Raw genomic sequence first — 144,179 nt, 5'->3', positions numbered from 1 at the left:
TGAACTCCAAGGAGTGTCTTTCAAGTCGGAACAAATATTTTATAGAACTAAAATGGCAGGTATACAACTCACACACATCCAGTCAGAAGATATTTTCATGAACTGGAAGACATTTTCCTAAGCAAACTAACAAAAATTCAAGAAATACAGCCATAATGTTTCCTTCATTTCACACCACTTGAAGATGGAAAATCCTGGGAACCAAACACTGAATTAGAATAAAGAAACTCTAATTGGTTAAGTGGTTGAATTATTGAAAGAAAGACCTGGCAGAGAACATTAAATCTGAGTAAGTGTCTAAAAGGTCAATAGCAATACACCTAATGAGGACAAATAGATGGATATTTTATAAATTCTGAAAGAAATCTACGTTTTTAATGGTAATAATAAATTGTTGATAATAGACTAAAAGTAGGATCACATACATGCCTAGAGGAAGTAAACAAATAGGAGAAAAGAAGTAACACAAATGAATTTACTTTATTATGTGTTATAAAGGAAGTCAGTATATTTGCTTTTACATTTTAGAAAACTAAAAAATAAAAATAAGCAATTAACTTATTAATTCAAACTATGTCTACTAATATTTACTGTGCTAGGCACTGGGCAAAATATCTGGGTAGTATTATTCCTCATCCCCAGGGATTTAACACATCCCCAGGGATTTAACAGTCCAAGAGTTTACGCTTACACACACACACACACACACACACCCCTCAGATTTAAATCTTTATTGCTTTGCAGACTGTACCTTTTTACCATCCAATGCAGCTTTAGGGAAAATTTTTAAATCTAATTGGCTTTAAGCAATTTGTGAATCAGGCAGGGTTGTACAAAATGGAAGGTTTTTATAGGAAGAAGGGTAGGGCTATTAACAAAAGGGAAAAAAAAGTATTATTTGAGGGCTAGGACATTTTTTTTAGGGGGGTAGGTTTTTATCATGCAAATTTCTTTCTAGGGGCAGAGTACCTCATTGGTGTTGACCATAAAATTCCAGACTAGTTGATTAAGATTATGTTTCTGGGAAGACTTAAAACTACAATTAAATCAGGTATTATATTTAGGTTTGGTGGGAAAAAAATTTAAGTTTGGTGTCATGGTCTTTTATCGGGAGTAACTGCCACTTGGGCCTGTGTTTTCTCTTTAACAATACACAAATATGAACTAAAAGTAAAAGTTCATGAATATTAAACAGAAACTATCCACATGCAAAATAAATAACAAGCTAGGCAAAACTAATCCTAGGTAAAATAGATAATTTAGAGCACAAATAGAAATTCTAAAAAAAAAAAAATCCAATTATTACCCTTAGATAGATTTAAGGTAATACTGCATCCATAAACAAGACAGGATGCTGTCACATAATTCTTGGCAAATGAGTGTGTGTGTGTTTGTGTGTGTATGAGAGAGAGAGAGAGGAGGAGGATAGAGGAGAGGAGGGAAGAGAGGAGAGGAGAAGGGAAAGAGAAGGGAAAGAGGAAAAGGGGAAGAGGGAATGTGAAGGTGAAGGTAAGGAAAGGGTGGGGAAGAGAAAAAGGAGGAAAAATCAGTGAATAAACTAAATAAAATGGATAATACTAAAGTTCAAGCTGGTAATTTGAAAGTTAAAATTTGTAAATTTTCAGATTCTAGAGCTGAAAAAGTAAGAGACAAGAACTCTAAGAGGACCAACATACACTTAATAGAATAACACTGTCCAACACACTACCCAGTGTAGTAATGTAACCGAACAATCAAGGGGTCGGGGCTGCCTGTCAGTACTTCAGCCAATTAAGCAGAGACAGGATTGAATAATATAGGAGCATTTATTCCAATAATGCTGGCAGTATGGGAGAGTAGCAGGTCATCCACAAAAATCTGCTCTCCCTCTCCCCATAAGCCAGTTGCTTATATTGGGTAGAAGGACAAAGATTATGTAGGGAAGTAGGAATTACAGGTTTCAAGTCATGCGGGCTGTGGGGGAGGGGGAGGGTCACAGAGGGTGGGTGCCTCCAGGTGTCCCAGGACCAGATTACAGGCAATAGGGGCTGGGGCTGTAAAGAGCAGGTGCCTCCAGGACTAGATTGTTTCAGCCAGGAGGTTGAAAATCTTTCCATGATTGACAGTAGGATGGACTGCATTCCCATGTTAGCTCCCATGTCCCAGGGCATACAACTCCCAGCCAGGTTAGAATGTGCTTTCTTTAATCAGAACAAAACAATCATGGTTAACAGAGCATGATTAATATTTCTTTTATTTCTTATAATAGCTAGTCCCCAATATTATCTTTTGCTGCTAATATTAAAACTAGGGGTCAGAGAGAAGTGATGGCAGGGAAGGTATTGCAATTACACAAAACCCTTTGTCCTTCATAATGGAGAGTCAAGAGATACCATACAAATTTGCTAAATAGAAATAAGCATTTTTCATTATTTTGTGATATTTTATATATTTTAAAAGTATGCATAACATGTAAATTATGCAAAAATCTTAAGATTATAGTCTATGTATATAAAGTATGATGAAAAGAGAGTAAATATAGACATGTGTACCCACTACCCAGCTTAGTAAATGGAACATATTTAGTTGACCTCCACATGTGTTTTTCACCAATTGTATCTCCCTTCCATTCTCAGTGATGTAGGTATTATTCTGAATGTTATGTTAAACATTTCCTTTATAATTTTATTACGTGTATATATTTTTAATCTTTATTGTTGAAAGCATTACATAGGTCCTCCCTTTTTTCCAGCCCACTCCCATCCCCCTAACCCCAGGCCCTCACCACTTCATTGTCTCTGTCCGGGGGTTATGCATATATGCACACAAGTTCATTGGTTGATCTCTTCCCTAAATATTTGATATCATAAGTTGTTGTAGTGGTGTGTATTTACTTATATATAGTGAGATGCAAAGTCAAATCTCATAATCTTTATTTCTGCTTATCTGAGTATTTTTGAAATTGAGTATTTCTTCATATATTCATCAACCAGTTGTGTTTTTTCTTCTGTGAAATGATTGTACATATATTTTATCCATTTTAAACTTTCCTGCTTGATTTGAAGTTCTGTGTGATTGGCAGTTTATATATATCTTTGATTGGCTATATCTCTCTTCCTGATTAAGGACACTCTTATCTGCCCTGAAGTAAAAAAAAATAAATAAGCACCCATGTTATCTTTTTAAAAACTTAATTTTGTTCTTCTCATTTAGGTATCTGACTGGCATGGACTTTCTTTTGTGTATAGCATGAGGTAGATATTCATTTTTTATGTTATGTGTATAATGCATTTTCCCAGCACCACTTATTTTGTGTTCATTCTTTCCTCGTTAACCTACAATGGGCCTTGGTCAGACATAAAGTTGCCGTCAACATGCACAGATCTGTTTCTGATCTCTCTCTTTCCCTTTGACCTTTGTCCAACTCTCTAGCAGTAAAATACTCAATATTCAAAGCAAGTGCTCTCACTTTGTTCTTTAAATGTGTCTTCATAATTCTTAGACCTTAGCTTTTCTAAAAAATCTTTATTGTTGAGAGTAATACAGATGCCCCCTTTATGTTTCCCACTGACCCCAAATCTCCTCCAGGCCTTCACCACACTATTGTCTGTGCCCTTAGGTTGTGCATACGTGCATATAAATTCTTTGGTTAATCTCTTTCCACCACTCCCACCGCTCCCCCCCCGCCCCTCTCCCTCTGAGATTAGACTTTAGCTTTTGATCAAAATTTTGTGATTGTCTTGACTTTTATTAGAATTACACTGAATTCATTGATATATTCAAGGACAACCAATTTATTTATAATATAGTCTTTCAATAACGTATTTAACTTTTTTCAATGTCTTTCAGTTAAGGTTCATGCTTTTCTAAACAAAGGCAATGCACATCTTGTGTGGGATTTATTTCCAAATACTTGCATTAGTCTGCTCCAGCTGCCATAATAAAATAATATATTTCAGAGTGGGGAGGAGGAACTGGATAAAAGAAGGTGAAGGGATTAGTCAAAGAATATATATGCATAGACACAGACAATAGTTGGATGTTAGCCAGAGGGAAGGGAGGGGCAGGGGCTGGATGGGTAGGTGGGGAGTGGGGACATCTGTAATAGTGTCAACAATAAAAATAAAGTAAAAACAAATACTATAGAGGAGATGGCTTAAACAACAGAAATCAAGGGGCTAAACCAGTGGTTCTCAACCTTGGCTGCACATTAGAACCACCTGGGAATCTTCTTAAAATCCTGATTTCTGGGCCTCATCCTCCGGTAATTCTGTTTCTTTGTTATGGGGTGGGGCCACAACATTAGTAACAAAGAAACAATTTCCGGAGGATGAGGCCCGGAAATCAGGGTTTTAAAAAGATTCCCAGGTGATTTCTATTGTGCAGCCAAGGTTGAGAACCAATGGGCTAAACTGATTGGTTTCAGGCTCTTCCTGGCCTGCAGACTGATGCCTTCTCATTATTTGGACACAGAGATTTAAATATCTCCCAGCTGATTCTACTATATCATGATTCATTTGCCACTATTTCTTATATCCCATATTGTCTATTTATTAAAATTCCCATTGAGGCGGAATATAAGACAACTGGGGGCTAGCAGCCTGAATCTGTGCCCAGTAACCAGTATTCCGACGCACATTCTTGCTAGTATATAACTAAGCACCATTCTTATCATTAATGCTTGTCCAGCCTTGCAGAACCTGAAGCCTGGTCCATATTTGGGAGACAAAGAAACTAAGGGGATAAAAAGCCCCCCCTCCCCCTACCCCATCCCCACCCCCACCCACACTTGGTGCTCAGGCTTTGGAGACTGACTCCCCTGAGTCTCTGCACTAGTGCACCTGCAATAAAGGTGTTCCTTCTGAATCCTCCGAGTGCCCGGCTGATTGTTTTCCCACGCTGCCTGGCAGTTTATCTGCAACACCATGAAGTTTAAACTTAGGGATATTAAAATGAAGTACAGATGGCCAAAGTTAGGAGGTGGAAATGGAGGAGTAAAAGAAAGGGTAGGGGTACTTATATCCTCATATTCTAAAGTGAAGCACCAAAAGATGTAAATTATCATCTCCCAATAAAGTTGTAAATATTTTCTAGTCACCTTTAGCAATATTTGCAGTTTTTCTCAAATAAGACAAAAGCAGTGGGTATACTATAACATGGAAGGTGGATCGAGATAAACAGATATCCAATATTCCTCAAGTAAATGGCCTTAATATTTGAAGGAAAACATTAATGTCAGCTGCGTTGATTAAGCACCTCATGACTCCATGCTCCAATTAACCTTCTATAATGATGGTGCTCCCAGAAAATAATATGTATTTCTTTAAAATTAAAATGCCACCAGTCCATTTTTTAAATAAATTTTTCCCATCTCTAAATTAAAATAAAATAAGTCCCCAAACTCAAGATTTTACCCAACTAAAATTATTTATCTATGCAACTCAATTAGAGTCATAATTGTATTCCGTGAGAAGTACGTGTGTTCTCTGAGCTGAGCTCTATTTACCTTAACTAACACACTGTTACATCTTGTTGATCTGTACTAGACAATAGGAATGAAAATCTTCCAAAAATAGATTCCTGATATTGCCTCAAAACATAATAGGTTTTGTATCATATATTTTGGATGGTAACACAGTAGAAATTAAAATTGTTTTATTATAATACTTTTGACATAAAGTGACTCTCTTTGCCACATTTTGACTTCTTCATTGTCTGATTAATAATATTCATACCCTTTTCCTGTTTATATTACTGAACTTTCCTTTAAGTTCTTTTTTTTTATTATGTTATATATCTTGATAGTGTCAGATTGTGCTGTTGATTTAATACCATTCCAAACACTGCTTTTACAATAAAGGAGGTTTTACCATTTAAGTATGTTGTCATAACAGCTACATTTGCTCATATTTTATTATTTAAATTTTTATCCTCTTGATTTTTCCTTTGTCATCTGTCTGGCATTATGGTCTAGGTTTGTTCACTTTTTTCTTCAGAAATTTTGATATAATTGTTTTAAATATAAAATTTTAAAATGACCAATTACCAACTTAAGGACTTTCAAATGTATATTTGAGCTTCCCGTAACATTATGGGATTACAGAGAAGATGCATTTTAATTTTTTGTTTTGTGGAAATGTATTTCAAAGAAGTACAATTTTTCTCAAATATTCAAGTGACTGTTCCTTATTAGCTGAAAAGTTCTTAACATAACCCCCACACCATTCATCTATCTATAAATCTCATGGTTATTTAACTGTACTAAGAATTTTTATTTTAAAGAAATTTAAGTAATTGTAGATATTGTTGCTCATATATAGTTTGCCCTCCAACAAGTCCTTCATTCTGGTCCCTCCCATTCACTGATAGTTCCTTCATCACATAAGGTTTCTGTGGAGAGTCTATGTCATTGTGTGAGGTTCCCAACCACTCATTTACCCCCCACACATGCCCTATTTTGTACCAGCAACTGTATTTTATAACTAAACACAGAAACAGCATTTTCAATGAGGTATAAATGGTCAGGGTATAAATAGAAAACATGACTTTTACAAGCTCAGAAGACAATTCCTAAATTTTTACCAAGAGGATCCTTGGTATTAGAGTTTGCTTTTAAGCCAGATCTTTTCAAGATTTCCTTGACTGAAGGTGATAATTAGATTAACCTAATCAACAAATTGTGATTTTTGGTATAAGTTTATCCATATAACAAACTGTAGAATTTTTTTTTCTACAGTAACATTGTTGGCTGTATCTATAATTCCCAATTTTTTAAATATCATTCTCTTTTATTTGTCATTAGTATTTTAATGAGAAGTTAGAAGAGGATATAGTGAAGATTGTTAATCTAACTCCATCACATGCCAGATGGGCTGAGGCTCTTATTTATCTAAGTAAGGCCTGATTTACATATGATTTTTATTCACACAGGACATGGAGTGAGAAACTTGCTTTGTGCAATTCATGGTAGCATATACAGAGACCTGGAGCAAAGAGGAATTTATTCACCGAAAAGTGAAACTGGAAAGAAGACTGCAAAGCAGAGACTTGGAAGAAATATGAGTTAATTAATTTGTGAAGTGGTAAGTTCCTAAAAACTGTCATTCAAGGATGGAGACTTATTTTCCTCTCTATATTCCTTGATGGACCTTGAGAATGCTCTAGATCTGAAATACTTCATCATTTAAAAGCATCAGCTGTTGGAAAGGTACAAGAAACCAAATAACTTATTGACTTCATTAATCAATAAACAAGTGCCAACTGTTAGCCAAAAATTAGATCTATGATAAGTCTTTGGGATCTCAGAGTTTCTGAAATTACCAGCATTCAAATAAGAAAATCTAATATGAAAAATGTTGCTAAATATCACCATAAATGAAACTAGTATTAATTTGGACACCGTAGCAGATCCTACACCTCACAGTTTACGTACATTTGAGGATGAAAGTTATATCAAAGGGCTTTGTAGGCAGACACCATTAAGATTTAGTGGCTCAGATATAAGTTGCCAACATTAGAACTTTTGGTTAAGGTCAATTAATGGGAAGTTTTGTGATCAGCAATTCCTTTTGAAAAGACAATTTAAAAAGAGGAGTTTTCCATAACACATGTTTAGTGGAGAGTAACAGAATAGCAAGAAGGGTAGCTTACCTTACCTTGTCAATCTTAGTGATGCTTAAGCCATGAAGCTTCTAGCACCTGGCCCATGGTCTGGAACTTAGAATCATTTCCAGCTATTTTTCAGAAATAAAGGAAACTCTAATTGTTTAAAATTATTCATTGATGGTCACAACTATGGTATCTGGGAGTGTGGTAAGGGAGGAAGAGTAGCATAACTAAGCTATTGAAATTAGCTACATCAACTATGGGTACCAAGAGGGTGAAAGATGCTCTCAGATCCACAAATCAACATAGAGGATGGTTCTAGCTCCTCCGAGTTGTTCTAGTCCCTTTTTTGAAAAAGGTGTCTAACAAATTTTTTAAGTAGTATTTTTATTTTCTAGAAAACAAGTCACTTTGATGAAAATCAAAACTAACTTTATTTCTATTGTAGAACCCTAACTAACTAACTTCATATCTTTCCAGTACTGCAAGCAACACCAAGACTACCAGATGGAATTTAGAGTGTATTTGTCTACTATTTCACAAATTTCACCATTGTTTAAACCACAGAGAAGCAATATCCATTGAGATTTTCCCATAAAGTAACAATCTACTAGCAGGATCCTTGAGTTAATTCTTCCCCTTAAACATCTGTCATAAAGATTGCAATCAAATAGAGATACTGTATGTTAAAGCACCATAGGAAGTTTGAAACAAACAATTGTGAGATGATATTTTTATCATAATTTACATGTATACTTATCTCTCTGATTACATGGTTTTGGCACTATTGTGGACTTAGAATATAGAGTCACTGAAAACAAAAACAAAATTTAATCTAAAAGCAGTATGTTGGTTGGCTGAAATTCTATATTATTTCTTAGTGGTACAACCTAGATTATAATCCAAGAAAAGTCCATCAGGACACTTTCATGCTCCATCTCTGAATAGAAAACCAAGTTTTATACTGTGGTTCTCTCTCTGGTTTTATTAAACTTGTTGATTTTCTTTAAAAGCAAAATCTGGAATTCATTTAGCCATGAAAGTGTCTCCTCTTATTCTGTCAAGAAAGATACTTTGAACATTTGACCCTGTTACACCATGGGTCTCTATGTTTAAAACTCCTTCAAAGATGACCCTGGAATATCAGAAAGCAATACAGTTATCAGAGAGCAGTAGGGTCTATCAAAATGAGTGACAAGCCAAACTCAATGGCTACTGGTCAAAGAAGGGACAATTTAAGCACCATAAAAATAATAAGTGCAATAGATTAAACACATTGAATATATTTAGACCCATAAGGGCACCACACACACACACACACACACACACACACAAACAAACACACCTGGTCACCTTTGGAAGATACTAGAGAATTGCCTCATTATTTTAACACTAATATATAAAAGGAGGTAATACAATCTGCACATTGTGGTAACATGATATTTGAAGAAGGGATGTTTCTTTTTGTGTAATTATTCCAACTAATAAATGGAAAATGAATGACAGAATTAGGATATGACCATCATACAACCACTGGAGGACTAATGAATCTGTGCAATGATTACCAATGGCTGTTATTGTCACAGAGAGAGAAGCAACCAAACATCATACACGTCCTAATGGCAGAACACAGCACAGCACCACCTACGAAGTAGTCTTGCAAAAGTAAGCAAATAAGTAGGAACCTGAATCTAATCAAGTCTCTAGATCTAATGAATTACAGGAAATTCAAAGGACAGAGAAACATACAAAACATATTAAGTGATACTATATGAATGCAGTCACAAACCACATATATATGGTTTCTTAAAATACAAAATGTAAAAAAAGAAAACCACAAACTGAGATGAAAACATCCTGGAGAGACAACATGGTACAAACTTGTCACAATGTACAGGGTGGGACAAGAGTAGGTTTATAGTTGTTCATATGGAAAATAATACAATAATTTATAATAGAAGCATAATATGCTAATTAGACCAGACATCCTTCCAGGCTGCTGCTGCAAGGGCCAGAGTGGCAGCCAGAGCTGCTGCTGTGAGGGCCAAGGTTGCGGCCGGGCCTGCTGCCTCGGCCCTCGGAGCCCCTTGCACAAATTTTGTGCATTGGGCCTCTAGTTAATAAATAATAATACAAGTATGAACTCTGTGTTTCATCTACTTACAACTATAAACCTACTTTTGTCCCATGCTATATATATTGATTTGAATGAACAAAATGAAGAAAAAGAAAAGAAAAAGCACAGCTAAGAAATATATTTAAAAGATTATTCTTGAGAGGTGAATACTGCCTGAATGCCTAATAATACTAAGAATAATGTTTATATTATATTGATAATGCTACTTAGTTGTGATAATGATATTGCTGTTTGTTAGAACAAAGAAGACTTATCTTTACAATATATGATGAAAGATTTATAAATAAAATATAATTTCTGAGAGTTCCTCAAAAATAGTATAAGGAGAATGAGTAGGGACATAAACAAAGTTGGCCAGATATTGATGATGGTTGACTTTAAATGAATTTTAAAAAAGAGTGTATTGAATTTATTAGACTTTTCTTTTGCTTTTGTATTTGTTTAAAAAATGCCCACAGTATATGTTTTAAAAAACTCCTGGTACTACTTTGCAGTCAAATGTGTGAGAAATAGACTTGATGATCCTAAGCGCCTCAGGCATCATGACTCTTAGGTAATTAACCTATTTTTTGGTACATTAATGAAAACCAGGAAAAAAATCAATATCCACTCCCAAAATGGCCACCAAAACAAAATCATCAGTATGTCTGCTGCTGAGTATCTTCTCCTGTTATCCATGAGCAGTCAATGTTCATTTTTTTATCCCAATTCATCTTTAATAAGATAGAATGATTGATAAAATCTATTAAAACAAACATTAATATAAAGCAAAGAAAATTCACTTCTGTACAATTATAAGTTAAAATAATGGGTTTTGGACATAACACATAAATTTGGGACAATTTAGTAGACAGTAGTCTCCATAGAAATCAACCATAGAGTGTAACTACCAAGAAGTAAGTGGATATTTCAGTGAATTCATAGTCATGTACCAGGACAAGGTCTGTATCAGTCCTAACCTGCTCTCTGTCAGAGCACACTACTGGATCTTCCTCAGTAAAGGTAGCTTATCACATTGGACAGTTTCTAGGATTAATGAGATGGTTAGAAACCTAAAGACTTACCTTAGAAGTTAAATATGCTTATCTTCAAGTCGGGGAGGGGTCTGATAGGTCTATGCAGAGAATGGAAGGGCTGCCATATAAAATGAGTAGTTCCTCCCTAGTAGGCCCAATGGGAAAGGATTATAGGCAGCCCAAAGCCATGGACCATAGAAAACCAATGTTCAACTGTACACTGAGTGGCCAGATTATTATGACCACCCCATTAGTACTTCGTTGGGCCACCTTTTGCCTTCAATACTGCGGCGATTCTTCTTGGCATTGACTCCACGAGATGTTGAAAGGTGATGCGAGGAATCTGACACCATGCCTGATGAATAGTACTGTACAGTTCTGTGAGATTTGATAGTTGCGGAACCAGCTTCCTGATGGCTCTTTTAACTTCGTCCCAAAAATGCTCAATTGGGTTGCGATCTGGTGATTGTGGAGGCCACCTAAGCAAGGTAAAGTCTCCCTCATGTTCTTGAAACCACTCCTGCACAATACGAGCACCGTGGCATGGCGCATTGTCTTGTTGGAAGAAGCCATCTCCATTGGGATACTCCATCAACATCATAGGATGAACTTGATCAGCAACAATACTCAGGTATGTTGTGCTATTCAGATGTTGTTCCACATGAATTAAAGGGCCCAAATCATGCCAGGAAAACATGCCCCAAACCATAACACTGCCCCCACCATCTTGAAGGGTTGTACTCATGCATGTGGGGTGCATGATTTCATGCTGTTTCCACCAAATTCTCACTCTGCCATTTGCATGATGCAACTGGAAACATGATTCATCGGACCACATGACTTTTTTCCAATGCTCGACTGTCCAATCCTTGTGTTCCTGTGCGAATTGGAGACGTTTTATCTTGGTAACTGCAGACAGCAAAGGTGTTCGAACAGTCCTTCGGCTTCCATATCCCATACGATGCAGTGTTCGGCTAATTTGCCTACAAACCTCAGGTGGTCATAATAATCTGGCCACTCAGTGTATATTGGGTTGTCAAAAACATGGGAGGTGGTCCCTCCCTGGAGGAGTGCACACGCATACATACTGGACAATCTTCTTGCTGTTATGTCATAAAAGGAATGATTTTCAGTTCTTTGTAAGAATAAGAGTCTGAACTCAGAACTATGCTTTATCATAACCTCTCTGCTTGTTTGGCTCCCCCCTCCCCCAACTTGTTCTAAATGACAGGTGCTTTCAGGGATCATTACCAACCTATTTGTGTCCAAATCACAGCTTCTATTCTTTAAAATTAGCCACCTTTCCCTCCTCCTGCCTGACGTGTTCACTGTTGTCATGACATGTGGCTCGGAGTACAGCAATGGATCACAGAGAGGCAGTCATTACCTAGTTTGAGCTTAGCAAGGAGCAGATGGGTGACTTGCAAGGAAAAAGCTGTTATATATACACCTAGGCATAAATGATGGGGAAGAGAGGACTCAAGATAAAGAACATGGCAAGTAAATTGTAACTGTTACTTTTAAAGTTTTTGAGGGGAAATAAAAGGTTTATACTGCTGTATATCTGAGTGGAAACTGCTCTGTAGATTGAGGCTGCTAATTTACAGAACACCAGACACTTGAAGCTAGGGGTATGCTGTGTCTATGTCGGTTCCAACATGCCACATTATTCCTTGTCACTCCTTGACCTACAGATAAGGTGTGACTGCTGCCATCACTCCAAAAACAAAACAAAAAATATTATTAATGATATTTACTAATATTGACACTATTCTAGATGATTGATTTCTTGCCAATGCAAGCCCTTTGAATTTTTTTAAAAATATGTAGCAACACAATTTTCCCATTTCCCCCCAATATGCTATACTGAGCAATTTGTTGAAATGACAAATGTCAAGAAATTTCTTCCCAAGTGACACACATTCTGCTTTTATATTATCCTACATATTTGGCCAGATTTTATGACTGCATGACATGATTAAGTCTATTAAAACTGAAGACAAGCACTAGACATCTATTTACAAATGCTAAAGTTATTTCTATAATCACATCACGCCACCACTAAAGCTAATGTAAGTCAAATAAGTAATAAGAACAATTATTGGGTTTTATAAATGTGCTTTGATTTATAAATGTGCAGAATTTAGCTTTATACAGAGACATCAGATTCCATGCTCTGGCTCATTGCTTTATTAGGGAAGTGACATTTGTGAACTCAGTTTTCCAATTAGTGAAATGAAACATTTGGAATGAAACTACCTTGTTGGTTCCTTCTAGTTTCATTAGCTCTTGATTTTGAATTGAGAAATTAAAGCTAAAATATATGTATATCTTATGTTTTAAAAAAATGCATAGAAATATAATTTGTAGAAAGGTATTAGAATGCATCCAAAGGATAATTTTCTGTCTTTTGAAAGAAGGCAAGGCAATAGTTGTGTTAATATATTTTCCTTGGGACTATATCAAACTAAAAAGTTTCTGCACAGCAAAATAAACCAACAGCAAAACAAAGAGGCAGCCAACCAAATGGGAGAAGATATTTGCAAACAATAGCTCCAAAAAAGTTTAATATCCAAAATACATAAAGAACTCATAAAACTCAACACCAAACAAACAACCCAATTAGAAAAATGGGCAGAAAACCTGAACAGACACCTGTCCCAAGAGGACGTACAAACGGCCAATAGATATATGAAAAGATGTTCAACTTCACTAGCAATTAGGAAAATGCAAATTAAAGGGTTTATAATCACTATGTGATGAATAGAATTGGGGAAAACAGATACCTTTTCAATATTTAAAAGCACTCTTTTTCTCCGGTTACTACTTTGTCTAAGGGTGTGAGACATCAAGTTTTGTCAGCACAGAAATTAGATTTGCCTTATATGTGCTCCTTATTTAGGATAAGGTTCCAAATAGTGCAATGCAGCCATTAGCATCAGTTGAATACAACCCATGATACAGGTAGTATCATTGGACTAGTTATGAACAGAAGGTAAGAATCAAGGACTAGAATAAAGCAAACACATAGTTTAAGTTTAAATATCACAGTATTTTATGTCATAGTTGCAATCACTTGAGTTCTAGCTTATGGTGTTTTGCTAGATGAAAAACAATAAACCAGCAGGTTTAGCTTGTAAGGCTGTGTCTACATCCCACACACCACAGAAGCTCACATGGGCATTGGCTAAACATGATTTTAGTCAATTCAGATACTTAGCTGGAGTGTGTAAATTTTCAGTGCTCATATCTGAGATCCAGGACTTGGTTCCAAATATGCCACTAAGTAATGTACAATTCCCTATAGATTGATGCATGAAAAGGCTGGTCGTATGTCTTGTATTCACATTGCTATAGCAGAAAGGAGAAGATGGTCAATTCTTCCAGTTAAGTGGGTCATAAAGGAAGTAATAGAGGACCTGATGTTTGGACTGAATCCTGGTAGATGAGTGGGTGCGCCTTCCTACAGTAGAGAATAGGGAAGAGGAGCAAGGGAGAGATGGAGACGGCATTCCTAACAGGGAAAGGTCAAACAATAATAGTCAGATTATGAAGAGTTTGTATCGATCACTGTAGAGTGTGAAGCTCAACATCTAGGCAGCAAGCCAGAGGACTATTTCAAGGCAATGACAGATTCGGATTCACGTTTTACAAAGATTGCTATGACAAGCAGTGTAGAAACAGGATTGGAAAAAGAGAGACAAAAACTAACAAAATTAAATGTGAGATATTAAAAAATAAACCTGAGGCTCAATTGAATAATCTTCTCATGATATTTACTTCTAAACTGAAAGTTCATATTAATTAGAAAACATATAATAAACATTTTCTTAAATTTTGTTCAACTTCTGGAATATATTCAACTGACACAGGCATTCCATGCTGGAATTGGTTTTCTGTAAGCAAGAGTTTTCAAAGTGGATTATAATATTAAGAAAACTCATTGAGAAAGGATCTCCTGTCTTCCCTTTCCTTAAAACCCAGGAATGATGCTAACATATAAGAAAATGGAATAATCTGCTGTAATATAGATGATTCTGAGGACCAGGCAAACTTTCTCTTTTACTCTGGGCGGCTGGGATAGAACAGTCAATGTAGAGAAGTCTTAGAGACAGGCAATGTTCCAAACTATTTGAAGGAACATAGGTGACAAAGAGATAATCATGAAAGCAATCAGAAGCAAGAAGCATGGGGGGAAAAAACACATAAAATTCATGAAACACATATGCTTTCAGAGAACACAAAGATCAAGAATCATAAAAGAACAAGACAAAAAAGAACAATGACAGAGAGGAAGGAAGACCAGAGAAACGAATTCTACATAGAGTGCATCCGGTCACACAGAACAGTAGCCCCAAACATAGGGTCCCAAGGGCTCAGATTTGTAGCATGATGGAGAATGAACACCTAATGCTTACTTTGAATGCATCCAGGACCCCCTGTTGTCAGAGTTTAAAAAGTACAGGAATTGGTATAAACAACAGAATTTGAGGTCAGGAGAAAACATCCAGAAGGTGCTGGAGGAATTGATGAATCCAAACAGGAAAGCCATTAACAAGAAGTGGAATGGTGAGAATTAGAGAACAAGAGAGACAGCTATCATCACAAATAAAGAGCCAATCACATTTGCATATTTGGCAGAAAAAATAGTAGCACCATATGCTCAGGTCTGTAGATCACTGAGAACTCCCTACATGAACTTGGACAAATTCCTTTACCTTGTTATTTGCTTCTGCACAAAAGAATAAGCGTAATTATGTCTTCTACAGTAGGGCTGTTGTGTTACCTCAATTAGAACACTGGGGAAAGGCCTTGAGACCACAGATGAAAAGCTCTACAGCAGCACCAACTTATAAAATCAAGAGGATATGTGATCTCCAGCTGCAACCATTAAGCAGACCCTGTTCCCAGCACAGAGCCGAGGTCAGTGGATGAAGCTGGGACACAAAGAAGGACTTTGGCAGCAGCAAGAGCTGCATGAATCAAAGTTGTGAAACAAAGCAACCATCAGCTGCATTCAAGCCCCATTGTGGAAGGGAATCAATATTTGACAAACATGTTGTAAAAGACACAAATTGGAAAGGCAAAACATTTAAAAATATTTCATAGGAGCCAGACAGACAGCAGGAAGTAAATATGCAAGGAAGTGGCCCTAAGCATCGCTGAAGGCATTCCTTGGCACCAACGCTGATGTATTCACGCCCTGTACGTGAGAACGCAAGCCTTGCTGCGAGAGTGCCTTGATATTTATGACAGACTCTGGATCATCTAAAGCAATAAACTCTCCACCTTACCAAGAAGCAAATTACATCCACTAGGCAGACCAGGCAAATCCCTAACGGTTGCCAGATGTGTACTCAATAAACAGGTTTAATAAGTGATTCTAATCTGTATGAAGCAACTGCATGTAGGAATCCAGTGATTCTGTGATAGATTGTACAGCAGAAATAAATATGACTCTGTAATTCACTGGAGGATAAAAATAACTTCCATTTTGGTCGGTTATTCAGATGCTTGATGTATCCTCACACCACTACACACTTTATTCTTATTGCAGGGAGTCAGTAAATTTTTTTCTGTAAAAGACCAGAGAGGAAATATTTTAGGCTTGCAGACTCTCATCCACTAAACTCTGCAGTTGTTATGTAAAAACAGCCACCCTAGACAATCCTTTAAAAAATGGGTGTGACTGTGTCCCAATAAAATTTTATTTACATAAACAAATGGCAGATTGATTTGGGCTTCCTGTCCTTGGCTGACCAAACAGTCCTACTGTGTAAACCTAAGTATTCCCAAGGCCTCAACATGTCAAGTGAATATTAGACACTTAAGAGCTTTTTTCTCTATTTTGTTACTTGCCTGCCCCCCTCCCCCCCGACACCCCCCCGCATCCCCATCCCTAAGATTAATCATCCAATCAGTCACCTGATAAATCCTCTGGTTTAACTCTGCATAGTTAACATGGATTTGAATTTGTTACTTTCCTATTTGTTTATTGTCTGAGTCCTATAGTCACCCCCCAACCCCTCCCCAAGAAGAATGTAAGCTCAGTGAAGGCAAACACCTTGTCTGTGATCCTTAGTACTTAGAAAATATCTGACAGAGACTAGTAAATGACATTTGTTGAATAAACCTATTCTGGGATATTGAGGAGGCCTTTACTGATATCTCAGATTTTTTGCTGAAGCTCTGGACGATAAGCAAATGATATGAACACATTCTAAAGAAAAATTAGTAGATGTATCCTCATATGATTTATTAGTGTGCATTAACTTCATCCCCCTACTACCCTCAGCCTACATAGAGAGAAGACTAGATGTTCTATGGAAAGTCATAGAATCAAGGAGCTGTAAGCCTGGCGGGGAGGGTGCTTTTGCTCCATTTCTGACTCATCTTCTTCCAAACAAAGTGGCAGTGGCTCCAAGAACCCTATCCTTCAAGAAAACAGGCATCTGAAAGAAAAGGGAACTGGCACTTTATTTCCCAACTGGCTGCTTACTAGGCTTCAGCAACTCACAGGCATAGCCCATACCCTGTAAGCGCCATACACATGACCTCAAAATGTGTGGACAAAGAATATCATAGAAACTAGTGTCCAATTCTAGCCTGGAATATTCTAGCCAGGAGGGGGCTCCTGGAGCAGCCTGATGGCAAGGCAAGAGGATAAGGCACTTGGTGGCGCTTCTGCTATTTGGAACAACAAATGCCTGAGGTCAGGCTCAGCACATCTCAGACACACCTTGTGAAGATGTTAGTTGGCAATGGTGCAAAATGAAGAAACACAGGCTAGGCCTTGGCTTGCTTTCGGTCCAGCGTTGCTTTACTTAGGAAGAACCTGAGTGGGGTGGACACTGTAGTCAGTCAGAGATGTATTTTCCATGTGATAAACTGTTCAGAGGAGAGAGCTGTGAAAAGGGCTGGCCACAGAACACCCCTAAAATTGTCTTCAGAAGACAGCCACCTTTTCAGTGCCTGCTATACAGATAACTACCTGCTATACAGATACAGACAAAACATCAGTTAGGTAAGACACTAGCTCCTTCTTCTATTATCTGTCTGTCTCCTAACCCAGCACTGATCTCACAGACTGGGAGCCAGGCAGTGAGAGGAAGAGTGGTGAAAGGTCAGAAAATGTAAAAGAACAGGTTATAACCCTTTCCCACACACCCCCGAGGGTCAGAACAGGTGGGAAGTAGAAAGTGTGAATATGAGGTTCTACTTTTAAGTCATTAAGCGTTGGATTTTAGTACCAACAAGAGTTTTAATGATCAAAATGAGGCTGTTCTAATAATGAAAGTGATCCGGAAACTATGGAATCTATAATAAGATGTCATCAGAGGATATGGAAATAAGGCCCAGAGAATGTTGAAATATGGTGTTTTGGAAAAAAATAAAACCCTTTTCATTTATACCAAAGTTCAACCTATTAAATGAACTCACAAAAGCACTTGCCTTTTTTCCAGGCTTACTAGCCATTATAAAATAAAGTGTTAGCTGTATACCAAGCAACATGCTTGGCCCAGGGAACACAGAATAAAACTTGTCAACTCCATGTATCATCACCTCCTTCCACATAACCTTAGTCAGATATGACTTGTTTACCTGGGTATTGATAGTATATCTTTAATAATGTTCAAAACCAAACATTTCTCCCTCCCAACTGAAATATCTTCCCCAATTCACTTAATAGTCCTCTGGTACCCTTACAACAAGGTTTAGAAATTGTGTCATTTTTTTGATGCCTCTCATCCTTGCTTCCTACCATCAGTCACTGTCTTTCATGTGTCCTCTGCTTTCAGCTATTACAGGGGCATCCTTATCTAGGAGACTGGACCTGCATTTGTTTCTGACCAATCAATACATTTTTGAAGAGATGATGTACGTTGCTACTGAGTAATCATCCTAAATTACCAAACACTGCTTAGTCACCAACACTCCATGTCAGTGGTTCTCAACCTTGGCTGCACATTAGAATCACCTGGGAGTCTTTTTAAAATCCTGATTTCTGGGCCTCATCCTCCGGGAATTCTGTTTCTTTGTTACTAATGTTGTGGCCTCACCCCATAACAAAGAAACAGAATTTCCAGAGGATGAGGCCCAGAAATCAGGATTTTAAAAAGACTCCCAGGTGATTCTAATGTGCAGCCAAGGTTGAGAACCACTGCTCTAAGTCCTACTGCTTAAACCCCAGCCTCACCTTGAAAGCTCTCTGTAGCCAATAAAATGGTTCATTTCCTGTCTGACCACCTCTCACCACTTTATGTAAACCAGCCTTTAGTTACCTATTTACCTTCCCCTGAATGTGTCTTTCCTTCCCAGATCCTAACTTTGTCCATTGTCTCCCCCTGAAGGGCCTTTTGAGGAGAAGAGCAGCCGTGACACTGGGAGACAGTCTTCCCGACCTGCTCAATCATCATCCAGACTGAGATTCCCACAGAAAGAAGTCACATGAGATCACACATTCCCTAGGATTCATCTAGACTTTAGAATCACAGAAAAGGGATCTTGACTTCTAAAAACTAATTCCTCTGATTTAGTAGCTCAAGGGTGGAACCTATATCGGTAATGAACAAGATCACGAATTGTTTTTATTGATCGGGCAGATATAGGAACCTTGGTCCTCTGCACAAAGGTGGTTGTGGGAGACTAGGAGTGAGTGATGAGAGAACCCAAGAGCATACTGGTATTGCCCCTGATCGCTGTCAGCTGTCATGTGTGGGGAAAATCATAATTGCTTTCCCCCAGCCCATATACTGCATCTCCCAAGAATCACAGCGACTTAGCACCGTAGATGCAGGTTGATAATTGGAACAGAAAGCATGCTGAGCCTCCCCATCCCTTCCTCCTCCCCACATCTGTCAGGTAGGACAGAAAGTTCAGAATTAGCTCAACCAAAAGTCTCTCTACTTTTCCCTCCAGAGATGGCTTTGTATTTCAGCTGGCTTATATTGTATTAGCGCTGTCATAATATTATGGTAATTGCCATAGCACTGGTGATTTTTAAAAAATCAATTAGGCAAGTTTTCTGGATGCTGTGAACCAGGTGAGACTAATTAGGGCTTAAGAAAGCCAGACTGTTTGTACTGTCCTTGGTGAGTTCAGGCCAAGAGTCATTCATCTGCTTCCCCATGAAAACATAAGGCCAAGTTTACTCCTTTGGGGAAGCAGAGGCCACACTCCAAAACAAACCTGGAAAATAAGTGGCCAGGGCTTTGGCTGTTTAGCACAGACCTGATATACCTTTCATTAGTGACAAGTTACAACTGATTCCAATTCAATTATTAAACAAAACAAAACAGAACAAAAATCTAAGAGTGACTTAAGTAAAGGATATCTTCTCAGATGAAAAGACCAATACTAGGCAGCTCTAGAGATGATTCCGTCGTGGCCCAGCAAAGTCAGAGCTTTGAGTGAGCATCTCTGAAATTACCTCTCCTTTTCCTCATGGTCACAAGCAACATATTTTCATAGAGCAGTATTCAAAGTAGAAATAAAGAGTGTGGAGAGAAAAGAGCTGTCTTTGTACCCCCTTTCTGAGGGAGGAAAATTATCCCCAAAAGACCCAAGAGTCCCTTGTGTTGCTAGTAAGAATTAGCCACGTGTCCTTCCACTGGCAAATAAGAATATGAATGCCATCATTGGTTTAAATCCATCACATTCCCTGTGGCTTATAATCTTGCTACTAGAACAAGGACTCCTTGGGCAATGTCCCCTCCATAGGAAAATGATGATATCTATACAATTAGCAAAGCACTATCCTTCACCTGATGTGGTTTAGAAAGGGATGCTCTGTACACCATTTAGTTTTCAACAATTGTTAAGTGTTAGCCTAGGTATTATGGTATTTGAAGTAAATAAAGAGTGCACCACTGGTATGTTGAGGTACCCTTGCCAGGAACAATTTTTAGGGTGCTGTTGTGTTAGGAATGCAAATAATAGGATGCCAGAAATTGCATATGAAAGAAGCACTAATGAAACTTATTTTTCCATTAAGAATGTAGAGTCCCAGAGATTCCATGAGATGAGAAGTTACTTATTGAAGCTATAAAGAGGCTACAAGTTAAGAAAAACCTATGGGGGGGCACTTACTTTAACAGAGAAGGTGCCAGGCAGCCTCAGTATTATTCAATTCAGAAGATATCAGTGTGGAGACTGAGGAAGCACCAACTTCCAAAACATGCTATGAAAATAAGAACTGGAAATGGGAACTTACTTCCATATCTAACTCTCATATCAGTGGCTAAGAATTTCTGAGCTGGAGTGAAAAGGGAAAGAGTCAAGTGTCTCATTAAAAGATGAGTAGAAAGGTACATGATGCAGGAATTGCCACACAGCAATAATTGTGATCAGAGAATTTTAGCAAACATTTTCTTCACTGAGTGTGATCTATGTTCCTGTTGATACCAGCTTCATAACAGTTGCAGGTCTCTAAGCCAGTGGTCTTCAAGTGTGGTCCCCAGACCAGCTACATGAACATCTTCGAACTTGTTAGAAATGCAGATTCTCAGACCTCCTGTGAACCCCAAGAAGAAATATATCTTCCAAGAAGTACTCCTGGTCAGCTGGGCCAAATCCATAACCAGAGTCTAGCGCCATTACTGGCAGAGCCTCTCACCCACTTTGCATTTCAGGAAAAAGCTTAACTTAACTTTCAACCTTCTGTACTACACTCCTCCCAGCTGAGTCAATTGTTGTAAGGGAGTTTCTGGTTTCATCTTTCTACCAATGGATTGAGATCAGCCACATACAATCAGGACTGCACAATTATACCCTCATTTGCATCTAAACTGACCAATCAATCAGAACACACAATGCCAACCAATGAGAACTGCATGATTTGGACCAATAGGAAACTGTAGGAATCTCACTTGCATGAAATTTGGACCAATTGGGAACCCGGGCAGGAACTCTCTCTCTCTCTAAAAGGCAGCTTTCTGGCCCTGCTGGTGTGGTTCAGTGGTTGAGTGTCAACCTATGAACCAGGAAATCACAGTTTGATTCCCAGTCAGGACCCAACTTGTGGGCTCTATCTCCAGTAGGGGGCATGCAGGAGGCAACTAATCAATGCTGCTCTCTCACCAATGTTTCTATCTCTCTCTCCTGCTCCCTTCCTCTCTGAAATCAATAAAAGTATATATTACAAATAAAGTAAAATAAAAAGCAGCCTTCCCTTTGACTCTGGGGAGCAGCACACTTTTGGTTTCCACCCCAGGCTGTGTTTTCCTAGTGTGCAAACTATTCACATTTCCTAGTGTGCAAACTATTTCTCCTTTTTTTCATACCTCTTTGGGAATTTTTGTTGGCACTCCTCAACCAGAAACTCTGTGGATAGGACTTAGCAATCTCAGATTTTACAGTATTCCAACTAATTTTTCTGATACTTGATAATATTTTAAAGCCACCCACAAAGATTCTGGTATTTTAATCTATTCCTAATACATAGACCAGGATTAGAGAGTTGAGCTAAGTTTTTGTTCTTAGTTCTTGATTTCTTTTTTGGTTCTCATTTCTGGCCACATAATCCAGTCCCTAATGGTTATTCTTATTACTAATCTGCTTTTGCAGTGACCCACTACTATATTTGTAGACTGAATCTAGAGATGAACTACAGCCTTGACTTAAAAAGTAATGCTTTCACTTTAAAATGAGCTTACTGTACTACTCTGAGAAATCACTGAGGTGTCAGAAACCTAGAAATGGTCAATGCAAATTAGATAACACCCAGAGCCTGTCACCTCAAAGTGGGTTTCTCTGTTCATCAGAAACAAATTTGTGTTTCCTGAATTTTCTTTATAAGGTTATTTAAGAAACATATATCCAGCTATCCTGTGTCTCCACAGAATTCCTAATGAGTTATTGGTCCTGCTACCAAAGGGGGATACTGTCCTTATCTCCTTTCCCCAGGAGACATAAGCCAAGGCTATCATCAGAACCAGATTTATTCTGCTCTCCAAAAGAGCCACAGTTAGGGAAACCTATTTTTCCTCTTCCAATAATAATACCTCAAGATAAAGACAGTTAAAATAAATACTTAACATGTTACTAAGCTTAATTTCCCCTCCTCAAAACTAGGATTTTTAAAGGCAATAAACTTTCCTACAAGTCAAATATAAAATGCACCCTTAAAAGTGAGAAAATTTCAGCATTGTTGCTCTCTGCCATTGGTCCAATTGTTCCATTTCGTAACTATTTGTTTTTGAGAGATAGTTATGGGTATGACGGATAATGATGATATTTAGAAAGCTCTTCAAATTATTTTGATGTCCTGCCTTCTATCATTTCCTCTTTTTCTCTTTTTTTTTCCACTTCCTATTTTTCTACTTCTTCCCCCACCTAATTGTTATCCTATATCTAGTAGACCACATTCTCTGAGTGAACACATGGTGTTCTGAGAAACCTAGGTCCCAGCACTGTGCTAGGAAGCAATGCAAAGCAGAGATGGTGAATCTCATCCAAAATCAAAATTTGAGAATCAAAGATCATATTTCTTAGAGTCTAAGGAATTTAAAAACAATGTATTGTGTACAAAACCTATACTCCTATGTAAACCCACAAAAATCCACCTCAGCCTCACACAGTCCTAAAGCTCTAGGACACAGTAGATGAGCACTAAGGAGCTAAGGCTTGGAAGGTGGGAAGAAGGATGGGGAGAGAACTAAGACCCAGAAGTTTCCATGAAAACAAGTTGACTAGGTGCAAGAACTGACTCAAGGGAAAAGGAGGGAAGGGAATGGAATGCCACGAGAAAAGATGTTATCATTTTAGCTAAAATGTGAATTATTGAAGCTCTGGTATAATTGCAAATGGATTGCCCTATAGTCCAGAGCTGTTCTAATCTGATATGTTTTTACAAACATTAAAACAGAACTGCCACTGATCACATGTATCAACTTATTAGGATAGTGATAAAACTATTTCAAGTAGATTTCTTCAGTCTTCTGACAGTAACGCAGTAAAGAAAGCAGCAATAATTATGATTCCAACTCCAAAAGCCAATGGCAGTACAGTTTCCATTTCCTTCTTCTCAACTAGGGTTGTCAGAATGCTTAGTACTTTTGTTATCTACACTCTATGGTCAATCATGCCTTGAGATGAAACCAATTCCATTTGGCCAGCACTACTTTTGGTGTCATGAGTCATGGTGATGAAACTAAAACACCAGTCTCCGTCTCTCTCCTAGAGGTTCCTGAATTTGGTAATTAGACAGGTCAGATAACACCTTTTAATAGAACATGGCTCAAGACCTCTTTAGCTTAGGGCATGAATTTTCAATAAAGGTAATATACCCAAAGGGCAAAAAATTGGGTTCTTAGGAAAAAAATCTTAGCTATTACAATGGTTAAAATCCTTACAGGTTCAGCAATACCTGGCAATATCTTATTCCTTAATAGTTAACTTCTCTCCTTAGCAAGAATTTAAATGTAATGATAATACCTAAGAAGGTGTTTCTCAAATGGAAGAATAAAGTGAGAGACACTGGCGTAGAGACTTCCACATCTTTGCTGATTGACTTATAAGATCCCTTCCCTGCCTTGACCACTCACCTTTCTTCCAGTGGTTTTGGACCAGCTTTGAGGGAGGGATGTGACTTTCTACAGGTCTGAGTCTCACCGCATTTTCAAATGGGTGGGTAATCTTCCAGTGGAGACCACCTAAAAGATGACAGCTAAAGGTTATAATCCTTACTATACCTCCAGCAGAAAAATATTCAACTATGACAATACTCATCTAGAAAGTTCACAGAAGAGACAGAAAAAAGTATAGTAACAAAAATGGAACCTGGGAATGACACTAGTCATTTAACTGGTTACTTTTGATTTTGTAGCGTCAAATCCCTAAAGCAAGCAAAGCCTACATCCAAATGTTAAGAAAAGTCTTTAATAGCCTCAGATTATAAGTTTCAAATTATAGTTTCTAAAAGAAGCATGTAGACTAGGTTTATATCAAAAGGCTAGGCTAGGATTTTAAAAAAAATAAAAGAAAAGCATGGGATAAGAGGTAAAGAAATTTAGTATGAGAAACAGTTTCTTGCTTTCCTAAGAGGAAAAAAGACCATCAATATATTTAAATGAACATGAGTTGGATTTATCCCCAAAGGCAAAGATGGTCAAAGTTAAGAAAGCTCCAAAGTGCTCTACAATTTACAGAGAGCCTGAAGTTCCTCTCAACTAAATAAAACTCTACATGCGGGGCCAGTAGTAGACAATGAGTTGGTTGTAGGGCTCAATATCTAATAAAAAAGAGGACAGCAAACTGAGTTCAAAGTAGAAATGTATGTTTTTCTCCCTAAGTTATAGTAGAAATGGAGAACTTTCCAAGATAAGTTTGAGAAAGCATATCTGAGATTTTACTTCTCATACAGCTCTGTCAACATACAGATAACTTTAAACTTTTACTAAGTTGGTGATTTTTTGTTGTTGTTTTTACACCTAGAAAGCAACTCTATTAAGAAATGACTGGAGCCTAACTCTTAGCTCTAAAGAAACAAAACTTCTGACAACTTTTAAGTAGTTTGTAGTAAGGTTAAAATGGAACTAAGTTCCTGAAGCCACCTGTAATACAGGTATCAAATGTCACCTATAACATGAGATTTATGTATTAAGAAAGTATATTAACAAGCTTTGATTGTTATTTCAAAATGTAGTATTAGTGGATAAGGTTTGATTTAGTGAACAAAAGTGTATATTAGGTTAGCCTTTCCTTAAACTACTTAATTGTATTTATTCTGGGCCAGTCTGTCAACTTTAGATGCACATTGAAATCACCTGGGAAGTGTCAGAAGTGTTAATATTTGGGTTCTATACCCTAGAGTTTATGATTTAATTGTTATGTGTTAGTGTTTGTATATTAGAATTTGAGAGCTTCCCAGATGATCTCTCAGGCAGCCAAAGTTGAGAACTCTCTTAGATTCTTTAATTAGGAAAGAATATGGCTTAAGAGACAGACACTGATTAAAAAGCTATTATGCCAGTCGACTTTGTCATTATTTTGTCATTATTAATAGCTGATAATTACTTCACTTTAGGGAAAAGACCTACCTCATTAAAATTCTAATGTGAAGCGCTTAGTTTCTTGACACAGATATTAAACAGTTATCTTAAATGTATGGTCACAAGTTATACTTTATTCTATTCCTGCCTGTCAACACATGGGATAAATATAACTTGTTCCATGTAACTTCAAATGGCTATTGCTCTCTTCTGACAACTCTTTGTCTTTGTACTGAATGTGGCCCTACTTGGTCACAGCAGTCTACCCCTAACATTATCTAGTGCCATTGGCATTCAAGTCAAAACCTACAGATGCTCCAACAACCATCCTCACACATAGCTTGACTTATTGAAAGAGCAACTCTTGTTTGAACAATCTGGCTCAGCTGTTGCTTCAGCAGCCTTCAGATGGCATGTAATATAGATATATGCAAAAAAATGTAGTTGAAACTTAGATTGGACTCAGACATTTATAATGTTAATGCTATATAACCATAGAAGAGCAAACAAAGTTAACTCATCAGATTGCAGATGTCACTAGAAAATTAAAAGCATCAACTCTGAATTGAAGAGCATGTGATCTGAGCCTTAGTGATATGAAGGTGGAAGCACCATCTTCTGACTGATCACCCATCAGCAACTAGATGTTTAAAGAGCATTAGTTAGTGAATTACTTTGTAGTTGGGAATTGACAGGGGAGCTTCAAGTAACTTACCCTTTGAAATCATTAAGGGCATGTAAAGGAATAGATTCTGTGTTGGGAGTTAGTGTGGCTACACAAGGATCAATGAGACCCTTAGAGGAAGGTGACTCTCTGTGTGGACATCTGCTTGAATGCAAAGAACATCCCCAAGTCAGAAGCTAGTAGAATTCCTCTCAGCACCCCAAGAATCTGTATCGAGATGTCAGCCATATAGCAACTGGGGGTGAGGAGCAGCCCCTAATTTACTTGTGCCTCCATCTACAGTCATCAGTCTCATGGTGAACTGGAGTCTCTGCTGAACGCACAAAATAGAACTAAAGGAATCCAGGTAGATTGGATGGCTTTGCCTCTCACGTTGCTCCCCCTGAATGAGATATTAATAGTAAAGCAGCTGAGAAAGGTGAAGGGGGAGTCACAGCAGGGCAGTAGCATCTGTGAGACATCTCATCTGGGCTGAGAACATTTTATGGGAATAGCAGTTGGATTCATTTTCAGGAAACCAGAGTTATTGGCAGGCAGCGGATTGTAGTATAGAATTATGGCATATATCAATGTGTCAGGAGTCCTGCAGAAGCAATCAGAAAAATACTGTCACCGTGCAGGATGAATTATTGGAGCTAGCACATGGCGCCAATACTGTTTGTGGCATTTTTCTACCAACCCTTAAACTAAAGAAGCTTTACATATAGCCAGCTTGTATGTTTAAGTCAATGCCATATGAAACTTACATTCCAGACTGGTTTCTCCAGAAACTCATGGAAAATAATGTGTGGCATAGATCAAAGGTTAAGGATATAAATTAAGACAAATCTATATTTTAGTCCTAACCCTGCTAGTTATTAGCTTTATGGCCTCAAGTTACTCAAACTCTCTAAACTCCAGTTTCTTCACCTATAATGTGGTGAAGAATAGAATTTACCCAAAGGCTGGGGAAAAATTATTATTATCCCATACTACTCAATGGGCAGTTTATCCTCATTACTAGATTGGTAAGCTTATACAAACAACTACTTCTTATACCTTGTTCTAGCATAAGATAATTGACTCTTTTTCAAGGATACAAAACAGAAAAAGAAAGAAATGTGCATGATATCCACACATTTTCCCACCATTTAATTAAAATTATAGGAGTTGGACATTATTCAGAACAACTAAAATGATGCTGACAGAGGCAGGGCAAGAATTTAGGTCGTCTACTTTGATTAAGATATCATTAATATAGGTTAAATGGCATGACTTGTGTTTTCACACAAATATGCCTTATCATGCTTGGCAAATCTAGTGTCAATTCTCAATTCTGTGTGCTTCCCTTATAACAAAAGAGGGCCCCTACATTCCATGACATCACTCCGTCATTCTGTCCCCTGTATCAATAACATAAGCCCCTCACCTAAAAATACACCAAGAATGAGAGTATTGATGAATGTCAGCCATGCATTTTGCATTAACTTTTGCACAGATAAAGAAGTTGCTTTGATAGGTGATTAAAATAAGGTAGTTAGATAGTTTTACCAACCTTTCAAAACCAATCTTAGAAACTACTAGTAAAGTCATGAATTTTAAACAAAAGGACTTTCTGCTTCCTACTATTAGCTTCTTAGTCAAACTATGGCATTTTGACAAAAGCCCAATGAGGAGTCTTACCTTAATTGCACTGACGTATTCATGGAACCCAACTTCAAAGACAGAGATGCTGTTTACTAAGTCTCCATAGTTGAATCGGCAGCCAGCTGGGCCAAGACTCAAACGGGATAGGTCCACCAGCTGTCCTTTTTTAAATAACTCTCTCTGAACAGTTACCATCACCTTCTCTTTCTGACACTGCACTTTAACAGACAACCGTGAGGAGGAAGCCCTAGGAAGGTCATCTTCAGATGGGGCCCAAGAAAGAGAATGACAAGAGAGGACTCATACGTGGTCTTCCTATCTTTACTCAAAGACTTGATGAGGACCTGAGACAGGAAAACCCCAAAGAGCAACAGACTCACTGCCAACCAGACCAGTAGAAGCTCCATCAGTGCCCCTGGCTCCTCGCACTCGCACTGGCACGCTACACCTAACTTCCTTGCAACCTAGAGGCGGTGGCTTTTATATCCATCCTTAAATCATGGGGCCACTAATGCAGGCCCTAAACTAAAGTCAGGTTGGAAATTAAGGAAGCAAGAATGATAGTCTACACCTGGAATTAAGCCAGCCTCTCCGTGATTTAAGAAAGAGCCACGAGGAGTAAGGAATCTAGTGCCGAAAGACTTTCAGCTTTCCTTAACAAGGCACGTGTTGTATTCCTTTTGGGAAAGTTGATGAGGCCTTGAAGGGGGTTATAACTCACAGAGATTCATGGTATACTTTCCCTGTAATCAACAACTGCCTTAAGTTGGTGAATAATTTGATTAAATGAAGTTTTAAATCAAAGACATAAGAGTTTAATTAGGAACTATTCTTGTTCTACTGAAGTTAACAGGCAGCTGTGCTGAATTTTTAACCCTGCCAGGATTTTCACTCACAGGAGAGAGGGACTTCAAAACAAGCACTGAGCTAAATATGTTAAAGAGAAACACAGTTATACCTGCCCTAGGTCACTAGTTGTTTTTGACAGCAGCCGCAAGGATTGACTATGTAGAGGAGTCCAGCAGAAGAAAGCATGGACCCTGGAGGGCGATAAAAATTGCTCCAACTGACAACAACAACAAATTTTTCCCGCCTTGGCTGGTGTGGCTCAGTTGGTGGGGTGTCATTCTGTGCACTGAAAGGTTGCTGGTTCAATTCCTGGTCAGGGCACATGCAGGAGGCAACCTGTGGAGAGCGGCTACAGTATTTGGACAGGTTCAAGCCTCGGACTAATGAGAGGGCACAGTCCTCTCATTGCCCCGTGCAAGTCCCAGCTTGGAGGGCAGACCCCTTCCAGCACAATTATAGCCAACAGCTATAGTTGTAAGCTTGAACCTATGGTCCAAACACGTGGCCCCACGTGCCTGAGTGTGTAAACATCTTGACCATGCCTTTATTTTGCCTCATGGAATCTGGCTATAAAATAAAGACACAGATTGTAGTCCATGGCACTGTCTCTCTCCATCCGAGAGGGCAGTGTCCCACCGAGACCCAGCTTTCTTCTCTTGTCTGTCTTCTCTAATCCTTCACCACACCCACTTGGGCTCACTGAACCTGGCTGGCACCCAAGAATTTAAATCAGAGGTGGATATACGAGAATAAATATTTGATCACAAAACCAGAAGGGGCCTTAGAGATAATTTAGAATTCATAGGTCAGAAAATCAAAACCGAGAGAAATGAAGTACTAAAATCATGGCAAATTCATTAGTAGTGGTTAGTTACATTTCTGAGGATATAATCTGGGTAGCTGATCTGTTTCCATGGGTGGTGTCTGTGTGTGTGTGTGTAGTGGGGTGTGGGGAGGGTAGAAACTCTGGAGAATGCTATTGATCCTTGAATGAATCTGGCTTTCCTGGGATTGTAGCCAATTAATCTGGTTAGGTCCACTCCGATCCCAACCAACACAGAGAGCATTATGCCTATAAAATCAACCTGCTATGTTTTATCCTGTAAGAAGCTATGGTCTACCTAACAACATAACATATGAAAACTGAAGGCCAGGCTGGGATGAGGTTCATCACCACCACCCATGTATTCAGGATCAGAATTACAGAGAAGCCCCCACCTAGTTTCAGATGCTTGCTGAGTGCATAGTTAGGTCATTTTTAAAGTGTATTCCTGATATTTTAGATTTTTCAGATGGCTTTTTTATAATAAAATATAAGAAAAAATTTAAACTACAATAAAACTGTATGTCTCAGCTGAGAAATCACATTTTGATTTTTGCTCTCCTGTCTCTTCATATAAACAATGCTTTTGAAAGCAGTCCACCAGTTCCTACCTTCTCCTCTAAAAGGCCAATTTTCTTGTAAAAACGTATGTCTACTAGTAGATGCACCAGGTCAAATATAAACAGTAAGTCTAGCCTGACCTTGTCTTGTATGTCTATAGTGTTGTGAGTGTTGTGTGGATATGCCTTTGCATGTGTGTGTGTGTGTGTGAGAGAGAGAGAGAGAGAGAGAGAGAGAGAAAGAAAGAGAGAGGAGAGACAGAGAGATAGTCAGCTTTGAGTCTTTTTAAAATTGAGGCCTTTAAGAAGGAAACCTGAAGATGGCGGCGTAGGTAAACACCGGAGACCGCTGCCGCAAACAACCATTTCAAAAATACAACTAAAAGACTGAACGGACATCACCCAGAACCACAGGAAGGCTGGCTGAAGAGAGACTCTACAACTAGAAGGAAAGAGAACAGCAAATCGAGGCTCAGAGGCGGCGCAGTGTGGAAAATACAAAGGTACCGAGGTGCGCGCGCAAAGCGGGCTGGTGGCTGAGGGCTCGGTTGTCGTTTTCTGTCGGGAATGAGTCTCAGACTCTGGGCTCCAGATCCGGGCGAGTCTCTAGGGACCCAGACTCAAACGGGAGAAGCGGGATTATCCGCCATCAGTTGGAACCTGAGGGCAACTTTCTCTCCGAGGTTTGCAGCGGCTGCCGGGGTTCTGAGAAGCAGAGCCTCTGGGAACGGGACTGAGCGTGGCCATAACTGCTCCCTCCGCCCGCCCTGTGGATCCCGCCCCGCCCAAAACCTGCGCACAGCCATTTGCCGATCGCCTCAGGCAAAGGCTGGATTAGCGCCTCCCCAGAAGGCAGACGTTTTCCGTACAGCTGATTCCTATAGCCAGCCGGCCTGGGGGTCAAATCCCTCTAGTGTTAACTACAACAATTAAGGCTTGGCTAGAACAAGACTGCGCACAGAGACCACAAGGGGGTGCACCAAGAAAGCATAAAAGATGCGGAGACAAAGAAACATGACAGAAATGGAGGATATGGAGCTAAGAATCGCAATTTTGAGGGCTTGCCATAAATTTGTGCAGAGCCTCACGAAAACTAATGAGACCCTCGATGCTACGATAAAGAAATTAGAAAGTAAGCATACACGGACTGAAATAAAGAATATTAGACCCAATAGCAGACCAGAGGAGTACAATAATCAAACCAAAGATTCGACAAAAAACACCCAATTAGAAAAGCAAAATGAAAAAAGAATCCGAAAGTGTGAAGATAGTGTAAGGAGCCTCTGGGACAGCTTTAAGCGGACTAATATCAGAGTCATTGGAGTGCCAGAAGATGAGAGACAGCAAGATATTGAAAACCTATTTCAAGAAATAATGGCAGAAAACTTCCCCCACCTGGAGAAAGAAATGGACTTACAGGTCCAAGAAGCGCAGAGAACCCCAAACAAAAGGAATCCAAAGAGGACCACACCAAGACACATCATCATTAAAATGCCAAGAGCAAAAGACAAAGAGAAAATCTTAAAAGCAGCAAGAGAAAGAGGCTTAATTACCTACAAGGGAATACCCATACGACTGTCAGCTGATTTCTCAACAGAAACTTTGCAGGCCAGAAGGGAATGGCAAGAAATATTCAAAGTGCTGAATACCAAGAACCTACAACCAAGATTACTTTATCCAGCAAAGCTATCATTCAGAATCGAAGGTCAGATAAAGAGCTTCACAGATAAGGAAAAGCTAAAGGAGTTCATCACCGCCAAACCAGTATTATATGAAATGCTGAAAGGTATCCTTTAAGAAGAGGAAGAAGAAGAAAAAGGTAAAGATACAAATTATGAACAACAAACATGCATCTATCAACAAATGAATCTAAGAATCAAGTGAATAAATAACCTGATGTACAGAATGAACTGGTGATTATAATAGAATCAGGGACATAGAAAGGGAATAGACTGACTATTCTTGGGGGAAAAAGGGGTGTGGGAGATGCGGGAAGTGACTGGACAAAAATCATGCACCTATGGATGAACACAGTGGGTGGGGAGTGAGGGTGGAGGGTGGGGTGGGAGCTGGAAGGAGGGGAGTTATGGGGGGAAAAAAGAGGAACAAATGTAATAATCTGAACAATAAAGATTTAATTAAAAAAAAAAAAAGAAGGAAACCTATGACATAGACATATTATTACTAATGACACTATAATTATCAACATTCATGAAAATAATCAGTAAAAACCCAAAGGACATCTTGCGTGGAACATTTTTGCCCCACTCTTCATTTCCAGGATGAGTAATTTTTTCTAGCCACACTCTTGGCCCCTTTACTCACTGCCAGGGAGAAGAAACTATTAAACTAGAGGATGATATCTGAGCAAGCTTGCATACTCAACCCTTTGACCACTTGAGAGAGGCTGTCCTGAGAGATGCCACTGCTTCTACATGCTGGAAGTCTTGGTGCGTATGGTGGGTAATTCAGATTCACTCTAGAGTCTAGTATCAGTAAACCAATTGGGGAACTCGGTATTTTTTAATCTGTTCCCTTTTTGATGTTTCGTTACACTTGGCTTTTTAAAAAATATATTTCATATGGAGTATAGAACATCTCCAGAAAGCCTGTGAGAGAGAAGGGCACAGTGACACCCAGCTCCTGCCTCATCACATAGCTTCTTTCAGGAAAAAACATAGCAGATTGATCTTATAGGCATAATGCTCTCTGCTACTGAGTTTAATGACAGCTGCTCTGAGGCATTTCCCACACTTGTTCCCAGGCCACTTGGCTTAGTAACACCCGTGCACTTCTTTTAAGTCAAATTCTTGAGCCTCACTTAGGAGCTACTGAATCAATATTGCTGTTGGGGCCCAGGGATGCGCATATTTAACAAGCTTCTCGAGTTATTCTTTCTTATAGCAAAGCTTGAGAACTATGATGACAGAAACACTTCCTTACTCCGTCACACTGTATAAGAGCCTTTCAGATCTTATAGGGAAGTTTCAGAAGTCCTCCTCAAATACACACCCCTTCCAGCAAACCTGTCTTAATTTTATAAATTTCCATTCTCCCTCTCAGTAGTGTTTCTCAGTTGGAAGCCCACGCATAGACTAACGAGGGTCTGTGAAACCTCCAAGGTCTATTCAACTGTACATGCATGTGAATATGTGCATGTTTTTAGAAAGAGTGTCCATAGATTTCAAGATTCCCACAGGTTTCTACAACCCTAACCATTGTGGGGCTTGCAAAATTAGAAGATGGTGTCCATCCAAAAAGACTGATTTGTTCTCTACAACTCTTTTGAATGCCTAACGCGTAACAAAGTACAGTCAAGCTTTTGTTAAATGGCCCTATTTGTCTGCATGTCAGTTCTTTATAATTAAGCATTCTGGGGTTAATTTGAATTAAGTATGCCTCCATTCTAAACCCCCCATGCTATTTGCCTTATACAAACAGAGAACAAAAGAACAGAACCGTCTGTGCTCCTTTTTCAGTGTTAGTTACCTTTGAGGAGCATAGGTGTTTTTGCTTTTCTGTGGAATAAATTAACTAACATTTTCTCTGATGAGAGTCACAGATTCATCTGATACCAGGTGCAGAAAGAAATCGGTGAAACTCTAGACAGATTAAGGATAAAGGAGGACCCCAGGGCACAAAGCAGATGTTGTAAGTAATCACAGAGACAGAAATTTTAATCAGTTCTTCTGTTTTTCAGAGACAATTCTGTTTCTTAGACGAATAGGAAGCTGTTACGATGTTGAATTGCCCAGGTGTGGCAAGATACTGTCCTCCCCTCTAACCTTGGAAAGCTTGGAGCCCAGCATCTACAGTCTTTCTAAAATGTAAAGTCATTTAGGAAAAAGCTACATGTTTATTACTGAAAAATAATAACTCCATTGACATATAACCTGTTAGTCTACATAGCTATAATTTGAATCCAGGTCCTCCTGAAACTAAAACTCATATTTTTGTATAAACCTCCAATTTTGATGTACAGTATTCTTTTTTAAAATTTATTTTTATTGTTGAAAATATTACAGATGTTCCATAGTATTCTGAAGAGATTTAACAAGGAGGCATCAAGTGGACATATGGCTTTCTTTGCCAGGTCCACTCCATGATAACAGGAAAAAAATCATTCTTTTAATACTTCAATAAGTTTATTTATGTACAATTCAGAGAGAGGCAAAAGTGGTTATAGAAATAAAATCAGTGGTTACCTTTTAGGGAGAATGACTGATAAGGGCCATAAAGGAGGCTTCTAGAGTAGGAGAAATGCTTATATTTTGGTCTGAGTATTGGTTACGTGGATGTATCTACTATATCCTGCAGAAATTTATCAAGCTGTACACTTAGATTTGTGCATTTACTGTGTTTATTTTGTGCTTCAAAATAAAACACCCATATCTCTTTTAAGTATTTTAACTCCTTATACAAACAGTAACTATTTCTGTTTTCTTCCTCTCTCTGTTGCTTAAGACTTTCTTAGATTTTTTTGAGACAAAATAAATAGTAGATTTTTGTGAATGACTCATTTTTGGTTTGAGAGAAACATAGAAGAAGAGGACAATTGGCTACCAGCCTCTCTTCTGTGTGGCATTGGCTCCTCTGTTTCAGGTTTTCTCTTGTTTGCTAACCATTATTCCCACGTTCTGGAGATCCCAGGACCCAGTGGCGAGGGTCTATCAGTTGGCTGTTTAACAAAGCGATCATTCAACCAAGATTTTTGAGCACTGTGGTTAGGCTTCTAAAAGGGCAATATTATCAAAGAAAGAGAACAAAATCTGTGCTTTAGAAGCTCAGAGGTGAATGGAGAGGAGAACTGCTTAGTGTTCTAATGGAAATATGAATTAAATGCTATAAGTGATCAAAGAAAGAAACATGTGATGTAGAGAATACAGGACTTTCTATTCAAAAGAAGTGTTATGCAAACTAGTATTCAGGGATAAATGGGAGAGTCCCTGAAAAAAATTAAAAAGGTCCCACAGCAGGTGATATCTCAATGTCTACTACTTGTTAGATATATTCCAAATACTTTGCTATATATATGTATTTAATTTTCACATCATCCCAAAAGATGGGACTATGTTGTCGATTCTGTTTTACAGATAAAGAAATAGACAAAGTGGTAACTTGCCCAGAGCCACAAGCCAGGAGTGGACGTGTAGAAGTTTGACCAGGAGTTCTGGAAGTCTGTGATTCTAACTGCTTTGCAGCAGCCGTGATAAAAGCACTACCTTCTTAGAGATTCTGGCCTCCTCTGAAGGTAAGCCTCAGAGCATGAGCGGGGGGAAATGAGGCTGGCATGATAGCAGGGACCGGCATGTCCCTCCACAAAGGATGTTTGGACTTTATCAAGTGGGGACCCATTGAAGGTGTTGGGTCACGATGAGATTTTTATTTACAAGGATCACTTTTTGCAACAGTTAGGGTAGATGGCAGTGGCACAAGATGGAGACCTAAAGTACTAGTCTAGGCAAAACATGATTAAGCCTCTTGAAATACAGCAGTGAGGATAGTGGCGAAGAACAGCATGGCTTAGAGAAGTGGTCCTCAATGTGTGGCCAGGATGGTGGCATCAGCGTCACCTGGAACCTGTCAGAAATGTGTATTTCAAGCCCTACTCTAGACACGAATCAAAAGCCATAGGAGGATAGCTAAGAAATAAGGTTTACTGACATTTTCAGGTCGTTCTGATTCACGCAAAAGTTTAACAACCACTGGCCTAGAGCAGTGGTCGGCAAACTGCAGCTCACGAGCCACATGTGGCTCTTTGGCCCCTTCACTGTGGCTCTTCCACAAAATACCGACTTCTGCGCATGGGCCACGAAGTTTCAATCGCACTGTACGTGTGTGCCCGCACGTGGTATGTGGAAGAGCCACACTCAAGGGGCCAAAGAGCTGCATGTGGCTCACGAGCCGCGGTTTGCCGAGCCGCAGTTTGCCGACCACTGCCTTAGACCGTTTCAGTTGTCTTCTAGGCTTACAACAACTAGAGCACTAGTTTTTAACCCAGAACACCTGTTAGGCTCACCTGGAAGGTTTCAAGATTCATTTCTGCTCCACCCAGCCATTCTCATTTAGCAGGTCTGTGTGGTGCTTCGGCATGTATGATTTTAAGAGCTCCCTGGGTGATGCTGATACCTGCCCTGGTTAAGAACAACTGGAACAGAAAATGGAATCTGATCTGGTTTTTGCTCCTCCGTAAATAGACAGACCCACTTTGCACAATGAGTCTTCCCTGCTTCGGAAACCCCTGAAAGAGTAACTGTTAAGGTGTGCACCTGATACCGTGGGCCAGCCCAACTCTTTACCTGGGGCTGTCCTGTCAGGCCTGCCTATGTGCACAGGGATGATCCTTCCCTCGAGTTCATGCACCATTATGACCTTTTGATGCTTGTGTTCCCTCCAGCAAATAAAAACAGGAAAAGTGGCACACCCACTAAATGTTTATTTCTGAAATGTATCAGATAATGGTTTCAGAGTTAATGACTCAGCCCCTAATAATAACACTGTCTTAGCTAGTGAATTCAATTTAATCTGAATTCGTGGGGATAGCGAACGTGTTATACTTGTCAGGACTGAAATTTACAAAGTACACAATCCAGCCAGAGGAGAGGGGCAGGCAGCTGTACAAAGCTTAGCTCCAGAGTGGCCTCATTTCATACCTGTCTCCTTCCATCACCAGGTTCATCTTTCAGTGCTCCCTTAGACCATTTGAGTTGTCTCCTAGGCTCACACCAACATCTACTCTAGAAACATGCAGATGTAACTACATTCCCTGTGCTTGGTGAAAAACTCAGAAACTGTACTGCCTCCAGGCACCCTCTCCTCCCTCGGTATCTCCCCACAGGTTTCAGCATAGAGTCCAATCTTCTTATAATAGGGTGGCACGTAATTTATCATCCAATTCAAATGATTTGAGAATGAAAAGGGATGCTAATACTAATGATGACAGGCTGATAATTGAATGAATTGTGACAGCCCAGTCCAACAAGGATATCCATTAGCCTCCACATGTGGCAGTTCATGATCCGGCCTCTAGTTACATGGCCAGCACTTCACTCACGTCTACCTTTGTTACGGACATCATTATAAAGTTGACCCTTGAGCAACATGGGTTTGAACCATGCCACCGGTCCACTTCTATAACTATTTTTTTCAAGAAATACTGTAAAACCCTGACTGGTTTGGCTCAGTGGATAGAGCATAGGCCTGCGGACTGAAGAGTCCCAGGTTTGATTCCAGTCAAGGGCATGTACCTTGGTTGCAGGCACATCCCCAGTAGGGAGTATGCAGGAGGCAGCTGACTGATGTTTCTCTCTCATTGATGTTTCTAACTCTCTATCCCTCTCCCTTCCTCTCTGTAAAAAATCAATAAATATATTTTTTAAAAAGAAATACTTAAAGGAATTTTTGCCATATGACTTTCTTAATAACATTTTCTTTTCTCTAGCTTTATTTATCATTAAGAATGAAATATATAAACCATATAATATCCCAGGTATATGCTAACCAACTGTTTATGTAATCAGTAAGGCTTAGGCTTCCAGTCAACAGTAGTTAAGTTTTAGGGGAGCAAAAAGTTGTAAGTGTATTTCAACTGTGTGTGGGTTGCCCCCACCCCACCCCACCCCATATCTTTCAAGAGTCAACTCCACATTGTTGGCCTCTGTGTCTCTGCTCCTCCCTTCTACTCTCTCCAAAAATCAATGAAAAAATATCTTCAGATGAGGATTAACAAAAAATAAAATAAAAAGAAGTTAATTCTATTATTTCTAATTAATTCAAAGTTATGCAATGTTTTATTTTTATTACTTTACATATGAGGAAATGCAAAGAAATTCAGTAGCTTACAGAACCTTTTACAATCAAAAAGAGACAGTCAGGAGTCAAGCCCTGATCTATTTGGTTTCCATTTTCAAATTTTTTTCAGATGGTTGCCTTCCTTAACAACTAATAACTTCCTAAAATATAATAAATGAGGAGTTATTCAAATCCCCATGTATAACAAAACCTGTTTTTAAACATTCCTATACAGCTATCTTTATGAAGTACAAATTATTTATGACATAATTCAAGGAAAACTTAGATCGAAGTATATGACGTAAAAAATGTAAGTTTCCCTCTAATCCTACTCTCAATTAATCCATTCCCCTTCCCAGCGGTAAATGCTATTGACAAAATCCTGTTTATACTTCCAAAAAATTTTAAGATGAAAACATAAGTGTGGATTTCTCTTTTTTCCCCACTTTACTTGGAATATATTATATGAAGAACTTTCTTAATGTTTCATTAAGAAATCCGGATAAGTTTGAAACTAAATATGTAAAGTGCTCTTGTTATCAGAGGAATGAATGGACGAAGTTTCTCCATTGCTGGTAGGAGTGGGTTTCTTGGGGTACCACTGGAATAAGCATTTCCAGAGGCCCCCAGAGGAGGATGAATGTGGTAGAAAACTTTATTTATGTGGCATTACATCTTTTGGCTTGCAAAGTCCCATTTCCCCTAATGCCATCCTGGAAGAGATAGAAGCAAAGCCAGAGTCCAAAGTCTCTGTTCCTTGGTGGAACTGGGTCTGGTGTAGCATCAGGCTAGTTTCAGTCCATCAGTCCATTGTGTGTGAGGTCCACATAGACTTGAGCCATGTAGGTAACTGCAGGAGTGTGAGAGCTATCCAAGCCAAGAGCATGAACCAAGAGGGCAAGAAAGAGGACTTCTTTGTTTGAGAACTTGTGTCTCAAATCTTCCATACTTGCAGTGGCCACGCCTACTCTGGCCAATGATCTGTTCCCAGGTGTGACTGACAGCTAAGTACCTTCCCTATAGTTAACCAAACTTTACTGGACATGATTCTATTGGCCTTCCCTTTGCTCCTTTCCAGTTAATTAACAACCAGGTTTATTACAATGGCATCACTTTCACGTATAAATCTTCTGACCAACAAAAGGAAGTTCACATTAATTTATTAGTTACGAGACACAAGAGAGCAGAAGGAACAAAATATACTTCATGCTTAGTAAATTTTGTTCTTGTGGTTGGCAGCTTCCAAGAGTTCAAAATATAATCACTGAAGACCAAGCCTGCTATATGGAAGGTGACATATACATCTTTGACTCCTAGGAGTGGGTTACCACAAAGCCCCAACTTTTCCATGAATAATGTGGGTTACCAAACTCTTAGACACCTGAGTCTCAGCTTCCTAGTACAAAGTCAAATTGTTATACTTCACAAGTCTGAAACCCCATGTATCTAGATGACACTAATACACCAGCAACATCACACAGGGCCCTCTATCAATCTCCCTCCTCTGTGCCGAAGCACCTCAGACAAACATCACCACCCTTTCTTGCCTACCAACAGGGCCACTTTCTCCCGGGCAGAAAGAAAACCAACGTCCAAGAGCAAAATCTGATATAGAGTTACTAAACTGTGGAAGGGAGATCATGGCTCCCCTCACCCAGCCACTAATCATGTGCTTACAATCAAAGAGATTCACATTGAGAGGGGAAAGAACAATGCCATTTTAATAATAGATACATCTTTTCCACTCCTGAAGTTTTCTTCTTGTGAAAAGAGGTCAAAATAATATAACCCTTGGGCATTCTCCTCCACCTGTTTACTCCTTAGGGAGGTTCTTATGTAGTTGGTAAGTCTAGAAAATTAACTGAGTATATGTATTACTCTGCTCAGGCTGCTATAACAAAATACTATAGACTGGGTGGCTTAAACAATGTGTGTTTATTTCTCACAGTTCTGGACCTGGGAAGTTCACGATCAAGGTGCTGACCTATTTCTTTCTGAAGAGAGTTCTCTTGCAGATGGCCATCTTCTCACTGTGTCCTTACATGGTTGGGGGGGGGGGGGGTGGAATTAAACTGTCTTATGATTCTTCTTATAAGATGGAGTCCTCCCCTTGTCATGACCTTATCTAAACCTAATTATTTTCCAAAGACCCCAACTTCAAATGCTATTACATTGCAGGGGGACATGATTCATCCATAGCAGTATGCTCAGTTCAATCCTTTTTCTGATCTTAGGAGTGAGCCTGCCCACAAGACTCATGAGTCCCCTTTCACTAGTCTATGCCATAAACCTCACTGGGCCAAAAGAGAAAAGCTGCCTGAGTCTTGAGTTTGGTATTAACAGTTCCATTTGGCTCATAAATCTAAGGCCAGGTCCTCTACCCTGGTCTTTATCTACAATAAAGTTGGTATTCTGGACACATTGCACTTTTTGTAGTTCAATTAACCACTACCGCCAATTCTCCCTTCCACACATAGAGAACTGTGAATGTCTTTGGCCATATGCTCCAACTGAGCAAAGAATTTAGGTTTTTGGAGGGTATTTTTCTCCTTATGAAAATGTGTGTGTGTGTGTGTGTGTGTGTGTGTGTGTGTGTGTGTGTGTGTGTTAGAGGGAATTGGTGGTAGTGGTTTATCCATAACTATACTTGTCTAGTATTCTGCGCACACACACTTAACGGGCAGCAATCCGACAGTGTGGCACGAGCCTGCCTTTCATGTAACACATCCTCCACAACACTTGCATCTTTAGAAATCAGAGACTCTGTGCATGACTCACCAATATTTAAGGGTAAGGTCACTAGTAGAAAAACTGAATAAGGTACACATCCTTTAAGGAAAGGCACAGCCACCAAGGGGAAGTCTAAGGGTCATTCTATCAATAAAAATACATTCAGGAAAAATCACAGAAAAACTTTGACTCAACAGGTTAAGAAATCAAGAAACATTTTTATCTCTAATAATGAGATAGAGGAGACAGATCCAGGGCTGATTTATTCAAGGTTCATTTACATATCAAGAGCTCAGGATCTTTTTTACCTGACATCACACATGTCACCTCCCTCAAGGTAGCTTTCCTCCTGATCACTAAATGATTACCACTGTTCCAAGCATCTCATCCATCAAGACATGACAAGATTCAGTGGGAAAAGAGGGACACATCTCTTCCTATGTGTTCTTTTTTCAGAACAATAGATCCTTCACTCCAAATCCCTCAGCCAACTTCTTACATGTCAAGGTCCAGGACTTCCTCATGTTCCCCTCCATAAACCCATCTGAGAAGAAAGGTAATGGAATTAGTATGAATCATATTCCATATGGGTTACAAAGAAAAATCACTCGACAAGCAAGGAAGGAGGAAAGCCTACTGGGTTGGTAACCAACTGTGTCTGTTACACTTACCAGTCCGAATTGATGGGTAATGCAAAAATATCTTCTTCTTGGTAGAATGTAGGCTCACTTCTCATATCCAACTAAAGCCACACATCCCTCCCCGATGTGTGCCTGCAGACTTGAAGGTAGAGAGGAGACAGGGACTAAAAAACATTTGATGTTATCAGCTGCATCAGCAGCTTGAGATAGGAAAGCAGTGATCACATTTAATTAAATTATGTAAATCCTTTCCCAAAGGGCTGGTGCTCTTGTTTCTTTTCATAAATGGATGAAATGAACAAATAAATTATAGGACGACTCAGATTCGGTTCCTTGGGAACTATCCCATGGTCTTTGCCAATGAACATAGAGGAGCAGATACAGAGCATTGGCCTTAATAGAATTTCAGCAAGGCAGTAGCCTGGCCAGCCTACCCTGAGGTTTAAATTAGATGTGCTCCTGCCAACACAAGAGAGAATCATTTTGTTGTTCTGAGGGCCCCTCTGCTGCAACCATTTATGTAGAATATACACAATTATTCAAGAAATGTTGGCAGTGATGTTATTTATATTAATGAGATAAGAACCATCTGAGAATGCTAAAATATATCCTATTTTTAGCTAACAATTAAAGACTGTTGCATAATAATCATGCTCTTGAAGCATTTTTTTAAACATTTCAATTTCCATTGACCATATTAATTAAATTTGTTATAATTAAAATATATGATATTTCTGTACTTCTGTGGCTATGATGTTAAGAGCCAACTTGTGGATCGCCTAAAGAGATAAAGAAGACTGAGTTTCCAGGTAGCATTTGTCACATGTGGAAGACAGAGTATGAGATTTCATAAGAGAAGACTTAACTATGATTTTCATCTCTGCTACCGAACTCTGTCTTGTGTGGGTCAGTCAATTACTTTCAAATTGTCTGTTCATCTATAAAGTGATGGCCATCTTATCTGTTGTGTTGGTTTGTTGTATAAAATCCTCAGTGTAGTGCCTGGCATATAGTAAGTAGTTGGGATAATAGATATCAGTATTTATAATGGATTTGAAATTACTTGCTGCTATTAGGCTAAGTAATCTAAACCTAGAAACACATGTAGCACTAACATTATTTTTATAGCCATGCAAATTAAGTTCTTTAACTAGGTAAGAATTCAGAACACAACATCCAAAAGATCGAACTTAGAGGGTCCTGTGATAGGCAATTTTATAAGCTCACTCTGGTTGGGCCACAGTGCCTAGATACAGGTCAACTATTATTCTGGATGTTTCAGTGAGGATGTTTTGGATGACATTAACATTTAAAGCAATGGGCTTTGAGTGAAGCAGATTTCCCTACATAAGGTAGGTGGGCCTCATCCAATCAGTTGAAGGCCTGAACAAAGGACTAAGTTCCCCCAAGCAAGAAGGGATTCTGCCAAAGGACAGCCTTCAAATTTGAAGGGTCTCCATGCTATTGGCCTATCCTGCAGATTTTGAACTTGCCAGCCTCCATAATCGCCTCAGCCAAAACCTTAAAATAAACTCCTTCCACATAAATCCGTCCTATTGGTTACTTTCTCTAGAACCCTGACTAATACACCATCTCAGCAAAAAAAAAAAAAAGCATGTCATGTGTTAGATTATGACAGCAGTTGGCAGATGTTATGTTAGCATCATGGCTCTTTATACTAGTACTAGTATGCTCTGATCCCACCGGGTATGCCCTTTGCCAGTGGATAAAGGAAAATGGTAAATTCCGTGTACCTTCCTTGAGAACCAGAGCCATAACCTACTGCTCTCATTAATTCTTTTCCAAGGACAATTTTGTTTTTGCAATACCAGAGTTTAAAGCCTTATTTACTCATGTCCCCAAAATATATACCTAACTTAATAATGTCCACTTATTTTATCTCCGTTTTGGGGTTCATTCAGCCTTCCTTGTCAAAATGTATTGCCTAACATCTTATTGTCTAACATCTCAATTGCCTCCTGCCCTTACTCTATTATTAATCTATCCACCTACCTATCTATCCATCTTCTGGTATATTGTCAAGTGTTGCCTCACTACTTAGGGAGGCAACACTTTTTGTTTTATTTTGTTTCATTTTGTTGCCTGAAGAAGAAAGCAACTTGTTAGAGAAACAAATCTATAATTTCTAAGTACAAAATTGGGTCCCCTTTTAGCTAATTGTGTAAATAAATCTACACTTTAAGGAGAGCAATGCTTACTCTTTGGGAAGTGATCTATGGAAGGTTAGGATAAAATTTATGAAGTCAAGTTAAATTACTTTATTGAAAAGAAAAAGAAAAAAATTGAATTTTTTTTCCTTCTTACTCCCAAGAAGAGGGTTCAAAAGAGGACTTAATGTTTACTAGTCCTGGGAGTTTATCTCTTGGAACCTAGTTTATGTCCATTAAAACCAAAGTCATAGCAAAACTGTATATCTCAGGGTAAAGGTGATGAACACAGTTTAGATTAAGACGAACGTATAGAACTGAGACATAACAGCTTTACATTGAAATGGAAACCAGGGTGTGGAAATATAAGCCTGTGTAACAACCAAGCCACTCGTGTATTAACAAGGTCCTGTGACCTTGAACTTTATCCCTGAGTCCTCTACAAGCTAAATTCTCAGTGAAATAGCATATTTGTGTTTCATTTTACCAGCAAGGATGAGAATAGACACTCGCGTGAGACTTTTAAAAAATCCACTTTGAAATATCTATAGACAAAACTATTCAAGGTGTAGATTTGGGGGTACATCTCTTTGAATATCTAAAAAGTAGCAAATGTTTAGTCATGAGCATTGAAGGTTATTAATACTATACTAACCTTTTTAAAAGAGTGAATTCTTTTATCCCGAAGTTTTGAGGAAGAAAATATTTGTGGTGGGCAGAATTCTAAAGATGTTCCCCCAAGATCCTGTCACCTGGTTACTCAGCAAACACTATCTCGGTAGGACTGAGAAGTGATTCTGCAGATGAAATTGAGGTTATGGATCTGAAATTAGGGAAGGTGTCTTGTATTATCCAGATGGGACCAATCTTTAAAGCAGAGAAAGTTTTCCAACTAGAGTCAGAGAAGAGATGAGGCAGAAAAGATGCCGCGTAGACTCTGGAAGGAAGCCAGTCAGCCTCTCAAAGCTGAGCATGACCCCCAGTGCACAGCCAGCCAGGCAACCGAGGCCTCAGTCCTACAACCACGTAGAACTAAATTCTGCCGAACACTTGAGAGTCTGAAAGTGTTTTCTCCACGGCCTCCTGATAAAAGCCTAGGGTGGCCAGAACCTTGATTTCAGCCTTGTGGGACCCAAAGCAGAGCTCTTTGAGCCTCTGGGTTCTTGATTTCACAACAGTAAATCGGGGTGGTTTTAAGCTGCTGAATTTGTCATAGTTTGTTACAACAATACAGTAATACAATACTAACTTAGTACTTAGAAAAAATAACTCCTAATCTTTTCAATTCCCTCTATTTCCTCCTTCTCTAAAGAAGCAAGAGCAGTTTTCAAAGGACCCACAAGAGGGAAAATCTATGCTTTGCAGATGCAGCCCACAAGTTTAAATTTGCCAAGAACAAATCATTCAAGTTAGTATTTCCCCCTAAAATCAGACAAGTAATAGGAACAAGCACACATTAATACTGAGAAGGCAAAGCTCCATATTCTCACTCTGCCATTTACAAGTTTATGTGACTTTGGGCACATCTTCAATCCCTTATAACATAGTTTCCACCTGATAAATGGGGGGAAATATACCGTCATCACAGTGTCATTGTGAGGACTAAAAATTTTTTAAATGAGAAAACCCAGATGAGACAAATCACTTTTTTAAGATAAAAGCATAATTTGACATTTTAGAGTAATTCCTGTCAATATTTTGGTGTATATATCCTTCCCGACATTCTATTTTTGCATCACATAATTCATATGTGATAAGCAAAGTGTATATAAGGGATGGCAGGGAAACTTAATGATGGTTTTTCTTCATTTTCATCACTATACGGAGATCAGAAAGAAGGAGCATGGATTCACGTTTTCTTTCCCAGGGAAACTAGAAATTGTCTTTCACAGACTCAGTTTGCCACACCAGGGCCTTCTCTTCCCACCCACTAAGGGGGAGAAATTTCCCTTGACTGGGAAGAGAGGGTCACCTAGACCCCTTATGATGGGGATCCTCCAGGGCAGTCCAAGAGGATAAGGCAGGGCCTCCACCGAGAATGGCTTCAGTGACCTCTGAGGTCTAAACCAGGGTCAGCAAAGATCCATGCCCACACAAAACCCATGGGCAGATCGCCTGCCACCTAAATACATGCCATCGTGAAATTTTAAAATGTGCCATTGCTTATATCCAAAATGTGGAGTAAAAAATTTTTACTCATGTAACAGTTTCACAAAATGTCTATAACCTGTTTTTCCTTCCCACTGGATAGCTTAACCTTTTTTTCGCATCAATAAATGTAGAGCTACACAATCATTCTAATAGCTACATAATATGCTTTTGGATAGGTGCCCCATAATTCTTTTTTTATTATTCCTTATGCAATTTATATTCTAAATATGACAGACATGAAACAAATACATGGCAAATGCATCAGTACAAATTGTGCTTGTGATCAGGGGTTTTAACAGAGTAACTTAACTCAGCAGAGGGAGGCAGAGGGTTCTGTTGTGATGTTGCAGCTGAGGCAGGAGTGATGCATTTGAGGTAGCTGGTCAGCGAGTGGTGTGTGGGGGCAGCATTCCAGGCAAAGAGAATATTAATAACATATTTTTGGACATTTCCATTAAATACAAATTTTCATGGTTGCAAACAACTGTGTCGTCAAGCTCCATTATCTGTAATGTAATGAAAGAGAACGTCAAGCTGACCTGCGTTTTATCAGGACCAAAGCCAGGATGTTCAGAGGCACCTTGATGGAGGTCATAACGAGGACACTTATTTGCATCCACTGAAGAATGAACGGTTTCTCCACAAGGCCTGCCACTAGCACGCGGTCTCTTATGCAGCTTTGTGGTATCTCCCTCTCTGTTACTTATTTTCTGATGCTTTTCAATTTGGTTTCCTCAAAGAGAGGTAGCATCTTGAGAGCAAGGCAGCAAATGTACTGCCTTTCATAGCCTCAGCCTTTTTTTCAAGATTCAGCAAAAACTAAATGCATTAACACAAGAATGATGACTATGAGACCTGATTTATAGGCGAAACACATATTAAGGTGAAAGAACTTTGTTAAAATATGAACTAGACTTACTTTTGAATTAATATTGTGACTTGGCCTCTCCCAAAACCATAAAACTTAATGGTTCAGTGCTGCTTCTAACACCTGAGATTTGATTTCTGTGATTTTCAAGTCAGCTGGACAATGGATGCACCTTCCAGCACCAATGAAGATGGCCAATTTTGCAAGGAAAGCTGTATGGATGGTGTTCTGCAATTCTTCCTCTTCGTGACTTAATACATACATGTACTATCACTTCACAGACTCACAGTTTACTATAGTTTAATGTTCAAACTTTTATTCAGTTTCCAGGGGTTAAATTTTCTTAATAATATAAAATTATGTCTCCAAGCGTAAACTTCAAGTACATTTAAATAAGTCTAAACATTGAACAAAAAACATTTGCAGAGGGAAATCTCATGCATTGAATCTGGGCGACAATGTCTTGGTATAACGCCAGAACAAATCAATACAAGTATTTCGTCGACTTGTTCCTAGGTCAGATGTGGTCCCATCCTCCCTTGGCTGCTGTGCTTTCTGGTCCAAACAGCTTGTTAGCTAGAAGACTCTGGACAGATAGCTGGTGTGTCCTATGGCCTGGCTTCTGACCTCCTCTCCCTTAAACCCCATAAGCAAGCAGACACATAGAGTTCCTAATATTGGAAGGTTGTTATCTCTGAGTAGCCAGGCATAAGCCCTTAGTGTAGAATCTAACATATCATCATGAAAAGCATGGTCCCGCTACCACGTCTTCAAAGTTCCACATAACAAGGAGAAAGCAGAAGTATCCGGGGGGAAATCAATACAGTCCAAAGGCGAGTCTTGTCAACACAGTGCTGTACAGAGACCCCAAGGCTCCCCCGAAAACATGTCTGTCCAACCTTCACCTATTTCCAGTTCCTTTAACGGGGTCTCAAGAGTCCATCTTCACACGCATTCTTTAACAGATGAAGAACCCAGGAAAAACCACAGTGTTCTTCCTCCTACCTGCAACATGTTACAGGTGCTTTTCTGGTTTCAAACTGAGGCTAGCTTTGAAAGGGGGGAAATGTTTAAAAAGGAAGCAATTCAAAGTGATGTGAATGGCAGGGGGGGGAGCTTTGGCAATTTTGCCTCAGTTCTTCTTGCTGGAATGAGGAACAGTGAATCATCCTTACACACACACACACACACACACACACACCACAGTATATTTGTTGGGGTTTTTTTTCAAGCTCAAATTTTAGAAAATCCCCAGGTAATGAAACTGTCTCTTTCTGAGAAGCATCCAAGAGTGACTGTGTAGTCTCCAGTAGCTTAGAGCGCTCAATGGGATCTTCCTTATCTGTCTGTCTCCCTCGGAGGCAAAACTCAGTAAACATTAATGTAAAGGCCAGTCTTGTTGGGGATTATAATTATGTGGAAGGTAAAATAATCCAGTCTCCATTTCAATTGACTTACCAGGATGAGTGGACAGAGAGAAAGAAGGTTCCGAATATACCCCGGGAATGCCAGTGCACATGCTCATTTTACATTTGACCTCCTATGTTTCTCACATGTTTGTATTGGAATACCACTGGAGACGCATTGCATTTCGTTAGGATATTCTCTAATGAGCTCCACATTGGGTCCTGTAGCATGCCTATGAGGTGCACATGGAATGACTGTGAAGTAAGTGAATATTCATCTGAACTATTTGATTTTCTGGTCTGTCTCAGCAGACACAAATAAAGGGGTCACTGGAAAACTTACTTGGGCCCAAATAGAATCTTAGCTTTCTAAAGGAGGAAGGGGCAAAATAGCTGATGGCCAGGCTGAATTTCATGTTAGTAACACAGACCACATGTTTATGAACTTGGATTATAGTTTTACTTCTAAAAGTTCCAGTTTCAATAATTAACTCACAAGAGTGAGATACCTTACAAGCCTTCAGACAAAAAAACAAAAGAAAAATGATTTATGATGGGCTAGAGTCTCTTCCCTGAATCCTTTAATACAATTGTTACCGAGTTTGACAAATGGAAAGACACTGTCATTCTTTATATGGTCTCCTTGGTAGATGAAACCTTTGATTCAAACAAAAATAAGAGGCCTGCCTTGGGGAGCGGGCCTAAGCCGGAAGGCAGAAATCCCCCAAGGGGTCTCAGACTGCAACAGTGTGCAGGCTGGGCTAAGGGACCACCCCCACCCAGTGCACAAATGTCATGGACTGGGCCTCTAGTCAACAATATTCAGCAGTGGTTAACTCCTAGACACTCTTGTTAATCCACAGCAGCTTCACCAACCCCTCCCCTCACTATCCCTACTGGATTTTGAAGTAAATCCTAGACATCATGTTATTTAATCTGTAAACATTCTATGTTTATCTCTAAAGATAGTCTTTAAAAATATATAATCACAATACTATCATCATCCTTTAAAATGATTCCTTTTTTAAAAATGTCATTTTACAATTTGTTTTCATCAGGATTCAAATGTACATTGTAATTATTTTTATGTCTCTTAAGTCTGTTTTAATCAATAGATTGCTCCTTCATCTTCTTTTCTTCTTTCCTTGTAATCTATTTATTGAAGCAACTAGGCCATTTATCTTATATATTTAAGAGGACTGTATTTTATTTGCTAAAAACTGAACTTTATTGGTTGCCTCTCTGTGGCATCATTTAATCTGCTCCTCTATCTCCTGAATAAGCTGTAAATTGGTAGTTAGATCTAAAGGCTTGATTCAAGTTTTTGTTATTTTTATTTTTTATTAGAGGCCTGATGCACAAAATTCGAGAAAGATTGGATCTTCCTCCCTCTGGCTGCCAGCACCAGCTTCCCTCTGGCACCCAGGACCCAGGCTTCCCTCTGGCACCCAGGACCCAGGCTTCCCTCCAGCCACCAGTAGGCATCTGGGACCTGGGCTTCCCTCATAGCCCTGGCTTTGTCCAGAAGGTTGTCGGGAAGGACGACCGGAAGGACATCTGGTCTAATTAGCATATTACACTTTTATTATTATAAATTATTCTGGCAATAATGTTTTAAGAGCAGTTTGCACACTTCCATCAAGAGACATATAATGTCTGTCTGTCTTTTTTGATGTTAACAATTCATAATTACTACCTAGGTCCATTATTTCTGGAAGGGTCACAGAAATGACAATATTCAATTCTATCGTTCTTTCTTCATTCACTTGCTAAAATGCATCCATAAAGAGAACATTCTTTTATCAACATTTGATTACCCTGACAGAATCCAGAAAGAAAAGCAGGATAAAAGTTTTACTCTAGCCCTGGCTGGTTTGGCTCTGTAGATAGAGCGTTGGCCTGCGGAATGAAGGGTCCCAGGTTCGATTCCGGCCAAGGGCACATGCCTGGGTTGTGGGCTCAATCCCCAGTAGGAGATGTGCAGGAGGCAGCCGATCAATGATTTTCTATCATCATTGATGTTTCTATCTCTCTCTCCCTCTCCCTTCCTCTCTGAAATCAATAAAAATAAATTTAAAATATGTTTTAAAAAAATGTTTTACTCTATTCCTTAATTCACCAGTTTTCAAAACAATGCATTGGGTACCTAGTATTCTGCAAGGGTGTCCAATGACACCATTATTTTAGAAACTAGTATTATTTTTAACTTAAAGATTTAAACATACTTGATGTATTTTAATCAACTACATTTATTTTACTTTGGCCAGTGGCAACTTCATCAAGCTGACCCCTGAGTCTTTTTGACATGTCCTAATAATCTTTTAATTCATCCTTGATTTTCAGTTTTTTTTAAAAAAGAACACTTTTTTAAAAGTTTTTAAATTCAAGTTTTGTGGACTTTTTTATCTGTCCCAGTTGAGGCTCACACTTGTAAAAGTAGCTGTGCTAATAGCTGTCAACTGCCATGACACTTTCCAGAAAAGAGAGTAAAAGAACCACCTAGTCCACCCACAGGGACACAAGGAAATAGGAAGTCATTTTGTTCTAAGACACTAAATTTTAATTTTTAAAACTAAAGGGCTATATAATCTTCAATATACTTACTTAACTTCATTATGGTTGCTGTTTTATAATTTTAACTTCATAACATTATAGTACCACTTCATAGCATTATATAGAGATTCAACATCCTATATAATAAAAGCCTAATATGCTAAGTGCCCAGTTGTCCAGTTGTCCATTCAACCAAAGCATAATATGCTAATGATATGCTAAGGCTGCTCAACCACTCACTATGACATGCACTAACTACCAGGGGGCAGACAGTTGACCGGTCGACCAGTCACTATGACATGCACTGACCACCAGGGGGCAGATGCTCTGACTGGTAGGTTAGCTTGCTGCTGGGATCTGGCCAGTCAGGACTGAGAAAGACGGGTTGGACAAGCCCTAGAGCCCTCCCGCGGTCCCTCCCTAGCTGGCCAAACTCCTGCATCCCTCCCTGGCCCTGATCGTTCTCCGGCGGGGTCCCTCAGCCTGGTCTGCACCCTCTCGCAATCAGGGACCCCTCCGGGGATGTAGGTGGCCAGTTTCAGCCCAATTCCGCTCAATGCAGGAACTACCCACTGGTGGTCAGTCCGTTCCCACAAGGGGAGCGCTGCTCAGCCAGAAGTCGGGTTCATGGCTGGCGAGAGCAGCAGTGATGGCAGAAGCCTCTCCTGCCTCTATGGCAGCACTAAAAATGTCTGACTAAGCTGTCAGTTGGACATCCCCCAAGGGCTTCCAGACTTCAAGAGGGCACAGGCCAGGCTGAGGGACAACCCCCCCCCCCCCGAAGTGCACAAATTTCATGCACCAGACCTCTAGTTCATTTATAAAGCTGTATAGCACTTCATTGCACTCATATCACACTAGACAACAAATCCTCTACTGATGGTATTTAGTCTGTTTCATTTGTTTGCCATTGCAATATGCTTCAGTGAAAAGCCTTCAGTGAAAAGCCGAGTGTGTATGTGTCTTTTTACAGGTTGTTGTTGTTGTTGTTGTGTGTGTGTGTATGTGTGTGCGTGTGTTTTGACAAGGCTCTTTTGATAAAGAATAAAATAGAACTTGCAGAAATAAAAGAAATAGACAATTAAAATTTAAAAAAAATAAGTAACCACTTCTGAAGACAGAAATAGTTAATTAGAATATAAATCTGTTAAATTGAATGAAATACAATAAAGAGTCAAAAAAAGAAAATATGAAAGACAGGATTAAGAACACAGAGAATAGATGGAAAAGTGCATTGGTGATGAAAGTTACAAAAAAGATTATGTGAGTCTGGGGGAGAAGCAATAGTTGAAGAGTGCTGATACTATTTAAAACAATGAAATATAGGTCATCTAAGTTGGTACACAAGTCTATGAGCTTAACTAAAAGAAGTTCTTGCTAGACATATGATAGTAAAATTGCAGACACCAGAAGCAAAAAACCTAAAAGGAGAATGAAAGAAGAGAAATGACCTACAAAAAAGCTACATTTATTCTGACAGCTGCTTTCCCAACAGCAACAGTGGAAACTAGAAGCAAAGTGAAATAATGTATTCAAAGAGTTGACAGAAAATAACTGTCAGCCTAAAACTATATACACAGTTGTACTTCCAGAATGATAACAAAAGAAAAATATTTTCAGATTAAAAAAAATGATCCTGAGGAATTTTACCACCAACATACCCTCATCAAAAAAAAAAAAAAAAAAAAAAGGCCTAAAAGATATATTTTGAAAAGAAAGAAAATAATCTCAGAAGAAAAGTCTGCTCTTAAGGGGGTAATGGCAAGCAAAATATAATTGTAAACATGTGAATACATGTGTCAACATGGATATGTATAAAAATAATAATGTACAATTTATAGGATTATCAAAGTAAAATCATATTAAAATATCAGATAATATGATAACATTTGGGAAATAGGTTATTTGAGTTATATGTACATTAAAATTTCAAGGCTAACCATTAACAACCTAAGAGTAAAGTAGATGACCTCCAAATAAGTAGAGAAGAAAAACCCACCACCATGGTGGATGAATCTCAGTAATTAACAGATCAGTCAACTAAAAAGAAGATCAGTTAAGACAGAAAATTTGAACCACACCATTTAGAAGTTTGGTTAATGGATTTGTATAGAACCACATTTCAATGTTGTAGACTGCATTCTTTGTCAGCATAAAGTGATATTTATGGAAATTGCCCATCTACTAAGCTATGAACAAATCACACATACACGCAGCAAATAAATTGGAAAAAATATAGACCATGAGTTCTATATTTTTAATTTAAAATATAACAGGAAAAAGAACTCCAGATTGCTTAAATTTAAAAAAAAAAACACTTCAAGGAAGAAATCATAATGTAAACTATAACTACTTAAAACTGAATTATAATAAAAAAAATTGCATGTGAAAACCAATTAGTGTAATTAAAGTTGTTTTTGAAAAAAGTCTTCAAACTTATATTTGAAATTTTTTTTAAATATATTTTATTGATTTTTTTACAGAGAGGAAGGGAGAGGGATAGAGAGTTAGAAACATCGATGAGAGAGAAACATCGATCAGCTGCCTCCTGCACACCCCCTACTGGGGATGTGCCCGCAACCAAGGTACATGCCCTTGACCAGAATCGAACCTGGGACCCTTGAGTCTGCAGGCTGACGCTCTATCCACTGAGCCAAACCGGTTAGGGCTTGAAATTTTTTAAAAGAACTAAAAAGTAGTGAGTTATACATCCAATTTAAAAAGTTAAAATAATACTATAAACCCCAAATGCAGTGAAAGGAAAGGGATTGCTCTAAATTGAATGTTTGTATCCCCCACCCCAATTTATATGTTGAAATCCTAACTCCCAACGATGATGGTATTAATAGGGGAGACCTCTCTGAGAGATGAGTAGGTCTTGGGGTGAAACCCTCAGGATGCAACGGGTGCCTTTTAAAAAGAGGGTGCAGAGAGATCCCCTCCAGATCCTGAGGACAGACACAGCAAGAACACCCAGCTCTGAACCGGGAAACACTTTCAATAGAAAGCTACCATGCTGGTGCCTTGATCTCGGCCCTCCAGCCTCCAGACCTGAGATAAATAAATATCTGCTGTTTATAAGCCACCAGTCTGTGGTATTCTGTTATAACAGTCCGAATGTATTTTTTACAAAAAAGAGAGAGTGAGCAGAAATTAATGAAATAGGCAAAAACACAAAGATACAAACTGCCAAACCAAACTAATACAACACGCAGTTTAATGTAATATATATATGAAACATAGTACAGATAATCAAACAAAGTATAATTTACTTGGTTAAAAAAATAAAAATAAATTGAGAAAAATGGAGTATTTATTTTAATGAATTTGGTGCCCAGTGAAAGAGGGACTAGTATTTGTCTCCTTACCCCCAAATCTGAAAATGTGCTAATTTCAGATCCGAATCCTTGAAAGGGCAGCCCAGGATGGGATTCAGAGTGTTGTGGGGGAAGCATGAAGATGAGGCCCCCAGGGAGCAGGGGGCTCCAGGGGGAGGAAAGCCACCTCAGAGAACAGGCTAACCACAAACTTCCTGCAACCCCTGGATGAGGTGCAAGCATATTGTGTGGCAAGCAGATTCCTGCTCTGTGTTCTGTCAAGCTTACAGATGTGACCTGCAATGCTATGACATTTAACTCGTTTCCTCACTAGTCAACCTCCCTATCTTTATTCTGTGTTAATATTGCAAATCCCAAGAAAAATACTCTTCAGCTGGTTCCAAGTTGAGCTAGTTGGCGAAACAAATCTCTAAGAAAGGGAAACTTCCTAATCTGAGCAAAGAACATGTTAAATGTGCTTACTGTCAAGATGGGTTCCAGCCTTTGGGAACCAAAAGAAGAATTCATGAAGAGATGCTAAAAATCTACCACCGAATTGCATTTTATAAACAACTTCAATAAAATCAGCCCGGGAAACCACAGGAAAGATTTTTTTTCTTAGTTCAGCTTTATTGACCTCCTTCTATTCAAACCACTAATATTTACGTGGCAGAAATTTCCAACTGCCTCTTAAAAATTGGTTCATTTCGTTTTAAATGAGAGATTATGCCACAGACACAGAGAACGAGCCTTTTCCACACATTTTTGATGAGTGTTCCTTCTCCCAGTAGTAAACACAGTCACCCAACAGCATCCCTCACCTGGTGTAGCTGTAGGGGAAACAGCTGCAACTATTCTCATACTCAGAGGAGACATTTGCAAGCAGACATGCCCCATTCTAAACAACAAAATAGGGGCTAAGAGAAAGATGGAGTAGCAATTCAGTGAAAGAGAGAAAAGGAGAGAGACAGAGAGGAAGAGAGGAAGAGGTTCATTTTTTGCCTGAGAAGAGATTAGAACAGACACTTCACAAAAGAAGCTATATTAATGGAAAAAAATCAAAAGATGCTTACCATCCTTAGTCATCAGGGAATGCTAACTAATATAAACTACAATGAGTTACTACTGCACAGCCATACCATGGCTCAAAGGAAAACTAAATTTGGCAAGGATGTAGAACAAATAGACCTCTCACACATTGCTGGTAGGAATGTAAAATGGTGCAGTCACTCTGAAAATACTTGGACTGTTTCTTATGAAATTAAACATATGACTCAGTAATTCCACTCCTAGGTATGTACCCAAGAGAAATGAAAACATACCTCCATAGAAAGACCTCTACATCAATATTCATAGCAACTTTATTCATAATAGCTGAAAGCTGGAAACAACTCAAATGGCCAGGAACAGATGAATGAATAAACAAATTCATTCAATGGAATGCTACTCATTAATAAAAAGGAATGAACTACTGGTACAGACAACATCACCAATATATCTCAAAAAACATTCTGGAAGCCAGAAACAAATAATACATACTGCATCATTCCGTGCACGTGAAACTCTAAAAAATGCAAACTAACCTACAGAGACATAAAGTGGATCAGTGGCTGCCTGGGACAGAGGTAAAGAGGTATTGGATGCAGAGGAATAGTAAGAAATGTTGGGAGTGATGAAAATACTCTGCGTGGTGATTGGGATAAAAGTTGCATAAATGTTTACATTTGTCAAAACTCATCAAAAGTTACACTTAAAAGATAGGTGAATTTTATTAAAGATGAATTATATCTCATAACAAATTTTAAAGTTTTTATTAAATGTGATTTTTAACTCAAAAAATTTTTAAAGGTTTTTAGCACATACACACAAAGAGAAGTTACTTGGAAAGAATGAAGGAGAAGGTGAGGGAAGTAGAGGAGAACAAGCTTTATTTGTCTTTGAAAACAGGTCAGAGTTAATGGTGGATACACGGTTGCCATACCATTTTACTTAAGGTTAAAGGAAAGAGGAAGCCAGCCCTTGGGTCTGGACCTAGCTGATAGGACATACCCGGGGCTGGCCACAGGCTTTTTCCCTTGGTTGTTCTGAACAACTATTTTATCCACGAGTTAGGTTCTTTCAGTTCTAATATTTGTGACTCTGGGTTCTGCAATAATGTTTTGAAATTTATTTAGCAAACCTACAGAAAGCTTACAGCTAGAAAGGCTAGCTAGCTAATACTTCTGATGACAGATTCAGGATTCAAAGTCATTTTGACAGAGAAACACTGAACTGAAACCGACAAGATGAAATTTAAAATGGCAAATCACTTGAAGTTAGGTTTAAAAATTCAATTGTGCAAACAGAGTTTTGAAATAATCTGGCTTCCTTTAAGAAAAAACAAAGCGTACATTTCCCAAAGGAGAAAAATCCTTTGTAATAGATTATATATGTGTGTATGACTCCATTTACATAAAAGTATAGAAAATGCAAACTAATCTATAGTTGCATAAAGCAGATCAGTGCTTGCCTAGGGCCAGAGGTACAGAGCCTATTGACAGAAAAGGAACCTCAGGGATCTTTTGCGGTAGTGAAACATACACACACATATATATAATTTATTGCCTAGTGAGTAAACCAGATTGTTAAGTAATTATTAAAAATTCCATACAATGAAGAGAAGTATAAACATCCAGAACACTGCAAATCATAGCCTCATTGAGTTCTGTATTAATTAGACCACATCTGAAATACCATGTTCAATTATGAAAGGCAGATTTCAAGGAGGATACCCATAAAAGAGACAAAGCTCATGAGCGATGCTTCAAAACATGTCATGGATTAGAAGACAAGAGGGAAGAGAATCACAATAGTCTCCAAATATTTGACCAACTGCAACATACAAGAGAGAGTGTAATGTTTTACAAATTAGGATCAATGTAAGTTACAAAGCAGGAAAGAAAACCTTAAAATAAGAAGGAAGTTGACTGTATCAGCTAGTCAATAATAGTATGAACTATCTCTTGATGTACTGTGTAACCCGACATTGGAAGTAATTGTGCAAAGGATCCAGAATCCAATTATAGAAATATCATAGTAGGACTCATACCGTTAAGTAAGAAGTGACACTAGATGTCACTGATTAGAAAATTGGGAAGTGGGATTGGATCCAGCATTAAAGGTGAAAAATATATGTAAAGGCAAAAAAAAAAAAAACCACGGGGGAGGGAGATGGTTGAGAAGAGGAAACAGCACATGTAATAGTGCAATAATGTGAAAGTTTTTTTTAAAGAGTTAAATATGTATAGATAGCATAAGACACCAATCTGCCTGAAACATAGTGTTCTTGTTAAGGAAATGCACCCAAATTAGGCTGGGTAAGTAAGAAAACCTTGATGTTAGGATAGCTGGCTTAATACTTGACTATGCTGAGCCAAAAGCTAGAAGGTGATGCTTTCAGTACATTTTAGAGTCGAACGCCTAGTTTCTTTGTTCAATTCATTAAGGGAGGTAATTGAAGGGAAGACATCCACAGAATCTGCCCATGAGATTAGGAGGGAAACAGTCCTTTGAAGAAGAATGGAAAGAGGGGAGAGTGTTGAGAAACAAAGAAAAGACTGAAAAGATAAGGAATCATCATCAAACCCAAATCCTAACTTGGGTTTGGCAAATTTAATGCTAAACTCTAATTTGTATGCAAAGGGAAAAATGAAGAGAAGGAGGTAACTGACAGCCTAATAAAGAATTTACAGACAAGAGTATGACGTCAATAATCATAGCAACAACTGAGGAGAAAGAGGGCTGATCTTTTGAGTTGATCATATGTGTCCAAGTTGCCCATAGAACAGACTGTAGGCATGTGAGAAATTCGTCTCAAGGGGATGTTTGTTCTGAAAGAGAGAGAGTACACAGCATGTCTGAAGTTCTTTATTTGGTCTATTTGTGCTTCTCTGTATTTGTTAAGATGGATGAATTCTCTGCTTCATTGAACACAATAGTTAAAGCAAGTGAAAATTAAATGTTGACTCAGTTTGATTAAAGTATAAATCTAAATGCAGCACGGGGAAAGAGAATCAGAGAGTGAGAAGTATGAAGGAGTCATTAAACATTTATATGCACAGAAATTTGGCTTCTTAATGTCCTTGGATGGGCTGGAAGTCATCAAGTCATAGACATGATAGTTTTACTTAGACCTGCGTAATACACCCTATGCATCTAAAATTCAGAAGCTGGACTTGCCTCCCAAGGCCAAAGGAAATTAAACCCCTAAAGCAGTGGTTCTCAACCGGTGGGTCGCGACCCCTTTAGGGGTCGAACGACCCATTCACAGGGGTCGCCTAAGACCATCGGAAAACATATATATAATTACATATTGTTTTATGATTAATCACTATGCTTTAATTATGTTCAATTTGTAACAATGAAATTGGGAGTCACCACAACATGAGGAACTGTATTAAAGGGTCGCGGCATTAGGAAGGTTGAGAACCACTGCCCTAAAGCCTAAAGCAAGAGGCAAAAAAGCTCAAGCTTTTGTCTTTTACAGAAAGAAAAAAATGGAGGCTGCAGTCAGGCACTGGTATTTTCAAATGGTCAATGCATGTATGAAAATATGTAAAACTGAGTCAAATAAAGGTAAATTAAATCAATGAGATATGTCTAGGAGATTGGTAAAAATTAAGATGAATAATATTTCTTAGTAATGGGGAATGGTGAAATGGGCCTACTGTAAGAGAATAAAATTCTCAAGTTTCTGAAGTGCAGTCTAATATCTTGCACATATATTTGATCTAGTAATTTCACTTCTAGGAAAATATCCAGAGGAAATTAGGAAAGATTACAAACAAGTAAATACAAAAAAAGTCTAAGGAAACATTGATTGTACAATATTGCAAACAATTTAAATGCCTATGAAGGGAAATTGGTTTAAGTATGCTTACTTATAAAGTGAAATACTAGGTAACTGCCGAAATCGGTTTGGCTCAGTGGATAGAGCGTCGGCCTGCAGACTGAAAGGTCCCAGGTTCGATACCGGTCAAGGGCATGTACCTGAGTTGTGGGCACATCCCCAGTAGTGGGTGTGCAGGAGGCAGCTGATCGATGTTTCTCTCTCATCGATGTTTCTAACTCTCTATCTCTCTCCCTTCCTCTCTGTAAAAAATCAATAAAATATATTTTTTTTAAAAAAAGAAAAGAAATACTAGGTAACTGCTTAAAAGGATGAATTTACCATTATATGTTACTATTCCAATATATATAAATAATTGAAAATGGGATTGAAATAGATTTACAAAGTGCTATGCTATACTATACATTAAATTTGTTTCAATTTGGGGTAAATAAGTAATCCATGAAAAAGTTTGTGTTTATAACTGTCAAATTGTATCTGGATAGATTCATGCAGGTTTCACTTTCTAGTTCATAAAGATAGGCTTTTTTACTTTATGAACTAGGAGATTGTATTATTTTGTAATCAGAAAAATCAATTAAATTATTCAATGTAGTAGATTCCAATATATTCCCTAAATGAAGTTGTAGCCATGCAAGCAGGTGCCTGAAGGAGAAGTAGATGGAGGTCATTGGAGTTGAGGAGTTTAATCATCTTTGAGGCTAGATCATTGTATGTGTCATATAGATGCACGATGGTGGCAAGAGATTGAGTAGAAGAGACTGAATCATATCATGACTTTAACAATCCAGCCCTGGCTGGTTTGGCTCAGTGGATAGAACGTCAGCCAGTGGACCAAAGGGTTCCAGGTTCGATTCCGGTCAAGGGCACATGCCTGGGGTTGTGGGCTCAATCCCCAGTAGGGGGCATGCAGGAGGCAGCTAATCAATGATTCTCATCATTGATGTTTCTATCTCTCTCTCCCTCTCCCTTCCTCTCTGAAATCAATAAAAATATATATATTCTTAAAAAAAAAACAATCCAGAGAGTGATGGACAACAAGGAAGGCCAGAGAACAGTATGGAAGTGGCTAATAGGGGGCCAGATGACATTAGCATGATCCAAAGTAATTGAACCTGCACTGGATTTTTTCCAAATCTTCTACACTTCATCTTCATTATATTTGCCTACTCTTTGATTTCATGACAACCATGGAAGGACAGATAAATTATGCTAGAATGATAGATAAAGATTGACAGCCCTGAGTCATGGTCAATTCGCTGCCATAACCAGAGTAATCAGTGATCTTTGCAACATCAACTGAATTGAAAAAGGGAGTATTTGATTTGTTCTTGGAAGTGACTGAATGAGCTAAAAGCAGGACATATCGGAATAATTCCTGATTCAGATAACCTGAGCAGCGATCTGCTTCATTATTTGACCATTGTCTATCAGGATAGCTAAAATAAAAATTAATGGCAGAAGAGTTGACTTAGACCTGTTATATAGACCAAGCCTGGATGTATATGCCATGGACATATGTTATTTTTCCAACTTTTATAAATCAATTTGCTGGGAAAAAGTCTTACAGGGCAACCATTTCACCTGTTTATAAACCATTCTACCTTGAGAGAGAGAGACAGAGACGGATATTGCCTTCCCTAAGCAATGTTGACTCACAAATGTGCAAATAAATTAAATAGATAAATGTGTGTTTTCATTTACAAGGCCTTACTGAAAAAATATAAAGTGCACATTATGCTTTTATGATAAAAAGTAGTGGCAAGTGTCCAGGTGCTTAAGGGTTTGTTTGTCTTTGTTTCACTGTTTTTCCATGTTCTACCTCTACCCAGCATTCCATGCAGTGTACAGTAACTGGAATAACAATAGTCAAAATATAATATGTCCACCCAACAAAATGACCAATAGGCAAATTGTAAGCTGTCATCACCCTTTGCATGCATCTATCCTGAGAAACATGTAGTTGCGATCACTTACAGGGCATGACTAATGTTGGCACCCAACAATGGACAAAATCAGGATGTTCTGTCAAATATAAGCATTTATAATGACTTAGAACTCTTATTAAATCTATTTGATGGACTGTGTCATTTTAATCATTTAAATGTGAATTATTCAAATGTCAAACACCATATTTTAGTTTTGTTGTAAAAATTGTCAGTAGGGCAAAAAAACATGAGTGTGAAAATAGTAAATAAGGGAAAGTTATGTATAGGTATTTAAAGATTCAATTAGTCATATTTATATTTTTTCTTTTTCTTTTTCTTTGCTGGAAAAGCATTAGTAAAACCACTTTGCATTTATATAAGACTATAGTTTTTTAAAAGCTTTAAATACATTACCTTTCTGGTATTTTAAAACTGTCTAAAAGTAAATAACTATACAATGTCATATTTTAAGAAATAAGAAACCAGCTAAAAAAAATTTAAACTTATGTAGCTCTCGCCTTAAGTGTCAATGGCCGATGAATATGAGAAATAGAAGGAAGTGGAAAGAAGAGTGACTGGGTCCCAAAAACATCTAGAAAGACAATGGAAATCTTGCAAATCAAGTCACATACCAAATCACAAAACTGTATGACTTATGGGCAGAAAGACAAATACATACATACAAGCATACGTAGATCTGAACAAGAATCAGTATAAAGCATTTCATAACCCATGACAAAGATTAATCTGATACTGACATTTGAAAAAGACCTCATTATAAAATTGTCCTATGGCATGCATTTGGGGGCAGCTCTAGGCCAAGGATCAGCATAGATATTTGGGATACGTAGAATTCCCAGGTTGAACTGATATAAAATGCAATTGTAAATAGGGCTAGTGTTTCACAAAGAGTGTAATGCATGCTCCAAGAGCACTCAAAAAATGGTTTCAAATAGCATCTAGACATTAAATAGCATCAATTCACATAGCAAAATCTATTTCCTCTTTGATCAGTATGATGATGTCAAGGAGCAAATCTCATTAGTGTTATTGGGTCCTCAACAACTCTCCAGTGTATGGTAAAAAAAGCAAACAAAACAAAACACCATAAGCAGACATCGACTTGACAGGCACCCAAATATATTTCTACTTCTTCCTGAGTTGCAAGTCAGAATCTGAGGTTTAGGTCACAGTATTTCACTGAGGAGTCTCCAAAAGTGTGTGTCTTTCTCTGCCAGGACAGAAATAAACAAACTTTAGGGAGCTTCATTGCTGACAAGCTTCCAGAATTGAATGACATCAGAGTATTCATTGCTTTCTTGACCTCAACAAGAACTTCTTGTTGTCAAGATTGTTACCACAAAAGAAACACGTTTGTGTTGGCGTTCCATCACAGCTGACGATAAAAGTAAGCTCCTGGGGTATTTAAGTTTCATTGATCTTTCTTTTCTTCCATGTTTCTTCCTCAGTCAGGCCAGATGTTACAACGGGCAGAGATCCAGCACGGGATTAAGGTGAGTTTCTTCTCACTTTTGTCAACGGGTTGGTCTGGATGGCATTCCGTGGCATGACCTGACCAGACAGGACTGTATCTTCTGCCACTTTATATTTAGTTGTACTTAAGATGAAATAATACTTTAATTAAAAGAGGCTGATCAATATTGTTCAACAGGGATATGACGAAGGTAAGGACCAAGTGAATTCTTATATATCTGCTAGGTCGACTTCCTGATGCGCAACAGGGGTTCCTGGCCATAAACTCCCTCCCGAGGGAAGAACCCACGGCCCATCAGAAGCCTGCACCTCAGTGACCCCACATTCCTGCAGGTGCCAGACTGGAGACCCCGCACGCTTGCCCCTGCTGCTCCTCTTCCTGGGTGACATCTCCTGCCTCCTCACATGTGAGTCTTGGCTTGTGCCAGCATCATCTTCTCCAGGAATCCTGCTGCGGTGGCCAGCGGAAGCGTGGTTTTCTCTCACTCTATTCCCACAGTACTTTGCATGTGTTTCTATTACAGCACCTAACACACACCATGTACGTATTGGTTTACATGTCACACCCCCCCTCAATGTGAGGGGATGGAGGATGAGACTATTGCCAAGCATCTGGGTATCTCCATCCACAAAACCTGGCAAGGGACTGGCCTCTGGGGGCCACATACTAAACACAAGGTGAATGACTGCATCACTGAATGGTCTCCCGAATCTGCTTCCAATTCCTGCCCCAGGGGGAAACAGAGAAATCTCCTCACCATATTTTATCTTTGGTGGGGATGGGGGTGGGAAAGTGCTAGTTGAAGGGTTCAAAAATGTAACTGAATGCCTGGCCGGGTGGCTCAGTTGGTCAGAGCTTCGTCCCATACACTAAAAGTTTCCGATTCAGTTCTGGGTCCGGGCACATATCTAGGTGCAGGCTCCATCCTGGTTTAGGGCGCATATAGGAGGTAACTGCTCGATGTTTCTCTCTCATACCAGTATTTCTCTCTCCCCTCCCTCTCTACCTTCCCTCCCTTTTTTTCTCTCTCCCTCTTCCTCTCGCTCTAAAATCAATAATACATATATAGGGTGTCCCCCCAAAATGTATACACACTGAATAGTTACCTATTCCAATGGGTCCATCTTTAATAATTATTAATTCCCATGGATTCATCTTTTCAGATTGAACCCATGGAAATTTATAATTATTTAAATCGTGTATATATTTTTTGGGGACACCCTGTATATATTCTTGGGTGAGGATTACAAAGAAAAATGTAACTGAATGAACCTCCGGGGTGTATTTGTGAGGAATCTGGGATGAAATAAAGTCCCAGTTTCCTCTGCTTTCAAAAACTTTGTTTTTCAATATCTCCTACTTTAAGTTTTTCGCTAAGGAGGCTCTCCTCTTTACAGGGAGCTTGCTTGTACTAACAGCCTTGCGTTTATCATTTAAATAAGACCCTCTATCATTCTCCATCTGTTATTTGGTAGCCGCCAAGTACAAAATTACCGATGAAAGAAGAAGGTGGAGTATAAACGTTCAGAGGCAGCACCGCATGGCCAGCAGAGGTGAGAAAAAGGAGGTCACACAGCACTTACGCGGGTCCCCAGGGGACGAAGAATGTAGGGCAAGTCACATCAGGGGCCTGGTGACTGCGCATCCTGGATACGTATGTATATATGCATGGATACTGCTGGGGTTTTTTTCGACATGAAACCTTTTAGAATCTTTTTGGCTCAGTATGTTGTGCAGGCCTCTGTTGCTCATAATTTACAATACCGTACCTCTGTTTGCTGCATGAAGCTGAGGCAAGTTCACACCTAAAACCCTTCCTCAACTTCCAGTCTCTTTCACTGCAGAGACATTTACTTTCAGCAAGGGAGGGAGGACAAGCCAGAGAGGCAGTTTCCCAGGTGGATAAGCAAATGACAGGGGAATGGGGGGAGGGGGCTTGGAGGGAGATAAGGCTCCCTGTGCACACGTGTTCCCTCTGAAATGCAGGTGCAGGTAGACAGCTATCAGGATGGAGCGTGGAGGGCAAATCAGGAGAGGTGTGATCATGCCTGCTTTGGGGGTGGGACTAGCTGACTGGAATATCAGGGATGAATTGGAGGGGGCTCAGCACATCTGGATGAAAAAGCCACAAGACAAACATGGAGAGGGAAGGGTTCGAGGCAAATATGTTGAAAAATTACTTGCACAATACTTAGGGAGAAAACAGGGAGATTTGAAGAAGGAAAGTGTCCAGGTGACTTGCAGATTTGAGAAGCCTCTTCTACCATAAAGTCATTACTTACAACACGTGTGCCCGCAAGTCTAATGAGCCTCCTATTGCACCGTGCAATGCCTGTTCTAACTTGGAAGCCTGGGATGAATCACATAGCCCTCTGGTGCCTCTCTATCATCAGATGAAAAAGGGGCAGCAATCTTAAATTATTCCCCCACCTCCAACCCCATTTCCCTATCTCCCCAAACTAAAGCAAGGGGGATTCCTTAGTCCATGTTACTTACTCAGTAGGATTAGTCTCAGAACAGTGAGCCCTCCGTTTCTGGAGAACTCAGAATGAGGAGGGGTGCACCTAGGGTGCTCTTAGAAGTTGTCTGCAATGAGACCTAATGGGATGCAGAGGCCCCTCATTTTATGTAGCTGTGGACCAACTGGTGCAACAAGAGCATTTACTGATGGAAATTGGTGGAATTAGAATATGCGTTATGAAGAATCTCTGATCAGCTGTATTAACCTGGCAGAATCAGGCCACCAAAGGATTCTGTGACTAGTGTCACTAATATACTTGTGTGCAGGTTGATGGATAGGATGCAACCACACAAATATCAAACCTGACTTCTAGGCCAGCCCCTGGTTCAGGTTAGCTGGGTAATTAAGGGCAAGTCATTTGCTACTCTGAGACTTAGTTTTATTACCTTTAAAGTGAGGAATTTGGACCCTAAAGTCCTTCTTAGGCTTGATCTTCTGTGCCTCAGGGAACTCCTATTAAATGTGGTGTCATGCTTTAATTTTCATCAACTTCAGCAAATGGGAACCATTGACTCCTTCAAGCTATGTCAGGTCGACAGAAATAATGTGGTTTATGAAATAAATCTGATATTTTTACTCTTCTTGCCAACCCACCGAACATCAGACACTAGAAAAGGCTTTGCTTCATAGTAAAACAGCTTGTTCTAACAAGTACCACAATTTACAACACACATCATAGGGAAAGTCTTGTCAAGCAGGGAAAAGTAAAACTTCTATTGCTTTTTTTCCATTTGGAATTAAAGTGTTTTTCATTGCATTCTACGCCCAAGGCTTCCGAGTTTCAACCAGGTGCTATGAAGCTTATGGAAGAGCTTTTACATGATCGCCTTCTGCAGGGCTGCAGAAAGGTGAATTCAGAACTGTGCCCTCTAGTGGATAAACACTCTCATTGCAAGTTTCTTTTACAAGGAAGGAGAATCTTGCAATATTTGGGATCATTTTTGTGTGTGTGACAGGGGCACTGTTTCTTAGCTGTCATAGACAGAAAGAGCACAAGACTTGGCGTTAAAGAGTCCCAAGTCTAACTGAGTCCTAGGTTGGCCATCGTGTAACTTTGTAAATTTGGGAATTAATCTCTGAAAGTCCCAGTGTCTCCAACAATGATAGGGGTGTCACCTTCCATGCTGGATTGTTGTAGTAATTAAGTGAAATAATATATCTACATGTGATTTGTAAAATATAAAGTACCAATTTCTATTAGTAAAATTGTTTTAAATGTTTAGTCCCTTGAATGCCTAAACCAATATTAATAAGAAAACATATCTCTGAAAACTAGGTAAACGGATATACATTTGAATTTTTAAATGCTTCTTCCACATTTCTCCACTTTATCAATCTCCTCTCACATTTATCCAGCAGCACCTCTGAACTCACAGTGGCACTACACGTAAAAAATCTTCCATGAAATTTGAATAATTTACATAAGATTTATCTCAAATCAATGGAATAGTTAATAAGAGATCCATCTAGTCCTCAGATTTAAATAAAAACAAAAATTACATTAGTTAATAAAATCAAGTGACTTTAGAAAAAAAATTGTCTCCTATAAGAAACTCAATTTAAATACAAAAATATAAAGTAACTTGAAAGCAAAAGTATGGAAAAGATATGCTATTTAAACATTAGCCCAATTGAAGATAGAATTCCTTCCCAAATAGCTTCTCTACAAGTTACATAATTCCTCTATGGAAAAATTACCTATAAATGCACTAATGGCTGTTTACAGATAATGGGGATTATGCATCATTTAATTTTCTACTTTTTATTATGCTACATGCTAATAATATATCACCAAAATTATCTTTGTTAAGATAACAGCATTATCTCAAACCAATTCAAAAGTACTGGGTGATTCTGGGTGAAGTTTGAAAAAGTAGTAGAAATTGGCATCGATGTTTGTCATTTTAATGACCTCACCTAAGGTATAAATTTGTCCTCCTCTCTCCCCAGTACTCTCTCCAAGAAACACACCTACCTTCTTGTACACAGAGAGCAGCTTACTATCCTTGCAAAGCATTCCTTCTGTTTCTTCAGATGTGTTTATATATCATCCAAGTCTACTCACTCCACCTACCCCTTCTCCCTCCCTCTAACGCAGGTTTTTGAGAGTAAGGATTTTTGAAATTAAAAGTGCAATTGGAAGTTATGGAATAGAATATTTTCCTGTAGGAAACTAATCAATGAACCTTCCACAATAACCAAAGTTATTGATCCCTCCAGGTTGGACTCTATGTTAGCACGACAATAGAGAGAAAAGCCCCATACAAGGTTGCAAGGAAAAAGGATGGAGGGATGGGAATGCCAGGAGCTGGGCAGTGACACTGAGGATGGCAAGGTGGGATTTAAGATGGAGCAGACTTGAGGGTCTGAAGCAGAGGCCAGAAGCACAGTGCGCATGGGTGGGAGAGGGAAGAATTAGTGGTCTACCCAGCCCTTCCAAGAGCACTGTATCCTCACTTACAGGTTCTGATGCCAACTTAAACCCCCAGGAAACCCTGGAGACTACAGAACTGCTTCACTCTGAGCCACAGACAAGTTCTAGCTTCCCAGAGACATCGGTTTGTCTTCCTGAAATTCCCACCCACTCTCTCACAACACCATGAACTTTTCTTCACAGGATTTAATACAATTTAAAGATAAATTTATTTATATGATTATTTGTTTAATGTGTGTCCTCTGTGAGAGAATATACTCTGTTCAGGGAAAGTATTTTGTGTGTTGGCAACTATATAATCAGTGTCTGGTACTAAGTAAATGCTCAGTTAGTGTTTGTTGGATGAATAAGTGACTAACCCAGATGATAAAGGCATCCCTGTGCTTCTCCAGGGGAACTCTTCTGCATGACTCTGTTCTTGCTCTCCTGCCCACCAGGTCTCTTATGTGAATAATGAATGAATCTGGTAATCAAGTAATTGTTAATAGAGGAGTTAAAATGGTCCCAATTTATGCATGATCACACAAAACTCAGAAGGACTCTAGGGACAGTCCTCTAAAACTGCTAGCCTGGTTAGCATTTCCCAACCTCTCCATCAAGGTAATCCCAGACCAGGCAAGTCTGCACAAAACCTCCCAGGGTTGAGTTATAACTGTTCAGGTTCAAAATTATTGTAAATTATCTCATTTGACTGCTTAACTTTTTATAATAGACTTTATAGTGTCCTAAATTCTGTGACTCACAAAACAGCAAAAGAGAGAAAACATTTATATTTCTTTTTATCAGATACCTTTGATTATGGATCTAAAGCAACTCAAACAAAACAATGAACTTACTCGTAGGAGTGGATGTGCACTGCTCAATCCACACTGTTTCATCTGCTCTACATAGTCTGTGGACTGGAAACTAATTGGATAATTACAAAGGGGGCTGCTTTAACCCTTAATCCTTCCAGCATTAACCAACCAATCTACTCAGCACACACAATCTCACTCACAAGAGAGTCACAAGGCGACAGGACTTGTAAAACTGTGTGCTCCTTCATAATGTATTCTCCCTCCCCAAACATCTCAGCTTCCCTCTTCATGGTCCATGAGTACAGCTTCCAGCCATCCACACAGTCGCTGGACAGAACACTCCCAAGCAATACAATTCCCAGTTGAAGAGAAAGCACAGAACTGAGAGATTATCATAAAAATTTAATTTAACCTCTTATGTGTGTGTTACATGCCATTGGGTCAACTCCAACTCCTAACAACCCGCTTAGAAGCCTGAAAATGATTTCTCTCTAAAGGTGTCAGAATTAATTGGTGAATTTTGCTAATGCATTCCTAAGACTGAACTTTAATGGTGTTCCTATTAGAGAACCATGTGCAGGAAGCCATGACCAATTGCTCTTTTGGTTTAGTTTGACTTCATAGCCCTCTTCTGTTTTCTAAAAAGTTTCTTCTTGTCAGGGGTTTTGGGTCCTAGAAACCAATGGAGGTTATGCTCCTTATCTTAAAAGAAAATTTATTTTAAGTCACGGATGTACCACCTGCCTTTAAAAAGAACTCTGGAGGTATTATGATGGATACATGTTCTTATGCATTTATCCAAACCCATAATATGTACAACAGCAAGAGAGAAACGTAATGTGAGCTATGGACTCCGGGTGACTAAGACGTGTCAGTGTGAGTTCACCAGTTGTAACAAATAAGCTGATCTGGTGGGAATCTGCATAATGGAGGAAGCTCTGCATGTGAGGAGTAAATGGAGAATCTCTGTGCCTTTCTTTCGATTTTGCAGTGCACCTAAAAGTGTTCTAAAGAAAAATCTTTAAAGGATAATAACTTTACAAAAGAAATGCTTACCCAAAGGTAGTTTCCTTACTCAGAATGCTTATCAAGGGGCATTGATTTTTTTTTTTTTTTTTTGTCATTGTCATCATTACCAACAGAACAATCTGCAGTAGAGAAACCAGCTCTGAGGTCTCCCTAAAGTGAGGCGGTCCTTGTACAGAAATCCTGTTTACTCTGCCTCACTTCATCAGGAAGCTTGGACACCTGTCTCTTTAAAAGGTTCTCCCCATGGGCATTTTATTTCCTACTCATTGTTCATCTTTATCGCCACTGTTGAGAACTACAGGGATCAATACCACGAAGTAGGTCATGAGGTTGAAGTCTTATGATGAAAAGGTTTCTTTATTAAGATAATCCCCTTTCCATTAAAATCTTTACACATTCTGGGACTAAAACAAAAACCACCCCCTTGTTATTAGTGACAAAGAAAACTAATCAAAAGATCTTTGTAGTATATACATTTTAGGTGTCTGTCCACTAATGATTCCTCTTTCTTTGGGTCATTTCTCTGAGAGTATCTGTTTTGTTTTTCCCCCCTCTGTTGATGTCAGCATCATAGTGCTGTGGTGTGGCTATAACTGATTGGTCAGTAGTAGGTATCTGAACCAAACTAGACCAAATAAGTACGCATCTTCAGAAATTTGGACTGGGCTCTGAGAAGCATCCAGTCAGTATCTGGACTGGGGAGGTATAATTGTCAGAGTGGAATCATTTTAATGGCCGCCCTCCATCCGGGAGGTTCCCAAACCTATCCAGTGGGAACCCATAGAGTATTCCTAGTTGCCACCCATCTCAAAGTACAGCTCTTCATGTCCTCCCACAAAATCTTTCTTTTTTCTATGAGCTACCTCCCTCATTTCTATAATAAGTAATAATAATTTGTTTAATGAATCTTTTTCTGAAAACTCGTTAGGGTGGCACAACTCAGACTTCATTACAAAGGAACACTTTCTGCTCTTTGTCTCATCTCCTTCAGCTTTTCTCCAAAGTGGGATGCGTTCCTCATGTGCTGGGTAGAATCTGAGACCATAATTGAGGTGTTTTTGTGGTTGTTTCTATTTGTTTATAGTGGGCTGGGATACCACACCTTACCGGGCATGCAGACTTGTACATCCTCTCTCTCTCATGTTTATAGTGCCATTAATACTGGGCTCTCTTGCCCTCTCTTGGTCTGTCTTCATGCTCGGCTCAGCCAGGCCCAGAGATGCTCTCCTCTCTGATCCTGCATGTCTGCTCTTATCTGGATTGGCAGCCAGAATTGACCATAACACTGGGTGGGAAGTCAGACCATCCATTTTTAGATGTGTAGGAGTTAATACTACAACTAAGAAGAGCCCCCACTTAGGATTCCATACCTAACTTACCTGAAGGACATTCCAGCATCTTCTAACAGAGAAGCAATGCATGGAATTGGGATATTGGGCATTTGGCCATTTATTTAAGAAAATTAAAAAATGGTATAGTATACATCCCTTTTTCCCTGATGTCAGAGCTTCTTAATTCAAAATTAGAGAAAGGACTAGCCAGTTTGGCTCAGTGGATAGAGAGTTGGCCTGCAGACCCAAGGGTCCTGGGTTCAATTCCGGTCAAGGGAACATACCTTGGTTGCAGGATCCTCCCTGGCCCAGGCCCTGGTCAGGGTTCATGCAAGAGACAACCAATCAATGTGTTTCTCTCACATCAATGTTTCTCTCTGTTTTTCCCTCTCTCTTCCACTCTCCCTAAAAATCAATGGAAAATATCCTCAGGTAAGGATTAACAAAACAAAAAAATTAGAAAGAAATAGTGGTGGGGAGCAGAATTTCACCACTAACACTCCCCTCAAACCCCTTCGGGACATAATTCATTCTTGGAATGCTGTATGTAGGTAATCCTGTATACAGGTCAGTAATTCTCAGTTTGGGCTACTACTTAGAATATCCTGCAAAGCTTTAAGAAGTCCCAGTGCGCAGATAGCACCCATGTCAAATTCAGTGAGAATTTCTTTGGGTGTGAACCAGACATCAGCAAATGGGCTGTGAAGACTGAGAATCATTTTCTGTCTCCTACTCTTCCAATGACCCTCTCATACTTCTCCTTTTCTTCCTTTTGACACCAGGGATCTCCTGAGCAGCTAATGAGCACAGAGCCCAAAGAGAAGCAAGGAAGGGCTAAGGGAGTGGACAGAAATCAACGCTGAGCTGGTGGGCAGCAAACACAGTGGGTTGCAGCAGTATGAGGAAAATTGCTGTGCAAGGTCATTCATTATAAAAGAGAGGAGCTAACTGCTTTGATTGTAATTGGCTTGATGTTACCAGACAAAATATTACAGAAATAAAGATAAAGTTCTGAAATTAGGTTAAAAAAACACCTTACAGCCCAGCCAGCGTGGCTCAGTGTGGTTGAGCATCGACCCATGAACCAGGAGGTCACAGTTTGATTCCCAGTCAGGGCACATACCTGGGTAGTGGCTCAATGCCCAGGAGGGGGCATGCAGGAGGCAGCCAATCAATGAATCTCTCTCATCAGTGATGTTTCTATCTCTCTCTCTCCCTCTGTGAAATCAATAAAAAAATATATTTTTAAAAAAACACACAACTTACACATAAGGGATGAGGGAAAGATGACTAAACATGAATAATCAAAGTCAAAAAACTTAGGTGTGTATTATTCTGCACAGGCTGCTGTGACAAAACACGACAGGCTGGGAAGTTTATTTTCTCACAGTTCTGGGGGCTGGAAGTCCTGGATCAGGATGCCATGTCCTGGTCAGTTTCTGGTGAGAGCTCTCTTCCTGGCTTGCAGACAGCCACTGTCCCACTGTGTGCTCACATACCTTCCTTGGTGCGTGTGCACAGAAAGAAAGAGCCCTGGTATCTCTCCCTCTTCTTATGGTCCAACAGCCCTATTGAATCAGCGCCCCACCCTTAGGACCTCACTTAACATTTATTACCTCCTCACAGGTCCCATCTCTACTATATGATTGTGGGACGGGGAGAGAACATAATTCAGTCCATAGCAAGGTGTTTGGAGTTTGTTTGTTTGTTTGTGCTTTTTTTTGGTTAATCCTCATCTGAGGATATTTTCTCCATTGATTTGTAGAAAGATTTGGGGAAGAGGAAGAGAGAAACATTGATGTAACAGAGACACATTGATGGTTGCCTCCCACATGCACTCTGACCAGGGCTGGGAATCACACCCCTGCTGATTGGGCTGATGCTCTAGCCACTGAGCAACACCAGCCAGGACTGTTCTGTTAAATCTAGACACCAATACGTCAATGATGATAACTAAAATTTGATTGTATCTTAAGGTACATAAAAATAATAGATTAGCTATTGACGTCACTGTGTGGCAGGTGCTATAGTAGCATTTATAATACATGGACATATACATACATGATCTTATTTAATGATGGAGCAAGGTAAACAGGATGTACAGTGATGGTGACTGAGAGAGGAGATTTCTCAGTCCCTGTAAGAAGTGATTGTGCCTAAATCAACCTACCACATTACTATCAAGGTCCACATCTTCCAATAGTCTGAAACCAATTTCTCAGAAAGTCACCAGGTACCAGCAGCTGGTCCTCAGAAAACTCTCTGCAACTGATGTCCAAACCCTGATCATTTATCCCCTGAACCAAACTGGTTCTATTATCTGCATTATCAGAAGGTAGCTGAGGAGGCAGAATTCCTCCCAGGAACACAAGCCCATCCATATTCTATAGCTTCTCCCAGGCGCCTGTAGGCATCTCTGGGATATGAGGCAACCTGTCTCTTCTCACTAAACTTTGGCTGGTCAGTTTCTCCAAAAAAGCCCTTTTCCAAAGTAAAGCCTGTTCCTTAAATTGGTGCTTTTCAAATGTTTATGGGACCATGAAACACCTGGGGGATTTTACTAACATGCAAATTCTGAGTCAATGGGTTTGCAGGGGCACCTGAGTTTCTGCATTTCTAACAAGAACGAAGTGAGGCTGAAATACAAATATGTTTTGAGGAACATACTTTGTAACACATGGTACTTGCCATCTCCCCTCTCCCTATCAGACCACTGATCCTCACAACAATCTCCTGAAGTATTCTTGTTTATAATCGTCCTCATCATTTTGTGTATTAGAAAATTAAAGTTCAAAGAGGCTATGGAATCATAAAAGACTCACAGATGAGGTTTCAGTTAGGTTTCTATTTTTGGTTTATGTTTTGTTTTGTTTTGTTTAAAGGACGGTGTTCCTATTTCTTCTCTCTTTAAAATTCATTGATTTACTCGGAATTATTATAACTCACCATATGATTATGCAAGCAAACTCTGGAAAAGCATTTAGAAGGATCCCAGATTTTAATATGAATTACAATTTACTAATCTATTCACTGTCTTTCCTGAACCTAAGCAGCTATAATTTAGTGGATGGCAGCTAGGAATGACGTCAGAAACAGCCAGGAGGCCACCAGCCTCCGATTGTTATAATTTTTTATGTTTTCTTTCTTATTTTTCACAAACTTTTTGGCACCTAATATCAGAAGAATGGGCAGAAAAATTAATAAATATATAGGTAAGTATGTGAGGTCATTATGTTAGATCTAAAGGTAGAATGATGTTTTTCTCCTCTAGGAAAACCAGGAGAGAGAGAGAGAGAGAGAATACAAAGATATACACACATGTATGCATGCATACACACATACAAATATGTTTTTACTGTTAAGTATTATATATATTGAGATTTAAATTTATGTAAAATGTGTATAAAAGTAGTTATACATATATCATGGAAAATAAGCATAAAGAAGCAAATATTTTTATCCCTTATGCATGTCCTTAGAATGGACTAATCAGCAGCACTTCAAAAAATAATACCAAAACCACACATGATTCATAAAAGAGATAAATTACACTCATGAGCTGGCCTGGATTCTGCCCATTTAAAATAATTTAACTTGAGTCTCAAAGTGATATTGTAAGCAGGTTCACTTCATGGAACCTATTTGCATATTCCTCTGAATGCAAAGCACAAGATTAAAGTGAATAGCTGTTTAGCTTTCTTCTCAGGAGTCCCCTGCAGGGTCCACTTCTTGCAGAAGGCACAAGGCAGCCCCCAGGGGCACATTTGCAAAATGGGTTTACAAATTTGTTTATGTATAATCTCCTCCTCACCAAAACAACAAAAACCACTGTGATCATGCAACTTAAGCGAAGCTCTCCATTTAATCAGCTTCTCCCACTCATTTTCACTCTATTCTTATTTTGTGCAGTTTTAATTTGAATGTATCATTATCCTATTTAACATTTTAAAAGTTATTTCACATGCAGAGCAAGATAGCAAATATTCATGAAGTATCTCTTTCATGCTTAGCTCCATATTAGGCACCGGATAGACCCAGATAAAAACTTTAAAGAGTTGTTTTCTTATTGTTGTAAGAATAAAATAGACACATATTACTATTTCAAATACTATAAAAGGATATTGAATTGACGCAGTTCACCCACTTTTAATATCTCGTCTGAGTTTGAACCACTTCTAATTATTTATTCTGTATCCTCCCCAAAAAGGATGTGTTTTTATGGATATGGTTGAGCATAAGTAGTACATCCTTAAGCTGTATACACATCTTTTTGCATTTCCCAAGTAAATTTAATCCTTCCAAAACAAGAACTGTAACTTCTACTTTTTTGGCATTGTCCTCAAAACAGCACATAACACTGATCCTTGAATATAATGTGTTTGGTAATGAAAGGAGTTTTTACAAGTGAAATAGGCAGGTTTAGGAAATTTTAGGAATGAAGGGTCCATGGGAAAAGCACAGGCTACAGAGCTGCAAAGGATACATTTCCTTAAGATAAGGGAGCTGGGAGCAGCAGAAGGTACATTTCCATAAGATAAGGGAGCTGGGAGCTGCAAAAGGTACACGTTTACAGAGTAAAGGGAAGAAAGCCCCCCATTCAAAGAGGGAAGAAGAAAGCCCAGAAGGAATAGGGAAACAATAAGGAGAAGGAGGGACCCTCACATGAGGTTTGAGCTCTGAAGTAGTTATAGGGACCAAATCAGAAGGGATAGTGACCAATCAGAGGGGATATCAAGGCATAAAGATCTGCAGCCTTTATAAACCAAAGGAAAAGAGACTCAGTAGGACTCTTTCCCCCTCCCCACGTAGGAGTCTATGCTTGTTTCTCAATAAAGTTCTACCTTTTTCTATACCATCTTTCATCCGTGGTTTCATTCTTCCACTCCACCAGACAAAGAACCCAGGAACCATCCTGCCCAGAGGAACACCGCACATTCCAGTCCAAATTTTCCCATATCAGTAATGTGCTTGTTGACTCATCAGCCCTTGATATTCTTATTCCCATGAATCCATTTCCACTTGGATACTTAACTCTGTGTAGGACCCTTCCCCTCAGTTAAGCTGCATTCGGTCAGGTTCCAATTGGAACATATTGAATGAATTCATTTCGGAAACATTAGGCCCTTCTTGAAAAGGATTTTTCTGTAATTTGTCTATTTTCTAATTCTACAATGTTTTACTGGGTTTGTTGAAAGGAAAGGCAATTGATGGAACCAGAACAGGCTTAACCAATGATTTTAACATTGGATCTAAAATGTTGTGAGGCATATGTTTTTAATCCCATTTATGCCTCATCTGCTCCTTGATTTGAAACTAGTTGTAGAGGATGCTCTAGGCCCCGAGAGCCATGATAATGGGAAGACAGAGGGAAGAAGGGAGGGCCTACAATTTGGAGAATTGTTGTGCTTGAGGTGAGGCTGGGCACGAAGCGGCCACATTTACAAGCACGGAAAGCTCCAGCTTTTGCACAGAAAACAAATGAGAAGAAAACCAAGAGCAGCAATTTGGGAACCAAGGTCAACCTGGCAGGTCAAACATGTGTATATGGGAGAGAGAGAAGCTGCTTGAGTGAGACCCGGATGTTCAGAGGAAATGAATCTGCTGGGATTTCCTCTGCCTTGGAGAGTGTGTTCCTCTTTCCTACAACACTGAAAAGTGTGGTTACTGACAACATTAAAATACTACACAGTCACATCATTCTACAATAGATGTAAAACAATTTTAAAATAAGAATACCAATTCTATCACTAACAATCGGAGAACTGAATAAACTTGAAAATCTGTTTTCAATTCTATTTGTCCTTAGAATATATTACACGAAATACATGTAGTCAAATGACTGTTTCTAACGTCACTTGAAATAATTCATTCTTTCTGAGGTAAATACCTTCAAATTGATATACAATTAAGTTCACACATTTCAATTTTTAATTTGTAGTGGTTACTCTAGTGTCTTTTTTTATTCAATTTAAAAATGTAACTCATTTATCAGTTTCAGAAGTCAAAATTATCTTGCTTTTATATGTGTTCCTATTTTATACTATTTTATTATATGTACGTACATGTGTACACAGATATATAAGTGGCTGCATATTAAATATACTTTTCTAAAGCTGATAAAGTACTTGTTTCTTTTTATGGCTATATAATATTTTATTATTTAAACAGACTATTTTTATATTCAACCAGAACCCTATTAATCAATATCTGCAGTGTTTCCAAGTATTTTGGTTAAAACATCAGTTTGATTGGTAAATTACATTGATGTAATATAACTGAATTAGCTAATACCATATTTTCAAGCATTTAATTTATTTCCAATATCTTGCCGTTACAAAAGAAATGCTCTCGCAATAACCCTTTAGCAAAATCTGTAAACAAACCTTAAATATCTTAATATAAATTTATAGAAGTGAAACTTCTGAGGTAAAAATCTTTCTACTTATTTAATGTTTTGTCTCCATTGATTTGAGTCCTATTTGACAGCCTATGTCATATCATAATACTGATAGTAATTCCTGACTTGACCATTCAGTAACATTATTCTGTCATCTAGAATATAGAGTTTTTCAAATCTAAAACTTATAGACAGCAAAAAGCTGAATTAAAAATGGAAATAAAAACTATTTCATATTTGAATATAGTCTCCACTGTGAAAGCAGCATTGGGTTCTCATACCTGCGACATAGGTACTAGTTGGTTCTGTAAAATTGACTAAGTAAATTAAAGCTTTGATTGAAGGCATCATACACATGAATTTGTATCCACATAGATTGCTTTGATTTAAGTAGTTACTGAAGTACAACTTAAGTATTTACTTTAGATTCTAAGGACGCCTTTTTCTAATTTATGTATACACTTTTGCACATAGTACAAGTGTAGAAAACTTTGAAACTATTGCCAAATTCCTTAGAAACCTGAAGTTTGATGTTGCTGAAAAAAAGTAATGTGTCCTACACTGTTCTCCTTGAGAAGTCACCAACAGGGATCAAGATAGTTGACTCTGAGTCAAGGGAGGAAATTCAAGAGGTAAAAGGAGCTGGGATTGTCTAATCATCAAGACCTTGAGCAACTTCCTTTTTTGTTTGTTTCTTGTTTGTTTGTTTTCTAAAAATATGGAATGCTTCATGAATTTGTGTGTCATCCTTGCGCAGGGCCATGCTAATCTTCTCTGTATCGTTCCAATTTTAGTATATGTGCTGCCAAAGAGAGCACGAATAACTTCCTTTTAAAAAGTATCCCCAGCCAAAACCGGTTTGGCTCAGTGGATAGAGCGTCGGCCTGCGGACTGAAGGGTCCCAGGTTCGATTCCGGTCAAGGGCATGTGCCTGGGTTGCGGGCACATCCCCAGTAGGGGATGTGCAGGAGGCAGCTGATCGATGTTTCTCTCTCATCGATGTTTCTAACTCTCTATCTCTCTCCCTTCCTCTCTGTGAAAAATCAATAAAATATATTTTAAAAAAAAAAAAGTATCCCCAGAAAACCGTATGGCATAAAGGAACTAACTCTGGAGGGTTCCACAGAAAGCCACTATCTGGGAAGCCCTGGAGGAAAGAGGAATGACTAGTCAAATGTTTTGATTCTGACCAACGAAGCAAAAAATGAGCCTCTTATGTACCCAGGGAGCTGCATTCCCAGTGATAGATTAGGAACATACCAACCACAGCCAGTGATGACAGCTGGTATGAAGATCAGAGCTACTGTTTACCAAACATAGGTTCGACAGAACAGAGACTCTTGGCTAACAGAATCTACTGCTACCCAGGAGCCCAGTAAAGGACCTGAGAAGCTATTAAGAAAGCAACTGTGGTCTAGAGTCTAGATTACAGTGTTGGGCAAACTCATTAGTCAACAGAGCCAAATATCAACAGTACAACGATTGAAATTTCTTTTGAGAGCCAAATTTTTAAAACTTAAACTATATAGGTAGGTACACTGTTATTAACTTAACTAGGGTACTCCTAAGGCTTAGGAAGAGCCACACTCAAGGGGCGAAAGAGCCGCGTGTGGCTTGTGAGCCACAGTTTGCCGACCACGGGTCTAGATCCTTTCTGACGTTTACAACATGTAAAATTAAAAAAATAAGAGGTGGGCGGGGAGTAGAAGGCAGACACTATGAGAAAATGGCTGTGAGTAGAGCTCCACTGGATGGAGAGAATCATTCTGGTAGGTGGAGGTACTATGCCATAATCAGTCACTCAAATATCTTATTTCAGTGACTGAAGCCAACCAGACAATAGGGAGTGCTGGCTAAGATCCACCTAAAGAAAGCAGTCGCTACTCCAACTCAGCAGTCAATGGTTGCACTAAGGAATTTGGGCCTAGTATTGCCATACTATTTGATTTTTTTTTTTTTTTTCAGAAAAAGTAAACAAAATTTTGTGTGAAAAATCAGACTGCTGTGTTAGCAACCATTTTTATTTAATTCTTTAAATTCTATATAGGCCAATCAAAACATTTCCACAGGCTTCCAGTTTGCATCCCTGCAATTATCCTCAAGCTACGGGGAGGAGGGGGCTGTGTACTCCCACTGGGCCTTCCCATGCTCTGCTCCCAAGAGGAATAAGAGATGCTCAAGAATAATGAACAGGACAACATGAGGAGGAAAAGCAATCTTTTTTTAAGGGCAATATACAGTTCTTATTTATCTGGAATTGCACAAGCTCTGCCATCTCCTCGGTTATTGATGTTAGCTCAAAATACACTTCAAATATCTTTTATTTTATAAAAAACTGTAAAACTAAAATATGACTATAACTTGCCAAGTTTCAACCCGGTTCCTGGTGGGGCAATCCAAGCACTTTTCATCTTGCTAATGAAAATGGCACATTGGGCATTTCATGCATCACAGATGCCAGTGCAATCCTCTGAAAATAAGAGGCCCATCCCCCACAATAATCAGTTGATTAATCTTCCCACTGAGATGACCAGATGTTTTTGATGCTGCATAGATACGAGACATTACTTGCAAGGTCAGCTTGGTGAGCTCTGAGAGCACAGATTGGAGTTGGTATTTTATAGCTCCCAGTACAGCATTAAATGTATTTCTATCCCTTTTCAGAGGCAATAGCTGTTTTTAATCTGAAAGAACTTCTTTTTTTTTTTCTATATGAAAAATCACCCTACCTTTCACCACCCCATTTCCACAATTAAATATTTTTTTTTAGAACGAGGGGAATTTATAGTTGGGAGGTCATCCTGGTCAAACCTTTCGTTCAGTGGGTATCGTGCTCTAGAACCCCCAACAAATGACCAAATGGTCTCTGCCTAAATATCTGGTGAATTTTAACCAGTCTCTAAGAATTTTGGCTAGTACAAAAAAATAGTAACAATGTGACTTGGAACCCTTCCCTCCCCCCACCTCAAGTCCACACATAATGAAGTGAAAAATGCCGCTGTTAACTCTTACCTATCACGTTCTGCTCTCTCCCTAGTAATCCTCAGCCCCAACAAACACCCAACAGGCTGGCGTCCCAAGCACCATTCGTGACTCACAAGTATCTGATTATTTAAAGCAGTGAAATACCACATTTGGCACTTCTGAGAGGCAGCTGCTGTGTTTAGCTGGTATGTGAGCAGTTGGTGGGTCCTGCCCACTGGCAGGCCAAGTCAAAAATAGTGAGTGCGCACGTCAACAGTCAAAACCACACGGTTTATGGAACCCGCAGAACTGGTGGAGCTAACTTGGCCAACACAAGGGGCAACAGAAACCTGTGTGAGTCAAGCGAATAACCTTGCTAGCTTTGGGGCCTTTCTGTCCTCTTAGGAAAAACACATCACTGGCTTTATAGACTTGATCTGAATTGCCTGAGTCTGTGATGAAGATACATTACCATCATGAATCAAATAAATTAATTATAGACCAATAATTTCAAAAATTACATATAAATTATTGCAATTTTTTTACAGAAAAAAATACGTTTGCTGTAGATTATGGATGCGTTTTTAAATATCTAATGCAATGTGCTAGAAGATGCCCCATAGTAAGGGTGCCTGGGCTTCTAGAGCTCCTAAAATAATATTCTGGAAGCTAGCTGCCTTCATTTTCCCTATTTGTGCCCATGACACAGCTATTAATCCTTGGCCAGTTATATATTATTAAAACAGCTTCCAATTAATGCCTTGTCTTTTCACTTTCTCTTTGGTAAATTTACATGAAAAAGAAGTACTTAATTTGATGAGTCAGTTTTATTAATCTTTTCTTGTACATTTTGTTTCTTATACTGCTTGTTTAAGAAATATTTCCCATCATAAGATTTAAATAGTCTCCTATATTTTATACTAAAAGCTTTATAGTTTTGGTCTTCAGAAATAAGCCAAAATTATTTTATGTGGACGGTATGAAGTAAGAATCTAATTCAATTTTCCCCCAAGATGATAACAAATTGTTAGCGGTCATTTTCCTACTGATCTATAATGCCACCTCTGTTACATATGAAGATGTCACAAATGTGGGTTGTGTTTTGGGGTGACTAACCTCAAGGTAACCCCTAGCCTTATTATATGCTCATTGTAATATGTTAGCATGATAAATCGTACTGCCATGATTGGAAATGGAAAGCCCATATAAGGATACAACATGGCCAAGGGAGCTCTGAGAAATCTCTACCCATTTGGGGGCGGGGGGAAATCCTTACTATTCCTCTATCTTATTTAATACCCTACCCCAGGATTAAATGAGCCTCAATTAAGGAAGCAAATTCCACTAAAAGGGGGCATCTCCGCCTGTGGAGTAGCCCATTCTCTGTCTCACTGCTTCACTAATAAGCTCACTTTCACTTTAAACTCTATGCTGGCTTGTATTTGAATTCTTTCCTGCGTGAAACCAAGAACACACAGTGGGTTTAAAACCCTCAGGTCCCTGGGCTCCCCTCCCTGACCTGAACACCTGCAAAAAAAATCTGATAATCAGGGCATTGAATGGCACTGGGAAAAGGGTTTCTGTTGTGCTCAGTTGAGTAGCAGGGTAAGTCAGGAAGCATTTGTGTAGCTCTTACAAGGGTCTCTGCTGCAGTACTTCCAAACAAAGTGCTTCAAGAGTCTTCAGACCCATCTCATTGTTTGATGACCTTCAGTTGTGAAAATAGCTTTCATGGATGGCATGTCTAAAATCAGGCACTATTCTCATTAAATATTTTTTTCTCTAAAATGCATATTTCTTCTTTATGCCTTTAATTTAAACTATTTGGCCAAAGAAGCATTTAATTCAGAGGGAAGGGGGGAGGCAAGCAAGCAGGAGAGAGGATAGACAAAAGCTCAGAAGTGTATAAGCTTAATTCTTGGGTGCTACACAACCTAGGAAGCAACCGTACCAAAGGCTACATATGCTTGATAAAGAGATATTTTATAGGAAATATCACTTAGGTTTTGATAACACTGCAGCTACTTCTCAGTTGAGACAGGCATGGTATGAATAAACAGTGATTCATAAGGTGAAGTTGAGTTCAATAGAACCTCAGGTGTCTACACCTCATGAGACCATCTAGATTAGAGTTTTCTTGTTTCTCTAGTTTTCAAATTATTGAAAATAACATTGTCTGTTTTCTTCTAAAGAAGAGATTTATATATATATATATATATATATATATATATATATATATATATGAACATTTTCCTAGCCATTCAAAATTGTGTGATTGACCTCAATTTCTTCAAAATAACATTTATCTTTAACCTGCCACATAAATATCTTAAATCTAGTCCTTGAAAGTTGGGAGCATTTCAGCTCAATATTTGCTTGATATCACTAAACTTGTTGCTACACATAATTTTTGTTTGTTTTCCATTTTAGGATCACTCATTAGCCAGGGGCTAAGAAGGAAAAAACAGATGCATTTTCTTGAAGACAAGAACATGATGACAGGCAAGAACTGGCCCCTAAGCTAGTTCCAGACAGTTTCCTGAACAAAATATTCATCCTCAATCTTTCTTCCCACATGAAACAGACCTAACTGAGGGATTCTTACATAGTCCAAAATCTGCAGGATCTTTGTAAACCAGAATTGAGATGTTCACTCCATTAGGCAAGGGATGAGGCTAAACATCTTCCACTTAGGCCCTAAAGGAAACTAGAGATTTAAAAGGAAATATTCAAGATGCCAATTCTGACAACTTATCACTTACTTAATAACTATGTTAAGATTTCGATGGTTCTCCAGGTCCTCAGGATCCTCACCTTCTTGCCTTTATTATCAATATTTCTTCCCTACCCTTTAGTGTGTATGTGTGTGTGTGTGTCTCGGGGGGCGGGGGGCGGGGTGTATTTTGTGACCATAGCATTTCAATCCTGTCAAGTAATTAGAAACAACCAATTCTGTCTTCAGACATTGAGAAAATCTGCATCCATTTTTTTTAGGTTAAATAATCCCTATCCCAATTGCCTTTTCATACCAGATATTATTTTAAAATGTCTACATGTATTTAACCTAATGGAACCCAAATAAGACTCTAACAAATCTCTGACTAGCGAATAGGAATGTAAGTCATGTAACCTATTTTCCTGTATGTACAATGCAGAAATGTACATTCAGATGAATCTTTCTTATCTCCTAAATGATTCCACTCCTATCTCATAGGTAAAAAAGTAGACTGGGAGCAACTCTTCTCTGAATTTCAACCATGTGGAAAAGAAACCATAAACTCCCACAGCTCCTTCCCTCCATCTCTGTGGGAGCAAGCTCACAGCCCTCCTTTTCCCCAGTCCTGAGTTACCAAGGAAACTGTGTCCCATAAATATACTTGGTATTTGAGAGGTATTCCCCAAGGACCTACTCTTCCATTTGTTTTTAAATAGGTCTTTTTACTGATGCATAGCTAGTAACAGAGCAAATTCTAATCAAAGGCTGTTTGACTTCTTAGAAGATTCTTTCAGTAAGGGTATGTACAATGCCAATGTTGGGGCCCAGAGCAGGCCACCCCAAAATATCCCAGATGGCTTACTGATTACTTTTCATTCAAGACCCTCCATTGTCTTCCTGAAAGAAATACTCACTTATTACTAGAGTTAAGAAATCTAGAGCTGAAAAATTTGCATTAACAACCCTTGTTACTCTTTTACTAATTTACTACCCAAACCCAAACTTCGTTTAGATTTTTCACTACTGAGCACCCCAACCTAAAGTGCCTTTGTCCTGTCATCTCTTCACAAGTGTATTTTCTCTTTGTCTACAAAGTACAAAAAGCTGGCTGGTTTGTCATTTCTGAGAGTATCATCTGTGACCTCCCATTTGTACATATTAAATTGTTTTTTCTCCTATTAATCTGGTCTTGCAATTTTATTATTAGCTCAGCCATAAGAACTCAAGAAGTGTAAAAAGGCAGGGGGAGGGGGACTCTCCCTTTTCCCAACACCAACAACCTGGGAAAAATTAGTGTAAAAGCAGTATAACAGTTCACCAGTGGCCCCTCCTAGCAGGTAACCTGATATTCAGAAATACCTGAGATTGTCCAGGGGTCAGGAAATGCTCACATGCTGAAGGTCTTAGAAAAGTCTCCTAAGAGATCAGTCATCCTGAGAAATATGGAGCCAGGGAAACAGTGATTCTCCAACAATAAAGCCTCAGTGGTCTCTCCACCCTCATAGGCCTTCATTCCCCTCTTCTTCCTCCCATGCCAAGTCCCAGCTCCACTCTGCCTTCAGTTGATTCCACACTGCACAGCAGCAGGGAGAGTTTTGGATCCTGAAATTAGAGTAGGAAGGGGACTGAAGAAAGCTTCACAATTGTCTGGGTTGCAAGTTGGATATCTGAACACCAATAAGAATTTATGTACTGCAAATGTGAATCTATTACCAACATATCTCCTATATACTATCATATTAAAGGAGAGTATCCTTCCTAGCTTAAAGCTCATTTTAAAAAAAGCATTTCTATTATAGTTAGGCTTCTAAAAGAGAATACAGGTAGAGGGAAGAAAAATTGTGCCAGCATAAGTTAAAAATTAAAATGTTCATGTATCCACATTCAAAAATACTTTTATTTGTATCATAGACAGTATTAAACATACACAAAAGTTGATAAAATAGTATAATAATTCTTAAATATCTATTGCCCAGATTCAACAATTATATAGCTCAAATTATTTTGAAGCAAATCCCAATGGCTATATAATTTCATCCACAAATATGTCAGTATGTACCTCTAAAACATGACATCATGACACTTTTTTAAAAAACACACATAACCATAATAACATTATCAAACAAATTAGAAATAATTTCTGAGTACCATCAACTAGCTAATTAATCTTCAATTTTCCCAATCATCACATAATGTTTTTACAATATGTTTGCTCAAATCAGGATCAAAATGTGCTACACTTAGTTCATACATCTCTTATGCCTTCTTGCATCTATTAGTTCTCTCCATCTTTTTTTCATTAGAATTTATTTGTTAAAGAAATAAGACCATTTGTCCTGTGTATCTTGCCCAGTTTAGATTTTGCTGATATCATCCCTATGGTTACTTAATATGTTCCTCCGTCCCCTGTATATTGATAGCTAGAGGCTTAATTCCAACGCCCCTCTTATTTTTGCAAGAATACTTCGGAAGTGGTCTGTGTACCTTTATTAGAAGACATTAGATCAGTGATTCTCAACCTTGCCTGCACATTAGAATCACCTGGGAATCTTTTTTAAATCCTGATTTCTGGGCCTCATCCTCTGGAAATTCTGTTTCTTTGTTACTAATGTTGTGGCTCCACCCCATAACAAAGAAACAGAATTTCCGGAGGATGAGGCCCAGAAATCAGGATTTTATTTTATTTTATTTTTTTCCCCCAGGTGATTCTAATGTGCAGCCAAGGTTGAGAACCACTGCATTAGATGGTTGAATGTCTCTATTTTGTGAAGTTATAATCCATTATAATAATGTCCTAGATTCTTTAATTCATTGGGAGGAATTAAATAAGATTTAGGCAAATCATAAAGTCCATACTAGCAATGGGAACAGCAGACTCAAAGATGAATAAGACATGGTCTTGTTTTAAAAAAATCTTATTAGCTTAAGGTATGACAAATAAGAAACAGGCACAGAAACAAGCTTTGATGATGCCACGCTGACTCTTGTCAATACCAGGTAAACACATAGTGTCAGTCTTACAGAACAAGAGAGAAAAGCTAAACAGCAAAAGAAGGCATCCCAGATAAAATCAACATTACAGAGAAGCAGTTGTGCAGATTACTGGGAATATATAAGGAACCCCTGCTTCTCTGATCATCGATTTTCTTTTTTCATTTATACAATGAGAAGACTCAGCTAAAAGTTCTCTAAATTCCTTCTACCTAAATGTCTAAGTTCCAACAATCCATATACTTAACCTATAATCTGGCTAAAATACTCATATACATGTAACAAAAATAAAAATCAGCAAAGAAAATGATAACAAAATTTAATAGAAATGTTTGTTATTCAATGTAGAATTCAGCTTCAATAAAATTTTCAATTGGAGGAAATCAGTAGTTGAGATATTTGAGATGCTTCTGTAAAGGATTTCTAGCTAGTTTAGAAGATTTTGAAGTGGGATCACTCCAGTTCTTAACTGAGTTAGGTTTAATATCAAAATATTATTTTCCAAGCACTCAAGGGATTGTGGGCAGAAGTATAAATTATAATAATGGCCTTTTATGGGGGAAATTGGAAATATTTGATAATAATATACATACATTTTGACTTGGAAATCTGCTTTGAGCAATCAATTTCATACAACTATCACACAAATGTGCAGAGATGTTGATTGTAGCCTTTATTATAATGGTGATAAACTGAAAACAATTATACCCATCAATAGGGAATTGATTTTTAAAATAATGACTTGTTGCCAAAAAGAATGAGCTAGACCCTATGTACTTACATGACCTTCACTCCATAATTTTAAGTAAAATTGTTAATGTACTGAATGTTCTGTTTAATTCTAATAAAAAGGTATCTTTCTGCCCTAACCGGCTTGGCTCAGTGGACAGAGCATCGGCCTGTGGACTGAAGGGTCCCAGGTTCGATTCCTTTCAAGGGCATGTACCTTGGTTTCGGGCACATCCCCAGTAGGAGGTGTGCAGGAAGCAGCTGATCGATGTTCCTCTCTCATCGATGTTTCTAACTCTCTATCCCTCTCCCTTCCTCTCTGTAAAAAAATCAATAAAATATATATTTTTTAAAAAGGCATCTTTCTTGCTTTATATCTGTATGTATGTATGTGCTATATATTCATATTTATAGTATAAAACTAAACAAAAAATTTACCAGTGTTTGCTTTTAGAAAGTATAATTATAGGAGATTTTCACATACTATATTATTTCTACATTGTTTGAATGCTTTACCTGTACATACTCCTTTTCAAATTAGGAAAAGGGCAATAATTTTTTTAACCAAGGCCTTTCTTTTCTCTGATACATTTTCCTCGTCCCTTCTCTTCCTCTCCTCTGATTTGAGTCCCAATCACATAAGATTTAGAGTGTGTGGTAAGATATACCACACACTCTAAATAAATAAATAATGAAATACTTGCTTGACTTTACGTGATCTTAGTCCCTCCCTCCCCCCACAAATACATCCGATTCGGAGGCCACACTTGCTGCTGCATTTCTATACCTCCCCTTCACTTTTTTTATTTTTTTTCAATTTTTTTTAAATTTCTTTATTGATTAAGTTATTACATATGTATCCTTATCTCCACATTACCCCCCGTCCTCCCCACTCATGCCCGCACCCCCCTGTTGTCTGTGTCCATTGGTTAGGCCTATATGCCTGCATATAAGTTCTTTGGTTGATCTCTCCGCCTTACCCCCACCCTCCCCTACCTTCCCTCTGAGGTTTGACAGTCTGATCAATGCTTCTCTGTCCCTGGATCTGTTTTTGTTTATCAGTTTATGTTGTTCATTATATTCCATAAATTCTCAATAACTACCCCAAGTTCCAGTCAAAATACTTACTAATACATAATAAAGCACATCTACACTTTGTAGATACCTACTGCTTTCTCTGCCTAAAGAAGAGTTTCACCTCCTCTTCTTTCCCCTACCCACCATTCTATCCAGCTCTTACTCAGCATTTAATATTCAGTTTAAGAAACACTCCCTGACTATCTTTCTCTGACTGGCTCATTTCACTTAGCATAATGCTCTCCAGTTCCATCCATGCTGTTGCAAATGGTAAGAACTCCCTCTTTTTTACCACAGTATAGTATTCCATTGTGTAGATGTACCACAGTTTTTTAATCCACTCATCTACTGATGGGCACTTAAACACGTCATTGGATATCTATCCCCATCCCTCCACTAAAATTTCCTTGATAAAAGTCAGCAATGGTCTTCTGATTGTCAAGTAGTATTGGCTATGCTGAAACTTGATCTTGCCCTATCCCAAGCTATCCTTAGCACTTTTCAGCACTGTCTGTAGTCCCAAGATTTTCACGAATTTCTTCTCGGATTCTTTAACACCATCCTCTTGACACAATCTCCATATCTTTGGGAGAACATTCAGTCTACTTCCATGAATCCTCTAATTTTGGCCTTTTCTTCTTCCTTTTGTCCTTTTTCCTCTTGGTTCCATCCTCTCCTAGACCCTCCAGTACTTTTTTATACCTTTACTCCCCCTCCTATGTATCTTCCACACCTTCCTCTCCGTTACCTCATGTCATCAGCATGCTCATGTCACTCCACATAACACACACACAAACACACATGCACACATACTCCTCCTATGCCCTCTGTTCTCTACCCACACACACAGTAATTTTTCAATCTTTTCTTTCCTTCAAATCCAATGTTCTTGAAGGAGAACCCAGCACTTGCTATTTTATCATCACCCATTTGCTCTTCAACCCAGAGATGAATTTATTAAAAAGCAGGTCAAGCTGTATGTCAGAGCTCCTCATTGCATGAACCCCTTCCAAAATCTTACACATGGTTCTGAATTCATAATTATATATTTTTTTAACATTTTAAGAATTTCTTAAAAGATGTAACCCATAATTTGGATCCATTTCTGCCTCAGGACATTGAAAATTAACTTCCAATCTAACCATTCCTTTAAAACTACAGTGACAAAGATCACAGTTTAATTCCTAGTTGGTAAGTCCATAGGCAGTTCTTAGTTTGTTTGACCTCTCTGTTCTCTTTGTGATTTTTGTCACTGTTAACTATCCTTTCTTTACTAAAACTTCCCCTTCATTTTAACTTCCATCCTTCCTTGGATTTTTTAAACATCACTTCGCTCTTCTCATTCTCCATCTCCCTTTGCTTGGCTACCCCTACATGCAATAAATCATCCATCTCGTCAAGCATGCCTCTAAAATCTTTTCCTAGACTCACTGCCACTTTTATTCAGGCTTACTCTCAGCTTCTACTCTCATATGATCTAATGTTTGTAATTATGTCATCTCTCTGCCTTTACCCACCCCTACTGTTAAAATTTTATTACATGTATTGAGGTGACATTGATTAATAAAGTTATATAGGTTTCAAGTGTACAATTCTATAATACATCACCTGTATATTACATTGTGTATGCACCACCCAAAGTCATCTCCTTCCATCACCATATATTTGATCCCTTTCACCCTCTTTTATGCCCCCCTGAAACTCTCCTTCCCTCTAGTAACTAACATAATGTTATCTGTGTCATTAAGTGTTGTTTATAAGTTTGTCTTGTATGTCCGTTTGTTACTTTCAGTTTTATATCCTACATATGAGTGAAATCATATGGTTCTTGGCTTTTTCTGATTTATTTCACTTAGCAAGATATTCTCAACATCCATCACAAATAGTAGTATTTCATCTTTTCTGATGGCTGAGTAGTATTCAATTGTATACACAGGGATGGACAAAAGTAGGTTTATAGTTGTGAATACATGAAACACAGAGTTTATTCTTGTGTTACTTATTTATTTTAAATGTATTTTTATTGATTTCAGAGAGTAAGTGAGAGGGAGAAAGAGATATAAACATCAATGATAAAAGAGAATCACTGATTGGCTGCCTCCTGCACACCCCACAATGGGGATCAAGCCAGGAACCCGGGCATGTGCCCTGACTGGGAATCAAACCATGACTGCCTGGTTCATAAGTCGATGCTCAACCACTGAGCCACTCCAGCTGGGCTGTTATTATTTATTAATTATTGTATTACATGTATTACAACTGTAAACCTACTTTTGCCCACCCCTGTATGTATTACTACTTCTTTATCCAATCATCCATCAAAGGACACTTCAGTTGTGTTCATGTCTGGGCCACCATGAGTAACACTGCCCATAACTTGATGATGAAATCCAACCTCCTTACAATGATGTATAAAAGCCTTCCATGGTGTGTTCTCTGTTTTTCCAGCTTCATCTCAAAACATAACTCAATAACTACCCCAAGTTCCAGTCAAAATACTTACTAATACATAATAAAGCACATCTACACTTTGTAGATACCTACTGCTTTCTCTGCCTAAAGAAGAGTTTCACCTCCTCTTCTTTCCCCTACCCACCATTCTATCCAGCTCTTACTCAGCATTTAATATTCAGTTTAAGAATCACTCCCTGACTATCCTTGAGTCGGTATTACTTTTCTATGCTACAGCAACATTCTGTTATTTCTGCTATAGTGTTAATCATACTATTTGTAATTGTTGATTTAGTTGTCTGCTTCTCTTAATGGGTTGAATTACTTAAGAACAGGAAATATATTTAATTATTCTTGTATGCTTAGCACCCAAAATAGTACTTGGGACATAGTAGGCTATTGACAAATGTTTGTGAAATAAACAAGTAAATAAATTAATGAATATTCAATGCACTTCAATAGAATTAGTATTGTAGTCTTTTTTTTCTCTACAGTTTTCTGCCTAAAGCTTCTCTTAAAATTTAATCATAAGTTGAATAGCCTGTTCTCTATCTGAAATAAAGCTACTAGTTGGATTCTCTTTGAATATTTTATGTTTATAAAATATTTCTTTTCATCAGTCTAATCAATATTTATTCAGTGCCATGGTACATGTCTGTGGGGTTCCCAAACAATGAAAAAAACAGCCAATGAAAGATGTTTTAACCAATCAGGCTGATATCTTATGTAATTATCAGCCCAACTCTCAAGTTTCAAGAAACTTGTTTATATTAAAGAAATCTAAGGTAACACTAACAAGTGAAATATTCATGGAGATTGAATTTCAACAAGTAGCAAAACAAAGATTGACATAGTGTTAGATAAAGTTAGGATATGAGAGTAAGAGATCTGAAAGCCTGAATTCATTCCCCCCTGAACCTCAATTTTTCTTATCTAGAAATTTAAAAGGTATTTTCTTAGCCTGATGTTGATATCATAATCTCCAACTTCACAGTGACAACCTAATAGGTCGTCAGATGTTACAAGAGAAGAAAGGATGGAGAGACAGGCAAAGGAGAAAGAGTGACACATTTGATGGTACCTGGATATTAACAAAGTATATATTATAAGTAGGAAAAATCACTGGGAAAAGGTTTATTTGACTCACACATCAAATGAAGCAAAGTGATGGATATTCTCTCCCTTTTTGATCACCATGAAGTAAAGTTATCATATGATTATGAAGATTCATGGGATAGAGGTTTTTGGAGTCTTTTGCTATCTAATGCTCACTCTCATTCTCTTTTTTTTCAGATAGGGCCTTTGGCTTATGAAGAACCAATATCTCTAAAGAACACAGATTGGTCCAGACTGAGGTCCAGAAAAATACAGAAGAAAGAAAGAAAAGAAGCAAGTGACAATGCACTAGGGCTTACTCTACATTCTTCTAAGTCCCAGGCTCAAAGGGTAAAATTAAGAGCACTTGCTGATTTTCTTCTAGGTTGGTGTGTAATTAACTCAAATAGGAAAATAGCCAAGAATTCAGGAAAGGCATTCTAATCTAGCATAAATATTATTCATTTTAATAAAACTCTACTAAAGAAATATGTCTACATCTATTCATTTATGTTTTCAACAAATATTTAGTGAATACCTAATATGATCCAGGCACTGGAAATATAGAAATGGGCAAAATATACAAAAGCCCCATCTTCATTGAGCTTGCATTCTAATACAGGAACCTGGCAATCAACTAAATAAGTAAAATTTATAATGTGCCAGATGAGATAAATGCTATGGAGAGAATAACCCAGAGAAAGGGAGTGGCAAGTACTGGGCAGAGATGGTTATGATGACAACCATAACCAACTGAGCAGATGACACGTGACTAAGACCAGAAGGAGATGAGGGGATATCTGGTAAAGTGGAAATGAGCCATGGTGGTTCCTGGGAGATGAACTTTGCAGGAAGAGAACAGTGTCAAGTTCCTGAGAAAGTAGAGTGACCAGGGTTTTAATGGAACAAGATGTGAATCAGTTGGCTGGAACCCAATGAATAAAGAATGAAATAATAGAAGAAGGCTGGAGAGCTAGCATGAGGATAAATAAGGTAGGATCTTACAGACCAAAGGCAGGTGGCAGGTTTTACACTGAGTGAAATTGTAAACTATTAAAGAGTTTCCAGCAAAGGAGTGGCATAATCTGACTTGAGTTTTGAAGAGTCTGTGCAGGTTGTGTGTATACATGCTACAGAACACATTTTAATCAATACATGTGTTATTAAAAAAAAACTCAAGTTCCATTTTTTAAACCAAATAATATTTACATTAATTGGAGGATAGCTATTTAAATTAAATCATTTCACTATGGGGATGTCATGGTAAACTTCAGAAAGTAGGATGCTTCCAAGACAAATGTCTAGGTTAGGTTTCCTTAACAATTACAAATGAGGAATCTACATATTAACTTAAAAAAATATGAGACAATGGGGATATTGAACACAAATGGATATTGATGATATTAAAGAATCATTGCTGGTTTCTAGAATATCACTTATCTTTTAGAGAAAAATACTAAAGTTTTACAAATTAAATGGTGGAATATCTGGGATTTGCTTCAAAATAATCCAGACACTGGGGGTGAGAGATTGGTGTGGGAATAGAAGAAATGAGATGGGCTACATGTTAACTGTTGAAGCTGAGTAACAGGTACACAAGGGCTCAGTTTGCTACTACCTTTGCTTTTATGTGTTGAAAAATTTCCATAGTATAAATTTTAACAAATAGAATAAATTGAATCATTTTATCAAATAAAACACAACCTAGTTCAAAGGAAATACACATTGGATACTTTAAACTTGTCACAAAGAACAATGACTTCTAAAGAAAATCTCCATAAATTCATATCTGTGATGAGAAAGGTTTTCTGTGTTGAGTTTTAAGAGATTTGGGGTGATGTAGAGGAAAGAGCAGTGGGTTGGGGAGCAGAAGCAGGCATATTAGATTTCTCTTTGTCACTAACTGACTTGGTGACCCTGAGCAAGTGACATAAGGATCATGGGGTTCCATTTCCTCCTCTAAAATAGTACAGGAGTTAGACCAAATGATAACTGAGGTTCTTCCAAATCTAAAACAATTTTTATGATGGTTGATTTGCATGAATTTTGATTTCAGTGACTGCTTTAATGTAAACATATGCTCCTAAAGGGTGAAAGAAAAATGGTATGTAGCTAGAATCCTGAGAGATGTAAAAAGCTGCCTGAGAATTAGGTAATCCCATTATTTCAATTTCAGATTCTTCTTACAACAAGCTAAATAATAAAATGCAAAGAATAACACTTCAGCAGGGGTCTGAAACTTTCTCTATAAAGAGTTAGATAGAAAATATGTTAGGCTTTGTTGCCCAAAATGTCTTTGTTACAAATTCTCAACTCCGCTCTTATTATGCAAAAGCAGCAATTTGCAATACATTAATGAATGAGGGTAGCTCTGTTTCAAAAAAAACTTTATTTATGAAGAAGCAGGCAACAGGCAGCACTGGCCCATAGGTTACAGTTTGCTGATCCTAGCCCTTTAGTATAATTGGATATTAAAATAAGGATCTTAACATATTCAGGTAATGATATAGAAACAGTAAGTCATATTCACCTGCTTCACATATTGTTACCTTTTTTTATTTTCAATGACAGTTTAGCTTCAATATTGTTGTGAATTGGTTTCAGGTGTACAGCATAGTGGTTAGACAATCATATACTTTACAAAGTGTTCACATTTTCTTTTTCTTTTTCCCCCCATTGATTATTTAGAGAGAGGGAGAGAGAGAAACATCTATTGGTTGACTCCCTTCCATGAGGGAATCAAACCCGAACATCAAACCCACAACCCAAGCATATGCCCTGACCGGGAATTGAGCCCGCAACCTTTTTGGAATACAGGACGCTCCACCCAACTGAGCCACCCCGGCAAGGCAAAGTGTTCACGTTTTCTTGATTCCCATTTTCCTATAGCCTAATGGAACAGTGACTCATAAAGAGATCTAGTGCTGTCTATTTTCATCTCCTAAGTGTAGTCTCTTTATATCATCTCTATTGTTCCTACCGTAGAGCAGGCCCCTACTACTCTTGCTTAGATTACTACAATATGCCTCCATTTTTTGCCCTGTTGCAATCCCTTCCCTGCACAGCAGCCAGGAAGACCCTCTCATTGAAGAAATCAGATCATGCCAGTGTCCTGATGAAAAGCCGCCAGGGCTCCTAAGACCCCTTTCCATGGCCTGGACTGCCCTCATGATACCATGCTTCCTCTCATTCCCAAGGCTCCCAGCATTCTTTCTGCATCTCCAACAAACAAAACTCATTGCTTTCATAGGGTGTCTGCATTTACCACGCCCGCTGCCAGGAATGCCTGTTGTACAGATTACTGTATGGTTTATTCTTACTCAACATTTATGCCTCACTTCAAATATCATCTCCCCACAAAGGCCTTCTCAGACCACCAGACCCTTACCCTCATCATTTCACAAATGATCACACTTTATATTTCTTCCTAAAACTTACCAGACAGTAACCATACAAGCAGACATCTAAGTAATACATTCCATGATATTGTAAGGGGGGGTGGTCACAGATTTTTATTGGATAGCTAACTATCTCTAACAGGGCACCAATCATAAACCTCCATATTCACCTGCCAGCCAGCTTTAAACACGGTAGCTATAGAGTTAATGAATGAGTGCACCCATAGCAATTCAAACTTCATAAAATAAACTGAAAATGCCTGCTACAAATCTTTATCTCCACTACCAATTCTTACATTGTTACCTTTTCTCTACCTGAACCCAGGAGCTAAGTCATATCAATCTTGCCTCACCTGCTTGCCTAAAATTCCCTCATGGCTGTGTCCCTGGACCCAGATTTTTCTTCACCATGTTTCACTTTTTTTAACCAGCTAAGTAGGCATCCATATGATTCTCTAGGTTTATGCTTTATCCCACCTCCCTATGTGCTTTTCTACAACTTCCTTAAGATTTAATCTGAAAAAGTCATAATGTACTTGAAATATGTATATGAATTACCAAGAGGTTTAAAAGTATCTACCTCTGAATTATTAAAAATGTACAATCTTTGTTATTCATTTTTATTGCTTGTATTTTTCTTCCCCTTACCTAATTTCAAGTCCCTGCTTTGAGATTGTCCCGTTTCTGCTATAGTTTTAAAAGAAACTTCACTTCCTGGAAGAGAGGAAAGTAAGCTTCTTAAACTGTGCATATCACATCTTCTCCTTTAATCATATAACAGGTTTGCTGGGTAAAGGGCTCTAATGTAAAGAAAGGTAAATTTTCATAACTATAAAATCCAACATAGAATAGAATATTGAACAATATTCCAGCTTGTCTCGTTATATTGCTATTAGGGGTTTTATCTATACATGAACAATTCAGGAACTTCATTGCAAGTAGCAGTTTCAACCCCCTCTCTCTAATGTCCTCAGAACTGCTAAAAAAAACAAGAACAGAAAAAAAAGCTTAGTTCTCTTTTCCCTTTCTCTTCACATAAGGGACTGTGGCTATGGCCAAACACCAGGCAATAGAGAAAAAGAAAAAGTCAAAGGATAAATCATCTAACACGGGGGCAATTGGTCCCTGAAAGATGGAGAATTTACACTGTGTAGCACTTGATGTCAAGCTGAACAACTAATTATTGAACTGCTGGGAGCTATTTCTCAGTCTCTCCTCAGGCCTTATAAACAGCAGGCAAATGAGTCCCCAACTTCAAAAATATTGGTCTTATTTCATCCTCCAAAAATAGACGTTTGTTACCCTTCCTAAACTGAAGAATGTCATGGGCAAACAAAAACCAAGTGTCTCTTGATGTCTCTACAGATGACCCCGTATAGACTTTGATCCCTTGGGACAGTCAACCCATGCAGTCCAGGGCCCCTCCACACTTTCCTACCATGGAGGCAAAAGTACTGCTCCCCCTCCTAATCCCCACCATACACAGCTCTCCAACCCAAGTCCAAGTCCTTCCACACAGAGCTTTACACACACACACATACACACACACACACACACACACACACACACACAATCGCACATTGACTGTCACGTAGCCTACCATGGCTGGAGTTATTCATGGGCACAGAGACTAGATCTGCGTGCACTGCCAGGATCCCATTCATCAAATGGAGCCAGGGCAGGGCTAGGTTAAACCTCTGGCTCATAGTTTAACCTATTTGAGGTCGTGGATCCTTTGGGAATTTTATTAAAGCTGTGGATCCTGTCCTCATGAGAGGTCTGTAGCTAGACACATTCACACACACACACACACACACACACACACACACACAAATGTTACATACAATTTCAGGGCATTGATAAACCTCCTTGAGGCCCACAGAGCCCAACCACATTTAGAATTTTTAATTCCAAAAATAGCTCCAGCAGTGTGAAGAAACCAGTATCAGGCCATAATCTGGCTCTTCCTCAAAGAACCAACCCCATTTTTTTTCCTTGAATTTCATTTTAGACATTACACATTCAGGAAATTTTTATCTCATTCTTCCTCTTTTCCTCTTCTCTCAATGACCACATTTCTCTCCTTCATTCTTCTCACTGACTCTCTCCTTAACTCTCTTTTCCCAATGTCTTCATCTTAATCTCTTTCATAATGTCCGTTTTGCTCTGTGTATCTTCCCTTGTCTCTCACCGTCTCCATCTCTCTCTCTCTCTCTCTCTCTCTCACACACACACACACACACACACACACACACACACACACACACAAATGTGATTTGCTGCTTCTATTATAAGGCTGATTTGAGAATTTGATATTTGTTTTAACAGAGCCTGCATCTCTAGAATTGCTCTGCTCTGTAGTCATTCAATCAATTCTAATTTTTTCAGAACATTTAAATTCTTTCTATTGTCTTACTCTTGCTGAATAGCAATCGCTCCATCTGTACTGTCACAGTTACTGTCTGAATGTAAAAGCTCTTTACGAATTAAGGTGTGTATCTTCTCATTCTTCACATGGTGGTGTGGCATGAGAGGCTCCAGTGCACTGACCACTATTTCAATCCCCAGTCATATTTAAACATGTCTACCTAGAAATAACATGTATGATATTTTCTATACTGAATCGGATTTCCTACACTGATATCTCTATTTTCTTCCTGCAACAATGAAACATCTCTGTGGTTATTTATGCAACAAGAATGATATCTTGCACATTTATATGTAGATTATTTTAAAATACACATGTGCACACATACACAGAAATACATGCACACACTCATAGAGGCTTGAAATGAGATAAGTTAGTGGCAGGAGAGGTCTAGGGAGTTGAATGACTACAGAAAGAATTTTGATTCCAGGTAATGAAGTTAACAAAAAATATGGACCCAAATCAAACTTCATTGTAAAGAATAGTACATCCTGTAGTGCCGTGTTGACACCCCATTTTTCCTCTCTCCTCACTATGTACACCTATGTGTGCACACTTCCCTGCATCCATAATCGGCACGTCTGCTCACTATTGGTAATTGTGATTTTTTTGTTACTAAGCGAGGATAGTTATGTATCTCATTTTCATGTATTGCAACCACACTACATTAGAAAGTTACTATTTTCCTATTTCAGTGAGGATGATGCAGACAGAGGACATCTGTGACTCGGCTGTGGCTGCATCCTCTACCTATGGCCACAGTTACTATTAGGCAACCTCCCCTTGGGTGATAGCTCTGGTGACCATTCCTTCCATGTGCCCCTTCTCTGACTTTTGCTAGCCCTACATGCTTCCTTATTATTATTTTTTTAATCCTCACCCAAGGACATGCTTACTGATTTTAGAGAAAGGGGAAAAGGGGAGAGAGAGGGAAATATCGATGTGAGAGAGGACATCAATTGGTTGCCTTCCAGAACTGCCTGAATGGGGATCGAACCTAAAACCTAGGTATGTGCCCTGACCAGGAACCGAATCCACAACCTTTTGGTGTATAAGCGGATGCTCCAACCAACTGAGCCACACCAGCAGGGCTCCTCCTTATTTCTTGTTAAATCACTTAACCCTACCTGTCCCTCTTCATTAATAAATAGCCCTTTCATTAACTCTCTTCATTAACCAAGTCCAAGAAGCATAGGCTTGTTCAAACGCACAAAGGTAAACCCTAAGAAAGATGATATGACAAACTAAAAGATGGGTAGGGAAGATGAGGATGGTACAAAGAGGATATACCCATGGACACAGACAGTAGTGCAATGAAGGACTAGGGAGGGGTGGAGGGGTGGGGTGGAGGGGGCCAATTCACAAATTATAGTAAGACAACCTACTAGAGGTATGATTCAGTGAACCAATGGTTAATGATGCCACCAACTAAAGGGAATATCACAGAGTTATTAAGAAATAACTCTTAAGAAATATGCAGTAACATTATAAGTTAAAATATAAATTACAAAGTGAGACATAAATATGCAAAAATATATACTACTTAAAGTATGCAGAGAACACAACACATTAGTAACCATGTAACTAAATAATAGGACTATGATGCTTAATCTTTTCTCTACTTTTCTGTATTTTAAAACTTTTATTTAATGAGAATTATTGATTTTATAATAGAAAATAAACAGAAAAACATTGAATGGTAGAGAACTTGATATTAATGAGGAGGCCAAACATAGACTCTTCTCCCACAGTCATATTGTTTTTAGATTCAAGCAAAAGAAATGCAACCAGTTATTTGACAAATGGTATGTTCCGTCAATTGTCAGTTAATTAGCTGGACTACATTATTTTTCAAAATTAGTTGTCAAGAGCTGCAATAGAATCAGTCATGCTAAGCAGATAGTTTAGCCTTTCATATGCTCATCTGAGAACAAGGCTGTGGAACAGGTGATTCTTTTACACCAGAAACCAGAGCATAGTCACCGTGACTGCCTGGTTGTGCACATTTGGTCGCATGGGGAAGAGTGATGTCAAGTGTTCACATTCACACTTCTCCTCCCCCAGTGCATACACTTCTTCTTCCTCTCTCACCTCAAACACTTTATAATAGCCTAATGTAAGCTTCACATTTCTGCCCGTTTTCCTCATCATATTTATATTTGAGGGGCAATTTATTCTGCAAGGGAGATGGTGTTGTAGGAAAGACATCTCAGGACTTATCTGTAGAAGATGCTTTAAGCCCCATCCATGGGCACCACAGTACTAGCTCCAGAGGTGCAGAGAGAGGCGGTGGCATGTTTTAGCCCATTCTCACCTCTCACGTTGCATTTGAGTCTATTCCTTTTCGCTATCTCTGTGTCCCTCTCTCTCTCCCTCTCTTTCTCTTGCTTTCTCTCTCTCCCTCTCTCCCTGGTTTTATTTCCTTTATAAAAGATTACACCTAGCTGAAACCGGTTTGGCGCAGTGGATAGAGCATCGGGCTGCGGACTGAGAGGTCCCAGGTTCGATTCCAGTCAAGGGCATGTACCTTGGTTGCGGCACATCCCCAGTAGGAGGTGTGCAGGAGGCAGCTGATCGATGTTTCTCTCTCATTGATGTTTCTAACTCTCTATCTCTCTCCCTTCCTCTCTGTAAAAAATCAATAAAATATACTTTTTAAAAAAGATTACACCAATGCAATGAAACTCATTTAGTCAAAGATGACTAAAAATAATTATTTAATCAAAGTAGCCTGCTCAGTGGTCTGTTACCCTTCAGCTTTTGACTATCACTTCTGTCCTTTATACCAAAATCTTCAAGTTATCCCTTATAAAAATTTCTAGGTCTCATGCTTCAAACTTAATTTCCATATTGCTCTTTAACATGGGCTGCTTGCTTGTCCACTCGCTTTCAATGTTATCTTTTTGTTAATTAGCCAGTGCTGACTAATATCAGTAACCTGAAAGTCTTTCTGCATGTAATACCTTGCTGACATAAATATAACTTTGAATTGATGTTGATGAATAAATCTGTACCTTTGGTAGATTTCCAAATGTCCTTCTTTACAGAAACATCACTCAAAGACAACCGTGAAGTTACCTGTGTCATTGAATTTGTGTCAGTAAAATTCAGCCATAGTCTCAGACAGGACTTCAGGATACTAGATAGTTATCAACTATTTAATGGAAATATGTAATATTTACATGACATTTACAGCACACTTTCACATTCATACCTTATTTTATCTTTCAATTGACCCTGAGAGCTAAAGACAGTGAGGTTGAAATAGGTTGAATAGCTGCTTTCCAAAGTCAGTTAACAAATAGTGGTAAAGGCATTATTGTCCAATCAAATTCTTATCATCATGGATGGGCAGTAACACCAGCTCCCATAAGGAGCATCTATTAACATTTAATAACAACATGATCCTGCTACTGCATTTGTGCTGAAGCAAGGCTACTGACTGGTCTATCATTAATATGTTTTATTCACTCTTCTATCTTGTATATGAGTTGTGTTGGCATAGTTAAGATGAAACTATATGCATATATTATTACCTATTTCTTTTTTACTTAAATTATAACAAGTGCTCTTTGCAAACATCATTTTAAATGTCTCCATAATTGTTCATCCTAATTCATTTAACCATCTCCTTATTGTTAATCATCTAAGCCTTTCCATACATATGCATTTGTGTCTCCAGGATCATTTGTATGCATAAGGCATTTCACTTTATTTCCTTAGATAATTTCCTTAGATATAGTTCTATCAGTGAATGAAAAAGTAATATTTTTAGGTTCTCAATAAGCTTCACAAAATTGCTTTCCCATGGGCTGTGTGATTTACATTCTCACAGCAGTACTGGTATACAAGAAAATACTCTTGCCAGTATTAAGATATTCACTTTTTTATAATTTAGGTAAGTTTATAGCCAATATATTATTTTGATGTTTTAACTGACATTTTTCTTTACTCATGGCTTCACATGTTCCCATATGTTTTCAGCCATCCTTCCACTTTTATTTCCACTATTATAAGTTATTTGTTGATCACTTATTTTTTGGATGTTAGTGTATTTTAATCTAAGTGTACAACTTATACTATATTTGTATAGTAAATATCTTAGCTCTTTCTCTGTAATATATATTGTAAATATTCTCCAAATTTGGAGAATGCAAATTTGTAGATTGTTTAATAAGTTGGTCTTTTAATTTTAGACCACAGATTTTTTTTAAAAAATGACATTTAATTGTACTGAACTCTACTATCATTGCCAAAGTAATACCTTCCATTGCTTTTCAAAATAGAAGATGCCCAGGCAGAGGTTTGATAAACATTTGTTTCTATTTATCTAACCTTTTATGATTTGAGGTTTAATTAAACCTATTACTTTAAATTTTTCATTGAATATATCCTAGTACTATTTTAAAAAACCTTGCAGCCCTAGCCTGTGTGGCTCAGTTGGTTGGGGGTCATACTGTGCACAGAAAGGTTGCCGGTTCAATTCCTGGTCAGGGCACATGCCAGGGTTTAGGGCTCGATCCTTAGTAGGCGGCATGCAGGAGGCAGCTGATTGATATTTCACTCTCACATTGATGTTTCTCTCTCCCTTCCTCTCTCTCTCTAAAAATCAATAAAAATCTTTTTTTAAAAACTTGCACTGATTAATAATTTAATATTTGACATTGATTAATCAGAAGTTTTAGTATGATTTATTGAATGATGCATAGCTCATTGATTTGTGATGTTTAATCATCATATAAGCATCCTTTATGTGATTTATATAAGATTTTCTTAATCTTGTAATTTTTGCACATACTTCTCACATATAAAATACATCCAGCCCTAACCGGTTTGGCTCTGTGGATAGAGCGTCGGCCTGCGGACTCAAGGGTCCCGGGTTTGATTCCGGTCAAGGGCATGTACCTTGGTTGCAGGCACATCCCCAGTGGGGAGTGTGCAGGAGGCAGCTGATCGATGCTTCTCTCTCATCAATGTTTCTAACTCTCTATCCCTCTCCCTTCCTCTCTGTAAAAAAATCAATAAAATATATTTTTAAAAAATAAATAAATAAATAATAAAATACATCCATTTCATCCCAACAGTCCAAAATTTTTAGCTTGTTCCAATATGAATTCTTAATTCTAATGTCCAAAATATCACCTAAATATCTAAACCAAACTTGGGTGAGACAAAAGGTAAAATTTATCCTGAGGCAAAATTCATCTCCAGGTGTAAACTTCCCAAAGCAGACAAGTTATATGCTTCCAAAATACAATGATGGGACAGGCACAGGATAGACAACCCTATTCAAAAAGGGAGAAACCAGAAGAAAGAAAGAGGTGATGGGTCCCAAGCAAGTTCAAAACCTAACAAAGCAAATTCCATTAGATCTTAAGGTTTGAGAATAATCTACTTTGTCTCCAGTCCCACCTTCCAGGCCCACAGGGTGGTAATGTCACCCCATGGCTCCAGGTATAAAATCTGTATTAGATAAGTTTCCCAGAGAAACAGAACCAATAGGATAATACAGAGAGATAGCAAGCTGGAGGCTTGGTAGCTACTAGTGTAGTTACAGTCTGAGTCTGAGTCCAAGGAGAGCCAATGGTGTCAGCCTGAAAGCTTCCAGGCTTGAGATCTAAGAGCCAATGTTTAAATTCAAGTCTAAAGGCAGGATAAGGTCAATATCCAAGTTCAACAGCCAGGCAGCCTTTTATTCAGGCTTTTATTACTATTCAGGCTTTCAACTGACTGGATGAGGCCCACCCACATTAGAAAGGTAAGTCTGCTGTACTCAGCTACCCCTTCACATGTTCACCTCATCCAGAAGCACCCTCACAGACATACTCAAAACAATGCTACATGTCTGGGTATCCCACGGCCCAGTCAAGTTAGCACATAAAACTAACCATCACAACATTCTTCTAGATTTGTTGTGAATGATGATAAATATTACCCACAGCTTTGTGTCTATTTGATGAAATTCATCTTAAAATGCCTGGCTCCGTCTCAGACCTTCTGTCTTTATGAAAGCATAATCTTCCTGCCGGGCTCAACATATGGATGTTTGAAAATCTCTAGATGAAAACAAAACGTTTCAATTTTATGTTATGGGAAACATCTGTAGTTTGCTAGTTGATGGGAGTGTTATGGGGAAATGTTACATGAACTGGTATTTCAGGTAAGCACTTCCATTCTTTTTATTGGCCTTCTAAGGGAATATTTCTCTTCTACCCTTTCTGGATCTCTGTCTGGGCCTCTGAATTAAATTGACATATAAGACAGATTAGCAGAAGAAAAACATAAAATTTTATTTAGTAATTTTTACATATTCATCAGCACCTTCACAAGAAAAATAAAAACCCAAAGAAGCAGTGAGAGCCAAACATTTACATTCTTAGTTAGACAAAGAGTAGAGTAGTAAGTTGTGAAAAGGTGATGAGACCAAGGGATTTGGACGAGGGCAATTGTGGAAGAGTAATAGGAAGGTAGGGGCTAGTTTAATAAGGTCTGTACAGATTTCTCTTGACCTCAACTTCCTGTCTCTGGTGATAAGAATGTTTTCCTTCCTCCATGGACAGCAAAGCACCTTTCACATAGGAGTTTTATCTCCTGCTTTCAGGATGGAAAAGGAAGGTCAGATTGCCCTTCTTGCATCTATTGTTTTTCAAGTGCCTTTAACTCAAAATAATCAATATGCCTGAATGGCATACTTTGCTTCTGTTACTCATGTCCACATTTGCTTTTGTCATTCTTGTATATACAGGTTAGATAGCTTCCCAATGAAATTGCAAGTTTCTGTAATGAGTTTTCATCTATCCATTCATTAATTCACCCATCAGTTCATTAGAACACATACACACACACACACACACACACAGAGGAAGGCAGAGGATGTGTTAACAGGTATTTATGAACAAAAACAGAAATGTTCCCTCTCTTGAGCAGCTTATAATCTAGTGGAAAAGGAGTATATTAACCACATAATCAAACAGATGTGACATTGCAATGCAGAGAGGACATAATGAAAGGATTTCACCTAGCCATGGAGATCAGGCAGAGCTTCTCTTGGAAAGTGGCACTTGAAGCAAGATTTATCTGGCAGATGAACAGGAACTAAAAAAGGAAAAACTGGAGAGGAGAATTGTTTAGTCTCGCGCAAAAGCCCAGGGATGGAGTACGGTCAGTACATGGGACAGAAAGATGGCCAGTAGATTTGGAATGAAGAAAGCTTAGATGAGGCAGTGGAATCAGGTTAAGAGGTCATTACGGAACTATTTTAAAAATCATATTGGGAAGTGACAGGAATAAAAAAGCAAGAAATAAAAACAAAAGCCAACAAGATATATGCTCTCCCAACTTTATCATAGCACTATGCACAAGAGCCAAGATATGGTAACAACCCAAATGCCTATCAATGGGTGAAAAAGATGTAGAATATATACAAATGGGGTATCACTCAGCTGAGAAAGGTGGATATCCTGCATTTGTGGCAACATGGATGGACCTGGCTAAGCAAGATAAGCCACAGAGAAAAACGATATCACTTATTTATAGAATGTAAACAAAATCAAACATGTGAAAAAAAAAAAAAAAGGTAAATGGTGGTTACTAGGGGATGAAGGGTGGGGGGGGGGGGGGGGGAAACGTGATGGTGTCTAAGGGTACAAAATTGTAACAAGTACTAAAATAGCCATAGAGATTTAATGTAAAGTTTATTGAACATAGGAAATAGTATTGTACTATAAGTATGTACTGTGATAAATATTATCACAATAGCAACCATATTGCAATATATAAATGTATCAATGTAACATGATGTGCACCGTATATTTACACAATGTTACCTGTCAATTTTATCTAATAAATAAATACATGTGTGTTTTTGCAAGAGGAGAACAATAGAGCAACAGACTTGAGAGGCAGCGGCTGGGGGGTCAGCCAGGGCTCTCGCCAGCTGAGTGACAATCTTGGAGCATGAGCAAGCCACACTGACGCTTCAGCAAATTACTGGTGAGTCCCTGCCACGCATCCTTAGGAGTGCTGCACAAGGCCAAGGGTGTCCCTTATTGGACTCTTACAAAGATGTCACCAGGCTACAGATGCCTGTGAAACTGAGGTGTTTATGTTCCTCTGTTCGCTTTAGAAACTGTCAGAAAATTCATAAAGTATCTGAATGTACAAAACTGTCTCTTTTTTCTTTGCCTGTCAGGTAGTCTTAAATTGCCCATTTACCTAATTGACCTCAACCTGTAACCTAGAAAATACTACCTCAGCAAAGTGAAATCAACAGAATCAAGAAAGAGAAAACAAAGTAAAAGAGAAGGGAAGTAAGAAAGGACTAAAATAGCATACTAAAAAAAGTTTTCAGATCAAAGGCTCAAAGAGTAAAATTCAATGGGAGCACGATATAGCTAGTCAGAAGAGTCTATTTCAAGTGGAAAAATAAAATCATCTAACATGTAAGTCAAGTCACAAGCCATAATTAATATCTAAGTTAAAACTCTACATATCAATGTGCTAATTATGACCAGTGTAGTCATGCTAATCCAGGTAGACAATCTGTGATGTTGCTTTTCAATCAAAATACCACATAGCTGGACAGAAAAAAATCATCAGAAAGAATAACATGATAATTATACAGGAACATACTTTTATTTGAAATAGGATATTGATCACTGGGGTGATGTGCATTTGTTATGCACTAATGCATTTCAACATACCCCAAAGTAGGATGATAGATCTGGAATAATTATATAGAAATCGACAGCACATTTATCACTGTTTGTGGCCATTTCCCAGCATTGGCATTTCCATAAATTATGGCATGTCATCTCGTGTGTATACAAATGTTAAATCATTTATGGCAACAATTGGTCATTAACTATAGCATATGCTGAAAGGTAGCACCTTATAAGACATTCAATTAAAGGAATGAATTTGGTGTTTAGATTGTGCAATTAATTTGACCGGCACACTGCAAATCTTAAAGGTGACTCATATTTCATTCATTTTGTTGTTTTCATCTATAAAATGTTACTGAAATGAGATAAATAAGCATGCTGAGAGTGTAAAGTACATTTTAATCCAGAAATAGCCTATGTTGCAATACCTGTGCTGGGGAATAGCAACTACCTGATCTCTGGGAGGAATAGATCTGTTACTCCATATGCCAAGAGATGTTGTTCTCCAAGTTTCTTTATAATCCCAGTTTTGGTTATGAAGAAAATTGGTTTCTAATTATTCTAGGATGGCAGTAAGGGGGAAAAGTGATGGGAAAAAAAAGAGCAATGTAAGAAACAGAAATAGGAGCATGCAGAGAACGGCCAGAGAGAATGAACAAATATCTAAGAAAGAACAGAGGAAAAGAGAACAAAAAACACAACAGAGAATTAAATTTGTGAAAAGAAGTTCCATTCAAATTTTATTTAATTCAATAAATATTTAAGAGCACCTACTAAGTGTCAATCACCTTGACCTTCTCTGCCAAAATCAAAGTCTTCATTAAAAGTTTCCTTAATTTATTTCTTCCTTTTTACTTATACCACTATGGCCCAAATCAAATAGAAAAAAATCAACTCTATTTAACTCTTTGTACCTCATATGAGTTGGGGACGGTAGTGTAAATGGGGATAGCAGTTTTATACTGGCTGTCGAAAAAGTTCCACTTTTTACATTCATTGATTTTCCTGGTGGGAATACTTCCACCATAGCTGATCTTAAACTACCATTTGATGTCACTGAATCTGCTGGAATTCTGAGACCAGGTTGGGTAAAGTTCAGGCTGCCAACAGAAATTATTCATTTTATTCTATTCTATTCATCAATTGATGTGTTATCAATTGCCTCCCAAAAGGTTGTTAGAGTCAAAACATTTGCACATAGTAAATGCATATCATAAATGAAATAAAAATTATAAATAACTAGCAGCTCAGTGCACGAATTCGCGAACCTTGAAAGGAACTGTGGGTAGCAAGGTTGTGGTGGGCACAGGGGTGGGTCTTGGCCCATCCTCCGTGCCCCCGCCCAGCCCCTCCCACTGCAGCCCCCAGTCCCCTGTCTACTGGCAGCCCCGCTGCCGCTATTCCTATGCTCTGATGTCGCTGGCCCCGCTCACACCTATTGGGGCCAGCACCAGCAGCGGGTGTGAGCAGGGCTGGTGCCATAAGTGGGTGCAAGTGGCAGCTGCTGCCCCAATTGCCCCTCAGGAGCAGGGGGAGGTGGAGAAGCCCTCAGGGCAATCAGGGCCAGCAGCCACCGCTCATACCTGTTGATAGCACAAAACGACAAAGCGACCAGGGCCGGTGCTGGGCACTGGCAGCGGGTGCGAGCAGTGGCTTCAGCACCGGCAGTGGGTACAAACGGGACCGGTGCCGGCAGCAGGTGCAAGTGCCAGCGGGACTGGGGTGCACAGGAGCAAAGGCTTTTCAGTAACCACCAGAGGCTTGCCCCAATGACAGTGACTGGCGCCCCGCCTTGGTCTGGTGCCCCACTCACCTGCTCCACCATCCCACCGCAGCCAATGCCCTCCATGTTTTGCGCTCTGCCACCTGTTGCAGACACCCGCCATGTTCCACGCGCACCCCCTGGTGGTCAGTGCACGTCATAGCGACTGGTTGTTCAGTTGTTCTGCCGTTTGGTCTATTTGCATATTAGGGTTTTATATATATAGATAGTTTAATAAAATAATGTAAAATCCTTTATCTTGATATAAAAACAGTTAACAACATTTACTTGCCACCACTAAGTATTGAATATATATTTAAGAAACAAAAGTAAAGAACCACTTGGATGCCTACATGTCTCTATGGAGTCCTAGGTCACGTTCATAGGCCAAAAAGTATTTTGCATACTCAATCCCTCCACAGAAACCCCACTCCTTAGATCCCTCCCAAGTGATTCTGGAAATTGTTAACAGATTTTCTGGTGTGCTCTGTGAATCAGCCCCGCCCCTTGCCTGCCACACAGGATAGGCCATTTTATCCCTCCACTGGCCCTGCTGTCTATGGATCCAATGCCCTCTCTTGGGCAAGACCCAAAGCAGGAAATCTGCCACTGGCACCCTCCAAAAGCATAGCCTCCACACCTGGCCTCCCAAAGCACTGCAGAGAGTGCCATGCCTGCCAATGTCGCCACCAGGCTGCCAGTGTCCCATGTCAAAGCCTGACATTTGAGCAGAGAGCAACCATGCCTGATGTCATGAGTCTTGTTATCTGTGCCGAATTCCTTGTCTCTTCGTCCGAACAGAAGGTGCTGGCATTGTCTTCTGTTGCTGTGAAATTTTTTGGCATGAATGCTGCTGATGCTTTGCATTCTCAGTGGTCCATCCCTGTTAATATTCTCTTTGTCTTCCATTGATTCCCTCTCTTGTCTGCTTTTGACACAAGTCCATGAGACCAACCACAAGAGGCCTAAGGGGAGAAAACCATTTTTTCTACAGAGCCACTAACGCAACCAACAAACCTGGCTGTGCCCTTTAATTTGCCCTTAGGTGGATGTTGGTCCAACCAATGTAACAGGGGCTCAGGAATCTGATTTGGCCTAAGGATGGGGACTGGCAAGGCTTTGGGGGCTGCTAGAGAGCTGGAGACAGAAATATCATTCAAATATCATTCCCTGACACTGAGATTTTTTTCCTCTCCTCTGTGGGAGATGGTCATGCAGATACCGAACAAGTAGAGGCAAATCATGGTGAGCTCTTCCTTATGACTGTTGGTGCCATTTTTTTTTTTTTTTAGAATGGAGACATAGGTGTGTATAGAAGAATTTAGCATTTTTCTGAGTTCTGAAGTACTTTTCAAGAGGACACTATAGACAAAGTAAACACTACACACAAATATGCTGCTATGACTCCTGCATCCATCAATGTCATTGGCAAAATAATCAGCAATGTACAGCATGCTGGTGTGTGGTCTCTTCCCACCAATCTGACACACGGTAGCTGTGTTAAGGGAAGGCGGCAGCTTCCTGGGCAAAGGCAGAATTGGGAACCAAGGAGACACTCCAAGGCATCATTTCCAAGGGCGTCAACACAGGTTAAACCAACTCCAAAGTACCAGTTTTGTAACCAGCCAGTGGAACCAGCTCCAGGTCCTAAGCGGTTCCTTCTCCTTGGAGCTGCTGCCTCAGCCATGCAGCCTCCAGAATGGGAATCATCCTTCAAACTGCATGGCAGAGACATGGGCAGCTCACCAAATGCCATGACATTCTCCCACCCCTTGCAAATGGGGCCATTTAACTAATTCTGGCCAATGGACAATGATGCAAAGGACTTGTGTCCCAATGAACATCCCTCCAGGTCTGCCATGGTGACTGCAGGACACACACTGGGATGCTCTTATTTCCTTGTGTGGGGCCCAGCTCGTCACCAACAACTGTTGGACTTTACCTGAGTAAAGCAAACCTTTGTTAAGCTATTAAGATTTGAAGACTCATTTTTTTTTTACATTCTGTCCTGACTAGCACCCCTCCTTTTGCATCAGAAGATCTTGCCAGTCTCTGCCTAATGAACCCATTCCCCTGGCTTGTCTAATCTTTACTAAAGATCCCATTCCTATTTTCTAGTCCATCCTTTAGATCTTCCATCTGTACTCACAGTATGAACTTGACTCCCACTGATGGAACTAAGGGAATCAGAGGGTAAATAGCGGGGGACCAGGAGGAACCCCTCAGGGGCAGTGTGTACAGAGTCAGAGAGCATTTTTAGGGAGCGTGTTGCCTCTTCCACACCTAAACATGCCCAGAATGAACTCTGCTTAATCTCAAACCAGGACCTTCATTATGTATTTGAAAAGACAATGCAGTGATTACAATGCCCACTCTTCCAGAGATAGACCCTCGCATCAAGCACATGTCATTCTCATCTCTGTGCAACCACCACTATAATCAACGTTATTGCAATACACAGATCTAGTTGACACTGCTAGTACCCTAGTATTTAGGAACAGGGAATGGAAATGTTCTCACTTCTACCTAAATGCCATATACCCATTATACTGGATAGATACCTGTGATGCAAAGAAAATAGCTATGGATAAAAAAAAATGCCCTGCACTATTCTCTCACCAAATGAAAGGCATAAGAAATATATTTATGAGATACATTAAAGAGCTTATTTTGCTAGTGTCCAATTCTAAATGGCCATTTCCAATGCTCTCTAGGGTATATTTTTATAACAGTATCAATTTATTATAAAGGTCAATATTTTTTCTCTTTCAAATTCTTTCAAGTAGGTGTTTAAAGTCCATTTTCAGAAGTATTTAGAATTCTAATAAATTGCTGCAAAATTACCAGGAAAGTCCTATGGGATTTCTTTTTTAAACATACCATTTGAAGCAACATGAACCTGAGTTCCAGTCAAATATCATTAAGAAAATGTCAACTCTGAAAAACAAAGAACAAAGGCAAAAGGCATCAGGCATCTGAGAAACACAGGAGTCAGTGGAAGCTTCAGGTTCTTAAGTGTAAGTTTTCCAAGGGAATAAGACCACCCATCAGTGCTAAGACTGCTCTGGCATTCTCTCCTTCTCCCATCATCCTTAGATACTGTGTCTCTCAACGGTGAAAGAAACTTCCCATTGTCAAGACTGTTTCTTAGTGATCTCTGCAAACACAAATGCTATTCTGGCACGTAGTTCTCAATTAAAGAGATTTGTTGGATGAATAAATGAGTATTTTCTGGGTCCTGAGACAAGTTTGAAAGTAAAAATTTTTGGCTTCAAGGCACCACTAATTGGTTTGATACTTGGCTCCCCTGAGTTTTCCAGATAGACCAGCCATTTCATTCATGAGCAGGCATGCTGAGGTTTCACTCCACACCCCATCCTCAACTCTCTACCAAGGATAGGTCAAGGTCAAGGGAAAGAACATTGTATTGGTCAGCTGTGCCTGAGGATAGAGCTCTCACTGCAGTGAGCCTGGCTCAGTGTGCCCTTTCTTCTTGGCAAGCTTTCTTTGATGCCACACTTGGTAGATGGTTCCTCTGGAGGACAGCCTGCTCAAACCAGCAGAAGTCTAGATTTTGAGGTCATTGCTTTCTTGTTCTTACTCCTCATTGGCTTGGTTTCCCACAAGAGGATGAGATTCCTGGGTGCACTTGGGAGGAAAGGGGCAATGTTCACATGTTTTGAGATCATAGGTCTATTTCTAGCTTGGATTAAAGCTGGCCTGCCTGCAATCCAGCCAAGATCACTTATTCATAATGCAGTTTGGGCCCAAAGCCCCAGCTAATAACCTGGTGTTCCTTGTCCTGGCCTTGTCATTTAAATATTTTTTTCCCTTTCAGAAGCCTTACAGAAGCACTGGCCATTATATAATAAGGTTGAGCACACCTCTGGAGTTCTGTCACCTCTCTCGCTACACAGAAAAGTCTATTTCCACACCACCACCCTTAACACAGCTTAGATCTGCTTCCCTTCAGCAACATGGCAGCATTGTTTCATATCTACACAAACTAACAAAAAATGGATTTATAAGGATGCACAATGATTAAGAATCTTATTTCCCAGCCCAGCCAGTGTGGCTCAGTGGTTGACCATCGATCCATGAATCAGGAGGTCATTGGTTCAATTCCCCATCAGGACACATGCCTAGGTTGCAGGCTCAATCCCCAGTAGGGGTCATGCAGGAGGTGGCCAATCTTCATGTTACTCTCTAATCACTATTTCTCTCTCTCTATCCCTCTCCCTTCCTCTCTCTCTAAAATCAATAAAAAACATATTTAATAAATCTTATTCCCCAGTTTGACTAAGGTTATTGCATCCTGTTCCATATCCTTGTTAAAAAGGAAAAATAATGTTAGAACATCTTTTTAAATGATGCTTTTTGTATCAATTCATTGTAGGTTTTACAATGGGTGATAAGACAACCTTGAAATTAGCATCTAGTTTAAAACTACAAAAAAAGGCTGCATGACATATATGTCAACTTTGCCCAAGACAAAATATCAACTTGTTGAAGGTGACCATTACACCAATCTCAGCAAGGGGGCGTGGAAAAGTTTGTTTAACCCCTGCTTAGGGTAACTTCTGAACAGCGACGGTAGTGCTTCGATATACTGTTTCTGAATCGATGCCACCAGGACAGCTTCTAGTCAGGAGTACATGAAAGGACATCACCGAATCACCCAGGCCAGGTAAATATGTGCAAAAAGGTCCTCTGGAGCATTTATACAGCAAGACCCTCTTAGTACTGAAAACAGATCAGCGTGGAAAGGCCCTGGCTGACTTTTTCCCAGTGTGGAATCACTATAAAATACACCTAAGCAATGTTGGAAAGAGCATCAAATTCCCAAAGCGGCAAAATCCTGTCTTTTCGCTCTATCTGCAGAAGCCCACAGCAATTGCCTAATATCTGTAGCCTAAACTCAACTTCCCTGCCACCACTGTGCGGAGACACGAAACGGGTCCCAACCCTAAATAGAGAACTTGGAGAGTGAAGTTGGCCTAGTGCAGGGGAGTTTGACCAGGACATGGATGCTAACCCAGAGTCTGCCTCTGACCACCTGTGTCACCACAGGCAAACTGCCTAACTCCCTACACGTCAGTTATTTCTAACATAACATGGGTCCACTGTGGACTTCTTGGCTAGCTTCCAGAGCTGCTATAAGGATTCAAACAGTGATTCTCATGTTTTAGCAGGCATCAGAATCACCTGGAGGGCTCGTTACAGCACACATGGCTGGGCCCAGAGTTTCTGATTTAGTAAGTCTGGGTGGGGAAGGCCAAGAATTTGCTTTTCTGAGAAGTTTGCAGATACAACTGATGCTGCTGGTGCAAAGACTGCTGGCAAGAACCACTGAATTAAAGGAAAACAGACAGAGCCCCTTCAGTATGAGGCAAACCCCAGCATCTGTGCTTCAAGTCCCACCAGAGTTGGGCATTCAATGAAAAAAACAATTTAAACAATAGGATAAAGTAACATATTTTTTAAAGTGTCCAGAAACAGTAAAGCAATACCTACACACGAGGGACTCATGTTAATCATGGAATAGGCTGTTATGTAGCAAAGATAACCCAAGTAGAGTGAGCCATCAAGAGCTGGAAAGGCAACTGTGTTCCATAACATCATTCAGTTTGTTGTTCCACCATCTTCTGAGGTTTGTCTTCATCTATAAGGTTCAAAACAGTTCACCACTCCCATGAAAACAGTTCACAACTATGACCATATCCCAGGCCTACTGGAAAGGGAAGAGGAATTCAGGACAAGGGAAACAACCCATCCACTCAGAATTCCACTGGCCTATCCACTTTGATGCATTATCACCTATATATAAGCTGCAAGGAAGGCTGGGAAATGTATGGTCATTTATGTGTCCAGCTAAAAGTTAGGAATTTTGTTATTAAAAGATAAAATGGAAAATGCCTACTGGGGCGCAAATATAAGCATCTGCCATGGGGATCCTTTTTGGCCACCCAAGTATCCAGGTGAACCATCTCCCCATACATAGAACACTCTCAACCCTCCTCCCCAATATTTATACCCCAAAGATCCATCCTGTTCATGCCTCCAGGTTAAAGGCTAGGATCTCTGATTTATGCACAAGAAGATTTAAGAAAAAGGAATTACAGGGAGAGCAGTTCATATTTAAGAATAACTTGAAATTGCACATTATACTTTTCAAATCTCATTGGCCCAAACTTAGTCAAACTTTCTGCAAAGAAGGCTAAAAAATACCGTTTCCAGTTAGGGGGATCATGTATTCAGCTAAGTCTTAGGCTCTTGACTGAGTTCTTCTTATAAAGCAATTCAGAGACGACTTTCTTTCCCAAGGGAAACTGAATTGCAATTAATTTCTACACAGATATGTGACGTTCATCTTTTTATCTCTCACGTTGCCTTGCTCATTGTTGATGTTCAATAACTTTCCTGAATTGTTGTTTCTAAATAGGATAATTAATAGCAGCACAAACCCTAGAAGCCACGTATGTAGAGCAGAACAGTATCATACCCTTAAAAATAATTCACCAATTAGTTTACTACACTAATATATTACATTATTTCTTGAGCATTACATAGATAAAACAACTAGTTGAGTTAGTTAAAGTTAGTCAGATTTGTAATGAGTACTCTATACACTAGAGCCTTTTACAATATACTACAAGGTGGAAAAAAAAGTTGTAATACCATCAACTGTAAAGCCACCTTTTGTAATTCAAAAGCAGAAGGGCCAGAATTTTTTTTCTTTTAATAATTTGCAATATAAATATACATAGACAATACCTACAAATAAGCATAAATAATTATCATTTATTAAGCACCCACACAGCATACACTAGCTGATTTACGTGTGCTATTTTCTATGCTTCCCAACCATTCTCCAAAGTAGGTACCTGTGTCCTTATTCTTAAAAAAACAAATTAAAACTCAGAGAAGCTAAATAACTTAATTTTTGACACTGAAATCTCAAGTGTTTGGTAATACCAAGCATTTCTTGTTTGAGCATTTAATAACTAATTGGATAATATACAGGTGCAGCCTCATCTAATCAAACATATAGGGCAATAAAGACGACATATAAAATCAGTCCTTTTCTCTTATTAAAGTGTATGATACTCAGGCCTGATAACTTGGATGATGTTGAGAAAGGGTTCAGTCATGGTATTAGGCTTCCCAGATTTAGTTCTACATTTCTTTGTAACTGGGGCATTTACATGAAAATAAGACTGTTTCCAACGAGTCTAGCTGTGTATGTATTGCCTGAAGTCACGATTCTCCCCTTGGGTATGACAATTACTTCCATCATAACCAATTGAGAAATGAAATACAGAAGCAAAATTGTTTCTAAATTAATGGGTTTTAAAAGTTTCCTGGGAAGTTGTCAGACAACTTCAAACATTTTTGTTCTGTATCAGCTTCCAGCATAGAAAAACGGCAAAAGCATACAAAAAGGAAAGGAAAGGGAACCATTGTAAATAAATTAAATTCTGCCATCTAGACATGAGACCAACTTCTAAATTATAGAAAAAAAATTAAAGTCAGATTCATGCAAATAAACGAAGCAGCTATTGTTTTACAAAAGCATGGGTTTGTTTCCAAACTGGTGACCTGTCCCATCTGAGATGACCTTTCACATAATGCCATTACCGAGCCTGCCACAGGTCCCATTGCTAAGTTGATGTGGGACAGATTTACATACACATCCCTCTGAGGAATCCCAATTGGTCGGAGTATGCTCCGTGAATGCGCACACATGCGCGCGCGCGCGCGCACACACACGCGCACGCACACATGCCCTTTGGGATCCAGGCTCCTCTACCCTGCAATTGTAGAGAATTAAGTGTTCTCTGTCTTTTGCAAAACACCTAATGTTCCAAGTGGGTGGCATATAATAGTTTTCAATTGATATCACTTAGGGAATGGAATTGCTCTTGAACCACTTACGATCATTATGGCTGAATGCATGTGTACGCATTGTACCCAAGCTCCCATTTCAGACATCACTTTGTCATGGCTGGTCCACCCCCAACACCTAAGCATGTATGCACCTTCAAATGTTGTTGTTGTTACTACAAATAATAATCCTAGTCAGGGGGGAATTGTGAATGTTAATGCCATGAAGAGCCAGGCATTAACTAAACAAAACAGATCAACCAATAGGGTATAAACACCGTGTGGTTATTGAGAAAAAAACCAGTAGGGACTGGTGTTAATCGAGATTTGAGGCATGATCCTGGGACTGCATTTAATGCACCCTGTCCCAGCCTCACAGATCAGAAGGGTCCTCCTGAGTGGGAATGTGAAGGCACACAACCTAAAGCACCCAATGTGAGAAGGCATAAAGTCAATGATAATTATTAAATCATTAGTGGGATAGGCAATTAATATTTTATGTTTAATAATTATACTAGCAATTAGGATCTTTATGAGTTAATGATTAGTAATAACAATTAAAGAATAATTTATAGTGGAAATAAATTATATAAAAATTGGAACAGAATTCTGAAAGATTGAGTGGCATGTATAAAACTAAAATAATTTCAAGCCTGAATCCCTCAGCCATTAACAATGACTGAGGAAGGATTTTGTATTTTTAGTGCTTGGCACAGCCTCTGACACATGTCAAATATCAAATAATCCTGGTGAAGTACAACCTAGCAGGGTGAGTATGTGATCATTGGAATGACTGATGAGAAATAGGGTCACTTAACAGAGCCGACAAAGCAGAATAAGGTCTCGTTTTCCTGAAAGTAGAAGCTGACAGAGCAGCAGTGAAAATGGGAGAGCAGTGAAAACACCCTAGAGTTTTTAAATCTTCTATTGGTCCAACGCAGATTTGCCGACTGGGGATGAGACCCGAGGAGACATTTGCATTGTCAGGAGGGGAGACAGGGGTGGGGTACTCTGGCATCTACTAGGTGAGGGACAGGAATGCTGCTAAACATTCTGCAATGCTCAGCACGGGCCCCCACAGCAAAACAAAGAATTATCAAGTCCAAAATGTCAGTAGTGCCTGACCCGAGTGAATGATCTGCTCTGTTCTTTCTGGCAAACTCCTATCCATCTCATCCTTCAAAGTCCAGCTCGACTGTCAACCTCTCCTCTAGAGAGTAACTGAACTACACTCCTCCATATCTCTCAGGAGAATCAAGTGCCTCTTAACCTTGGACTTCTGTTCCCAAAGAACACTGCACCCATCTCTAGCCCCGAACTTATCACACATCACTGTTAGTGGTAATTGTATTTATATTTCTGTATCACTTCAGCTGAGCTGAAATAATAAAAGCAGCCACCATGAATTCAGCATTTATTATTTGCAAGATACTTTGCTAAGGTCTGCAGATAATCTCATTTAGTCCATGCACAAGGTAATATAAGGTAGATATTATTATCCCCATTTTACAGATGAGAAAAATAAATGTTAGCAGAGTTAAGAAAAAGATATAAAGTCGTATAACTAGAAAACAGCAGAACTAAGACCGAAACTAGAGGTCACTCCGGCTGTGATATGTGTCCCTTAAGTACAGACATAAGAAGCATTTTGTGGAGAATACCGTATTTAGGCTTTTGAATCAAAGAAGATGAAAAGGTTTATGGCCAGTCTGCAGCCCCTACCCCCCTATGAAGATGAGCAGGACTAAGGGAGACAGGGGCTGACAATAAATACCTGGGGGCCACTCAAGCAGAGTGTCCAAATGGTATAGAAATAATTAGTCAAAATCTGAGCAAATTGAAATAGGTACATTTAAATGACAAAGTGATTAAATAAATGGGTGAAATGAAAGGATGGATAAAAACACATGCTTGCAGTCAAGTGTTCTAGTACGTAATAAAAACCTACAACAGGCCACCTGGGGGTGATGCCCAGTGTAAAATGCAAGGAGCTAGAATATCTAGAGATAGGAAGCCTGTCCACAGGCTATGGTTCAGGAACAGATTCTGGAGGAGAGTCTGGCGAAGGTGATGCAAGGCCCTAGACCAGGATGAGGCAGCCATGCATTTATGGGCAGACTAACAATGTGGGCCGAAGGGTGGGGGACAGGAGAGAGGGACAGGTATTAATTCTAGGAAACAATGATAGGCCTAGTACCAATTTTGAGTGATAAGTCAGGGAAGAAAAGTAATCAAGAATAGCCTGATAAATAAGAACATGAAGCTGAAGCCAACTGGACTCAGTTGAGGCCATGCCCTGGGCATGGGGAGTGGGTCTCAGCTCCTGGGTTCTCTCGCTATGCCCCACAGAAGGGATGGCAAAGCCTGGAGTCAGCTCAGGCTGATGAGGAACTTGCCTCTGAACTGGAAGTGGTGGGATAAGTCTCAGGTGCCAAGTCAGAGTCCTCAGATCATTTAGAAAAAGATAGATAGATAGATAGATAGATAGATAGATATTATGTTATATTATATTATATTATTATATTAATTATATTTATTATATACAGAAAAAAATATTTGTAAAGCCTAAGGGGGGAAATAAATCAAATGTAAAAAGATGTCAACATATCCTCAAATGTAATAAATATTTTTTGTGCTATGTGGGCAATGTTTCTCAGAATTTGAAATTACTTTGAAAACAAGTAATTTCCTCTCTCCCTCCTCCCACGTGGGGTGGAGAGCCCTGTGTGAATGCTGCTGTATAAAAGGTGCTGGCTTTGTCAGTGTTCAGCCAGGCTGAGCACTCCCTGAGCACCTCACCCAGCGGGTTTACTGGTCCCACCTTAGGAGAGAGGATGGCTCAGAGCTGGTCCCACCTTCACAGAGAGGACCCAAACTTCTCTCCTCGTCTGCCCATCTCTCCAGGACCTCTGGGTAACAGGCTCCCATTTCTATGATAACAGAGATTGTGCCCATTAAACTGACTGATGGGCACAACATTCAACAGAAGGCTAGTTCCCCAGGGAAAACAAAACCCTCCAGTGGACCCCACCAAACCTCCCATCAGGAATCTTCCTCAAAATCCTCTATAACAGTGGTTCTCAACCTTGGCTGCACATTAGAATCACCTGGGAATCCTTTTAAAATCCTGATTTCTGGGCCTCATCCTCTGGAAATTCTGTTTCTTTGTTACTAATGTTGTGGACCCACCCCATAACAAAGAAACAGAATTTCCAGAGGATGAGGCCCAGAAATCAGGATTTTAAAAAGATTCCCAGGTGATTCTAATGTGCAGCCAAGGTTGAGAACCACTGCTCCATAAGATGTCTTACTGTGAATTAGCTATGTGTGTTTGAGAATGGCTACCATCAACAAATCAACAAATAACAAGTGCTGGTGAGGATGTGGAGAAAAGGGAACCCTAGTACACTGCTGGTGGGAATACAGGCTGGTGTAGCCACTTATGGGAAACAGTATGGAGTTTCCTCAAAAAATTGACCCAGCAATCCCACTTCTGGGAATATATCCTAAAACCCCCAAAACACCAATCAGAAAGAAAGTATGCACCCCTATGTTCATAGCAGCACACTTTACAATAGCTAAGATCTAGCAACAAGTGCCCTTCAGTAGATGAGTGGATAAAAAAAGCTGTGATACATTTACACCATGGAATGCTATGCAGCAGTAAAAGGGAAGAATCTCTTACCCTTTGAGACAGCATGGAGGGATCTGGAGAGAATTGTGCTAAGTGAAATAAACCAGTCAGAGAAAGACAAGGATCACATGATCTCATTCATATGTGGAATCTAATGAACAACAACAAAAAAATTAATGAACTAAATAGATACAGAGACAGAGAAGCATGGAACAGACAGCACGAAACTCAGAGGGAAGGTGGGGGTGGGTGATTGAGTGGGAAGAGATTAACCAAAGAACTTGTATGCATATGTGTATAACCCATGGACACAGACAATAGTGTGGTGAAGGCCTGGGGCCAGAGGCAGGTGTGGGCTAGAAGGAGTCAATGGGGAGGGGAGGCGGGGGCGAGCATCTGTAATAGTTTCAACAATATACATTAAAAAAGAAAATATAGAACAGTATACTCAAATTCCATCCCATGTGACATTAGGGGGCACTTCTCATGTTAAGAGTCTCTCAGTGTCCATGGGTTTGTAAGCACCAGTGAGAAAGCCTCCCAGAGGACTGAATCTGCCTATGTTTCACTTGGCCTGGAAACCGCACTTGTATTACAACAGTAGGGGCAGTCATGGATACTCTTAAATAATACTTTTGCTTATCCGTTCATCCAATGCACTTCCAGCCAACACTACGTAGGAGGGAGGGAAAAGCTGCTTACACATAGCCAGGAGCTAGAATCATTTAAGCTAAATTAAGAGGGGGTATATAACTTTGTCCTCTTTTTAAAAAAATTGAGAGGTTATGAGATTTGGCAACAATCAGAGGAATGGCCTATTTCCCTCATCAGGTTGTCAGAACGTGAAGAAGTCTCAATTAGTTTCAAGGAAAACATAACAACTCAGTGTAGGTGCCGCACGAAGGGTGGATGCGAGAAAGGCCTGGTGACTGAAATTCCAGTGCAACCCCTTTGCCAGCACTCCTGTCAGCCCTTCGTCCCAGGGCTACTCATGTTGCATTATTTAGTTTTCATGTGATTTTTTTTTACTGGTGGTTTCGATTCTAAGCTTTCTGCATTGAAGCCATTGATTTTTCTACTTTGAATAATTTGTAAAGCCCTGAATAAAGAGGATTTCAGGATTTCTCATGGAACTTTTAGAGGAACATATCATTTGTCCTTGAATCTATGACCACAGATTGATTTTTAAGAGGCCTCTTTATTCCATGCAGCAGAAACACTGCTGAAGAAACTGACAGAATTGTGTTATCACTTTCAGTGTTATCATATGGAAACTGGGGAAGCTTTTAGGTATTTGACTCTTATCATAACTTTTATCATATTTTACAGTCACACATACATGAAACATATGGGCTAATGAATATCCCTAAAGTTTCTTCATGTTCAGAGTCTGACTCTTTTGTGATTTCTTCTGAACTCAGAGCTGTTAATGTCCATATTTCTCCATACAGTGTTGCCAATACAGTATTTCTTAAAAGAATCTACAAAAGCACTAAAATTCTTTGGTGCTGAAGAATCACAAAGAGCAATCACAAAGAGCTAGAGTACCCCCATTTTTTGCAACCACTGGGTTCCTAGTGTTACAGGATTCCAGGGCAGGAGGAATAGGGAAACTGAGGCAGGAAACTTAAAACCAGGCCAAGCAGTGGGGACAATTTGCCTGCAAATAACAAGCCATTATCTTCCCCAAACCAAGGACACTTGAGAGCGAATGGATGGTTAAAAGCCTCCCTAAGGAAAGAATGCAGGGAAGGAGCGGGGAGGGGAAAGGGGAAAAGGGCAATCTTATTTTTTACTCCCTAACAGAAAAGCCAGCAGCCTCTGGCTTTGGCAAGATAAAGGTGCCAGGTGCTTCCAATGACCACAAAAAAAGCAGAGACGGGGCCTTGAGACTTAATCTATACCAAGATAGTCAGTAAAAGAATCTTTGAAACCTATAGACAGGAGGGTGTATAACTCCTCGAAACAGCACTAGGCATTCACTTTTCTGGGAAAAGCCCATCTGTGCTCCAAGCCGGATGCAATAAAATAGATTTGCTTGCTGTGCTTTTTAAATAAAGGTGCATGGTTTAATTGCTTTAACAAATTGGCTTTGCACAATGCAGTCAAGGTCTCTGGTATAAATTCATTTACTTGAGAAGGCAAGAATCGAGTTTGGGGACAGACGGCCCTCTCCCGCCGACTCAGGGGCTGTTTGGTAACACCTTTTCTGGGTGCTCTGGGGTGCCTCTAACACCAGGAGTTAAAAGAGTGCACCACTATTTTCTCTGGGATTTTCTTCCAAGCAGCTGTCAGTCATTCTGCAACATTTGGCGGTGATGTTTTTTCTATCTTCATAGTTTAGGCCAGTGATGGCAAACCTTTTGAGCTCGGCCTGTCAGCATTTTGAAAAACCCTAACTTAACTCTGGTGCCATGTCACATATAGAAATTTTTTGATATTTGCAACCATAGTAAAACAAAGATTTATATTTTTGATATTTATTTTATATATTTAAATACCACTTAACAAAGAAAAATCAACCAAAAAAATGAGTTCGCGTGTCACCTCTGACACGGGTGTCACAGGTTCACCATCACTGGTTTAGGCAATGCCAACTGTGGCCTGGTCATCAGCAATCCTTTGATGCTACTGATTAGACCATATCATCTAACATGAAGACATTAAAATTTGCACCTTAGAACCAATCAAATACAGTATTTGGTTACTGAACTCTCTGAGCTCAAAATTTACTTCCTAAGTCTCTTCTCAATTTTCATCTCAACAGAGAATTGAAACCCAGAGGATTTCTAAAGCAGCTTCTTGGAAGACATCTTGGACTATGTCTGGGTTCTTCTCAGGAGATTCCATCCCCATATTTGTTATCCGAAATCTGAAGAAGATATTCACTCATTTGGGTAAGTCTTGGGCTACCTGTGGATAATTCACTGTGTAGTGGGAAATCATGAAGTAAGATACCTCTTGTTAATGAAAGGAACATTCAAACCTGTAAAGAATTTTTGTGAGTTTATTTGAGCCAAACTGTTGGCAATTGCCGGGAATCAGCATTTCAATGTACTGAGATAATGCTCCAGAGAATGGTGGTTTTTCACCTTTTTTTAGACATTATAATCAAAGAAGGAGACGTGGGTTAATGAAATCCATTGGTGATAGATTAGGGAGGCGGGAGAAAGCAAAGCAGGGAAGTCTCTGGGATTGGATAAAAAGTAAAATGATAGACAGGTGCTTCTTTTACATAGGTGGGCACAGGATAGTTAACAGTCAACAATTAGCATGATAACAATAAAGATGAGGGAATTTGTGGTCTGTGCCCTGGCACCATTTGTTGTGCCCTGAGGGGTCCGGAAAAAGGGAAGTTACAAGTTACCCTAACATTCCACAGGTATGTTATCTTAGACACAAAAAGACAATAGGCTCAGTACAGATAGAAAATTGGCCCTAACTAGTTTAGCTCAGTGGATAGAGCATCAGACCAAAGGGTCCCAGGTTTGATTCCCGTTAAAGGCATGTGCTGGGTTGTGGGCTCTATCCCCAGTGGGTGGCGAGCGGGAGGCAGCCAATCAATGACTCTCTCTCATCATTGATGTTCCGGTCCCTCTCTCTCCCTTCCTCTCTGAAATCAATAAAAATATATTTTAAATGAAAGAAAGGAAGGGGAGAGAAAGAGAGAGAGAGAGAGAGAGAGAGAAGGAAGGAAAGAAAGAAAGAAAGCAAGCAATTAGGAAAGTTGTTCTTTGTCAGGGAAGATCCTGGCCTAGGACATGAGTACCCACTATAAACTGCTTTTTAATTACAAGGTTTTCATTTCAGACCATCCTTCGTGGTTACTTTAGGTCTGTGGTTGCAAGGCTGCCAGCCAGGCCGGCCTTCCCTGAGTTAGTCAGGTTAGCATGTGGGCCCTTTTTCTCCACACTCTCCAGAGCTTGGTAAGGTATAGAAGGGGAAATGGGTTTGATAGTTCAAATGGATAACCAGATAAGTTTAATTCTTGACTCCCCACCCCAAGAGAGGAGGCGCCTGTATAAGGTGCTCAATTGAGGTACAATGAACAACAAATGCAATGGTAGGCACAGAGAAATTGGACAGCAAACAAAACAAAGTCTACTTCATTATTCCTTCAGTCGCTCAATCAGACAATCAAAGCCTCTGATAAATGCAAACTTTAGTGTTTCCTCTAATTTTGACCCACATCCATCTTGCATCAAACTGACAGGTGGCTGCCCCATAATTCCACGGTAACTATTCTTTCTTCCAAACCTTACTCTTTGATGTTTTAAGAATAAAAGGGTAGAATAGCATATGATCACATATTTTCCCCCATCCCTTACCTATATTAACAAAAATGTCTTAGGGTAAATTATTATACCAGAATGCACAGTGTATCTATTTTTACTCACCTGTAGCTTTAAAATTCTTTAAAATCAGGATTTTGAGAATTTTAGTGACATTGCAAGCTTTCCACCAAATTAAATGTACATCACAATACATTGCAGATCCTCCACTACAGGACAATGAGGCTTAAATTAATGGGCATTGAGGTTATTCATCCAAACAGCTGAAAAATTGCCCTGGTTTAATGCTGAAAGACCTTGATGGGAATCCTTTTATTTAGTTATTGCTTCTAGAAATGACCAAGTATTGAAAAAATTAGGCACTTTGTTATTTTTTCCTTTGCCAGCCCAGAAACTAGGTTACTGCTTCACAAATTCCAAATCAGAAATACCAACTCATGTATTTCTGTGTGTTTTTGTTTTGTTTTGTTTTGTTTTGTTTTTAAAGAAATGCTTCTTGCTTCGCTTCATTGCAGTTGTGAACATCCCTGGTGCTGTGCTGGATACAGGCCACCTCTGTAGCCTGCTGAACAAATGATTAGACACAGCAGAGGGTATTCTGGGTTTGCTGTGAAGTGAGCCCCCTGCTCACAGTGCCAGTTAAAAGCCTGAAATTTCTGGGTTCTGCTTTCCTGAACTCTGGCCACTTGATGTTAACTTGTTAAAGCCTGTGTTCATGTCATTTCATTGCTTTGGGGGGGTCTAGCCAGACTCCCCTGCTAGTTATCTACTTGGCTCACCTTTTCTGCCCCTGGGGGCATCTCTTTGAAGTCATCTCCTTGTAGCTTCTCCCAAAATCTTGTCTTTCCCCTCGAAGTCCTTTATGTTTTGTTCTATAATGTCGAAGCATCCTAAAATAGTTAAACCGGCTCTTGGCCTGTTTATGTGTCTTTGAAGCCATCGTGAATAGCCCAGTCTCTACTTTCCATCTGAAATTTTAAAATACCCCATGAGCAGTCATGGGTTTTTATTTATTTAGGTTTCTTATTTCAGCTGTAGTAGACATGGAAACTAGAGGCAGGGATCTCCGTTCCGACTGGCTGCGGAGGCTGCAACTGGAGCAGGAATGTGGGTGGTACCCCTGAAAGGAAGGCACGGACATGCACTTGGTCATTCAGACACTCGGGGCATGCACCAGCTTGGAGGATCTTAGATACCAACTTGTATTGACTTGGAAAGCTACGGTTGACCCCTCAGTGAGTTGAGGAAATCCCAGCAGGTAATCGATGCAAGTAGTCGGTCATTCCAACCACTTCTATGGCAGAGATAAAGACAATGTCTTTCCCAAACTGTTAAATAATGAGCAAATCAACAAAGGAAATTTGATCAATATCCCCATATACAAAAGTAGTCTGGAGGTGCATAATTATGATCCCATCAACCTAGAGAATCTACTCAATAAGATTACAGAGTTCTTGGCAAGCATTTTTACCCAGTGGTTTTTTTTGCAGTAATCAGCCTGTTCATTTGATACCAGAGAGACGGCTGGACAAAGATACTTGAGACGATCTCCTAGGGGTTATTTGCCAACTGCTGGGTTCTGTGTGCACAGACTTACAGTCAAGAAATTAAATTCCTTTGATAAGAGCAAAGAAATAAAAAGGCTCCTAGAGTAAATACGCACACTAAGAACTCATATCTAAATCCTGCAAGGCTGGCTCAGTTCGTATGTTACCCCCTTCTATCACCTACACTACTCTTTAAGTGGGGAGGGGAAGCATTTATTACTTTAGTTTATGTGAAAACGGTAATTCTAATAGGAAATCAAGGGAAGCCATTTAAAAATCAAAGTTAATGCTAGCAAGATGATCTACTGCATCCCCCCCAATAGAAGCTAATGAAACATTGTGAATTTATTGTGGCAGAAAGACAGTGGCTGCTGGCAATTACACTGATGAGCAGAAATCCTCACAAGTGGGTACTTTAAAGCAATTATTTTCCATTTGCTTCTAAAAAACCCTCCGAGCACAACTAAGCTTTGATTACCTAGCATCTGAAAATATACATTCTCAGAGGGATATTTGCAGTGATTATTTTAGTGGAAAGAAAGTAAACAGCTACCATTTGTGAAAGCGCAGTTGTGAGCCTCTTTAGAGTTTAAAATATGAATTGTGCAAAAGATGAAGCTCTGACTTAATGGACTAGCACATTATTGCATTATGTTCCCAACTGGAAAGAGTCAAGAATTTATTGGGTTCCCAAGGATCAAAAAGCTGTTTGAACTGCATTCTTTCAAGGAAACACTTCTTCAAACTCGAAAGCCAATGTCCTTTTTGTTAACAAACTCTCTAGCCCCAAGCCTAAACTTCCTTCCTCCTTTTTCTCCTGGACCCCAGATTTATGAAGAGTGGTGACAAAGAATGACAGACAGTATAGAGCTCATCTGGTGCAAACATTGATCCTTCAAGAGAGGGAAATCAAAGGTCATCCAAAGAGGAAAGCAGGTGGAGAGAGTGTTTGATTGATTTTCAAATACAGAAACTTTGAGGGTTCTTATAAAGGATATTTTGCCCTTTTTAATTAAATTATATGGGTGCACAGTAGCCACATTTAAAAAGGAGTGAGGCCCTGGCGAGTGTGGTTAGAGCATCAGCCCCATGGAGCAAAGACTTGTGTGTTCAATTCTTGGTCAAGGGTATGTACTTGGGTTGCAGGTTTGATCCTTGGTTCTAGCTGGGGGCATGTGCAGGAGGCACCCATCTTTCTCTCACATAGATGTTTCTCTCTCTTCCTCTCTCTCCTCACTCCTTCCCTTCCACTCTCTCTAAAAATTAATGAAAAAAAAAAACATCCTTGGGTAGGATTAATAATTTTATAAAAAAGGAGTGAGGGATGTGGACCAAACCAAAGTTAAAGGCTATAAGAAACAAGTGTTCACATTTGTACACTCAGTTTTATAGTGCTGGGTCTGGAGATGGTGGGCGTAAATACAGGTGAACATAATCTACTTTTTCACTTGTCTTGGACATAATTTTTTCCAAAATGGGGAAAATATTAAAGAAAATGCAGTGGATGCAGTTCAAAAGCTGAGATTAAGACAAGAGAAGTGAAGGTGCCCTGGATTGTGTAACCAAAAGTTACCAAAACCATAGTCACCATTTCATAACCATTATCCTTGCTAGGCCCATTACAATTTAACCTGTGCCAACACAACTGTGTGGATTGTGATGCTGGCCCTACAAAAGGGGTCACTTGCCCAAGTCTCATAACTAACAAATCATGAAGCTTGACTAGATGCTAAGGATTTGTGTTTTGTTCTTAATGTAAAAATAATAAATGTTCATTTTGGAGAAAGTAGAAGGTAGAAGAAATATTCAAACTATTTAAAAATCATAACATCAATTCCTAGAAAAATTGTTAAAATGTTATAATTTGTTGACTTTTCTACATATTGCTTTGCATACTGGATACCATTTGTGTTCTGCTTTAAAATGTTATGATAAAAAAATAAAATGTTATAAGTATATTCCATAATCCTTAAAAACTACACATGGATATCATCCTATATAATAAAAAGGTAATATTCAAATTGACCCTAACAGCAGAACAACTGGGAATGACTGGTCACTATGACACACACTGACCACCAGGGGGCAGACGCTCAAATGCAAGAGCTGCCCCCTGGTGGTCAGTGTGCTCCCACAGGGGGAGCTCTGCTCAGCCACAAGCCAGGCTGACTGCTGCCAGCACAGCGGTGGTAGTGGGAACCTCTCCCGGCTCCTCAGCAGCACTAAGGATGTCCAACTGCAGCTTAGGCCTGCTCCTCGCTGGCAAGTGGACATCCCCAGAGGGCTCCCAGGCTGCCAGAGGGATGTCTGACTGCCAGCTTAGGCCCAATCCCCCGAGGAGTGGGCCTAAGCCAGCAGGTGGACATCCCCTGAGGGGTCCCAAACTGCGAGAGGGCACAGGCCGGGCTGAGGGACCACCCCCCCCTCCCCCCGAGTGCACAAATTTTTGTGCACCGGGCCTCTAGTATTCTATAACTGTACATTATTTCAAATATACTATTTCTTGATTTGTATTCCCTCATGGTTGAGCACTTAGAAAGTCTTTTTTTTCCCAATTATTAATTTTCTTTATAAAGGTCAGAAATTAAGTTTCTGGCCTTAAAGTTATAAACATCTCTAAAACTCTTTACTCACATTCCCAAATTCCTATCTTGAAAGGTTGAAAAATTTTTCACTTTCAGCAGTGTCTGGAGTGTCCATCTCAGTATAGTTGCCAACACTGAGTATCCCCTTTGAAGAACCTTTTCATATTTAATTAATACAATTTATATCTCATTTGCATTTGTAAGTTTTCATTATGAAATAAGCCAACTACTTTTCCAATGTTCACTAGTTATTTGTATTGTCTCTGGTGAAGCAAGCATGCATGGTCTTTGTGTGTTTGTTTATTGGTGTCTCGGGGTTTTTCTCATTGATTTTTAAGAGCACGTCTGTTGTGCTTAGTGATGGAACCCAAGCATTGTACGGGACCAAATAAAATTAATTGAATTACTTTTTTAAAAATCAATATTATTAAGCATTTTCATATTTGTTGTAATGATTTTTCTTTGCCACCTTTTAATTTAATGTGCACAGTTTAAATTCCTGAAAGTAATTGAATCTCTGTCTTTTCTTTTGCAAATTCTTCCATTTGATTTACGTATAGAAGGTCCTGCCCAACATAGAGCTCAGAGAAACCAATTCTCTGTTTCCTTCTAAATGTTTCTATGCCTTAATATTTATGAGTAAATAATTATCTAGAATTTCTTTTAATATGGGATAAGAGTTGAAGCAACACTTTTATTTAAAAGTAAATGACTTAAAGCCACTTATTAAATAATTCTTTCTCTCACCAAAGATTTTTTAATAGATCATTTCCAAACATTTCATTCATATATGTACTAAAAATATTTTTTCTGTACTTTTAATCTTTCTAAGATGTTTATGACTGTATCACATTGAGTACCGTTATAGCTTTTTACTAATATTTTGCAGCAATAATTTAGCTCATCATCTTTTTCACATTAAAACAGAGTTTTTAGGCCAGTATGCCACAAGCTTTTTTAAACATGCAATATTTGACTATTTAGTCAGGTGCACTGACCTATTTTCCCTTAGATTGTCAGGAGAAAAATGACAACAGCCAATACAATAGTCATCTTGTATGACTGAATCAAAATTATACCTATTTTTGGTCAGATCAGCAAAAAGTAGAATATATTTTTTGATGTGCTGCTGACTTTTAGTGATTAGTTTATGTGTACCATGAGATGCAAAAGGTTACAAATCACTTCATTAAGAATATATTCTTGCCCTGGACAGTGTAGTTCACTTGGTTGGAGAATCGTCCCATACACTGAAAGGTAGCTGGTTTGATTTTAGAGAGACAGGGGAGAGAGAAACATTGATGTAAGAGGGAAACATTGATAGGTTGCCCCTCCCCCACACACACACACACACACTCCCCAACCTGGGACTGAACCCAAAACCTGGGCATGTTCCCCGACCAGGAATCAAAACCTGCGACCTTTCAGTGCAAGGGATGATGCTCAACCTACTGAGCCACACCAGCCAGGGCTATGCTTACATATTTTTAAATTTATCTCTTTCAAACATTATCCACTTCCAACTAAACAAGATAGGATTCAGTGACATAGCTCTGTAAAATCCTTCCCTGTTCCTTCTGCTTTAGTTAAATCACTGTGACAATTCATCTCTCTATTACTTTTGTAGCTACAAACTGCATATTTAAAATTTTATTTCTTATTCAAACAACCAGAGATTTTCTCTGGATTTCTTACTTTGCACAGTAAAGGGTTTAGTGTCCCCATCTATTTTATCACCTATCTTCCTTCTACTAGATCTGAACTTCCTTCATCTGCACATTTATGTTATATGATCTGATAAAACATGTTCTTGTTCTGCAATCATAGGTGCATAGACTTTGACTAACTCAGAATGTGATTCCAAAAGACTCGGAAACTATGACTGTTTCAACTATCTATCCCCCCCCCAGATAAAAAATCAAGTGGAATGTTATACCCTAAAGCTTTCACTCCGGAGAATGATGTAGTAAGTCCTCTCTCACCAGGGAGAGTGACCTCAACAGCACCACTTAGACAGCAATGTGAGTGCCTCATGTTTAGAGACCTAGCGGGCTGGTGTCTGACTTCTACCAAGAAATTCTAAAGATGAATAGATAGGGTTGCTGGCTGCTTTGATGAAGAAACAAATGAGAGTTGGCTGTGCTGGGATGGGTCAGCATTCTCAGAATTTGCTGGGACATGAGTATATCCTGTGGAAAAGAAAGAGAAAGCAAGAGACTGAGACACACACACACACAGAGAATATGAATCAGATATTGTTTGATGTAAAAGGCCTAAGGAAGAATTAAGTAACCAACAGAAATGGAGATCTATTGGCCACTCTCCACAGAACCTCAGCTGAAAGGTCCCCAGTGATGGAGAGAATCTCTGAAAAAGCCACGGAAAAGCATCCTTCAAGAGGAGAAAGGAGCTTTCATCACCTGCCACGTCTAGATAGCATGAGATCTGGATCACGTCCTCACCAGAGGGGGGTTTCCTGCCCCTTCCCTCTTCTTCCTCTCATTTTCTGATCTTTGACAGGTAGAAACCAGTTATCAAGATAAGAAAGAGAGACTATATTATCAGAAGAAAAAGAAGAAGCCTTAGCATTAGAGCAAAATAAAATTTTGAATATTATATGAAATTGCACTTTTAAATACTGACTCTATGTCTTGTGATTTACAGAAAAACCCTGCTTCCCATAAAAGTGATGGCAAGCTGCCAGACTCTTCATCCAGGGAGGGGGAGAACTAACTCTAAAAAGCAGTTTCAATGGAAAGGGGAAAAAAAAGTTGTCATTTTATGAATTCTTTCTGTAAGTTCTATTTGTTCAAAACCAATGATTGTTTAATGGTTAAAACTCAGATGAGAGGTTGGAGTAAATTACTTTTCCAGCCAAATTCAACCCTACAGTTCTGTCTCTCATTGTTAAATCTATCCTTTATTTACATATTATTTCAAGGGTAAAGATAGGACTGAACATAAGAAATAAATGTAATTTGGAAGGTTGAATGTAAATATGTTTCAATTGAATCAAAATTGCTTCCTATGTTTCCATTCAAATTACCTTAGCTTCATGTCTAATATTTTTCAGATGACTAAGGATTCTTAGCTTCCATATTCTTTGAAAAATTTTTGATTCATATAAAAACCAATGCTGGAAATTCACTAGTGACATTAACTTTTTAAAAAAAAAAAATCCTCATTGCATTTCTATTTTGTTACAAATATTTGGCCCTTTTAATTTCTTTCATAATCTTTTATTTTAAAAGCACATATAAAGGCTTTTAAATCCACATATAATTGTCCAAGTCCATTATGTCCCTCAATCAATAGAGTCTAGAGGAAAGTATATTATATGGTGTAACCGAGACTTACTGTCCCTAGTGAATAGATGACCATTTGTTGGTTGGAGTCACAGTGGCAGTAAAATGACAATCAAAAATCCCATTTCCTTTTTATGTTCCTATAGTTTATAGAATCATTATCCTCTGGCCCTCTGAACAGCCCTTCCCTATCCTACCCTTAGTAGTTCATACTCTGTGCTTTTCAAAAAGGATTTAAGGCACCTTAAAATAAAATGCATATATACAACAAAGTTCAGGGAAAAAATAACTTATCAAAGCTATAAGGAAGAGTAGGAGAAAGCAAAAATGCTAAGCATGAGGGATGATATAATTATTGTGATTGCCTCTTCAATTTTGCTCTGAGTTCCCTCAGGGGCAAAAACAAATACACAAATACCAGTGAGTTGAGTACTTCTAGTTATTTGTTGGATGAAAGCAAACCAATTTTAAGAGAGAAAAAGAGACAGACAGAAAGTCAGCGGGAGAGAAAGGAAATGGGGACATGCATTTCTTCCCAGGTAATAAATTATAAATGAACTCACCAAATGAGACTGTGTACGGAGAATAACAGGCAATGTGTCTTTGACCCAAATGATCTACCAAATACAGACAAAAACAGAGACATAACATTTAAATTTAATCTAATGAAGGTGGTTGTTGGGGAGATAAGTTAATGTGAAACAGTTATGTCATTTCCTAGTGCTCTGCCCTAATTCAAGGTGTAGATTACCCGAGAAGTGAGTAGATACCATGTTTCACTTAATAAGGCACTGATCTCTGTAGGGCTTAAAGCAGGAGTTGGTTGGCAGGAGGGTTGAGGTCACATTATTTGTTCCAGGGGAGCCATATGTTCAATACCACATCGGTGGGGGATGCTAACACTATGGGTCCATGGACCATGCTTTCAGACACCTCGCCTGGATAGTGAGTGTCCACCATACATATAAGTGGAAGTTCTACCATCTTTTATGTGTCTCTTAAAATATATTGATTTCTTTCTAAACTTTAGGTCAATAAAGTTTCATTGTCTGACAACAGGAACATATGTTTCCAACTCTCCTCTGAGAAAGCTTGTAATTTGAAGTCTCTCAAAATGAAAAGCCTTCTTTCAGGAGCAAGTTTATGTCTATTCAAACTTTGGAAGCATAAACAGAAATTATAAATATTTTTCAAGTGTGCTGGTCTTTCTCTAAGTTAAAAAAAAACAACTCCTTAGCTCTTTGGTATTTCAGCATTTCAAGACTTTTAAAGTCAAACTTCCAAGGTAACCTGCTTTATTTAAAAAAAATTCGTTTGTTTTAAAGTTTTGCGATCATGCTAATGTATTTTAAAAATCAATTAAACTTAATCTAAACATCTCAAGAGAGAGGAAAGTTTGCTCCTTTTTCATCTAAAACCACAGACACGACGCCCTTGGTAAATGTATTTTCATGCTGTGCTGGGAATATGTAATGTCCAGGCAACTGCTTAAATGTCACCCCGCAAAGTGCAAATGCAGCATATAGTTTGGAGGAACAAATGTTTGAAAGGCTAATACGGCAGGATTAATGGTGAACCACAGTTATACACAACAATGTTATTATGACAAGAAAGGATGCTAGCCAGATGAACTTGCAGGAAAACTTGGTTGGAGAGATGCTTGGTACAAATGGAATGTAGTAATTAAAAAAATTAATCCAAGTCCAGAAAAGTGTTTTACACTAAACTTTAAAAGGAGGTCATGATCATGTTTTGACAGCTGAAAAGAATCAGATAAGACCACATTGTTTACTAGCTCTAATACAACCTCAGCTGTCTAAATAGTTCCAAAAGGGACAGGAAAGTAAAAATGCAAGCTCACCAAATAGGGTCATCCTAACAAATGAAGACAATGAAACCAATGAAATCGGTAAAGCATTTCATTCTAATAAAGTCAAACTCTTCCCATAAGCAAAAAAGTCATTTTCCCCCAATAAATGTCTTCTCTGACCATCTTTGCTTGTGTCACCTGACTTAGATATCTGAGTCATCATTCACAAGTCTATCTCCCACTTAATAAATTCCCAAGCAGGTGCTGAATCCTTATTCAATACACTGAACTATAAGTACTAAGGAAAAACCAAAATTCATTACAATGCACATTTGTACACCAAATAGCAACCTGGGTGGGTAACGGCAACGTTGGGAGTGCCGTTACATGGAACAAATGCATGAGCAGTGGCAAACCAACAGACTGAAGTTAAACATACAAAACATAGCTGTTATAACCTAGGATTACAGGTTATCTTTTTATATTTTCCAAAAAAAAAATCTATAATGAGAATTTATTGTTTTGTATGAAAGAGAATATATTAAATATTACAATACAGTTGGGGGAAGAAAAATAAATATGCATAAAATGAGTCAAGAAAAACATTCAAAAGTAGTATATAAATGTGTGAAAAAGAACATGCTATCAAATTAATTTAAAATTAGTAAGGAAGAAATAGCCAACAGGCTGAAGTTGGAGCGGGATGGCTTCCTGAGGGAAGTGCCTTTCTTTAAACAAAGTTATCCTGCAGGAGAGCATGAGACATTTGAGAGTACCAGAAAAGCTGGAGCAGATATATCATGAGTTTGTAAAGATGCTGAGTCTGCAAAAGATGAGAGACAATTGCAAGAACATGTAGGAAAAAATGACATTTTTTTCAAAAGTAGTTAGGTGGCAGGAAAAGCTTTGTGCTTGGAATTAAATGACCTAGAATTTTGTGTTGGTCCTCTCTCTTTCTTGACTCGGTAATTCACAGGACTTCTCCGAGTCTCAATTTCCACATCTGAAAAATGATAAGATAATTATACAGAGCCTTCCACCTTCCATTTTTACCCTAAAGGTCAAATGAGGTATGATGTTTCTGAATAGGAAACAGCAGTTAGTATAAAAATAACCCTATGACAAATTTTAAGTGCTCCAAGTCTAATCTACTCACTAATTTAAAAGAGCTATAGAGACAAAGTCTCTTTCTGTAGAAGTAAATTATGTATAGGGTTCCATAGTTTGGGTCCTCCTTACCACTTCCCCAAAAGATTAATAACCAAAAGAGGAAGGAACAGTTATTCCAAGTCTGAAAAATGAGTCCGGGCTTTACTGGCAGCACCAAGGAGCTTGCTTAAGAATAGGCTGGATTATGTCCAGCTGGTATTTTGTTGCCATTGAAGAAGCCTATCTTAGACCTCTAATATTTAATAATTAGGTACATTAACATATTTAAAGTGATTTGCAGATGTAATTAAGAGAAAAAGTAAACAGAGGAATCCAAACCAGAGATGAGGCAGGAAGTGAGACTAGACAATAGGAGGTGGTTGGGAGGAAGGCTTTTCCTTTTTTTTATTTTAAAGCTTCCATTTTTTACATGTGTTCATGTAATTTTTTAAAATGAAAAAATCATCCTCAAAATGTAATGATAAATAAAATTGAGAAGATGTACATAAAACAGAGGACACATTATTTGGTGGAAGAACTCACAATGCAAACATCTCCTACTCCGGCTTCAACTTCTACCTGGGGCTGAAAACATCTTTACTTCCCCTGACTGCATTATATTTATAAAATGGCCAAGAGCCTTCCCCTGTCCAGTAGCTATAACCATTTCAGTGACTTTTCGGTTCAATTTTTCTGGCTCTCTTAAAAAGCCTTTTCTGATGAAAAGAAGTCTGGGCCAGACCTAAGTAGAGGAGTGTCTGATTGCCTCTCTCGACTGCACAGTCATCACCGAGCATCCCCTTGAAGCCCATTTCTCCTGCTTAAGTACCTTCTAATTTACTTCATCCCGACCTGGCTGGAATGAGGGTATCCCTTGAGATGACAATTATCTTTGATTTTTTGCTCTTCACTTCCTTTTTCTGAACTATAGCAGGTCCTCAATAACATCATTTCATTTGTTGTCATTTCACTTAGTCCCAGAACCTATTGATGACATCAGGTGAGGACTTGCTGTACTTAGTGACCAGAGCAACTGAGGCTACTTATCCTCCACTTCTAGAGTGGCACTTGAGTGACTACGTGGGAGTCCGGACAAGTTCAAAGACCCTGTCTAGACATGATTCTAAAATGAGAAAAAGAGGAGTAAGTCTGTGACCCTAACTTAGATTTGTGTCGGTCTGGTGAATGTGATGTTCTGAATCAGAGAGGACAACTGAGAATCCATTCAAGAACACATTGAAATCCCCAGTCATGTCAATGGAATAGAGCCCAACCCTCCACCTCCCCCATTTGGCAGCTGGAGAGCTAGTTTGGATCCAGATAATCTCTTTCAGCTTCAAATTATAGCCTGGAAGCTGGAGAAACTGGGGCAGACTTCATGCATCATTGAAAGGCCTGTTGTCCTCTCACCTATTTGTAAATGCTATAAAGCAAATAGTGCTGTCCCTACTTCACCTGCAAACTCCTTCACAATAGATTATATTGCTGTGTGGGACAATGCATCACTGGACAACATGTAATGTGGTAGAAACAAGAGGGAACCAGGTCATCCAACATTTCCTGTAAATTATCGGGTAATAAGTAGTTTAGGCTTTTCAGGACACATACACTCTCCTTTGAATATTTTTCTACGTTTGTCTGTTTACAACTCTTTAAAAATGTAAAAACCATTCTTAGATAACCATAGTTTGCCAACTCCTGGTCTAAGCACATTAGTTAAAAGACAAAGATTATCAGATTGAATGGAAGACACAAAACCCAATATATTGTATCTACTTTAAATGTAATAATATAGAAAGTTAAAAGTAAGATTATTTTATAAGATATGTCATGTAAATACAAAGGAAATGAAGCTGGAGTGTCATAGCAATATATGAAAAACTAGACTTTAAAAAAACATAAAAATTACCTGGGTTAAAAATAGATATTACAAAATTATCAAAGAATCAATTCAGCAAGAATGCATAACAATTTTAATTGTGAATGAACCTAACAACAGAACATTCAGATTCATGAAACAAAAACTGATAGAACTGAAAGGAGAAAATAATAAATCCAGGAGTATAGAACAAGTAGAAAGAAAATCAGAATTAACATTTGTAGAGGACCGCCCCCCCCCCCAAAAAAATAAAAGACTAGATATTCTTCTCAATTTCACCAAAACAGACTTGTCTTTTAAATTAAACAAATTTGAAAGAATTGAAATCATACAAAGTATATTCTCTAACCACAATGGAATTAAACTAGAAATTAATCACAGAAAGATATCAGCAAAGTCTTCAAATATTTGGAAATGAAACATTATCTTTTTAAATAATTTATAAGTGAAAGAGAAATTCTCAAGATAATTGTATTAGTCTGCTCAGGCTGTTATAACAAAACTAGAGGCCTGATGCACGAAATTCATGCAAGGGGCTCGGCCCTCGCAGCCCCAGCTTCATCCAGAAGGTCGTCTGGAAGGTGTAATTAGCATATTATGCTTTTATTATTATAGATATACTGGATGGCTTAAACAATAGACATTTATTTCTCACAGTTCTGGAGGCTGAGAAGTCCAATATCAAGGTGCCAACAGATTTAGTTCATGGTAAGAACCCTCTTTCTCACCTGCCTTACCACTGTGTCATCATATGGTAGAGAGAGAGAGAGAGCTCTGGTCTCTTCTTCTCCTTATAAAGGCAACAATCCTATCTTAGAGGCTTCAACCTCATGAATTTATCTAAACCTAATTACTCCCAATGGTCCCACTTCAAATATCACTACATTGGGATTAGGGATTCAACATACAAACTTGGGCAGGCTACAAACATTCAATCCATAGGAGAAAGTTAGAAACTATTTAGAACTGAGTGAAAATGTAAATATATCAAAATCTGTAGAAGTTGCTAAAACAATATTTGAAAGAGTATTTATAACATTAAATGTACATATTAGTGAAGAAGGTTCTAAAAGTGATAAAAGAAGCATCTACATTAGAAACTAGAAAAATAAAAACAAAATCAAAGTAACCAGGACAAAAGAAATTTAAAGACAAGAGCAAAAATATATGAAAATGAAAAAAGATAAACAATAGAGAAAGCCACTAAAACCAAAAACAGGTGACTTGAAAAGGTCAGTAAATCTAATAAACCTCTAATCAGACTGATTGTGCAAATGTAAATTCATCCTATTTTCTGACTTACAGGAGGGATCCTTTGTGACCTTAGAACTTTGGACTTTATGTCTATAACTCTCTACTTCCATCTAATGTCAGAGTATAGACAATGCAGAAAGTTTCTTCTTTTTTAAATATATATTTGTATTGACTTTAGAGAGAGAGGATGGCAGGAGAGAGAGTTGGAAACATTAATGATGAGAATCATTGACTGGCTGCCTCTTGCATGCCTCCCTACTGGGGATCGAGCTCACAACCCGGGCATGTGCCCTGACCGGGAATCAAACCATGACCTCCTGGTTCATAGGTCGATGCTCAACCACCGAGGCAAGCTGACTGGGCAGAAAGTTTCTCTTAAAAAGGGAAATTTCACCTTCAAAGTCTAAATTTTAATATAGCTTTATGGCTGCTCATGACACACAAGCAACAAAGTCTTCAGTAACTTTCCTTTTTAAGACAAAAAGCTGCATCATAAGTTAATCACTTGCGGGTGAAGGGTGACCTGTTGATAAGCCACATCTTAACTCTGGTTGGTGTCTACACTGGAGCATTCTCCAGCTTCTAACTCGCCCTGGCCTCCTCCCAGAATCAATGGCTTTACTTCTCAAAACATGTCCTCAGTAACTGCACTGCAATAAGGTCAACCTGAAAAACAAAACTTATTTGGCCAATACTCCTTTGCTCTAGAATAAGCCTTTCAATATCCCTTGATATGTTTTTAAACTTGCCCTTTTTTCAGCTTTTCCAAGCCCAAGACATCTGTATCTGATGTAACATCTCCAGTCATTGGCAGCTATGTAGACCTACGCCCTCAAAGAAATTTGCAATTAAGTGGGAGGGACTCAAAATAAATACATAAAAGAGAGCAAGCAATCTAGGGCCAAAGTGATGCTAAGATTCCTGTGCTCAGAAGATAGTCAGAAATAGAACTAGTCACTTAATTAGATATTTTAATAGAATTATTGTACCATGTAAGCTAATATGCTAATATTATTTCTCAACCTAGAAAAGTTCGTCTTATAATCCACAAACTTGCTTTGCAAAAAAAAAGTCATTTATAAGACTGGAAAGGAAAAAAAGTGAGGTTAACAAAAACCATTACTCATCCTTTTGTACCTGTTGTTCTCTTGCTGACCAATTTTTTGGGAATTATAAAATTATTGATTTAGAGTGCAGGAGCCCGAGCCGCGCAGATCGGCGATGGTGGCGGCGGCGCTCCGCAGCTCGCAGCTCGGAGTTGGATGGACAGGGCACTACGAACGGAGAGGAGCAGTTTGTAAACATCGATTTGAATGATGACAACATTTGCAGTGTTTGTAAACTGGGGACAGACAGAGAAACCCTCTCCTTCTGCCACGTTTGTTTTGAGCTGAACATTGAAGGAATACTAAAATCTAATCTCTTGCACACCACATCATTAAGGGGCCATAAAGACTGCTTCGAAAAATACCATTTGATTGCAAACCAGGATTGTCCTCGATCTAAGCTTTCAAAAAATACTTATTATGAAGACGTTAAAGCCATTTTGAGTAAGAAGATAAACTGGATTGTACAGTACGCACAAAATAAGGATGTGGATTCGGATTCGGAATGTTCTAAACCTCCCCAGCATCACCTGTTTAATTTCAGGCATAAGCCGGATAAAAAGCTACTCCCACAGTTTGACTCCCAAGTACCAAAGTATTCTGCAAAATGGCTAGATGGAAGTACGGGTGGCCTCTCGGACTGTACACAAAGAATACTGCAGCAGAGGGAAAACTCAGACTTCGGGCTTGCTATGTTACAAGGGTCAGGTGCCACTTTGTGCCACAATAGTGTATTGTGGCCTCCTAGTCACAACCAGACACAGAAGAAAGAAGAGACCATCTCTAATCCAGAGGCTAGTGTCCAGACGCAGCAGCCACATCACAGCAGGGAGGAATTGAATTCGATGGCTTCTGGTGAGGTAAAGCAACTGAATGCAAAGCTCCAACAGCGAATACAGGAAGTTTTTGAAGAGTTAACACGCCAAGTGCAAGAAAAAGATTCTCTGGCCTCAGAGCTCCTTGTCCGCCACGACGCCATCGAACAGCTTCTCAAGAACTATTCCAAGTTACCATGTCTGCAAGTGGGGCGAATGGGAATGAAGTCCCACCTGACATGAGCAACAGAACGAAACTTACACTCACTTCCTGTGCCCCACCACTTCCTGGTCTGCCAGGCTTGCAATTTGGTCATTAAGTTTGCAGAACCTGAAGGCAGTATTGAACATTTTCGTAAGATAAAGCGGATCGTCACACTCTAGTCTTCTACGGTTCATCATTTTGGTTTACCTGGGGAATTTTTTTCCCCATAATTACTAAGTGGCCCTCCCTAACTTTTACCACATGTGACTATTTAAATATACTGTTACAGTGTGATTTTATGAAACATAGTTTAATGTAATTCACCTCTCAAACCAATAGAAGGTTAACAAACACCTTAGATTAGTCTGAACTACTAAAGATAAAAATTTTAAGAAGGAAGTTAAATTCATAATATCACCTCTTATTTATTATGAGCAATATTTTAATATGAAAATTTTATATATAAAAAATGCTATTTTAGGTATGTTTCCATTCTCTTTATAAATATGTATTTGAATGGCTCTGTGTATTATATTTACACTTTCATGTGTGAATATCTTATGCATGTTTCAGATCTTACTGCATTTTATTCTCTTACTACACTGCTTTTCCAACTGTTACCTTGTTTTCCAAAGATAAATGTATTTTTGGAGTAGAAATCTATCTAGTTGAATTGTTTGACTTCTGATAACTCTTATAAAGAGGAATTAATACCTTTTTAAAGCAAATAATAAAATATATAATTTTTTCTAACAAAAAAAAATATTGATTTACTGGTAGTTCTTCAACACCATAACAGTGCTGTTTTCCCTTATGGATCCAAAAATTACTGTGTCTCTTATAATGAGAAAGGGCACTGGTGCTTTCCTTCCCTCTCTTGGGTATAATCAATAATATATAAATGCTTAAGAAATGCAGAGTGACATTCCTCTGAGCAGGACCCACCAGTGCCTGAATATGGACCAAATCCATTTACACAGTGCCTACATCTGCGGTTACTAGCAGATGGATGGATTTGGAGTGGGAGGAGGAGGGGAGCTGTGCACACAGTGGATCTAATGGTCCGCTGAGAAGTCAGGCTTAATCTCTTGGCCAAATCATTCCCGACCAGTTTTGCAGTTTGTATACAAAATGAGTGATTTTGAACCTTGCTTTCTTCATTTAATAGCCTTTTGGACCTGTGCCATTTCAGTACATATAGAAATGCCTTATTAAGCAAAATGATCCAGCACATTCTTTTATATGGACTTGCCTTAGCTTGTTCCACAGGTTTAACTGCTATATTTTAATATCTGGGTGTTTGTTTTGCTGTCCTAGCTTTTTAAGTCAAATGCATATCTCATTAACTCTTATTTTTTTCTTCTTCAACAATTAAGGCATTTATGACTATGAATTTGCCTTTGATTTCTTTCATGTTTCTATATTGTAGCCTCATTGCCAATAAATAAGCTATTCTGAAATTTAAGTTTTGATTGTTTCTTCTTTGACTCGAAAACTATTTTTAAAAAGTTTTATATCTCCCAAGGAGATGAAGTCTTTTTATTACACTTTGGCTATGAAAATACAACTTGATTTCCTAATTTAGGATAATTCACATTACTACTTTAACAATGGGAGTTTTTTAGGAAAGCAAAGGGCATGTTTCTTTTTTTTTTTTTTTAAATATATTTTATTGATTTTTTACAGAGAGGAAGGGAGAGAGATAGAGAGTTAGAAACATCGATGAGAGAGAAACATCGATCAGCTGCCTCCTGCACACCTCCTACTGGGGATGTGCCCGCAACCCAGGTACATGCCCTTGACCGGAATCGAACCTGGGACCCTTGAGTCCGCTGGCCGACGCTCTATCCACTGAGCCAAACCGGTTTTGGCAGCAAAGGGCATGTTTCTTGTGGAAGTAGTGCTCTCTGCTGAGTCTCACATGTAGTGCTTGAAGAAATCTTTCACTACCATACCCTAAACCTGCCCCTGTTACTACCAGCTATCAGAATTACACAACCTCACCAAGAAATTACTGAGATTTAGGAAATGTCCATTGAAATCCAGCCAATGACAGTGAGGACACACTTCCATGCCATGAACACTGACTAGTAATTTATGTTCCCTGCCCTATTTGAAAGATTCACACATCCAGTTTTTATCTTATATAACTCAAAGGACATTTTCTTTTCCATGATGAAATGCACCCACTTCAGAGGCCAGGTAGAGCCTTCTCTGTACCCTCTCTAAATTCTACATATACTTGGTTCATGATTTATGGTGACTTTTCTCACTCTGTAACTCAAGAATTCCTCTCCCCTCCTCCCTAGAATATCGAGTGCAAATGTTTATTTTAAGGCAAACTACAAAACTGGTCGGTCAGTCTGTCTCTGTAAAATTATTTGGTAGGTTTGTATAACCCTTTGAGTTGGCTTAAAAATTGAGTCTACCAAAAGGGATATTACAACTTATAAAAAGCAATGTCCCCTAAAGTGTGAGTTTTAAGTCCTTTTGCTTAATTCTTCAATTGACACTTTCTATTCCCACTTTTTTCATTTCACATTCTCGACTTCAGGAGAGGTTCTTTCCCCTCGCTCTTGGCCCTTTAAATTTTCACCCAGCTTACATTCCTACTGGAAATGTCTCAGAAGCTGACATGATGAAACCACTGCTCGGTTTCTAAGAGCAGTCCATCCTGACAAGTGGGATATCATAACCATACGACCTTCAGCTCCTGTGAAAATACAGAGGTGATCTCCTTTCCTTGAACAAGACTGAGAACTAACTCTATGTGCAAAGTTGATATGAGTTGCCACTTGCTACAAAAAGAATCAAAAACTCTTTTATGTTCATAGCTGAAATAATTATGGCTCACCTTCCCCATGAGCTCTTCAAATAAATCCATTCTAAAGTAACTATTCTCTGCCTGGGGATTTCCTCTGCATTTCTGGATACATCTGAACTGGAATATTGTGGGCTTACGTAACAGTTAAGAAATCCATAACCATTAGGGTAACAGGGGATGAAAATCAGAACTTACAAATTGGACCTATGAGGAAACAGGGAATGAATGGCCCTGAACTAAAACTTCCTTCTTTTGACATAACTATCTGCTTCCTGAAATAGCTGAACAGAATTCATACCTGGGCTTCCTAGTTCCAGAGCCCCAGGTATGAATTGTCGTCATCTTTCATAGCTCCCAGTCAACCACCCTTGATGTTACCTTCCTTTGACAGACTATTCCTGACACCCCTCTCTCTCTCTCTGTTCCAGCTTACAACCAGGTATAACTTTTAATCAAAAACATTCATTGATTGTTAGATACTAGGGAACAAAGAGAAAGCAAATAGTGTTTATCCTAAAGGAATGCACAGAATTGTGAGAATTCAAACCATTAGTAAATAATAACTTAAAGAAATAGATATTATGGAAAATTAACACACACTGTTAGGTAAGCACATATTTTTCCCCAGAGTCTCAGTCTTGTCGCCTCAACTGCATTTTAATCTAATTTTGTGCAGGAATCATAAACATGCTAAAATAGTTTTCTTGAATGAAGTCAGAACTCAATAATGAATTTTGAAAGAATGGATGAAATGCATTTTTCTTGAGTATCCTTCGTAGTATCTTAAGACAATACTGGGTAGGGAAAGAGCTTTTCTTTAAATACTGAATGCACTGTATGATATATAATTAAACTGACTTCCAATTTAAGGGTTTTTACTGTATTAGATTGCTAATGCTGCCATAACAATATACTACAAACTAGGTGGTTTAAACAACAGATATTTATTTTCTTACAGTGCTGAAGGCTGAAAAGTCCATGATCAAGGAGTTGGCAGTTTTGATTTCTTCTGAGGCCTCTCTCCTTGATTTGCAGATGGTCCCATTCACTCTATGTCCTCATATCACCTTTCCTCTGGCTACACACATGCCTGTGTCTTAACCTCCCCTTTCCATAAGAACAACAGTCATGTTCCATTAGGGACCACCCACATGACCTCATTTTACCTTAACTACCTCTTTAAAGGCCTATCCCCAAATACAAGTACTAAGAATTCATTTTGAGGTACTAGGAATTAGGACTTCAACATATGACTTTTAGGAGAACACAATTCAGTCCATAAAATTTAGGAAAATATATTAGAGTCTTACTGTAATATTGTTCTCTAGGATTATGTCATGTGATAACAAGGTGCAACTTTATAATAAATTTATTTTCACAATTTTGTAACTAAACCTCCTTGAGTTTTCTGCATAGATTTCACTGAATTATACACGTAAACTACAATTATGGCAACGTTTCAGTGTATGATATATTGATATGTTGTTTAAAAAAAAGGCTGCAATAATTCTAGGGTCTGTATCCAGTAGATACCCTTGTGTAGTGCCCTCTCAAGCTGGCTGTGATCTTGGCTATTTGTCTTCTTACTTTGGTCAATTAGACATTAGCAAATGTGACAGAAGCAGTAGCTTGAACATCACTTGTGGGTGGGGGCATGTCCTTTTGATGTTCCTGGAATCCTTTCTGCCACGTGAATAAGTCCAGAAGAGTATGCTGGATGGTGAGAAACATATGCCCTGTTTGCCCCTATCATTCCAGCCAACTACAAAACCAAGCCCTCGAAGCAGAACCAACTGGGGTGACTGTGTTTACCTGAGTGAACCCAGCCCCGATCAGCATCATAACCTCCAAGCTGAACTGAGCCCTGACTACCAACCCACTGAAGCATGAGCTCAATTAAGGGCTATTGTTTTTAGGCTAAGCAATTATGTTTTGAGATGGTCTGTTACACATCAAAAAACTAATTAACACAATGAAAACCTCAGAACCTACTTATTTAAACACCAAAGAATCGAATTAACATTTACATGTTAAAGCATCAAAAACAGAGTTGGTAAAAATCTTCAGAGACTAAAACATAGCCTTTTAAAGTCAACTGATGCCATATTAAATTGGCTACATGATGACAAAGATATATTAATGCATGACACAAGCAGAAAAAGTTATCAAAATGATGTCAGAATAACTTGGAAAAGAATATTAAGGCAGGTGGAGTCAAATCACAGCTGCTTCAGTGAAACATCACCCCAAGTAGGATTCCCTTGTAAAATTAGGTAAATTAAAGCTAATTTGGGAGAAAATGAATATAGTTCAGTGGTAGAGATCTGAATTATAGACTATTTAAAAGGAATGTACTATAGCATTTTAAGGCATGCAAATCAATGGCTGACTAATTGTGGCTATGAAAAGATTTTGCTAACCCAGATACGATCAATAAGCAAAACGATTTGCTATTGATTTAGGAAGTATGGTAAGCCAGTGAAGCACAAATAGGCTAAAGAAAGCAAAATAAGACAAAAAAAAAAAAAAGGAAAGAATGTAAGAAGAAAAAAGGGAGGAAGGGAGGAAGGGAGGAAGGGAGGAAGGGAGGAAAGGAGGGAGGGAGGGAGGGAGGAAGGAGAGAAGGAAGAAATTCTAGTCTGCCTAGCATTCCTGGTAACAGACACCAAGCAATTCATTTGGTAGAATAGTAAGAGGTGGAAAAAGATGAGAATTTTTCCCTGAAGGCTGTGGGCTCTTGGCTGATGACTCAGCTTTCTGAGGCAGGCAATTCCCTATGCAGAAGCCCAGCTCAGCGGCTCTGAGGAGGCTAATGGTTAATTGTTCATTCATCTCATCCAGATAAATAAGTCTGTGTGCCCTGGTGGGGGAAGGCAGCGGCTGCAAAGCCCACTGGAACTG

General features: G+C 38.8%; 1 protein-coding gene and 1 non-coding gene across 2 annotated transcripts; one reads left to right on the top strand and one right to left on the bottom strand.

The window, feature by feature from the left end:
* Nucleotides 1–47,505: 47,505 nt before the first annotated feature.
* LOC139015965 (protein EURL homolog) lies at nucleotides 47,506–138,492 on the top strand. Its single transcript, XM_070423520.1, has 5 exons — nucleotides 47,506–47,640; nucleotides 90,937–91,089; nucleotides 121,275–121,404; nucleotides 135,690–135,782; nucleotides 137,519–138,492. Exons 1-5 carry the CDS (start codon nucleotides 47,506–47,508, stop codon nucleotides 138,490–138,492), a joined length of 1,485 nt encoding a protein of 494 aa, XP_070279621.1.
* LOC139017168 (U6 spliceosomal RNA) lies at nucleotides 77,428–77,533 on the bottom strand. The gene has a single exon (XR_011472820.1). It is a non-coding gene; the product is annotated as a U6 spliceosomal RNA (small nuclear RNA).
* Nucleotides 138,493–144,179: the final 5,687 nt, after the last annotated feature.

This window comes from Myotis yumanensis, unplaced genomic scaffold (assembly GCF_028538775.1).
Source record: "Myotis yumanensis isolate MYYU_CA2020_CCGP unplaced genomic scaffold, mMyoYum1.0.hap1 SCAF_9, whole genome shotgun sequence".
Classification (NCBI taxonomy): domain Eukaryota; kingdom Metazoa; phylum Chordata; class Mammalia; order Chiroptera; family Vespertilionidae; genus Myotis; species Myotis yumanensis.
This window is presented reverse-complemented; position numbering and strand designations above follow the sequence as displayed.

Excerpts from the sequence above, each read along its gene's own strand:
- LOC139015965 (XM_070423520.1), top strand. The coding sequence starts at position 47,506 with ATGTCTGTCCAACCTTCACCTATTTCCAGTTCCTTTAACGGGGTCTCA. Across the intron at positions 91,090-121,274 it reads CTAAGTCCCAGGCTCAAAGG|AGAATTGAAACCCAGAGGAT; the intron begins GTAAAATTAAGA and ends TCATCTCAACAG. Across the intron at positions 121,405-135,689 it reads GAAGATATTCACTCATTTGG|ATATACTGGATGGCTTAAAC; the intron begins GTAAGTCTTGGG and ends TTATTATTATAG.